The sequence below is a fragment of the Cryptomeria japonica genome, chromosome 1 (assembly GCF_030272615.1).
Source record: "Cryptomeria japonica chromosome 1, Sugi_1.0, whole genome shotgun sequence".
NCBI lineage: Eukaryota > Viridiplantae > Streptophyta > Pinopsida > Cupressales > Cupressaceae > Cryptomeria > Cryptomeria japonica.
Genome location: NC_081405.1, coordinates 123,276,451 through 123,420,629, shown reverse-complemented (window position 1 = coordinate 123,420,629; position 144,179 = coordinate 123,276,451). Strand labels below are relative to the sequence as shown.

At 36.0% G+C, this 144,179-nt stretch overlaps 1 pseudogene; it reads right to left on the bottom strand.

Annotated features, from left to right (window-relative positions):
• Positions 1–76,575: 76,575 nt before the first annotated feature.
• Positions 76,576–136,629, bottom strand: LOC131026694 (T-complex protein 1 subunit gamma-like; annotated as a pseudogene).
• Positions 136,630–144,179: the final 7,550 nt, after the last annotated feature.

Genomic DNA, 144,179 nt, shown 5'->3' with positions numbered 1-144,179 from the left:
TCTTATGCAATTCCATATCTTTTTCTTTGAAAGTGGCAAATTTTGGTTGTTGAGTGTCAACCGGTTTTCTCAAAAGATGTTGAGCATAAATTTAAAGAGTTTGAGCATCAACCTCATAGCCCATTGGCATTATCTATATTGTCCTTGGCTCTATTGCCTCCATATGGTATTGGTCCTTATCAACCATGAAACAGGTAGTATCTGCATATTTTTCCACTACTTCCTTAAGGATCCTTTCCCTATTCTTCACTTTGCCTTGGAAAGTTTTGAAGAAACTCTAGAGGGCAGTTGTCTGACTCTCTTTATTACCTAATCTTTGCAGACCTTGTTTCCTCTAAGTAGCTATCGGTAAGTCAAATGCCCATTGGAACTTGCCCATCCCACGGATTTCATTTATGAAGTATAGGGCTAGATAAACAATCAATGAACCGAATTTGAAAACATGCTTCTTGTCTAATTTGATTTTCTTCAAATTACTCAAGAGCTCTTCAAGAAGAACTATGCACAAATCATACTACATATCCTCTTTCACCATCTGATAAGCTGCATATATTGCAGTACTAGAGACCAAATTCAATATGCTAGACTGATAAACTTTGTACCTAATAATCATTGATGCAAATTTGACATCATGCTCTAAGATATCATTGTTCATAATTGACCTGCTGTCATATTGAGCACTGGTTAGTTTATTGACAATTGTGTTTGTTACCTTCCTCAAATTAGGTTTTCCATTGGTTTGGTGCAGACATGTGACTGTATGAACAACCTGCTTGGTTATCCTATAAGGTCTATCTAGCCATATATATTCATCGCGAACATAACTCAAAATGTATCTTACCCATTTATCTTCATCGAACGTCGAAAAATGAACAAAGTATGTGAAACCCTTCTTCTGTAACTGTGCATATTCTGATTTGGGGTTTCCAACTTCATCCATAATGTGCTCAATATATAAGGTTAAGATATCCTTACTTCCGGTTTCCTCAATTGAGCAGTCAATGTATGCCCTAACATCATCAACATGTAGAACTTCGTATGACATGGATGAAAAAGCACCATTGGGATCGTCCTCAATAGATTTAAATGGATGTCTTTCGAATTGTGGCCTTGCTTGTTAAAAAATTTCTACTACCAAAGGTGTATCAACAGAAGAAGATGCCATTTTAAGAAATTTAAGGTTCAAAGGATGAACACGGTTTGGTAAATATCTTTTTTTTCTGTTGGATGCACAAGAACTTCTTGTTGGATCACCTCAAGCCTTCTGATCGCCTTGAAATCTAGTTCACCTTGCTCTGCAACTTCAGCTCTTCGCTTGAAATGTGAGAAATGATTCACATTTTGCCCCTTTTAGTTTTGCAAACCCTAACTTTTAAGTTGAAATAAATACAATTGCAAAGTTCAACCAGATGCCCTGTTCAACATAATCCAATCCACCATAAATGGTCCAGTGGATTCCAAGATCGGTATGATGAATTCTAGGTATTAATCTCCAAGCATCTGCAATCAACCTTTATCGATCATAGATCTCTTTAGGGGGTTCTGCAAGATTTTGCATGAAGATGCCATTCCCTAAGGCCAAATGCCTTAGTTACCGGATGAAGATCCTGCACCGGATTGAGGTTTGGATTCAGGTGCAGATCCACTGTTTGCGTTGGATTCATCTTTCCCGATCTCTTCTATCTTTGCCTTACCTTTTTCATTAGCTTTGTTCTTGTCTACAAGAGCATTCTTGTTCATATTCTTGCTTCTGCAATACTTTGCAATGTGACCGGTTTTGTTACATGGATGGAAAACAACATTGTTCTTCTAACTAGCCCTATTATTGCTTTGATTTCCTCTAGATCTGCATTGATTAGCCATATGTCCAAATATAATACAAGCATGGCATTTGAAATTATTGAGACTTCTACATTCAATTGACTTATGACCATACTTATTGCAATTGTAACATTTACCGAAGAATGATGAGTTATTCTGATTGGCTCTATTTCTACATTGACTTGTTATATGACCAGATTTATTGCAAATAAAACATTTCCCATTGAACTTGTGCACATTAGGAACTCTTACCGAAGGTTTCTTTCTCTTCTGATGTTTAGGCTTTGCATTGCTCTGTCGAAAACTAGAGGATTCTCCTTTTTAATATCCAAGTTCTCTTGTGTCCTTTTCATGTCTCTGACTATCTAGCATCTCATCAAGCCTTGCTGAGCTAGCATTAAATTTGTGTTTGTACTCATTTGCAGTAGCAAGTTCATCTCTTAAGGCAACAATTTGTCTTTCAAGTTCTTGACCATCTTTCCTTGATTGCATCAATTCAAACTTCACTTGATCATTCTCATAGGTAAGTCTGTAGCATTCATCTAATCTATATTTCAATGATTGAGTCAAACTTTCTTCATTCTTCTTTCGGTCTTCAATCTCCTTAGTCAGCTTCATCACAATGGATTGCATCTCATTCTTCAATACAACATTCTCTCTAGCAAGCTTTTCAAATTCCCCAGTCTTGCTTTGGTCTTGAATGCTTTGAAGTCTAACTACTTTGTAACCAACTTCAAATAGCCTTGCATTTATAGGCTTGTGGGATAACTACTTTGTAACCAACTACAATCCTGGGTTAATAACTAACTCTTTTCTGTGTAAATCTCAATGAGTTAGTAACTTACAATTTTATGCGCAGAAGAAGTCAACTTTCTAACCTTAGGTTACAATATGTGACATAAGTAACTTTTACAAAAAAATATGACTTTGAAAGAAGAAACAAGTTGTTGTTAGGAGATGTCCATCATGAAAAGCTCTGTCCTTTCTTGACTTCATGATCCATTGCATGACACTTGAGATGAATCTTCATAGTTATTTTACCACTTTTAAGAATTGTGGTTGTCGCTTGCTTGTCAAAAATGGATAACACAAGGATAATTCACATTCTTTGAAGTCATCTAACCGAAAGGATAAAAGTATAACTTCCCTTGCAAAAGATCAACCACTTCTCATCCTTATAATTAATGTAAATCCCTATCTTTAACCATGATTGCAATAACCGAATTAAATGACCATGGTGGTTTCAAAGTCATTAGTTGGACTAATCAAATGCAACACATCTTTCAAATTCATTTCATTTCTCTAAGCAAAATATTCTCCTCTAAACTTTAAGGCATTTTATAGACAAATCCCTTGCCTTTCCTATGCTTCTACACTATGTTCTTTGCTTTCTATGAGGAGAATTCTTTAAAAGTAAGATGAATTGGAACCAGACTCCGTAGAGCTACTGCTCTGATCCATTAATTACATATGTTTAAGAATAACCAAGGCATCCTTAATGAACTCATTTCCTGTATAATCTACAACCTGTTTGTCCATCATTTTATCTATATGCTACAATCATCTTGTTGTTCATTTTATTGAGGACACAAAATATATCTCCTTTTGAGGCTCTCCATAAAGATGAAAAGATCTTGCATTGAAAATATTTATCAATTGGAATCTTCATCATGACACGAAGAAATCATTCACGTACATCTTCATTCCAGTAACACACTCTTTGACTACATCACTTAAACATCTTTCATTACCACTTCATATGCTTGTTGATTGTCTTCGAAAGATAATGTCCATTGAAAGATATCTGATAAGTTGCTCAAGCTTCCTTATAATTCGTTTGACACAATACTCTTCTCTCTCGAGGCATTATGAAAAACAATTTTCCCGTCTTTTCTTTGACTCCATAGTTTCCATGCATGTCTATTGTAATGCCCCACCAGGAAACCTCGAAGGGATTAAGCTAAAACACACAAATGGAGTGCAATAATTTTTTTTTTTAAAGTTAAACACAACCTAATGATACAACGAGATATCAAAGAACAAATTATACAACGGAAGACATCAACTAACACCTAAACAGTTTCCCAACGTGTTTACTTTATTCCAAATTTAACTTAACTCAAGACAAGATAATACTTATACAAAGAATAATTTCTTTCATTAAGACTAAATCATAGGTAACATATGAATACATCCATTAAGGTTAAAATATAGCTAATATTAAGATTGAAAATGTAAATAACCCAAATGAAGTTCATCCATTAGAATTACAATCTAATCATACCTTTCGTTCATATTTTTCTTATTAAAATTTAAGTCACGCATCTAATTAATAACACACTTGAATTTCACCATAACTAACGAGATCTTTCCATGCATACTTAATTTCCTAAATATATTCCATTATTCCAAACTACATTCTTTCATGATCCAATTTACTGCATTTAAAAGACATGCATTTACAATTAATTTCATCTAATCCACTTCATACATTCTAACATAATGCCATTCATGCATGCTAAAACTGAAAAAGAAAACATAAGTAGAAAAGCAACACATAACACCAAAGTGATCTTGGAGTTCACCCCTAGAGGGCCACATCTCCGGGTCTGCTCAATCGCAAGACCCCTCTGTTCATTTAAATTAATTAAGGGTACATAAGTTCTACATCATTTACATTCCTGCCACCGAGGCGAATCATACCAATAAACAACCGACCACATCGGTCAATAATTACATCAATGATCCCTACATAGAAACGAATCCAATTGAACACATTTAAACTGATACAAGGTCCACTGCCCGAAAATACTCTAACTAGAGACCTGACCCGCTATGGTCAACCACAAGTCAACACTTGACATTCACATACAGAACAAGACCAGTCAAAACACCATCACAAGGCAACAACCAAACTAGAAACAGAAGACATAAACAGGTACCCCAAATCATCCAACGACAGGGTCCAAACAAATATATCAACATAGGACACAATGACAACTCAACAAGAATTGCAATAAAATTAAACTTGACTGATAACACCATCTACACAAGATCCTATTACAGGCAATCTTTTCTTTAAACAATCAAGAACATAATTAAATAGATTTTTCCAGAAGACAAGGAAATACAACTATATTAATAAATCCATCTTGTCATTTGTCCAATAAAGTTAAATAAAGTCACATATGAATTAAACTCCTAATATATTTCCAATAAGAATATCGAATTTAAAATTATAAGTTTTTTTTTTTTTTTTTCTAAAATTACAAAATTCTAAATTCTTTATTCATATAACAAAAATCTTTAAATTGACAAATAAAAATTAAACAACTATATATATATATATATATATATATATATATATATATATATATATATATATATATATATATATATATATATATATATATATATATATATATATATATATATATATATATTGACACATTATAATTATTTTAATATTTTTTATTTTATTTTATTTTTATTAAAAAAAACTAAATAACAAATAAAATAATAAATAAAATTAAAAAAAATTAAAAATTACATTTAAACTCTAAAATAACTACCCTAAGGCAATGTTGCTGCCATATATGGCAGTCAACGCTACCCTTGGGTAGCGCTGCTGCCCTATGGTAGCGCACGCTACCTATGGGTAGTGCCGCGTGGGTAGAGGCAATGCCTCCCCACAAAAAAATTAATAAATTTATATATATATATATATATATATATATATATATATATATATTTTAACATTAATTTCAACAAAAACAATATTTTTCCAATAATTCCGTTTTCACACAATTTAATCTTTCATATATATATTTTTTTGATTTAATTAACCCAAATAAATTTAATGTATAATTAAATTTATTTTCTTAAGGTAATAAAAACCATTTCATAGAGATTCCATAAATAAACAAAACTGTCGTAACTAAAAATCAAATGAGAGAAGTTAATTTCTCAGATAAATACCCTTTTTCACCAATCTTGCAATTCTCCATGCATCAATCTTGACAAATTTTCTATAATAATTTTCCTAATTTTCCCAAAATTACATTCTTCCCATAAACTAGAAATACACATCAGGCATGAATTTTTAAAACAAAACTCGAATTTACCAGAAGAGGGTTTTGGGTTTGACAATAATTTACACACACATCATTCAGAGAAAAATGGAAGAAATAGAATTATTTTCTAAAAATCAACAATCAAAGAAGCCACCCAACCTGTTATTGCTTTCTTGGAAGAATTCTATAGAAGAGCCCTAATCTTTTCCACAAGCTTCCAATAAATTTCTTCACCTAAATCCTTGACCTATTTCCTCTGTATCTAAAATAAAGACCTATTCCCCATTTAAACTAAAATTCTAGGTTAAATATATTTCTAATATCATGCAGCTTGCAACTTAATTTAATTAATTAATTAATTAAGTTTATGGAATCATCTCATAGTTGAATTGTTTATGCATTGAGATTATTAATTTAGTTAATTAAAAGAAATGATTTTTTCCCTCATTTAATTTTTAATTAACAAAGCTAATAGTTGCATTTCATAATATTAATGAGGGTAAAATATTTTTAATTAAATTAAATTCTCAAAATCAATCTTACACACTATATAAAATAAATATGAATAAAACTCACTTTTCTAATCAAAATTGATTTTCTTAAATAATTAAAATTAATCTTTCTATTCCAAAAAGCAAAAGAGATTAAATTATTTCTATTTTGAATAAATTTAAATCTTTCTTTTTTTTAAATGCATAAACTGAATAAATTCGTTATTTAAAATTAACCATTAAATTAAACTCACTACAAACATAAATACGACGATCTTTTTAATTAATGATTAATCACATAAAAGAAACCTATTTATTTTAATTCCTCAATTACTAATGCGTAAATGAACATATTAAATCAAAATAAATACTTAGGGTTAAATACTCTATTTACCACACGCCAAGCACGCAAACCAAGTAAGCCAACCAATTACCCGACTCGCAAACCCAAATGAAAAGAAAACTGACGGAACACAAGCGACGCTCATTTGAGTATGACTAGGGTAAACTGAAGGTTTTACGACCACCTAACCCAAATTCTAAGGATGAAAGAGGTATACTCAACCCTACGAATCCAGGTGAAGACGAACCTTACACCTAGGTGGTACTGTATCTGCAATCTCCTGCAACCAAGAGTCAGACAAGCATATATATATATATATAATGAAGAAGTTAGCTCGAGATTAATAACAAGAATCAGGAGGACAGTTTAAACTTATATAAGAATCAATGCGAAAACACATTAACAGATACTCACAATAATCATAATATCTGACTAAACATTACCTCATGGTAATTCAACCATTCAAGATTGCCACATAAAAAGTCAACCAAGGTCAAAATGGTTTTACAAAGCTGTCTAGGGTAGGGGTACTACATCTATCGTGGCGATTGCAACTACAACGTCTGGCAAAGACTCTTTATCATTTTGAAAGTTTTTAAAAACTTTCATTAAACTCCACTCTATGCATATCCTTTCATCACTACAAAATGTGAGGTTATATTTCCATGAGGCACGGTAACAAATGGTTCATACTCTATGCCAATGCTTCCATCATTACGGCTTGCACCATGTAATTATATCAAACAATTTGCAGCTTAACCATGCATTTACGGTTTGCAGTCATGTCTATCATAGCAGTTGCAATTACAACATATGAAAAAATACCTCTATCTTCGTTGTTTGATCTTGTGCATATCGTGCGATCATTGCATTTAATGAAACCATATTTCTTTAAGGCATTTTGTCAAACAATTCCCACACCATGTCTGAGCTTTCCACATTTGCAACTGTTAAAGTGCATTGTCCATGCCTCCACATTCTGCCAAGTATTCTGTCAAACAAATCACGTGCATTTTCTATGCATTCACTTTCTGCATCATACGTGGTGTTTTATCAAACAACTATGACACTGGGTAAGCTTCCACAATCTGCAGTTATGATCACAATGATTCTTTCAAACAACTACATTGATATATTCTTATTTCTACGATCTGCATGCATTTCAAACTCCAATATTTGGCAAAAATTGATGTGTCTTTAACCTGGTTTGAAAATTCCATTTTATTGTTGCCAGGGAGGATGCTAGCAAAGGTTGTGGAATTCGACCATACACTTGCGGATTGCACTTGCTTAATAGTTTCTAAATCATTTTCAATCACGGATCCTGCGCTATGAACGTACCATGAGACCATATTTCTTTGAGGGATTCTGTCAAACAATTCACATGTTGTGTTAAAGCTTTACTCATCGCATATACACTTTTACTACAGTATCAACATGGCGTTGGATGACATAAGCTGGTGAAGGAGAATGGAGATTGCTTGCGAAGTTACATTTTGCAGTCTCTACTCACCGTGATGAGGTGACATCTCATCAAGGCAATTTAGTCAGACAATTCACATGCCATTAGTATGTTCCTCATTTTGCACACAAACCTGCCCAAACATCATGTGGTGTACTTCTTTTTGCTCCCAGGTTCTACATGCATATCAAGCTCCAATGTTTGACAAAAATAAATGTATCTTCAATCTGGTTGGAAGCTCCCATTTTGCACATGCAAGAAATTGGCGAAGGCATGGGTGAATCTGACTGAATATTTGTCAATTGCATCTGCTGTAATGTTTTAAAAAATGCTTCAACGAACTATCTTTTATGTTGTGATGAGTGTCCATGTCGTGTTCCAAAGTTCCCCTTTTGCACAAGCTAGGATGATGGAGTCAAAAACCTGACCAATTACAAACATCGGCAAATTTCCAAAATCTAGTGAAATACATTATGTGTATATTCTTCCATCACTGCAACCACCAGGTGAAAATCACTTTCTTTTCATTACATCCAACGCACATTCATAACCTAGAATTTGAAGCTCTTTCCTTTTTTTTTACTCTTTCTTTTTGTTAAAATTTATGAAAGAGGTTAAGAATGCTCCAGAATGTAGCATTTCTAACCTTCTTAACAAAGTGGGGCCCGCAAGGTTAAGAAATGAGGTTAGAAATGCTCAATTTTGGAGCGTTCCTAACCTTTTTGACAAAGTGGGGCCCGCAAGGTTAAGAAATGAGGTTAGAAATGCTCAATTTTGGAGCATTCCTAACCTTTTTGTGAGAGGTTAGAAATATGGGTTAAGAATACTCAAAAACTAAGCATTTCTAACCATTTTGGCAAAAGGTTAAGAAATGAGGTTAAGAATGCTCAAAAAGTGAGCATTTCTAACCTTTTTCTTCAAAGACTATGATTTTGACCTTGGAAACCATTGATCATGGAGGGGAATAAAGGAGGAATGCAAATGACGTTTTTAGATAGCTTTTTATCGCAAATGACTAGACATATTTAAATAATTTTAAATATTAAATTATTATTTGAGAAATAATTTAAATATTTTACATTTATTGCTTTGGTTGAAGAAAAATGACATAACTTTCAAACGGTAGGGAGTTAGGTCCTGAAATTTGAAACACGTGTCAATGGTAGGGAAATAGGTCCACACAATTATTTACACCTCATGACGAATCCTAGGATGAGATATTTTAATCATTTCGGGGTAACAGACACCAAAATTTGAAGGTTTAATAAATGACAAATTACGAATTGGGTTCAGGCGAAAATTGGCCACATGACACAAAATGATGCTTAGATCCTAACTGTCAACTACTTTCCCTCAATCCTTGGTAATTTTCAAAACTCATCCACTTTTTATATTTTGACTGGCAACGACCTTGGATCACGTGCTCACTGCTTACGCAGAAATGCCTATTGGATCTTCATTCAACATTGAGATCGATTTGAAATTCAAATTTTAGGTATGCCAAATATGGGGGCAACATATTGGAACCTACAATATTCATATACTGTGATCAAGAGTACATAAATATTACATGAGGGGAACACACTTGTATTCAGGCACACTACCTAGAACCAAAGGTTCAATTACAATATGGATGTCACACTGACTTACAAATCATTTACAATGATAACTACAATGATTGAACTCCAAAATAGCATCAAACAATGGTTGGATGAGTTCCGGTTAACTGCAAAAAGTTTGATTGTAATTTCTCTGCAAGTTTGTCTCGTTTTGCTTCTTAGTCAGCTACCGGATCAAGAATGTGCACGTGAAATCACGCCAAATAGGTTTCTTGATCATTACTTTCTCATATCACACCTCAAAAAGGTCTCAGGTACATTGGTCATATATATCCGCAATCACAAAATAAAACATTCATCAAGTCAACCATCCATATTATGCAATGTAACGTGTAACCAAGTGTCGGCTTAGACCGGATCTCTAAAACATATGTGAATCACCCAAATGAATTCAAAATTATTTCTACATGACAACCCTATCATTCTATGCACAAATATGAACACCAAAATCACCGCAAATATTTCATACCAAAAGTGCTCTGCTATCCCGAAATACCACTGACAGATTATCGGACCACACACTCTGCCAGTTACCAGAATCTATAACTATCGGATAGGATTTCCATGAAGAGTTGCCATCAATGACAATCCTAATCCATTAACCATGCATTGGTATCCATCGGATGACTGTCAATTGCCAATAGTTATATGGAACCTAATTAGACTCAAAGGTTAAATTTTTCCCTGCTTCTATCAGCATGGTTTCCCCCCATATTTTTTTATGATGGTTTGGGGGCAGTGCCCCCAAGATGGGGTCAAGGGGCAGCGCCCCTTGAATGGTCCAAGGGTAGGCCAAAAGACTTTTATTATTTTATAAAGGCACCAGGTGTTATTTTTCTATTGGTTGACATGTTGTAACCCTCATTTTGTAACCAACATAAGTCTTGATAAAAAGGCTAAGGGTTAGGGTTTTTTGTAGAGAATTTTGTAGCATTTTGCAGCAATATTGAATTTCAAGGGGATTATTGGTTGTAATCGATTTTGATTTACTGGATAATAATATTGGACTCTCTATTTGGTGGATGTAGCCTGAGATTGGGTGAACCATGTTAAATATTGTCTCTATGTTGTTATTATTTCTGTTTTTCATTCTTGTGTTTAATAATTATCTGCATATAATTGATATTTTTAGCATGCAATTCATAACAGGGGACTTGTGATATTCAATAAAAAATTAATATCAATTAAAGAGGTCTTGGATAGAATTTTCAAGTCTCATGAAATTAGAAGTTCTATAATGATTGAATTGATGGTATTCACAAAAGTCATGATCCTTGTACCTATAAGGTTTAGGTATGTCATGACTAAGTTGTTACAAGTGTGGTTGTTGTTGCACCAAAAGATCAACCCTATTAATGCCCGATACAACCACTAGATTTATAGAATCCACAGGAGGCGGTTAATCCATGTCACAAACTCGAGCATCGTGTTGCACAACACAAGGAGACCAAGGGAGCACACCTTGCAGAAATCCCCCCTTAGCACAAGCGAGGGGTTTTAACCCGTGACCAAGCTCTGTTACCACTTGTTACAAGTGTAGTTGTCGTTGCAATAAAACATCGACCCTATTAATGCCCAATACAACCACTAGACTTATAGAATCCATAGGAGGTGGTTAAGCCATGTCATAAACCCGAGCACCACACTGCACAACACAAGGAGACCAAGTGCACACACCTTGCAACATAAGTTGTTTTATGGCTGGCATTTGGATCAATTTAATTTGGACTAGCTTGTGGAAGACCATTTTGGTAGGTTCTACCAAAGGGGTATAATCATGTTTAACAACTCATTTAGATTGCTCATTTGGGATGGTCACATGTTGGTAAGAAGATAATGATGGAGGTATTTGAATAGTTTGGACATTTTTAGCATTGATGACACCATGATTGACTATATTCTTGTTCTTGTTCAAAAAGTTAAAATTGACATTAGATTAATTAATGTTTTTGCTCTCTGTTGGTGTAATTATTTATTCATGTTGGATATAATTACACTTTACTTAAGTTTACTTAGGTACATGCATAACATTGTAGTTTGCATATGAGACACTTAGGGAGATGTGCATACATTGGGAGTGTGTATGTAGGAGAATTTACACATTTTATGGTGTGATCTTGTTATTACTTTATCATATCCACTTATTGTGGAGTGATAATTCTACCTTTGGTGGGTGATCCACCTCATGTGGAATATTTTACTATTTCTCCTACCTACCCTTGCATCTCATTGAGCCACATGTTATCATTGCGTGCTCTCTTGTCTCTTAGCCTTGCCTTTATAAGTAGGCTCATCTACATTGTATGTAACAATTCTAATGATCTAGTTGATGTCTTTTGCATCTTGATAGGAATAAAGTTTATTCTTGTCATATTTTATTTCTCTTGTCAATGTGCTATCTTTTGGTCTCTTTGATCTTGGTTGCTTCAAGAATAATCTCACATGGTATTAGAGCGGTTGGAGCACCCTTGCATACCCTTTGGAGAGATTTTATTATGTCTTTGAAGGAGGTCAAGAGGCAGATTTGAGGAGAAGCATATTATAGAGGAGTCCTAGACCAAATATGACCTCACCAATGCGTTTGGTTGGTCGTTTCCATGAATTTTGACTATAAATTCGGCCTATTTTGGAGAAAATTGCATTTCGGGGATTTGGAGGTGTAGTCACATAAATCTGTCCAGCTTAATTAAATAAATATTCGCTATTTATTTGATTAAAAATCCACTAGCCATCAAATTAATTAAATTAATATTTAATTAATTCATCCCCAAACATTCTTCCATTAATTAAATAAATTATTCAATTTATTTTAATTAATTCATTAAATCAAATTCACAATCAATTAAATAAATAAAATTTATTTATTTAATTAAAATCCCCTTTTCCTCTTTTAAATAAATTAAATAAAACATTTATTTAAATCATTATCCCCACCCCACTTGCATTTTCCTACAAATGCAACTTGCACTCATTTATTGGAATAAATGAATTTTTATTTTAAAAAAATCCTATTTTCCCTCACCCACCAAATCCACTTGCAAAATCTAATCCCCTTCTAGATTCTTCTAAACCCTTCCTAATTAGCCTAATCCATCTTCTAAACTTTGTCACATCCCTAAGCAAAGGGAAGTCACTTCTCAAAACCTCAAAGTCTTTGATAACCATTAAAGGCTTCAAGTCTTCAACCACTAAATGGCTCAAAGTCTTTGATAATCTTTAAAGGCTTTCAACCTTCAACCACTTAATCCCCAAAGTCTCCAATAACCATTAATGGTTAATTCAAACCTTCCCACATGGTCAAAACATTTGTTTTGACTCAATCTCTATCCAACCCAAAGGTCTCATCAGGCCATTAATGCTTTGACCATGATTATCCCTTAAACATTTGCACAAAGGTTTATCCTTGGATTAACTCTTAATCCAGTGGGTAAGCTTAATTTAAGACTTGACCCTTAGCCTTTAGATAACCATGAGGTCTCCTCAGGTCTTTAATGCCTCCAACCCCTTTTCTCAACCCAACCCTATGTTGACACTTGTCATCATTTCATTGGTGCCAATTGTGCACATGGATCCCCAACTTTCAAACTCAACCCTTGATTGAATCTTTCAATCTCAACCATCCATTGCTCCATTTTTCCTATAAATAGAGCCCATTTCTTCATAATCCAGATCCTAAAAACTTGTATGCATCTAAGCTATAGACATTTTAGAAAGCATTTTTAGCATAATCATCTAATACTTTGTTATTTTGGTTAAAATACATCATTTTAGCATCAATAGCATAGCATTAGCTTATCATTTTCATATTCGAAGCACAATCTTTCAATCTCAATCCTCCATAAGCATCCATAGTGCAAAAAGCTGCTGAGAGCTACACTATTTTGGAACTTGGAGAGGAGAGGAACAAGGGAGAAAGGAACTAAAACCATGCTAAGAGGCATTTGGAGATGCCTCGTTATCTTTGCTTCTTTAGTTAGATATATTAGCTTGTTTTTAGCATCTCTCTTGGTATGCCTTTTTAGATTAGTTTTTGATTGACTAACACTGACAACACTAACATTTTTGTGTCTTTTTGTGTTGTTAATCATTCACTAACCTTCTGCCATTTAGGAGGGCATCATTTGGTGAACCCGACATGAATCGAACCACCAAAAACATATCCTTTTTTTTTGTATCTAACATGTTTGCTTGTTGAAAGTGCCACACAGGTTGCGCTTTAGCGCTATTGAACCCGTTTTAGCGCTACCGACACTTTTTATTTTAGCGCTATTGTCCCTACAATAGCGCTATTGTAAAAGTTTCAGCGCTTTTGACCTTATTCTAGCGCTTATGTTCTTCTTCTAGCGCTATTGGAAAACTTCTAGCGCTTTTGCCTCTCTGTATCTCCCGTTCTTTCAGCGCTTCTGTTTAAAACACAGACTAGCGCTGTTGCGACAGAGTGTTGTCCAAATCGCCTTGTAACCGAAAAATTGAACATCTTAGGCTTGTGGAAGCCCCCCCTTGGACATAAATTTTACTAACGAATTGTGGTTGTTGCAGGTTAAAAAAACTAACCCCTAAAAAAATAAAAAATTTTCCTTTGGTGCATTAAAAACTTTAAACAAAGAAATTTGTCATGCTTTCTAGTTAGGATAAATTGTCTTTTGGTGCTTAAAATCAACAAACAAATTTGCTTTCCTTACATCAAAATCTAAAAATCACAAGTCACACTTCAATTTTGGGCAAGTAAAAAGAACAAACCACTTGTTTTTGATTTTTTGCAAATAAATTTTACTTCAAGCAAAACGTGTTTTTCATTAAGTTGACCAGGGTTTTCGAATTCTAGATTACAAAAACACATTGCCTTTGAAGTTAAAAAGAACACCATGGCTGTTGGAGCAACATCTCCAAATAGTTAGATCACATTTGCAAAATGCTGGATTAAAAAGAACAAGTGTTTTACGTGTTTGGCATGCTTGTGCAAAAAGTCGGTCGAGTGGTCCTACCTCTAACACACACTATCCTCTCCCTTGGCTTTCGTGGTCCTAGGTGCAAGAGAAAAGTGTTAGTAACACTCAAAATTTTATCTTTTTAAGAGAGGCCTACTAAGAGACACATCACTCTTGGGAACGACCTCGAGCGGTAAATCCTTCGAGCCGCTATAGAAATCAGGTGAGAGCGAAAGCTGTAGCCTTGGGTATAGCTGTTCCTACAGTGTAACTGGCCGAAAGGACAAATGGGCCCCACCACCAGTTACAAGGCTCTTAAGTGAGTCACTGCAGAATGAACTTATGTCCAAAAACATCGAACATGACTAAACACCTTTAAGTAGTAGCTCACCCGTTCTATTGATTGAGGATATTTGCGATATAATTTAGTGCAAGAGCATAGATGGTTTTGCTCCCAAGATACTCACCATACATATTTCCTTGAGTAGAAACATAGCTTTTTGAAAAGTCACTTGTGGCTTGATAAAAGTGGTGACTCCCCCATCATAGGGATCATCTATTTGTTATGCTCGTGCAAGACTTAGTATATCACATCCTTACCTGCCACGGCGGGATTCATAAGGTATGTAGTACCAAAGTCAAAGAAATATCAAGATGTGGGCTAAATTTATCACAACTGGCCATTTGACCTTAGGGATAAAAAGTGTTTGAAGTGTGTTCGTTTTAAAGACCTAGTGCAAATTGAGCCGACTTCAGGCTTTGGAAATACACCTTAAAATACATCTAAAGGAAGGGTCATATACAAGTCCAAGGATTGGGTTGATCTAGACCCATACTCATTTGTGCCTTTTAGGCAACATTTTTGTGTTTGTGTGCTTGCTTTGTTTTCTTTTCAAAAAAAAATCAAAAAATCACTTCCCAAAAACAAAGTATTCATCCAACCAAACATCTGTCAAAACAACCAAAAACATCAAAAACAAGGTACAAACAACAAAGAGTCAAATTTTATGACCATTCTTCACATCTTGTGAAAGAAGAAGCGTCATTAGAATATCAACTTGAAAAGAAGACCATTAAGCTCAAAGGCTTTGATCAAAAGGAGGAAATTCTTCTATATAAATAGACAAATCTTTGTCTCACATAGAGTCTTTCTGCGTCACATGCGTCTCTACCTTCAAGGCAAAACAAACGAATTTGATTTAGAATCATTGAACCGCAGAGATTTTATGCAATATAGAGCTCTGAGTTATCACAAAAACCAAGGAAGTAAGATTAATCCCAACTTCTTCCCAAACATCTGCATCACCTACAACACAGCTCGAGAAATACCTCCAACACCTGAAAGGGAAGAGGTAGAGTTTGTCCCATTTGTAACACAAAGTTTTTATTGAAGTTGAAAACATTTTCATCCATCATCTCACTCATACATCATCACTTCATCATCAATCCATCCCAACTCTCAAAACATTAAGAGGTTCTTATCCCAAAATTCTCTTTTAGATATTGCTTGAAATCAAACACATCACATCACTTTTTAGATTTTTTCTACATCTAGGATAAGCTCATCCTAAGAAGCACATCTACGCAGGTTAAAACTAGTTCATGAGTGAATCCTCTCATTACTAGGTAGTCCAATCTGTAACACATCTCAGATTTCTCTACACCTTATCACATCAAAACTTATCAAACAAACAAGCAATTCAAAGAAGGAATTTTGGTTACATCCACCTTAAAGGTGCTAGAGATCCACGTGCAACACAATCCATTAATCATCAAATTCTCATTTCATCACAAACTCATCATCATTTTCACTCAATTTCAACAAAAACTCATAAACAAAATGGCTCAAACCCGATCACAATCAAGGCAAAGAGAAATAGAAAGGGAAGAAGAAGAAGAGGAAAATCTCCATGAATTTCAAGAAGCACTTGGAGGAAATGCAGATGATGAAAACCCAAGTACCCCCACTCCCACAACAATAGAAAGGGCTCAGCATAACCCTCTCTTTAACAGGCTTTTTGACGAAATATTCAGGAGCAATGCGGATGCTCACTTCTTAAGACTTGCTCGAGAAGGAGCCAAACTCCCCTCAGACTTTGATCTTGCCCAATTAAGACAAGCATCAGAAAGACAAAGTCGCCATGAAGAGGAAAGAGATAGAGATCACATCAGATATAACATTCCTTGAGGTAACCCACCTCCTCCTCCTCCAAATGAAATGGAGATGTTGCGGCAACAAGTCGAGAATCTCGCCCAACAACTTCATAGTGGTGTCAAGACTAACCAATTCTCACTCAATGACATCTGTCCCTATCCTTTTGATAGGAATCTTTACATGCCACCATTTCCTCGAGGATTCGAAACACCCAAGTTTGAAAAATATAGAGGAAAGGGGGATCCCCGCGATCATGTCCGAGAATTTCATTCCGCTTGTCTTGAAGTGGCATATGAAGACACCTACCTAATGCGCCTTTTTCCCCAAAGCTTGGGAGGCACAACCACATCATGGTTTCCCTGACTACCAGGTGGCATTAGAACATTTGAGGAACTCATCCAAAAGTTCCTAGCTCATTATTCTCATAACATTGAACAAGACATCACCATGGCTGATCTGTGCAACACCAAACAAAAACTAGGTGAACAATTCTCAGTATTCCTACAACGATGGCGTCAAATGTCTAGCAGACATTCTCTTCAGTTACCTGAACGAGAACTAGTGGAAATATTCATTTCCAACTTAAACGAAGAAATGGAATTTCACCTGGATGTCAAAGACACAGACTCTTTTAATGATATGATCACCAAGGGTTTGAAATGTGAAAGGGCACTCATCAAGAAAGGACTCATCAAAATCTTTAATGAACCAAAAGATGGTCCTCGCCCACGCTTCAACAGCGATAAACCAAGCTTCTGGAATAAAAACAAGAATGTCGTCAATGATGGGGTTGTGGATACCTGAACTATCCAAAGTGCACAACCTGTGGTCTGGTTTGCAGGACAAAATCCTCCACCTTAGAATAACACAAACATTCCTTCCAATCAAGGTCGCATCACATCTCATGATGAACCAAGACCTCATCAGCAAAAATAGAAACGAACATACACTCCCTTAGGGGAACCCATTGAAACAGTGTTGCGACAACTTATTTCCCAAAATTTGGTCACTCTACCTAAGCTATCAAACTATAAGCCTCAAGTCAAACCGGCATGGTGGAGAGATACTGAACACTGTGAATTCCATCAAGGAAGAGGACACAAGACAAGTAATTGTCACCGATTGAAAGATCTCATTCAGGATCTTATTGATCGAGGAGAAATTGAAATTGAAGGACATGACCCAAAAACAACAAATAATGATCATCTAATGTTCAAAAATCCACTTCCATCACAAGATTAAAGGGGTCCTTCCACTTCTAGGCGAGGCACTGATACCACGGATTATACGCAGGCTGCGTATAATTACACTGTAAATCATCTGTATGATGCTAGTGAACAAGTTGCAACCATAACCTTCAAAAATCCCAACTCAAATTGCAATGTTGTTACACGTCGTGGTAAAGTTACCATCAAGGCAGCTCCACAAGGCACCACCTCCATCCCAAAGCAGTACAATCTTGTGGAACAATTAGACAAAACCCCTGCGCTTATATCCATTTTAGAACTTTTGCGCCTATCACCCTCTCAAAAAACTATCTTGGATCAAGCACTCCAAGAAGCATCAGTCCCTGCAAATCTGAATATGGGCCAATTTCAAGCCATGGTTGGAAGTCTAAAGTCATCACCTTGTCTCACTTTTTCTGAAAGTGACAAGTCTTCTTTCCAACAGCCACATAATGCCTCACTCCACATCGAAGGATTTATTAACCAGCATAGGATCAAGCGAGTCTTGATCGATAATGGAGCAGGCCTGAATATTTGCACACTACAGTTGGTCACAGCATTGGGATATGCGGTAGAATCAGTGGATCCTCGTCAGAAGATCACAATCAAAGCCTATGACGATGCAGAGCGTTCATCCAAAGGAGCTGTGGTACTACCAATCTGAGTGGGCCCCGTGGTAAAGCACATCATTTTTCAGGTTCTGGACCTTCCTCTGCCATACAATCTATTATTAGGAAGACCTTGGATACATGCCATGCAAGCTGTTCCATCTACCTACCATCAATGTATCAAGTTCCCACATAACGGTGTAGAGATCACAATCCTGGGTGATGCAAATCCCTTTGCATATTGCCATAATATCAACCATCAACCAGAGATTACCGTTCCTAATAATAGAGAGGCCATTTCTTCCACATCATATATCAGTCCCGCCTCTCTTGCCCATCCAAACACCACTATACCCAAGCAAGAAAAGCTTAAGATGAAGATCGCAGAGGAAGGTCCTGGGGAATACAACTTGAGTCAACTCTTTTGTGTAGGGCAAATGCCCACTTCTCCTAGAACTCATGGTAAACCACAGCAGCTACTCCAGCAACCACTAAACATACCAGCGTGTGCTTTGACACCTTTCATTCATGGAAAGAGTCAAGAAGAAGAAACACAAGATGAGGACCTGGCGGAATGGATCTATAAGGATCCCATCACCACTGACATACCGCGAGTTACACTTCCTACAGAGCAGTATGGCAAAGGTCTCCTCATTATGCAACGAATGGGGTATGATGGTCAAAGTGCCTTGGGATATTGCAAACAAGGACGACATGAACCTCTACTACCAGAATTCATGCCCAAAGATAATACAGGCCTAGGCTTTGAAAAGGAGATATTTCCTAAGCTCAAATTCAAAGGAAAACCCTGCAAACCATTATGTCAGCCTACTGTAAAAAGGACACCTTTCATTATCAAAGCAGCCTCAAGCACCATCCCAACTACCCCATCGAGGCTCAAAACCCCAACACAACTATCACCAATGCCAATCATCTCACCAATCGAACCAGTAATCCCATCAGCAAAACCATTAGCAACAGCAACTGTATCAGAACCCGCAGCAGCATCTATGGAACTAGCAGTTCCAGCAGAAGCCACTGAGTCAATATTACCAATACTCCTTGTACCAGATTCTTTAATCCCCATCAACCTTCCTGCAGCACCAATCACTACAAAGGTACATCAACCAATCACACCTGCAGTGTTTAACTCAAAAGACATCCCAGTATGGTATAGCAATCGGATGCTGGAAAGTGATTCAGAGACCGACTCACATGAATGGGAATTTGATTCGGTACAACTTAATACTTTAGATGAGGAAGACACATCACCACCTCTGCCACACAAAGACATCCCTATTTACGGAGAAGCACAAATAAAGACCACTTGGGTTCCTAAGATGGAAACATCTTCCACAGACCCTACGTCTCATCCTATGCCTGATTCTGACAGGGAGAGTACCATTAACGACCTTCACCATAACGTCTTAACCCTCACTGATACCTCTAATGAACTTAACCTAATCGATGAAGTAATGCCCATTATCCACCCTGAACTCATCGAATGGAACCAACCAAATCCCCCATGTCTTGACTTCTTCCAAAACGATGAGGCCATCATTGACTTTTTGGAATTAAGGGATAACCTACCAAGCGGGGATCACAAAGCTGGATTCGCCATCGAACTTAATAGCGTAGTATACTTCGGGGCGGATGCCAAACCTTTCAGTTGCAAAAATATAACAATAAAACATGGATCTTCCAGTGAAAACCACACTGTGGCACTGATTGATCTAACAAAAGTAAAAAGAAAGAGCGTATCCAACGGTGAAAACCTCTCCGAGGTGCCTGAGGATGAAGGGTTTGACATTCTCCCTGATAGTACACAACAGGAACGATCAACAATTCTCATCGAGGAAACCAAAAAATACAATGTGGGGACTCCTGAAAATCCTCATATCATACATTTAGCATCTCTTCTCACTCCAGAGGAACATCCTAAATTTATAGAGTTCTTCCAGAAGCGTCAGATCAACTTTGCATGGTCATATGCAGACATGCCTAGGCTTGATCTTGATTTAGTCATGCATCACCTCACCGTAGCAGAAGGAGCCAAACCTGTCAAGCAGAAGCTTCATAAAATGCATCCTCAGATTGCAGTGCTAGTCAAAACAGAACTCAAGAAACTCCTAGACGTTGGTTTCATTAGACCAATTGATTAGGCAGAATGGATCTCCAATATTGTGCCTGTTGGCAAACCAAAAGGGGGCATCCGCATTTGTACTGACTTCAGAGATCTGAATAAGGCATGTCCTAAGGATGACTTCCCCCTTCCAAATATTGACATCATAGTGGATCTGACAGCAGGACATGCCATGCTTTCACTCATGGATGGTTTTTCAGGATACAATCAGATAAAGATTGCACCAGAAGATCAACATAAGACAGCCTTCACCTGTCCATGGGGCACATATTGCTGGAATGTGATGCCTTTCGGTCTCAAGAATGCAGGAGCAACCTATCAAAGAGAAATGACCACCATCTTCCATGACATGATGCATACTATGATGGAAGATTATGTGGATGACTTACTATCAAAATCACTCACCAGAGAAGGACATCTCCACATCTTAGATAAAATCTTTGATAGACTGGAACAATATCATGTTTGACTCAACCCAAAGAAATGTGTCTTTGGAGTGACCTCCGGGAAACTTCTCGGATACATCGTCTCAAGCAAAGGCATTGAGGTCGACCCAGCGAAGGTAAAAGCAATTATGGACATGCCACCTCCAAAGAATATCAGTCAGCTAAGGACATTACAAGGACGACTTCAATCCATCCGAAGATTCATTGCACAATTGGCTGATAAGTGCCACCCATTCACACACCTATTACACAAGAACATCCGCTTTCAGTGGGATGCCCAATGCCAGCAAGCATTTCAAACGCTTAAAGACTATCTTATGACTCCACCATTGTTGATGCCACCAGATCCAAGTAGACCATTATTACTCTATATCTCGGCAACACGTACAGCATTGGGTGTACTACTGGCACAACATAATGCAGAAGGCAAAGAGTGTGCTATATACTACATCTCTCGCACACTGGTGGGCTATGAACTCAATTACACACCTATTGAGCGAGCTTGCTTAGCAGTAATCTTAGCCGCTACTAAACTGAGGCACTATCTGTTGACACACAAGATACAACTCATTGCAAAGATTGATCCACTCAAGTATTTACTCAGCAAAGCAGCATTGATAGGTCGCTTGGCCAAATGGGTGATGATTCTAAGTGAATTTGACATCGAGTACGTCGATCGTAAAGCTATCAAAGGGCAGGTTATTGCAGATCAGTTGGCCGATGCACCACTCACAGGCGGTCATCCTCTTATTTCCAATTTTCCAGATGAGGAAATATTCATGATCACAACAGCACAACCATGGAAACTATATTTTGATGGTTCATACACTAGACATGGCTCGGGGGCAGGCATTCTATTTATCACACCTCAAGGTGACAGCATCCCGAAGTCTTACAGGCTCACATTTCCATGCACCAACAATATAGCAGAGTATGAGGCCTTGATCACAGGACTCAGGCTAGCCGTACAATGGAAATTACAAGAACTACAAGTATATGGTGACTCCCAACTGGTCATTCAACAAGCAACAAATGAATATCAGACCAAGGATGATAAACTCATGCCATATAAGCAAATGGTGGACAAACTAAAGACATCATTTACTACTATTACTTTTGAGCAGATACCAAGAGATCAGAATCGAGCTGCAGACGCTATGGCTACCACTGCATCTCTCCTAGATCTTCCACAGAATTCAACACGCTACGAGTTCTTGGTAGAACAGCTTTGGATTCCCGCTTATGATATCCCCGAATCTGAGATGATATGTCACCTTGTCGGTTCTGAATCCCCATGGTATGGTGAGTTCTACACCTATCTCCGCGATCACACTCTTCCTCCCAACCAATCAAATAACCAACGTAGAACCTTCATTCGCCAAACTGCTCGATATACCATTATTGCCGAAACCCTATATCGACGCGGTCTTGATGGTACTCTCCTTCGATGTCTGGAACAAGATGAGATAACAAAGGCTTTGGAAGAGGTACATGAAGGAATTTGTGGGACTCACTCAAGTGGTCCGTCACTAGCCAAGAAACTCCTGTGCAATGGATACTATTGGCCATCTATGGAAAAAGATTCCTACTACTTTGTCAGAAAATGCAAGAAATGTCAAGTTCATGGCGACCTGATACATGCACCAGCACAGGAATTGCAACCAATCACAACACCATGGCCTTTTTGTCAATGGGGCCTTGACCTTGTGGGTAAGATTCATCCATCTTCATCTAATGGCCATAAATTCATTATTGCCGCCACCGAATATTTCACAAAGTGGATCGAAGCTGTTCCACTTACCCAAGTCACCGGCAAGCAGATCGCCTCATTCATCCTCAACTACATCATCTACCGGTATGGTGTGCCCATGTCCATCATCACAGATAACGGTCTTCCTTTCAAAAATCAGGATGTCCGTGAACTTTGTGAGAAATTTCACATCCAACATCGCTTCTCCACCCCCTATTACCCACAAGGCAATGGTCAGGCCGAAGCATCAAATAAAAACATATTAAGAATCCTCAAGAAGACAGTTAATGATGTCGGCCGTGATTGGCATGTTCAACTAAATCTAGCACTATGGGCATATCGAACTAGCATTCGAACCCCTACAGGTGCAACTCCTTATTCGTTGGTCTATGGTGCAGAAGCTATCTTGCCTATTGAGGTCGAGATACCATCATTACGGGTTTCCTTGCACAATCTCATCGATGATGAAGCCTACAGAGTATCCCGTCTTCAGGACTTAGAGTTACTAGATGAGAAGCGACAAGCTGCATACAACCATCTCAAAGCCTATCAGTAGCGCATGCGTAGAAGCTACAATCACCGAGTTAGATCTCGTACATTTGAGGTAGGTGATCTTGTTCTACGAGAGAATCCTCGCAACCAACCAAACAGAGAACATCAGGGCAAGTTTGAATCAAACTGGCTGGGCCCATATGTTGTCACTACTGTGTTCGGGTCCGGGGCATATCAGTTGGCTACATCAGAAAGAGAACCGCTTGCAGATCCAATCAACAGCATGCACCTAAAAAGGTTTTATACCTAAGCTGTACAGGGCATCCGGCTCCCCTACATACCAGAAAATACCAAAAACATTCAGAAAAATGTCCTGAAGAAAATACAAAAACATTCAAAATAGTAAAGAAAAATCATGCATCCAAACGGTGAACAACCACTCCGGTGGCACCTTGGGTAAGTACGATGGTGAAAACCTGGCAAACAAGCGCCACTCGTAAAGGCTATGGCTCCATTGTCTTTCAGACTTGTTGCGATCACATCTACTTCATACATACATCCATCCATCCGAAAAACCATGGCTTGTTATTTCTCTGCAATTATGATAAATACTTCATGCATCTTGCGTCCCGCTTTTTCATAAGTCATGTCTAAAACTGGGGGCAATGCCTTTAAACTATTGATGGAAGTGGATTCTACATTGTCTTATGATTCATTAAGTTCTTCATTCAAGCAATCATCAAAATCCAAAAAACATTCAAAAATGTCTCACAAAATCCAAAAACATTCAAAAATGTCTCACAAAATCCAAAAACATCAGAAAACATCAAAAATCACACAAAAACATGGCAACACCTTGTACATACTCATCCATGCAGATACCAAGATAAACATTGACAAAATACTCACACAAATGACCATTCATCAAATCAAACCACACAATCTACATCAACACTCAAAATTGTCTTCAAACAAGGATGCATCCTTCCTTACCAAAACAAAGACAAAAGTGACGTTTTCTTTGACAAGAAAATTATGTTAAGCTATCAAATACTTGGGTTGATTTGTGAGTACAATCATTCATTTATCTGTATCAGGATCTTGCAGCATTGTTTTGTATCGTTTGCGCATTATTTCCGATGAAGTTCTGGGGCATGTACTAATGGTGTCTACGTGGGAAGTTCACTAAGCTATGTGATCATAGGCAAAAATACAGTCATAGATCACTGCGGCTTGTTGACTACAGCGTATACCTCGACCATATGGGCATGAACCATTACCAAGGATCCTTATTCTTTATTCTTTATGTATATACTGTTTGTTTGCAGGTACAATGCTCTTCCTTTGGTTCCTCCTACCTCATCCAAACTGGATAACGGTTTTCTCTCTTAGTACGGTATGCACTTGTCTCAGGATATGATCAGCCTAAGATCAAGGAGGATGATCCAAGTCATGCATGAAAGGAGATAATCTTTGTTTGTTCCACAAACAATACTCTGGTCGGCTTGACCCTTATATCAAGTCGCTTGTATTAACTTGCTATATTAAAATCCATGTAAGGAATACTCAGGTCATCTTGAATCATTATGTCAAGATGCTTGTATTCTCTTACAACATTTTAAAGCTCAATGATGAAAATAGAGCACTATGGATCGTCATTCCATCTCATCTGTTTATATATTGCATTTCGTTGCATAACACCCATCCGTTCGCTCATTCATATGTAGGCTTTATATGCAAAATATGAAAACTAAGCTGGTCTTGGATACAATCACGACCGAGTACTCTGATACATCATCAATGCATCATGCTAAGTCTTACAAAACCTTGCATTCCTTATGATCATATCATCCTCGCATTTAGTTGCACCTTGCATTCAAACATTTAGTTGCATTTTGCATTAAAACATTCATGTCATTTTTAAACTTTGCATATAGTTCATTTTCTTGACATTTAGTTTTCATTAAAATCATTTGCATCATTGCATCAATCATAAATAATTAGATTCATTCATGGGATCAAAATTGTCTTTTGATTGCTTTTAAATCATTTACTAGACATTCATTTAGTATCAATTATCCATTATCATTTTATTATCCTTTATCATTTATTATTACATACATTCATTTATAGTTAAAAGGTGCATTCATTCATTATTTAGTACCTTATTATGCTCATTTTCACTTCATCCACATTACATTCATTGTCCCCTTTTTAATTGCATTAAGATGCAGTTATTAAAACATAAGTTATAGTATCATTCCATTATCATTTTTACTTAAATCATCTTTAAGCATTTAGAATCATATATCCATTTGTTTCCAAACATTGGTTCATATCATTTTGTTTATCCATATTACACATTACCCTATAAACATTAGTACCATACCATTTTATATGTCCATTTTCCAAAACGCATTCATTTAGGCATTATCATTTGTACTTTACATTTTTGTTTATCCATCTTACATTCATTTAACAAAACATCTAGATGCATATTCATCCATAAACATCATTCATTCGACCATTGCATTAACACCATCACATAAATCATCTCATCATTATATCAAAATAGGAAACACCAAACTCCTGTTCATATATTATCATAAGCATACATCATCATCATGGCATTACATACATAAAGCATTGCATCAACAAATCAACACAAAATCATACATAAACTTGCACTCATATGTCAGTATCATCATAAATTTTTTTTTTAAAAACATGCATATAGGAAACATCTCATCAATGCATACATATACACATATCCATCTAAGCAATAAATTCATCATCCTGCATAAGCATCCATACATAATCAAATGCATATCATTAAAATATGGGATCTCCTCATATATCTCATCTCATATATCAGAGTACAATGAAGTCTACAAAATCGGCTACCAAGAGCCATCCAAGATACAGTCCACAAAATAAATGATACAAATACATATAGGCATGAATGCTCTCTCAAATGCCGCTCTGGCCAGATGTTGTCCTCACACCTCCCCCTGCTCCACCACTGGTGCCTGCACCACCTAATCCATCTCTCCGTGGAGGCCTCATCGAACCCCCACTCCCTCCTGCATCTCCTGATCTCTCTCGCCTCAAAGGACCCATCACTCCCCCACTGCTCTGCATCCTCTGTGATCGCTCTGATCTCGTCTGCCGCATCTGGGTATAACTGAGAGCTCGCTAACTGAGTGGAACCACCTGCTCATATAAACCTCGCCAGTACTCTATCTCAGCCTGTGCTCGCCCAAACTGCCTCATAACCTCCCTTGTAGGCCCCTGAGCTCCTACTCCAGTCCGCACTCTCTCCTGCAGCTCTGTCAATCTCTCCACTGCAGTATCTCTCTCCCGCAGCACCACCGTTAGCTCTGACTCCCGTGCAAATAGCTGCACATCCCTAGCTGCCACCTCTACCTCCAAATCCTCTATCTGCGTCTGCAAGTGCACTATAATATGCTCCCGCAGATCTCCAGTCGCTCCCTCCCCGGTGTCCATAGCTGCCTCCCCTACACCTCCCTCTCCAGAAGTCCCCACCCCTCTGTCCATAGGGATCTCCCTCTCCATCCCCCTCCCACTCAGCTGCACTCCTCTTAGAATCAATGGTCCCTGCGAGATCTGTAGAGGAAGTCCACCTCTCCCTCTCCGCTGGCTCCGCATCCCTAATCCACCTCCACCTCCTCCTCCTCCATCTCCTCCACCACCTCCACCTCCTCCATCTCCTCCACCACCTCCTCCACCTCCACCTCCTCCTCCTCCATCTCCTCGACCTCCTGCCCTCCCCCGTCTCCGTCCCCTCTCATCCTCAAAAGCTGGGATCGGCTCTGTTGGGTCCGATATCCGTAGGATCGAGTGCACCGCCCGATACTGCGTGTACTCATCTGTAACCCCTGCATCAACGACCCTCGGTCGTAGGTCCCATGGTCTCACCTGCAGTGTCCGGAACTCTGCTAGTGCCTGATCATAAGGTAGCACTGGACCCCATGCATACCTCTCCCGAATCACCCGTGCATACTCTCCTGATCCGCTAGGCAGTCCCTGCTGCCGTCCAAACTGCCTCATCACTCTCCCTGGCACCTGTCTCTCCACATGATATGTCATCCTCCCAATGAGGAATCGATTCATAAAAACATATGGCAGTGCCTCTGCGTCATCATCCCATGGCTCACACTCCAAGTATGGCCGCCATATCACTGCATCTAGGTCATCCAATGCCCGTCACCACCACTCCAACTTCCCCAAGTGGGGCTGACTCATCATACCACTGTACATAAACATGTACGGTTGATCAACCGCACGGAATCTCAGACTCACCGGTTGCGCCATTGGTAGATGCTCCCAAGCCCAAATGTGTAGCAGCGTCATGCCCACTGTTAAAGAACCCCTCCCTCGGTACACTACCTCGTGGAGCTCCTGATACATGTGCGCCAGCACGCACGACCCCCATGCAAATCGGGTCCCCTCGGTCATCATCATCTCGATAACCTGTCCCCATCCCACCGCCAACCCATGTGACCTCCTGTCTGGACATAGAAGTCCTCCCACAATTCCGGACAACACTGCTGGAAGTGGCTCATACAGTGCCGCTATATCCTCCCATGCGATTGAGCCATCATCAATGAACACATCCTCATCAAAAATCCTCTGTACTGCCACAGTCCCCCAGGATCTATCATATGTGACCAACTCTCCTCGAATCGGAATCCGTAGGATACGCCACACATCCTCCAACGTCACAGTCATCTCCCCCTGTGCCAAATGAAAGGTGCACGTCTTGCTGTGCCACCGCTCCGCCAGTGTTGTGATCAATCCGTGATTCATACGAATCACGGGTATGTGCATCACCTCGTAGAGACCAGTCGCTGCAATACAATCAATCTCCACCTGTGATAATCGGTCCCGCAACCCCTGTGTCGCAAGATGGCGCTCGCGTAACTGCAACACGCGCAGATCCTCCTGCACATGGACATTCATCAATCACTATCAGTTGTTTTGTTTTCAAACTTTCTTAAGTTTAAACCTAGACTATCATCAGATACTTTGATCAAGTATCTTCGGGTCTCAACAGGTAAGCAATCATGGCCACCTAGACTTCAACAGACATTTATCCTAAACAAATGACCTAAGTCTCATCGGGCTGCTATGGTTCAAAACAACTCCCACTTCACTTCGCCATTCATCAATCATTGGCATCAGGAGATTTTCTGCATCCAAACTGGGGCATCTTTTTATCTTAAGGCAAATCGCTATTTTCCCAACAAAAGCGCTAGTTTTCAACAATAGCACTACAACTATATCACAAGCGCTCAAACAGCTATACCATAGCGCTACAACTACCAAAGCGCTAAATCAGCTACCCATTAGCGCTACTTCACAGCAAAAGCGCTCAATTAACTCAGCAATAGCGCTACTTAACCAATAGCGCTAAAACTTACATACAATAACGCTAATGTATGACCAAAGCGCTCAAACAAGGGGACAATAGCGCTATTGCGGCACAATAGCGCTAATTCATGGAGCAAAAGCGCCAAAACAACAGTTCCAGCGCTCTTGCTCCGACTTGACTTGGACTCAGCTAAAAACCTAGCAAAAATGTACAAAAATTGAGTTTTTGAATTTGCGTACCGCTGGTCCGTAGTCATCTGGCTGCTGGAATCGTCGGACTCGCTCGAATCTGTGCTCAGTGATCGGAATCGGCATCGTACCTACTGCTTGCTCCTCCAAATGTCCCTATCAGAGCTCTCGTTTTCAACTGGTCGCGGTCACAAATGATCCTGTTTTCACCCCTTTCACCCCTTTCACCCCATTTATACCCTTCGTGGTCCTCGTAACTTCTCCCCTGCTCATCGCCGTGGACCCCGTGCCCTTCCCGAGCCCCCCATTTCTCCATGTTTCCCCCGTTTTCTTCTATTTTTCACCCGTACGACTAACTTCTTCTCTTCTACCACCCTGCCAATTTTCGTTCTTTTTCGAGAGATCGCCCGATTTTTCGAAATTTCTCAGCCCATCTCTCGAGGGGGCATGCCACCCATAAAATTCACATTTTATGGGGCATTTCTTCACACCTATTTTTCTTTCTTTGAAACGACGCGATAAACCGCACCGTCTCAAAGAGGGGCAAATGTAGTCACATAAATCTGTCCAGCTTAATTAAATAAATATTCGCTATTTATTTGATTAAAAATCCACTAGCCATCAAATTAATTAAATTAATATTTAATTAATTCATCCCCAAACATTCTTCCATTAATTAAATAAATTATTCAATTTATTTTAATTAATTCATTAAATCAAATTCACAATCAATTAAATAAATAAAATTTATTTATTTAATTAAAATCCCTTTTTCCTCTTTCAAATAAATTAAATAAAACATTTATTTAAATCATTGTCCCCACCCCACTTGCATTTTCCTACAAATGCAACTTGCACTCATTTATTGGAATAAATGAATTTTTATTTTAAAAAAATCCTATTTTCCCTCACCCACCAAATCCACTTGCAAAATCTAATCCCCTTCTAGATTCTTCTAAACCCTTCTTAATTAGCCTAATCCATCTTCTAAACTTTGTCACATCCCTAAGCAAAGGGAAGTCACTTCTCAAAACCTCAAAGTCTTTGATAACCATTAAAGGCTTCAAGTCTTCAACCACTAAATGGCTCAAAGTCTTTGATAACCTTTAAAGGCTTTCAACCTTCAACCACTTAATCCCCAAAGTCTCCAATAACCATTAATGGTTAATTCAAACCTTTCCACATGGTTAAAACATTTGTTTTGACTCAACCTCTATCCAACCCAAAGGTCTCATCAGGCCATTAATGCTTTGACCATGATTATCCCTTAAACATTTGCACAAAGGTTTATCCTTGGATTAACTCTTAATCCGGTGGGTAAGCTTAATTTAAGACTTGACCCTTAGCCTTTAGATAACCATGAGGTCTTCTCAGGCCTTTAATGCCTCCAACCCCTTTTCTCAACCCAACCCTATGTTGACACTTGTCATCATTTCATTGGTGCCAATTGTGCACATGGATCCCCAACTTTCAAACTCAACCCTTGATTGAATCTTTCAATCTCAACCATCCATTGCTCCATTTTTCCTATAAATAGAGCCCGTTTCTTCATAATCCAGATCCTGAAAACTTGTATGCATCTAAGCTATAGACATTTTAGAAAGCATTTTTAGCATAATCATCTAATACCTTGTTATTTTGGTTAAAATACATCATTTTAGCATCAATAGCATAACATTAGCTTATCATTTTCATATTCGAAGCACAATCTTTCAATCTCAATCCTCCATAAGCATCCATAGTGCAAAAGCTGCTGAGAGATACACTATTTTGGAACTTGGAGAGGAGAGGAACAAGGGAGAAAGGAACTAAAACCATGCTAAGAGGCATTTGGAGATGCCTCGTTATCTTTGCTTCTTTAGTTAGATATATTAGCTTGTTTTTAGCATCTCTCTTGGTATGCCTTTTTAGATTAGTTTTTGATTGACTAACACTGACAACACTAACGTTTTTGTGTCTTTTTGTGTTGTTAATCATTCACTAACCTTGTGCCATTTAGGAGGGCATCAGGAGGATTTTTTTAGCCTATTTGACTAGCAATACGGATTTTTTCAACAAAAAAAAAATTAAAATTTATTTTTCAATTTTCAACTTAGTTAATTCGTAAATTTTTTTTATTACAAAAGTTTCATTTGAAAAATAAAATAAAATAAATTCGTGGGGGGGCCTGTTGTCCCCCCCCCTCCACATGCCATTGTACTGCATATTAATTTTTTTGTAGAGAGTTTTTTAATTGGTGGCCCTGCCACCGTACCACCGACCATTAGCTGGCGTATCCTCCCTGTGGCCCCTGCCACCTGGTTGTTCCCACTGCCTCCATGCTGACCAGTCTGACTTTCGGCTCTCCCTATCAATGTCGGGCCCCTCACCGCTGACTTTTCTTTGACGCCCAAGCTCCTTCCACTGTCGCTTCCCTGCGGCGACCCCCACCACTCGGTCAATTCTGCTTCCACCGAGTCGCCACACAGGATCACCGTGCCATGTGACGCCCTTTGAATTTACCTATCATCAGTCCCTATCACACGAACAAGACTAACCATCGCTGCTTTGTCATGCAACACGCAGGCGCCACATGGTGCACTGCCATTTGTTCCACATGGTCTGCACAATCACAAAACACGTCAGCACCAGGTAGGGTACCACACAGGTTGTCGTACTGCACATTCATCACTGTACAACCAGCCACACATCCTACCACATCACCAACCATTCGGTGCCACATCATTTCTGTACTGCTCAATCATCATCGTTCGTACGAACACATCATCAACTTTGGCCAATTGGGTTCTGTCACATCTTCAATCAGTACAATACAAACACACAGTCAACAGGGGGTATAACGGTCTAATGATGACCATAAAACTGTCAAATTTAACCTTGTGTTTGCTGACATCATCTTTTTAAAAAAAAATTAGTAGGCCCCTCTCATTGAGCCTTTTGATTTTGCAGTTCAACTTCAAATGGCCATATCTTGCTCATTTTGGCTCTTTTTTGGGTGAAGTTTTTTTGAAATGGGCTAATTTTTCATCTAATTTCACATGGTGGTGTTATTTTTTTATTTGGGTGAACATATGTTTCATAAAATTCAGTTTTTGGTGACTGTACCTGTCCAATCCCCGTTTCTACAACTTCTGGGAATCCGTTCGGGCTCATACAAACTCCTTTTCAGATGCCATTTTTTTTTAAAGTGCATGATTTTTTGTCTACTTTCATAATATTCTATCAGTTTGCAGTGATTTTGAGTGGAAATTTTACTTTCATCATATGGTCTTTTTTGGCCAATTTGGCACTTGTAATGCATAGATCTATCCTTTTGGTCTTTTGCATTGCATTTCTTAGCCTATTGGGGCAAGTTATAAAATAAAATTAGAATTACACTTTGTCTTTGTTTGCAAGTGGCCTATTGTACACGCACTAGATATAAAGTGCCAAAATCATCATTTATTTTTATTTTTTTTGGGGGGGGTGTTCTTTGATTGAGTGAATTTTTTTGGGGGGGGGTTCTCTTGTACTCTTTTTATCTTGTGTTATTTTATTTTCCTTCTATGGGTTCTCCTAAGTTTCCTCTCTTAACTCTAAATAATTACGCCACTTGGAAAATTGATGCATAGAGTAAACTAATGGAAAAAGGATTAACTCATTACATTGATGGAACTATTGTTGCTCCCGCTGATCCTAAGGTTGATACCAATGTTCACTTGGATTGGCTCACTAATAATATCATGGCAATCGGTACCCTTAAGAAAGTACATATCAAAGGATTTCATCTTTCATATTGAGAAATGCACCTTAATTAAGGATGCTTGACAAAAGTTTTAAGACTTGTATGGTCAAGTTGATGAGATTAGGGGATATCAAATTGATAGTGATCTCACCATGTTATATCTCAAGAACTTTGATACAATACGAGATTATGTCACTAGTTTCCAAACCCATAGGATGACAATGGGTTCAAGCTACACAATGCCTACTTTTGATACTTTCACCGACATGTTGATGATGTAACAAACTAAGTTGATAATCAATGGGCATTCTTAAGACTTCTAAGTCTCAAGCATATGTGGCATCTCAAGCGAACAAAGGGAAAAAAAGGAAAGGACAACTCAAACAAGAAGAAAGGCCAATCAAAGCCTAAGGACAAAGCACCACCTTCTCCACAACAAGGGGATTCATCCTCTTCTAGGAAAGACAATCCATCAAAGAAGGAGAGAGGTACTTGTGCTTATTGTAAAAAGGTTGGTCATGAGGAGCGTCGTTGCCATTCTAAGAAGATTGATGAGCTCCTCCACATCCTCAAAAAGCACAACATTGATTTGCCTAATGCTTACAAGAAGGATGATTCCTCACCTTCCACTTCCTCACAATCAAAGGGGAAAGGGCAAGCATTCATGGCCTCAATAAGTGGGAAGACTCACTCTTTTGAGACAAGAAAATGACAAGCTCTTTGTGCTACTACAAGTCATGATTCAGGGAGATGGCTTCTAGATTCAGGAGCTTCTCATCATATGACATCTTCACAATCTATATTCTCTTCATTTGAGCCTTGCACCATGCCACAGATTTTGATGGGAAATCATACATACATGGATGTGATTGTGAAAGGAACTATTGGCATTGGGGATAACTCCTTCAATGATGTGTTGTGTGTACCCCATTTGACAAATAATCTTCTTTCCATCTATCAAATCACACATGGGGCAACAAAGAAAATTGTGGAGTTCACACCTGAGTCAATTTTCTTTAGAGACTTGGAGAGTAGAGCTATCATTGCGACTGGGGTTGTGGATCATGCATCTCAGTTATATTCCTTTGCAGATTTTGTTCCTATTGATTAGGATGATTTTACATATGATGATCACACTTCTTCTGGGGATTTAGACTTTGAGAACTTTGGGTACTTGAACTTGGGGATTCTCACATGTGACCCCGTTCTTGAGCCTTGCATTTCATCTCCTCCTATTGATATCACATCACCTATTGCACCTGATGATGCGACAATTTTTCCTTCTTGTGATTCAGTGCAGCAGGACACATCTTGTCTTCTAGCTTCAATTCATTGGGATGACTACTTGACAAACATTGCAGGTTTGTTTGTGGAGTCCTACATTGCATATTAGGGAGACATCATTGATGATATTCATCTTCTCTTTGATGAAGATGATCCTTCTTTGATTGTTGCGAGGGAAAACTCTGACCCTCTTGTTCATTCTCTACATGACCATTCTTTTGAGGTTGACATGATTGTGGATTCTTATGTACAACAATTAGAGGAGGTCTCTTTATCTTTAGAGGAGACATGTGAGTCTTTGGATCTTGTTCTACATTCATCTCCACTCGATCTTGGAGTGCCTTTTTCAGCAGTGTGGATTAGTACACCACCTTTGGAGGGGGTAACTTTCAGCATCGACATGGGGACACTTGAGCAGTTTTTAGAGACTTAATTCATCATAAGTTTTTATCCTACATCTTCCCTTCATGATTGGGGGGACTTCATGGATACACCTTTGGTTTTGTTTCTTCCCAAGGGGAGGAATGTTTTTCGACGTTCATGGAGCAATTTTTTCATTCAGTTTCGAGCTTCTACCATTGGTGCAGATTCTACATTGAGGGGGGGCTTCTTTCTCTCTCTTCTTCTCTCATATGGGGGGGAATTTTTCCTCACATGGGGTTTTGTATTTAAAATACTTCTTTGAGAGTTCCTTTGTATATAGTTTTCATCTCTCTTTTGGGGGAGGGTTTTTTCCCATTGGGGTTTTCTCTCTTTCCCCGCTTTATGGGAGATTGCATTTGCATTTGTACATGGCCTTGTAGCTGGGACCCATCTTGCATTGCTTAGTTGCATTGTAGAATTAAGTGCATTCCCCTAAGTTGCACTTAAGGGGTGGTGTTGGTGTAATTATTTATTCATGTTGGATATAATTATAGTTTACTTAAGTTTACTTAGGTACATGCATAGCATTGTAGTTTGCATATGAGACACTTAGGGAGATGTGCATACATTGGGAGTGTGTATGTAGGAGAATTTCCACCTTTTGTGGTGTGACATTGTTATTACTTTATCATATCCACTTATTGTGGAGTGATGATTCCACCTTCGATGGATGATCCACCTCATGTGGAATATTTTACTATTTCTCCTACCTACCCTTGCATCTCATTGAGACACATGCCATCATTGTGTTCTCTCTTGTCTCTTAGCCTTTCCTTTATAAGCATGATCATATACATTGTATGTAATAATTTTGATGATCCAGTTGATCTCTTTTGCATCTTGATAGGAATACAGTTTATTCTTGTCAGTTTTTATCTCTCTTGTCATTGTACTATATTTTGGTCTCTTTGATCATGGTTTCTTCAAGTATAATATCACACTCTCTTTATAGATCATGACTAGGCCTTTGTCGATGACGTATTTTTCTTTGGTGACACCTTTTCTATAATCTCATCGAAGGAGTTCGCACACTGGATTCGTAAATGGAAGCCCATTTCTTGGTTCAAGTTTTGGACAATGATCGCGACAACTTATTTTTTGGGAATATGTCATGGGAATCAACTAGGAATATGTCTCCTTCTTTGCAAGAAAGAGATAAATATTTCACCATTATTTTAATTTATGTTACATAGGTCCATCATGTCGATCTCATGTTCGAGAAAGTGTGTAATAAATTAGATGGCTAGCTTGTAAAATGTACTTATGGTTCCATGAGGTAAATGAGTAAACAATCAAAGGCCTGTCCTCCTAAGCTTCTAGGTAATACTATCAAGAGGTAATCATCAAGGCAAGATACCTCTTGGCATGCAATATAGAATCACTTAAAGTGTTCCCTATGATTCCTATTTCCTTTGTACTTATTAAATTTAGGAATCTTCAAGTTTTGAGGAAAGGGGATTACAGTGATGGACTTTTCAAAAGGATAAGGACATAGCACATGGAAGTTGTATATTTTCTTTTGATTTCCTAATTGAAGGGCCTTGAAGGTGTCTTTGACCTTTTGTATGTCTTGTGCCAAGGAACTGGTGGGATTATGAGGTGTAGGTGATTGGTGATGAGAGGTTGGGATGTTTGGAGGTTTTAATAGGTGAATGAAATAAGGTTTCAAGTTTGAAGGGTATGTGTTGTGTTTAGCGAAATTGATGTAGAAATGTCAGAAAAGGAATAAAGACTTGAGGTTGTGGCATTTTAGATGAGACGATTTGGGTGTTGATATAGTTAATATTTGACGGAATTTTGATATGTACATGATTTATGGAGGCAAGACTAGTGGTTTGAGAGGAAATATGAGGATTACAAGATGTAATGGTGTGTTGTGAGTAAATAAATTCACTAGAAGAAGATGAAATATGTATGATATTTTATGGATTGGAAGGTGGAGGTGTAGAACAACCTTATTGGAGGATTTAAGAGACATCAAATTAATGGGGTATTTTGGCACCTGTAACTTGCATTTGGATGATTTTATTGGGGTTCTTTAGGACATATTGATGCATTAAGTCCATAGCTTGGGTATCTTGTGAATCTAGGTCTTCGAAGTCAAAATATTGATCATGTGTGACTTGTGATGAAAAAGGCAAGGTGTTGTATAAGAGTACTTGGTGGACCGCTTCTTCAAATAGGATTTCATTGGATGCTAAAGTTCAGAAACCTTGAGAATTGGCGAGTCATTTTTTAGTTTGGCACCTTGTGATATGCATAAACCAAAAGATGATGGGAATTGGATAAAGGTGATTAATGATAAGAGGATAGTATGATGAAATGATAGACCCTAGATAGGAAATGATATATTTGGTGATTGGATTAATGGGATGATGATGGATGCCACTTGACAACACTATGGATAACCAAGAGGTGTGAAATGGATAAAAGACCAATGTTGTTGCAAGTAAACCTAGATCCTTGATAAGTGATAGGGATGATTTTGTTACTTAGGGTTCACAAGTGCCTAAGAAAGATGGATGGGTGATTTGGGAAACTTAAATTAGGGTAGCCAAAGTCCTAAGCTAGTATATCTAAAATGATAGGGTTATCTCAATACAGTGCTCAAGATAGGCAAGTTCTTAAGCAATATACAAGGTACCAAACAATAGGGAAATAAGGATCTAGATTTGACTCTCAACAAGATTGATTTTGCTATGGATATGGATAATGACTAGAAGATATGATAAGTAAATTAAAATGGATAATGGAAGACGCAAAGTGTATGCTTGGTCTAGGATCTGAAAATGACAAGATTGTCTTGACTAAGACAAGAGATGAAGATGACAAGATAAAAGGATAAAATTTTGAAATGATGGGGGTTTAGGGATGAATGATCGGAAATGGTTGACATTTCATCGAAATGATGGTTTGATATGGTCTTTTTAGGTCTATAAAGTCTAAGCTTTCAAATTAAGGCTCCTAAGTGGTCAAACAAGGTCAAAATAGCCCATAACTATAGGATATGACAAGGGTGCCAATATGGACAATAGGGGAACCTATCTAGGCTACAAGGGCACCAATATATGAGACAAGAGAACCAATATGATAGACAAAACTTTAATACTGAACACAAGTGCCAATATGGTCAATAGGGGTGCCAATATCAGCACTAGAGATGCCAATACATTGGACATGGGTACTAATGTAGTGGACACGAGTGCCAAACTAAGAAAAAGGGGCACCAAAGGCTAAAACAAAGGTTGTGAAAGATAGTTTGGTCATTTTGGTTGATGTTTGGAAAGAGATAATCAAACATAAAGACACATTGGATGACTTGAATTGGAAGGTGATAAGGTTAAATGGCTTATACTATTCTTGCACATGAAAACATGCTAAGCACAAAATCACAATCCTCAATTATTCAAGTAGTTGTATTATTAGTCATGGAATCACAATGGCTACTTTTGTCCTCTTTAAGTGAAAGGTGAAATCCGCCCCATTAGTGTCATATACCACATGAAATGGATAGCTAGGGAATGCAAGGTCATGTACCACCTTGCAGCCCTTTCCATGGACGATTGACCTTGCCCAAAATAAAATCTATCTCACCACAAACAATGTGAGCACTTTCCCTCCCCAATAGTGGTGGACCACTTAGAATAATGATCGATGGTCTTAAAGACATTAAAAAGTTTCTTAGTAGTGCATGTGAATAGTGAGCCAATTTGATAGTGTCGAAGATTATGGGAGTTTCCCCATTTATCCTCATCAAACAAGTATGGAATGAGGGTCTTGTGACTTGGATTGAACAACATTGACTGCACCTTGAGGCATAGCTTTTTCTCTCACACCTTTATATACCTTTCAAAAAGATATGGTTGAGGTCAATATTGAGGTGATGAAACTACAAGTAGGCATCATAATTGAGGAATAATATAATGTATTTTTAATCACCCAAGATTGCATGAAGCACAAAGGGAGATCATACACAAAAACTAGCAAGCCTTGGGTAACATAAATCTAATCTAAACAAATAAAGAATGCGAATTTTTTTATCTTCGAGATTGTTCTAGGCACAAGGAGAGATCATATGTCTACACAAGCTTTCAAACATTGCAAACAATCTCATCGAACAACTAAGCTAATTGTAGTCTCAAGATTAAAGAGAAAAAAAGCCTTGGACAAATGAAACATGCAACAACTCATTATCTATTAAATATTATGATTTGTGATAAGCATAGAAAGGCTACGCCAAATGATAAATGAAGGACTCAAAAGTGTAGATGACAATCAGAGGTGCCAATGTATGCAATAAGGGCACCCAAATACTTGATAGAGCTACCAATATAGGTAACACGACCACCAATGTAGGCAACACAGGCACCAAAATAAATGGCACATGCGTTAATTTACATAATAGGTCTCTAGACTCCAAAATCAAATTAATGAGAAAATCCTCTTGACAAGAGCACCTAGACCAAAAAAATGTGCTAATATCAATGAAATAGGCGCCAATATACCAGACACAGGCACCCAAACAAAGAACAAGGGTGCTAAAAAGAAAAAAAAAACTAACATAAATGAAGTTATGTACTTGTCAAAAATATTATTTTAGAGCTCAAAAAAGGTTAATGATTGAGAAAAATTGCAATAGCTAGTAACAACACAGTAGGGTAGACACCAATCCTACAAAATAGGTTCACAAACAAACCCAAGAGGCCACAAGATAATTGCAAACACCAAACTATTAGAAAAACCTTCAAAACCCTAGGTTAGAGAAATCTTACAAACCTTACAATAACCTAATATATGCAATAAGGTCCTACACAAAATGTGATATGAATGAAATACTAATCAATAACCTCAAAAATCCACCAAATAGTTGCAAACCCAAAGGTATTATAAAAATCTTCAAAGAAACCAGGCTATATTAGAGAAGACCTAGAAACCCTAAGGAACCTTAATATCTACAAAAGAATCGACAAAATTAGAATGTTAAATGGATCAAAATATGCCTAATAAGGACACAAGAGGTTAGCAGGGCCTTAGAAAATCCCAAATGATCAAAATAACTATAAAAAATAAGTGTGTTGATTCAGACAACACGAGTGTTGATTTGAATGACACAAGAATTGATTTGAGAAATAAGGGCATTGATATCTCAAACAAAGTTGTCAATACCTTCAACAATGTTGACGCTCTATGCAATAGAGATATTGAAATGTAGTCAAGAGCCCAAACATGCAATTTACAACTCAGAAACTCAACAAAACTCATCAATAAAGGTTGGAAAATGATGTGGGTCCCACTGGATGTACCAAGATGAAGACATAGAAAATAGATTTAAGTAAAACAACATTAAAAATGCAAAGAAATAAAATGTACACCTCAAATATCTCAATTCTCCTAGATGATCTTGGGATAGAATGCACCCTGGTTTTATTTAATTTTCTCTTTGATAGTGATTTGAATTGCTCTTACTGAAAAACTAACATAAAATTGGTATAGAAATGATAATGAGATGACAAAAATGATAGCATAAGCTTAAGATGACATGAGATGATTGATTGATTAGGTTGAAGGCCTTTAGATATAGAAATCTCAAGAGGCAAAATCAAGAGCTAGTGTTTATTGAAGATGGATGGCTAAGGTTGATTAAAGATTAGGGATAAGCTCACAATTGTTTTCATGTGACAAGTGTCACATGAGGGATAAGATCTAGGTTTAATATTATATTTAAGGAAACATGCTTATGTGAAGAGATGGGATTAATAGGTTTAGTTTAAGATGAATGGATATGATATAGAGTTATTTTGACTTTTGGGAAGGTGTCCAGGATCAATGAATAGGGAAAAGAATTAGTTAGTGATGTGAAGGGGACACTTTTCACATGATGGCAATTTTAGATTACATATGATCCATGTGAACAAGTTGAAGGGCTAGGATTAAGTAGACAAGGATAAAGGGATAAAGGTGAATTGAAGAATCAATTAATTAATATTTATTTAACTAATGGGATAGGATAGAGAAAAATAATTAAATAAATAGTTAATATTTAATTAATTAATTGGATTGAATAAGGGGCAAAATAATTAAATAATTAGTAATTATTTATTTGATTAAAGCTAGTTAGCAAGAGTGGGGATGAAAGAATGGATTAATTAAATAAATAATAAATATTTATTTAACGGCTTAGGGTAAGCTAAAATTAAACATTGTAAGGAACGATTTTTTTAGATGTCTATGACCTTTAATACATCTAACTTACTTAAGGGTCCTAGGAACTCAAAGAAAGTTAATTAGAATTGTACAAGCTACCCATACACAACTATAATATAGAAGTTGGAAAAAACCACTAACGCCGCACTTTACTAAAATAACTTGACAACATAAGGACAAAGAAAATCAAAATGGTCATGGAGAACCCCACAAATTCTTAATTTATATTATTACTTCCAAAAGAAGATAGTGAAGACAATTAGGATTGAATTTGAATGCCTATTTCTTTTGCCTACCCAACTCCTAACAAAAAAAAAGAGATTTTCACTACTATGAACCTATTGAATGACATCACTAAACACAATGAATAATAATTGTAATGTAGTTGTATATGTAGACACCTAAAAATGTCTCATTAATTCTACACTAATTATTCGTCTATTTAATTAAGTAATTCTTTAATTATTTGATTAAACTAGCCATTTCTTCTAATCATCGCCTTTCAACACTTCTAATTATTCTATTTCTATTCTCAAATCATTTTAATCAGTTAACCATATCTCAATTATTTAATTAATTACAACCTTTTCCTTAGTTAAATAATCTTTATTATTTAATTAATTCTATTTCCTAAGTTTAAATAATTTCATTTAAATTATTTAAATTAATTAACTTATTCTTCCAATTCCCCAAATTATTATTTCACATAATTCCATCTAATTTCATTTCATTTCTCCCAAATTTGAATTTCATATCATTTCATCTAATTTCATATCATCAAATTCACATTTTTCCCAAATCTGAACTTCAATTAATTTCATGTGCATTTCAGCATTTGAATGACCAAATTCAAATTCAAATGGAAAATGAAAATCAAATTCAATTTCAAATTCCTACAACACATGCTAAAATCATAACTTATTGATCAAATCAATTAACTCATCAATCATCCTTTTTAACTCAAAATCAACTTTTTCTAACTAGTCAATCAATTAAGTCTTCTAATCCATCAATTCAGTCATCTCCCTAGTCTAATCAGTTAACTCAGTTAACAAGCCAATCAATCATGTTAACAAATCAATCAACTCTGTTTACTAATTATTCAATTTCAGTTGTCTCCCAATCAACACTCGAGTTCTATTTCTCACCTCCTTTGTGTTGAAAATCTATAAATTCAATATCATTTTCTCATTTCAATCTAGCTTTTTCAGAATCATAGTCTTCAATATTGTTGTCTATTTTTTGCAGGAAATCAAGTGCAATACCTAAGAGCCACCTACATCAACAACAATGGAAGCACAAGTGGAGAATAGGGAGTTTTCATTAGCTTAATATTCTTATTTCCTTCATTTATTTCATTGAATTGTGTTTAGAATCGGTTTAATTAGTTAAGGATTCTTGTGATTCATCCTTTTAGTCTAATTAGCCTCAAATTTCTGATGATTTCAAGCATGATGACAGTATAATAAGTGTATCATAAGTATACAATAATCCAATCCACCACAATAGAGTAAGTAACATGAAAATAGACATGGGAAGATTAGCCAAGATGAAAAAGGAGGCTCACTTCCCAAGAGAATAAACAAAATGAAATGTTAAAGTCGCATCTTACATATGCATGAATTACAGTTCCAATTAAGCTCAATAGACAAAATTCTCACACTTTATTCGCTTCTCAACTATCCATTTTAATCACATCTAATTATTGTGTCACACTTATGTCTCTATATCTTGATTTTCTTCTATATCTCTCTCGCACACATCCATATATATATATATATATATATATATATATATATATATATATATATATATATATATATATATATATATATATATATATATATATATATATATATATATATATATATATATATCATCAAACGAATGCATCTCATATATATATATATATCAAGTCGTCCATACATGCCTTACACGCTATTACAATATGCATAATACATTTCACTTGCATAGGTTGGCCAAAGATATAACAAAAATTAAAGCCAAGTGGGATATACATGTTATCCACAATGTTTAACCATGTCCCAAAAACCGCAAGATCAAAATCACTTAATTAAAGAAACGCGAATGCCAAAACCAATTGTTTTGTTTTGGAGGAACAAAACAACTGACAAACTAAATTACCAAACCAAGAATCTCACCTTTTGGAGACCCAAAACATGTCCAATCTGGAATACAAGTATGTCTGATATGTGTAAGATTACTACCCAAACCATAAATCCATATTTGCAACTACAGAGCAACACAAAACAAAACATGATAGACAAAATCACCAAAATACTAGAGCAACAATAGACAAGTCAACCGAAGTATGTTGACAACAATGATTACCAGTAGCCAACACAACATTCTCCTTCATCAATGACAAAACTCCAAAACAACTTGGCCTAAATACAATTTTTCATGCAAGATGATGGAAACAAACCTGGACAAGCATTCTAAAGTTCTCACAAATGATATAGACACATAAGGTATCATAAGGCAGGTATATCCATGTGCTACTAACAGAGATAGACCACACAAAATATGAATCCCTATGGCTAACCCTCCTACAACCAAGGACACAAAACTATTGTCTACAATACAACCAAATTTAGGAGAAGAAGCTAGACATTTTGAAGGAGTTACTTGACTTCAAAAAGGAGGAAAGATGGGTTTGGATCATCCTCAATTGGATCCATGACAAATACATGTACCTAGATAAGTTGTAAAAAAATCACCAAAGAAGCCATTCAAGTAGTGAGAAAACTATATGTACAAGGAGAGGTTCCTCCTAAGAAAGCAATAAAGAACTCAGAAATGACAAAGATCATAGGAGCAACATATGATGGTTGGAGTCTAGATGTTACAAGGATTACCAATCCAATTGTGATGTATACCACCATGGGTATCGCTTATAAGATCTACCATACAAATACGGAAGATTCTATCACCGCAACATCCATATATACGTCTTATCAAATGGTGATAGAAGGAAATGATGTTGACCTCTGTGAGGTGCTACACCAAGAACTACTGGAGAATAGAAAGCATGCCAAGCAATTCCACTAGCAATTTAGGTATGGGACCTTGATCGTCTTCCTAGCATTTTACTTCATGAACAAACTTCTTGCTTTCATGGGAAACTTTAGAATACCACTAGCCCAGTCTTCACCCAAATATAAGATCATGTCAACCTCTTCTAGATTGCTACCTCCTATATGGCCACGTAATGGGGTTTCTTCAAATCCCTTCAATAGAAGTAGTAGGCTAGGGAATGCATTTTTTATGATGTGGTCCACAAATACATCAATTTTTTTTTTCTTTTAGTAGAAAAAAGATACACCTTGATGGAGGCAATTGAATTGAGAACATCTTGGATCCCCAAATTTCCCTATAAATCCTTTGATATATAAATCAACTCATATGTGGCAACCTTTCTTAACCTCCCCAAAGACCCTCAAGAAGAAAATTTTACGACGTATAGGGAATATATGGATAACATAGAAACAAAGAAAATTGAAGAGCATATGGATTAAACTAGATAGAGAAAAATGGGGTCTCCCTAAAAACGAATCAGTGCAATAGAGTACATCTACTTCACAAAGCTTAGGAAGACTACAAGTAGGGGCATCTCTGGCAGAATCCATGCAATCTAAATGGAGCACAAGAAAAACAAAAAGGAAACTTACAACAACTTCACTAAAAAAAGAACCTTTGATAGAATAAGCCTTAAAGGTACTCCTTCAAATGAGTGCAGAGAAAACGAAGAGAAGGAAGAAACATAAAGCACACAAGAAGACCTCCCTTCAGAAGAGGAAAGCAAGGCAAAAGAGACACCATTAAAAGAACAATAAGAGGTGCTTATGGATGAGAATATCATGTATAGTATTTAATTTAGAAAGGAAGTCTTGGACCATATATTTCAAATATTCAATTTACCATTTCTTGACCCCACTATTTGTTGCATTGAGACAAAAGTAGGAACAAGCTACAAAGGAAAAATAAAGATTAAAAGAAGAAGCAATTATGGAGGTAGGCCCTTGGCCATCATGAACTAGAACGAAACATTGACTCAAATGTGAGTTAGAGAACTCTACTGAAAGAAAAGGCTAGATAAATTAATGCTAAAAAATTAAAGGTAATAAAACATATACAAAAAGAAATCAAGAGGGCTACGAAGAAAGAGTACAAGGAAATATGTGAGGAAGAAGCAAAATATGAAAAGGTACCATCTTTCTACTCCATAGAGACAAACCCATCCAAAGTGTGCTATGCTCAAATTCATCATTGCTAAATAGGAAATAAGGACAAATCGCGAATTCCTTAACTATCTAAGCAATTCAAACATAAAACCAATGAAATAATGCAATTGAGAAATAGGAATGTAAAATATATTAATCAAAACTCCCTATTCCATGATTGCATATGGCTTCCATTGCTCTTCTCCTCTCTGTGGTATAATGGCTCTCAGATATTGCGCTGGCAACCTGCAATTGACACAAAGATTCAAAGTTTGTGATTTAGAGGAATTGTGAGGATTGAATGCTCAATTTATAGATAACTGGATGAGATTGATTGAAAGGTAGAACAAAATGATCAAGAGGTGGAACTCAGGTGAGCAAACATGTTGAATGATAGTTGAATCTTTGACTTGGAGGTGAAACATAATAGATTGAATAGATTAATTGAGTCAACTGATTGAGAAAAAGCTAACTGAAGGAAGAAAAAGAATGATTGGAAGAAATAAAGAAGATGACAAAGCTAACTAGAAGATCGAAATAAATATTGGAGATATAATTGATTTAATTAATTAATTTAGCATGTGCTTGCATTTTAACTTAGATTTTCGATTTAATCTTTGCATGAGATTTTAATTCAAATAATTGAATTTATTCAATTCAAATTATTGAATTTATTCAATTCAATTTAGTATTTGAATATATTTAGAACTTGACTTTGATTTTCAATTTGGTTTTTGAAATCATGCACGTGTATTTGAATTTAGAAGAAATTAGAAAAATTAATTAGTTAATTAAATAATTTAAAGAAACTATTTAATTATTTTAGAAATGGACTTCAATTAAATAATGAAGATTATTTAAATTAAAGGATTAAATTACAATTAATTAAATAATAAATATTTAATTAATATTTAGAAAAGGGTTAATGATTAGATGATTAGAGATAGAAATTGAGAATAGAATTTATTTAAATAATAAAGATGATTTAAATTATGGAATTAAAAAGAATTAATAAAAGAATTAATATTGAATTAATATTTAGAAAATGGTTAAATGATTAAATGATGATAGTATAGGAAATAGAATAATTAGTAAGATGATGAGGAAATATGAAATTAGAAGAATAAGATTAATTAACTTAATTAAATATTTAAAGAATTATTTAATCAATTAGAGGAATAATTAGTACATGATCAATGAGACATTTTTAGGTGTCTACATTTGCCCCTCTTTGAGACAATGTCAGAACGACATTGTTTCAAAGAAAACGAAAAAATTCTGCCCGAGTATGCCCCAGCGGCGCTTAGGGTGTAATACCCCCTCGAGAGATTGTTTGCGCATTAAAGGTATGAATGATCTCTTGAAAAAAGAAGAATGTGAGATGAAAGATAGAAGAATGGTTAGTTGATTAGAGATAGAGATAGGTGATGTGAAGATGGCATTGAGATAGAATATGAGAGAATGAACCTTAGAATGAAATACAATAATGTTAGATGATAGAAAATGATTTTGAAAGAAGATGATGAGAAAAGAATCAGCAAACTAGCAATAAACAGATGAGATGAGAATGAAATTGATTGAATCACGAACCTGTTTCGTTTATTTAATTGTGCAATATATATTCATCACTGAGCCTTATTATTGAACAATGAAGCTTAGCACATCAGGGTATAAGGAACCAAGATGTAAAGATATCTCATTGAAGAAACAAACACGTAGCAGACAAGCAACAAACAAAGAAAAAGATAGTGCCCATCATGGCTCCTCTAGTCACTTGTGGACATCCTTGAGTAGCATAGGAACATAATTTGTCGCCAAATGATAAAAGATAAAGACTGACCCAGACAAAATTCAGCAGCTATACTGACCTTGTGCCTTCATTCTCATTTGCTTGATGTGATGGTTGACAATGTTTGATCTCAGAAAGTTGCGGACCCCGTTTAAGACTGACCTGTCTGATTTTGAGTGTATCATCTTCCATTTAAGACAAGATAATGATCACTTTGATATGGATATGATACGATTGATAAGACAGTTTAATCAGTTGATTGCAAATGTTTGACTGGATAGTCGTATCCTTTGTTAACTTCGTGCGAAGCGTTTGCTGGATATCTGCTAGGGTATTTGTTTCTCGCAAGACATTTTATTGCAAGTTTTTTGATTGATTGATTTTCAATTTTTAGTTCTTTTCCAAGAGCTTTTTCGATATTTTTGGATTATTTGGATCGATATTTGAATGTTTTTGGATTGATTTTTTCAGGACATTTTCCATATGTTTTTGGTATTTTTAAAAGACGTTATATGAATGTTTTTGGTATTTTTACTACTCTTTCCAATGTTTTTGGTATTTTCAAGTTTTCACATATTTGAATGTTTTTTATTTCTTTTTTGAAAGATTTTTATATGATTTTTAGAATTTTTTCAGTTATGCCCCCAGTGTATAGACCTGTATGACATGATGATCTGCAAAAAGCATGCGGAGACAATGAATTTTTGACATAACCTATGTTAATGCAATATGCATGATGAAGATGCATTTCCTATTCAAACTTGTAATACAATAATTGAAATGGAGGTGCAAAACATTTCATAGATAAGCGGTCAATCGATCACTACGATCCCTTGGAACATACAAATCAACACACTTAGTGACTAGGATTTACAAATGGAGACACAGAAAACTAACTTCCCCATTGATTCTTGAAATTTTGATCTTCTTTTGCCCATGTGTGCGCAGATGAGTTAATTCCCGCTCTTGTGTTCACTAAAGATCCTTATCATCCTACATGACTAGCTACATGGATTATCCTAACTTCAAAAGCATCTCGAATAGAGCCTCGCTGCCAGCAAGCTTTTAGAGCTCCGACGAGGTTATAGATTGTAATTTCTCAAATATTGCTCCATTGCCAGTAGGCGTTCATAGCCCTGATGGAGTTACTTGCATGTTCCCACAGTCAAGATTTTTTGTCGCACTTGCATGTGTGATATTTCAGTTATATATCATTGCTCTTTTGCGTTGAGATGAATATTTGGCATAGCTTTTTTTTCTATTTATTTTCTTGCCTTGACTTGTAAGTAATGAAACCTACTTGGGTGTGACAATTACAGCGGCGTTGAAGTAGAATTTTAGATTTTTCACTTGTCATATGATCAACTAGGTGTCTAGAATGAATTAGAGATTTTGTTCATGTGTTTGAGATATAGCAATTGATAGATTTTGGGTAAACAAGTCTCAAATAGTGAAATCACTACCCAACCATAAGTAAAGCGTCGTCACAGGGTAATGTTGACAATGAATGACCTCAGGACCTCAAAGACTTCATGTCTGAATATCTAAGAAAGGAGACGACCCTTGCTTCTCTTGAATGCAAACAGATGATAAACTTGGACAATTGCCTTGTTTTATTGGTACTACTATATGAAAATGCAGAAACTTTGCAAATGCGATGCATTTGAAAAAGAAACTATATGCAATGTAGTGCTTTGAATAATATGATATGCAATACGGAAAGTAAAACCTAAACTAACCTAGCCCTTAGGTATAATATTGTTTAAGGTGCATGCTTTTCATAGGGTCAGAGAGTGGATCTCCCTCCATGGTAGCCAAATTATATGCTCCATTGCCTATAACCCTTATTATGATGAAAGGACCTAGCCAATTAGGTTCAAAATTCCTTGGCTTTTCTCATTCCGCTAGGTTCCTTTGGTTCTCTTTACGAACTAGATCTCCCACTTCAAAAGTTCGTGGGCGGACTCGTTTATTATAACTCCATCTTAGTCTATTTTGATAACCTTGTAGATGATTAAACGTTGTTTGTCTCTTTTCATCAAGCGTTTCTAGCTCTTGTAATATTGCTACCCGATAGTCTTCCTCTGATATGATGTTTTGTAAAGAGACTCTTAGAGACGGTATTTCTATTTCAATGGGGAGTATTGCTTCTGTACCATAGACCAAGGAATGTGGTGTTGCTCTTGTAGGGGTGTGTACTCCTATTTTGTAAGCCCAAAGAGCGGGATTTAACTAGAGATGCCAGTCCCATCCTGTGTCAGTGACAACTTTCTTAAGGATTTTCAATATTGTTTTATTTGTTGCCTCTACTTGTCCATTGCTTTGTGGATAATATGGCGTGGCAAATCTCTGTTGTATTTGAAATTTATCACACAATTATTTCACTTCTTGATTTTTAAATGGACGCCCATTATCTGTTACAAATCACATTGGAATCCTGTATCTACAGATAATGTAATTGAGCATGAAATTTTCTATTTTCTTTCCAGTGGTGTATGTAAGAGGAATTGCCTCAACCCATTTGGTAAAGTACTTAGTGGCTGTTAAGATGAACTTGTGCCCATTGGAAGAAGTAGGATTGATTTTACCCACTAGATCTAATCCCCATTGTGAAAAAGGCCATGGTGATGTAATGGGTTGAAGATCTTGTGTTGGTGCATGAATGAGATCTCCATGCATTTGGCATTGCTTGCATTTCTGCACATATTTATAAGCATCCTTTTCCATATTGGCCAGTAATAACCTGTTCTTAACAATTTCTTTGACAATGGTGGACCACTTTGGTGCACCCCACAAATTCCATCATGGACTTCCTTTAAGGCAAGTTGCACTTCATTTTCATCAAGACATCGAAGAAGAGTTCCATCGAAGCCCTTTCTATACAATGTATCAGCTATAATGGTGTGTCTAGATGCCTGACGAATAAGAGTCTTCTTTTGATTCCTGGACAGAATTTTGGACCCACAATTCCACATACATATTCCGTTGAGGGAGTCTCATATGCTAGTATCATCAACTGTTCTATAATAAACTCAAACTGACTTTCATTAGTAGGCATATTTAGAAGAGATCCTATGGTAGCCATGGCATCTGCTGCCTTGTTTTGTATCCTTGGAATATGTTCGAAAGTAATTTTTCTGAAGTGTTCCTTGTAATCTTCTACCACTTTCTTATAAGGCATGAGTTTGTCATCTTTCGTGTTGTAGTCATCATTGACCTGGTTTACAATCAATTGTGAATCACCATAGACCTGTAATTCTTTTATTCTCCACTGTACAGTTGTATGAAGTCCTATGATGAGAGCTCCATATTCAGCTATATTGTTTGTGCATGGAAAATTTATCCTAAATGACTTAGGTATAGAATCCCCTTGAGGGGTGATGAAGAGAATCCCTGCTCCAGATCCACAACTTGTATATGACCCATCAAAATATAATTTCCATATTATAGATGCAGTGAATGTATCACTGATTCGTCTGGAAAGTCTATCAGCAACGGGTAACTGTCTTGTAAAGGAGCCTCTGCTAACTGATCTGCTATAATTTGTCCTTTGATGGCCTTTCTGTCTATGTACTCTACATCAAACTCACTCAGGGTCATGACCCACTTAGCCAATCTCTCGGTCAATGTTGCTCTGCTCAATAGGTACTTGAGTGGATCAAAGCGTGCAATGAGTTGCACTTTATGACTCAGCATGTAATGTCTAAGATTTTGAGATGCGAAGATTACTGCTAAGCATGCTCACTCTATAGGAGTATAATTAAGCTTATAACCGATCAGAGTTCTACTTATATAATAAATAGCTCTTTATTTTCCTTGTTCATCATTTTGTGCCAACATAGACCCTAGAGATGAGTTTGTTGCTAATATATATAGCAACAAAGGTTTTCCTGGAGTAGGTGATACTAACACTAGTGTGTTTAGAAGATAATATTTCAGAGCTTGGAAAGCTTCTTGGTGTTGTTTTGTCCATTTAAAAGTAACTCCTTTCCTGAGTAAATGCTGGAACGGGTGACACTTATCTGCCAATTGTGCTATGAATCTCCTTATGGATTGCAGTCTTCCTTGTAACCCTCTTAGTTGTTTAAGTGTTGATGGAGGTTGCATATCTATGATTTCCTTGACCTTGGCAGGGTTTACTTCAATTCCTCTATTGGACACAATAAACCCTAACAGTTTACCTATGGTTACGCCGAACACATACTTCTTTGGGTTTAGTCTGACATTATACTGCTCCAACCAATCAAATATATGTGCAAGGACCGTAAGGTGACCTTCTTTTCTCTGTGATTTAGCCAATAAGTCATCCACATAATTTTCCATTATGTTGTAGATTATGTCATGAAATAGCATTGTCATGGCTCTTTGGTATGTTGCTCCGTCGTTTTTGAGACCAAATGGCATCACATTCCAGTAGTATGTTCCCCATGGGCAGGTAAAGGTCATTTTATGTTGATCTTTTGATGCAATTTTAATCTGGTTGTATCCTGAAAAACCATCCATTAATGACAACATTTCATTTCCAGCTGTTAGATCAACTATCATATCGATGTTGGGTAGTGAGAAGTCATCCTTAGGACAAGCTTTATTTAGATCCCAAAAATCAATACAGATTATTATGTCTCCGATGGGCTTAATTACAGGTACCAGATTGGATATCCATTCCTTATAGTCAATAGGTCGAATGAAACCTACACCCAAAAACTTTTGTAGTTTTATTTTAACCAGTAATCCAATACTTGGATGCATTTTTCTCAATTTTTGCTTGTAAGGTTTAACTCCCGGTATCAAAGGTAAATGATGCAACACTAATTCAGGGTCTAAGCCTGTCATATCTGCATAGGACCAAGCAAAGTTGATAGGTTGTTGCTTGAAAAAATGAATGAATCTGTCTTTTTCTTCTTTGTATAGCGATTTTGCCAGATGGATGTTCAACTATCAATCAACATGTGAGCTCACCTGAGTTCCACCTTTCAATCAATCTCATCCAATTATCTATAAATTGAGCATTCAATTCTCACAATTCCTCTGAATCATGAACTTTGAATCTTTGTGTCAATTGCAGGTTGTCAACACAATATCTGAGAGCCATCATACCATAGAGAAGAGAAGAGCAATGGAAGCCATATGCGATCATGGAATAGAAAATAAGAACAAATCACAAATTCCTTAACTATCTAAGCAATTCAAACATAAACCAATGAAATAATGCAATTAAGAAATAGGAATGTAAAATATATTAATCAAAACTCCCTATTCCATGATCGCATATGGCTTCCATTGCTCTTCTTCTCTCTATGGTATGATGACTCTCAGATATTGCACTGGCAACCTGCAATTGACACAAAGATTTAAAGTTCGTGATTCAGAGGAATTGTGAGGATTGAATGCTCAATTTATAGATAATTGGATGAGATTGATTGAAAGGTGGAACAAAATGATCAAGAGGTGGAACTCGGGTGAGCTCACATGCTGATTGATAGTTGAACTGTTGACTTGGAGGTGAAACATAATAGATTGAATAGATTAATTGAGTTAACTGATTGAGAAAAAGCTAACTGAAGGAAGAAAAATAATGATTGGAAGAAATAAAGAAGATTAAAATGCTAACTAGAAGATGGAAATACAGATTGGCGAGATAATTGATTGAATTAATTAATTTAGCATGTGCTTGCATTTTAACTTAGATTTTCAATTTAATCTTTGCATGAGATTTTAATTCAAATAATTGAATTTATTCAATTCAATTTAGTATTTGAATATATTTAGAACTTGACTTTGATTTTCAATTTGGTTTTTGAAAGCATGCACATGTATTTGAATTTAGAAAAAATTAGAAGAATTAATTAGTTAATTAAATAATTTAAAGAAACTATTTAATTATTTTAGAAATGGACTTCAATTAAATAATGAAGATTATTTAAATTAAAGGATTAAATTACAATTAATTAAATAAATAATATTTAGAAAAGGGTTAATGATTAGATGATTAGAGATAGAAATTGAGAATATAATTTATTTAAATAATAAATATTATTTAAATTATGGAATTAAAAAGAATTAATTAAATAACTAATATTTAATTAATATTTAGAAAATGGTTAAATGATTAAATGGTGATAGAATAGGAAATAGAATAATTAGTAAGATGTTGAGGAAATATGAAATTAGAAGAATAAGATTAATTAACTTAATTAAATAATTAAAGAATTATTTAATCAATTAGAGGAATAATTAGTACATGATCAATGAGACATTTTTAGGTGTCTACACAAAGGTCAATAGGTTCATTTTCCTTTGCATTCCTCCACCCAACCATCCTCCTCTACCACTTCTCCCTGGCCAAATAGAAACAACTCCAACCAATGGCCACTCTGTAACTACTAAAACTACTACTAGTTGGCTCCCAAGTTGATCTATCTACCATTTCTCTACAAAAAATTCTCCTCATTTGATTCTCCTTCTTGTAGCAAGGATGAATGCTCACCAAGGTCGATTTCCTCTTGAATGGGTGGTGAATGCTCATTTCCTTGTTCTTTGAATGGTGAAGTGTCAAGTGCATAATGATGATCCATCAAGTCACTCTTGATTTCTGCTACGTTTTCTTCCTCAATCTTCTGGTGATCTTCGCGAGTATCCATGGTTTGCAGTGTTTCACGCCTTGATGTTTCCATAGGTTGATCTTCGCTTGTAATCATCTTGGTGGCTTGAAAATCTTCCACTGCTTCCTTGACTTCCTTGGATACAAGGTAGGCAAAACTATCACTCACTGTAACACATTGACCATCAAATTAAACCATGTTACCAGCTGGCCACTCTTCCAACAATGCTTCAGGAGGTCGAAGTTGATGATGAATCATGCCTCTTGCAGCAACTTGCTTGTCTTGGAACAATGTCGAAAATGCCTCCTCTTGTGCTTCTTCCATGAGATCTTTCAGGGCAACCTCGAATGGCATTGTGGCGATGATATCTTTGAGCACCCCCTCAACTTATTGTTCATATTTGAGCTTACTTGTGATAAATTGTAGTTCACCATTCAACACCTCCATATGATTGTTTTCTCCTTCAAGGCTGCTACTTGAAACTTCTTGTAATTCATTCTCATTATCCTCCTTTTGTAGCATGAGTGGAAACTCATCAAGGAATTCTTCCTCTTGCAATGGATGTGAATCGTTGTCTTCCTTAATTGTCGAACTAGCACATTGATCATTGCCTTTCACTACTTTTGTTTCAACCGACTCACTTAAACTACCTTCTTGTGATTCTTTCCCTTGGGATGAAATTGTGATGCACCCCTCTTTAGGTGCAAGGTATGAAAGGCCATCCACTGCAATACACTGATCATCATGTGTACATACTCCATTGACTTGTAACTAGCTTCCTTCGTTGTAGGGTGATATAGAAATGCCTTGGTCTTGTACTCTTATACAATCAACAACTATGAGATAGGCATTCCAAGTCCTATCGCCGATATACTCATCCCAAGATATGATTAACAATCTGAACTGGCACCTAGCTTGATCGGTAACTTCTTTGCATAGGACTTAAGTGAATTCAGAGTGGGGTGCATTGTGATTCCTACACCATAATAGTAGCAATATCTTCTCCAAGTGCAATCTACCCTTTAGAGCAAGTTGCTCTTCGATCATTCCATTGAATTGTGAACGAGGATTATTCCTCATTGGAACGTTGAAATTGCCTAATTCTGCCTCTGATCTAGAAAAATCCCATAAGAAGATCTTTCCTTGTATTGTCGATTCCATCCTCAACAAGAATGGCAAGCAATGCATTTCATCGTGTTCATTTGTTTCGTGGATTCTACACTACCCTAGTGTTGCAAATTCTGACAAACGACTTAGATGAAGTTGCACATTCAATCTTCACCAAAGTTGAAGGACATCAACCTGTTGATCATCTTAATGATGTTGTTGCTCCATTGAGAAATCTTTCTTTTTGAATTTTCTAATTTTTTATTTTTTGAATTTTTCTTTTTTTGGATTTTCAACTTTTCTACTTTTTTTTTGGATTTTTTTGGAATAAAAGAGATCTTGCGAATCTCAAATGTAGCTTGAAGGCTCAACAAGTTCCAATTGACGACCCAACATTCTTTATTTCTTGTGCAAACTCTACTAGAGACTACTTCAAAATTGACTTGATAAGCTCTAGCATCAACTATTCATGTATTCCTTCAAGTGCTCATTCATGGTCATCCCCTCCTTCCAACGCCAATTCTATTGATGGTGTTTATATGCACTATGAAACATAGAATAAAATACTAAGTATTCTATCCTCTCTTGAACAAAATCCCTCTTATGCTAAGCTTTGTGATCATAGGAGGTGACTCCAAGGTTATCAATGTCACGTCTTGACGTGCTCTTGGATAGACTCAGTTGTTTGATGTGATATTGTTGGAATCGCAAGGTTGACTTACATTAAATGCTTTGAATATCATTGGAATGAGGAAATTAACTTGATTTGAAAAAATAGCAAAAGGATAAAGGGTTGAGAGAGCTAATCTAATCCTAGGAATGTAAAAGCGATGGACAATCTTTGGTGAAAGTCAACTAAACTTTTCTTTGACATGCAACAAACATCTCCACAAGGCTAGTGTGATCTTCTAAGGACAACTTTATGATTTTCAAATCACCACTACAAGCATAGATACCCTCAAGGTGAAGCATATCAATGAAGAAGCGATAATTGAAGTTAAGCTTGGCTAAGATAGATTTCATTGACTACGCAAGGCACTTTACAGCATGAAAATAAAAAAAGAAGTAGAGACCATGCAAATTGTTGAATCAACATATGAATTTCATCATATCTTCAATAAAGTTTACATGCTTCTTACAACAATGTCTTGGCAACAATTTTTGCCTTCTCCTCCTACTCTACTCTAACTACTATTCAACTATTAACTACTCACTATTATCTATTAACCTTTACAAATGAAAGAGTGGAGCCTTATAGTGCTCTCATTACAATTGAGTGGCTCAGATTGATTCTCAATCAATGGTCAAGATTGAAAGATACAAATCCTTATTAAGGTTTGTTACACCCATTACAATGCATTTAATGATTGACCAATGACAAAATTACATTTTATGGAACGCATGTCCTTCCTTAAATAATCAACTAATAGATGTCAAGGGTAGGTGCATCAGAATTTGTGCCCATATGTAGTTATCCTCTTTGTTGGATGAGTTAAGTACATTGAATCTTGATGCCTTAGCTTGAAATAATATGATTGGCTAAGTGATGACTGGATGCCACCTCAACTTGATTGATCTTTGTAACTATCACAAGTTGTTAGATGAATGAAGCATATCTCTTGATACTCATCATTTCCAAGCACCTGATGTGATGATTACTTTGCTCAAGTCGATCCTCTAACTTTGATTAACTCTTCTCGAAGTAACTTTCGTTTTGATCATCTTTGCCTTAGAGCTTTAGTTTGGCTATATTGGCATTGATTCTTGGAATTCTGAAGAAAATTCAAGATATCTGAAAATCTTCTTCCTTTAGCACGTGCACTTCCATGCTTGTTCTTGTGAATCTTGTGCTTCATTTATCTCAGAACATTTCCTTGCTACCAAGATTTGATCTTTCTTGTTATGATGCCTCATCACTTGTTGATTTTCTTGCATCCCTTGGTACTGATGTCTTTGACATTGATCCTCAAACTCATGGATCTTAGTGAAATGGAGTGCATCACCTCATTGAACTCTTTCTCTCCATGTAGTAGGATCCTTTGTATAAGTGTCACCTTTCTCTTGCATCGAACCTTGCTTTGAGTCTTCTCTCATCTGAAAAACAAACAAAACAGTACCAAATACATAAAAAATGAATGAAAATCCCATCTATCATCCAAAGCCTTGTTGCCCTAAAACGCAAGTTCAAGCTTGGAAACCTGATGTGAAAGAAGTTTTATGACTTAAAATTCCAAAAAAATAAATCTATAGCTGCATTAGGACCAAATTTAGGTCTAATCCATAATAAAGTGATCATAATAACTTAGTCCAGACCTGTAAATGGACTTTCAACTGATTGGTTATCCCATAATTGCCCTCATTTTGGCAAAATCATCTTTAATTTTCTGCGAGTTGATAAAGGCTTAACAGGTGAATGACAAAATTCGTTGATTTTTTTCACTTGCACTTTCTTGATCAAATCACTAAGATTTTGATGTTGAAGGTTGCTGATTATTTGATGAAGGCAATTTTGATGTCCTTGATGCTGATGGAGATCACTGTATCTTGTTGGTAAATTTGCTTCCTTTGAAGGGGAAATTTGGTGTTTGATGAAGACACCTGCCAAAGATGAAGAAGTTGAATCGATGGCAAATGATGGTTGATCAAATGCAATGATCAACCCATCATTTATATCTGTTTGCAAGGATATGTCTTTTGACAAACACGACTGACTTTGTTTTTTTCTTTAAATTTGGCATGAAACATGTCTTCTTTCTACGTGGGCGGCTTCTTACAAGCTGGCACTTGATGTTAAATGCCTCTCATTTTGTCCTAAATGAAATCTCACCTCTTGAAGTCGCACATTTGATATAGAGAAGGAAGCCTTAAAACCTTAAGTCACACTTTCAGCATAGGAAAGCAAATAATTCAAATCCTTAATTCACACTTTTAGGGGGTCAATGGAAATCATCAATCCTTAAGTCGCACTTTTTCATAGGCAAAGGAAATCGCTCGCCTCTTAGTTTGCTGATTTTCATAGGCAAAGGAAATGACTCAAATTCTTATCTCACAAATTTATCTAGGCAAAGGAAATGATTCAAATCCTTATGTCGCACATTTAGCTGGGAAAAGGAAATGTCAATGTTCAGCTCGTGCCTTAGAAGCATCAAAGGTAATCGTAGTTCATGCATTTGAATAGTCAAAGGAAGTGTGAGTTCGTGCTCTTCAATAGGCTAAGGAAATCACAAGGATTAATTGGCTTTTTTTTGTGACCAAAGGAAGTGTTGTTGTCAGTGAGCTGGCCTCTATGGTGGCATTGTGAATGCCTTTGAAAACTTTTGCTCTCTTCCTTAGAGTTTTTGGGGCCCAAGCAAAGGCACGGTAGTGGAGGGGGAGTAAAGGTAATGAGTTGGAAGGGTGTTCCGGGAAGAAGAGAGTGGTAAGGAGAAGCCACAGAGGTAAGGTAAATGGGAGATATCGTGGGGTAGGATGAGTGACGTGGTAGGTAAGGGTTAGAAAAGGGAAGTGTTAAGAGAAGGTGATGAAGAAGGAAGGGTTGTGGGATGGAGTGAGGTGGAAAGATGGAAGGGTGAAAGGGTGATGGCAATGGCAGGGAATGGAAATGGGAGTGATCGGGTTTGAGCATTTGCTAGCAATGCTGGGAGTTGGGAGGAGTGGAAGTTGAAGGTTTGGGAAGGTAAAGGAAGTGATTCAATCTTTAGGTCGAGCAAAGGAAGTGGTGGCAATGCATTGGCTGGGCAAAGGAAATGCATAAAAAATGCTTAAGTTGTTGATCTAGGCAATCAAAGGAAATCTTAAGTCACACATTTGGGGGGTCAAAGAAAGTCCTCGAAAATGGCAACCTTCACTGTCTTAATCGATTGGCTTCCAACTTCAGCTCCTTTCCTAAGAGTATTGACCTCTAGAACCAACTTGCCTTAGCCAAATTTGCACTTCAACTATGACTTTGCAAGCAAAAGATGTAAATCATTCATTTCGTAAGCCTTGTAAACTAACTCACCTCACTTCATCTAAAGAGAGAAACCTGACTTGATTACCTTTTAGCCACTTAAGATACTACGCCTCTTCCAAATAAAAGGCTAATAGCTAAAAGACTACACAACTAACCTAGAAAGCAGAAAAAAGTGGGGGTCCCCATTTGTAACAGGGCAATGTGTGAAAACGTCACAACAATCATATGGCAATTAGTTTTATATCTATATTCATTATGTCAACTAGTCTATTCACAATTTGTGTTAATACGACACAAAAATTACTTGAGGGTCAATATTTTAGTCTATGTTCCCCCATTTTCTCGCTAACAATATCAATATGCCAAACAAATGTTGTTAATGCCAAGTCTCCAACAATAAAATTGGAGGTTGCCCCTTGGTTACTCCAAACTAGTTAATAATGTGGGAAAGACTAAAGATGGTTGGTAAATAAAGAAATCTTTAAAATAGTTGCAATGGGCTTGATAAAAGCTTTGTCCAACATAGGTGAATCCAATAATGGTTCAACTACCAAAGTTGCAACAATAGGTCCCTCTTAGCCATAAGCCAATGACAAAGCAACAACATCAATGGGACCTTCTTAGGCCCGTCCCATTTACAAAACCAAGAAAGCAATTATTTCTCTACCAATACCCACTTGTCCTCCTAGCAAATATTTGAATGTGTTTAGCAAACCTTGATATCTAGAAATCCACTCGTTCTGAGTATTCTATCCTTTACAAAGTTGGTAGTTTAAATTGTTTGACACGGTGGGAGGCAATGTTCACACAACTCTCATTAGGATGTAGAGAAAGAACAAGTGTTCTTGAGAAATGAGGTATACAATTTGGAGCATTCTCTCCTAAAAACTAATGTCAATTTGTTCATTACACTTTTTTTTGGTTTGCAACGATTGAGTTATGATGAAACCTCACTAGCTCTCTTTCTTCATGAATTGCATCTCATGGAATGTGAGAGGTCTAATGGAACCAAATTGCAAATTCCTAATGCGAGTTTTTCACCCCCTAAACATTCTTTGTCTGCAAGAGATAAAGCTAGCTGGTTTTTTGCTTACAAACATGTGTTGTGTCATATGACTAAATAGTATTTATTTTCGAAGTAATCAAAAGTGAGGTCCATTTGGTCCAAAAACATTTGTTCATGTCAAGTTCCATTTACACTATTATTGAAGACTATGACCCATGTAATAAAGGTTTGCGGCTATATTACAACATTGATAACTGAGCCTTCAACTTTCTCAATACTTATGAATTGAGTGATGTGACTAAAAGGATGCAACTTTGGCAATGGCTTGCAAATGAATTATATTGGTTTGATGAGTATTTAATGGTGGATTCATAGTGGTTGAGTTGGCATCTGATAAGAAAGGTCGCTTACCCATGAGATGAATCAATGGCAAAAGAGGGATACGCTTCTTCATGATTACTAAATTGGGCCTTTATGATCTCAATCTTGGCCACCAAAACACATAATATTTGGTACACATGGCCCAACCTATAGAGTGGTTTTGAAATAGTTGTTAAGCAACTTAATTGTGTTACGACATTAAAAACTCTATAGTTTTCTTATGTTATTTATTACTCATTTTTTAACATGTGGCATTTCTTTAAAGGACATATCACCCCCTAAAAAACACACAGAAAAACTAAAAAAATAAACCCCAATTAGATTAAAAATCAAATTGTTTGTTTCTCAACGAGCCCCCACCCCAACGTTAACCCTAACCATATTTAAATAGTTGTACAATATCATTTGAACCATTTTATCATCATTGTCTTTGTTGTGGCGAATTGGAGAAAGAACAAAGCAAATAGCAATAATATATATCTATTTGAAGAGAACATAATATTCTAATATTGTCATTGAGGAAGTAAGGTGTAGGCAAAACTGAGGAGAAGGTAAGTGTTATTACAAAATTTACTCTACTTTTTGTTAAGTTTTTGATCAAATTTATATGATTAGGTAATTATGTCGAAGGCGTTTCTTTATATGAGATGGATAGAGCTCATATTGTCTATCAACGATGGACATTGTAAATCAAGGCATGAAAGACAATCTGGATGATCGTCACCGTTCCTCATACATTTATTGTTTCCGTCGTTGTCTTTTCCTTCCTTCGTCATACCTTATTTGTGAATTAATCCCTTCTCATGCAGTAAATGAGGAAAGTTTTGTCTTGTATCAATGCACATTTGTCAGTGACTTTCACGAAAAACATTTAACCATTGATGGGATACAAAAGTACTTGCATAAGTTTAAATATCTTTCTGTGAGTGACACGATATCTCTTGTTTTTCGTAAAATGAGCCTTCAACACTACCTAACTACTACAATGCCAGTTCTAAAACATGGATCTATGCAAACAAATAAAATTATAAAATATTATATAATATGACGGTGCAAAATAAATTAAACGGATAGTTGGTTTTGAAGGAGACGTTGAAAGTTACCCTTCTTTTAATTTAGCACGTGCTATTTTGTTTCAATAACAAAATAAAACAACTCTCACATAAATATGAACAAACAACTATTTCATTAAATATTAATAATAACATCTAATTCCTTGTAAGAATGATTCGATGCAGATAAGAAAATTCTTTTATTACCAAAATAAAAACTCCTTTACTTCCAAACTTTAAGAGGATTAATAATAATAGAGTATGTTTAGTTGTATACAAATTTGAGTCTATCAATTCTTTGATTTGAGACAAATTTAATTCATTTAAGATTTTATTTATTAAATTGTGTATGCAAATATATGTAATGGAGATGAGTTAATTTTAAAATAAATTTTTTAAGATTTATTGTAAATTTTTGTTTAAGGTTTTATGAATTAGATTTCTAATTATATTAATTGATAATTTAGTTATTTTTCTTAATTTTTGACTTTCAGTGGTTTGCTAATAAGCATTCATTTATCTTTTTTTGTCTTGCTTTCTACATTCTGATGATGGATCATGGAGTTTGATTTGAAAAATCGTAAAAAAATAAATTGCACAATAGAAACTAGAAGCAATGCCCAATAACATTATGGTTTGTAAAAAATATGTCTTTCAAATATTGATTTATGTCAAGTCCAGTGTAGTACATAAATGAAAGTATTCTTATCTAAATTATATTACATTTTAAAATAAATATATATGTTAAATTCATTTGACAAAATTATAATAATAAGTCCTATTGTCAACATGACCGTAATTCACAAATATTTGATGCTTATACATGTATGAAGATATAGGCAATTCGTTCTTTGAAAAGACTTGTGGAGAAAATGAAGTAAAAATAGTTGAATATTAACAAGAAGTTTGAGCGACAAAAAATAAAACTAGGTATAGGCATGACCTAGTCACATAAAAAAACAAATAAACAATCCTTGAAAGAATGATTCAATGTATATAAGAAAATCCATGTATCAATTAGAAAAATCACAATCAAGTAGGATTTCACTCTCAAAATTTAAGAGCACATAACAAAGTGTGTTTAGTTGTATAAAAAAATGATTTATGAGTTCTTAGGTTTAGGAGATTTCTTTATTTAATATTTATTATATTAGATTGTGATTGCAAATATATAAGTAATGGGGATGATGACTATAAATGAAAGAGTTTTGGAGGACCTATCGAAAGAGTGTTTACTTTTTTGAAAGCTAATTATATGTTTAATTATTTTTATAATAAAATTATCAAGACTCATTCAGAAACCCTTGGTTAAAATTTCACGAACTGGATTAGGATTCTAAATATTTAAATAGTTTTAAAAACTACAATTATTTTTTGATTGATTCCATTTTATTAATAGTTAAACTTGTGAGAGGTGCCCACAGTTAACATTTGATATAAACATCATCATTTTTAGTATAATTTTTAAATTTTGAGTTATAGTTTATGATGTGCACGTGAGTTGATAGAGTCCCTTCATTTTAATTTTAAGATATTATTTAGATTGATTAGCAAAACCCTAATGAATTAATAATAATACTGAGTTTTTAATTTTAATTATTTTTTCTCGAGTGCGATAGTATACCTTGTGATTAATTCTAATATTTGAATCCACTAGAAATGGGTGCTCCTCCTATGTTGTTAAATACTTCTATAACTATATTTCCTAATGAATGTATGTTAGAATTTGAGCCCCCCCCCCCTCTCTTTGTCATTTTTCTCCCTCCTCTCTATCTAACCCACCTTCTGACGTAGACGATGTCAAGGGAAGTACAATCAAGCCCTAACTCCAACCTTCTGCAAGAAATGAATTCCCTTGTTCACTCTAACCCAATGAACAATGTAGCCTTACTTAGCATGCTAAGGCTAATGGCTGATAAGCCAAATTAGCAAAATGTGATACTACTCGAACCCTTCAGTTTAGGGAGTGGACAGGATTCCCCTCTCTTGTTCCAGACTCATTCTGATCAACCAAGTTGATCCCCAATGGCTCCTAGACCCACAACACCCAAGTGTTACAATACTGTCATGCCAAACTGAATTCAACTTGGAGCCCTCCAAACACTGTTTTCTGCAAACCAGCCTCAACTTCTCCAAAGGATGAAGAAAACAACCTTCAAATATGAGTACCCTTCATTGAGCACTTTCAGAGTCCAAAAGGACAGGCTTCAACTCTTTTTGCATCCCTCTGAACTCCTCTCAACCACACAGGCCTAATAGGGGTAACAAGGTCTGGTTCTGAAGCAACAAACCGCAGATGAATCCTCAAGGCTAAATAAACCTTAAGTTCAGGTCTAAGGATGCTCCTACATTCACAATCCCACCTTGGACCGGTTCAGTGCTCTCGATGTCCAATCACAACTCTGCCAGTGGTGCGCTCCTATCAAGTCTTCGGAGTAGCTCAAAAACTCTCCACCCGATGTTCGATGAAATATCCTCACGGTGGTGCACTTTTCCATCAGCTCTTCGAGATAACTTCAAGTGTGCTTTGTCGATGCCCAATAACATGTGAACACAAGTCTGCCTTTCCATTTGGTCATTGGGATGACTTCCAAACAGTGTCTTCGATAGCTGATTCCAAAACTCCAAGTGTGCTGACTTATCGGGTCTTCGAGGTAAGTCGGGATCCTCGACTTCCGATCCCCGATGTCGATTCCTTCCTTATGCTACTCTATCGAGTTATCGGGTGGTGCTCATAACTGCTACACTGATACACGATGAAAACTCCTTTGGAATGTCACCGCTCCATTAGGTTATTGGGTGGCACCCAAAATGGTTACGCCGAGACCTGATGACAACTTTTTAAGAGGGCGACTCTATCGAGACAAGTTACACCGAAAATGCAACTTTTATAACTTTATGCAACATTTGGTCTATCGACCATTTATGCATTTTTCTACACTCCAAAGGTTTCCAAATGAACCCTAAGCACACTAGACACACAAAATTGACTCTTCCTAATCTACCATAGATCTGTTGACCAAGTTTGACCAAGTGGTTTATAAATGTACCATCTTGACAATTGGTCTTACAAAAATGGATCTTTATTACAAACATGAAAATGGAAAAGGGGCTTCATTGTTGGGGTGCTCCTGCACCACCTTCTCTCTTTCCCCCCTCTACCTATTTCTCACCCTTTCACTCCCTCCTCCCTATCTCCTCTTTATCTCTCCCCATTTCTCCCTCCCCTGCACCCTCCCTATCCCCTATCTATCTCTCTATCTTTACCCCTCTCTCCCTTTGTCTTTCCATATATCTTATATATATCTCTCTCTCTTTTTATTATTGTATATTAATATATATCCCTCTATCTCTCTCCCTCTCTCTATCTCTCGTTGTCTCTATCTCTATTTTTTTTAATTTCTACTTGTCTTTATTTGTCAATCACTCTATCTATCTCTTTATCTCTCTACCCATCTTTCCCTCTCCCTATAATTCCTTATATCTATATCTCATTCTCACAATCTATATATCTAACTATCACTCTACTTATTTCTCTCTCTCTCTCTCTCTCTCTCTCTCTCTCTCTCTCTCTCTCTCTCTCTCTCTCTCTCTCTCTCTCTCTCTCGTCATGTCTCCCTCTATATCCACCTCTCTCTCTCTCTCTCTCTCTCTCTCTCTCTCTCTCTCTCTCTCTCTCTCTCTCTCACACACACACACACACACACACACACCATTTTCTATATATATCTCCTTACCCATCTGCATCTACATCCCTATCTTATCCACCATCTATCTCTCCCTCTTTCTATCCCTATCTTTCTCCATCTTTCCCTATCACAAACATAGCATGACCCTATTAGTAATGTAGTATGATTATCTTCCCATTTTTAAGGTTTTATACTAGTTATGATTTGATCCTTGTAAGTGGATGCATAGTTGATTTGAACCTATAATTTTCGATTGAGACCTTTGTGCACAAACATAATTTGCTAAAATATGTACCAATTGATCTCATGTATTGAACAAACTGATTTGGACAATTTGCGGTTGAAAACACTCCTTAAACCCTGCAAGACGATTGAAATAATCATGCCCGTGTATTTTTCTTCTCTATTGTATATTGTTCATGGAATTAATTGATTTGAAAATTAACTCCCTATTTATGAGACAATGTAGACAAGCACCGCCTCGAAAGATTTGAAAAGTATAAAAATCGTCATCACATCACTATTAGAGAAGCCACCGCTTGGACGTTCCTTCACAAAACCAAGCTCACCTTTCCACAAAAAAGCATAATTATTTGATGTTCAGATAATACATGATTGAATCATTTCGAATAGAGTGAAATTTGAAGTAAAACTATTTTTTTAACGTGAAAGGGAAAAACCTTTTTTAAAGTGAATTATATGAATGGCCTTATGAAACTATAGAAGGAAAAATCATGTGTAAGAGAATTTTTTATTATAGATAAATAAATTTTATGATTTGCCACCTGATTTATATGAAGGTATATTTATTTGTTTTTGTAAAGGAGCTTCATTTTGAATTTTTATTTAGAACAAAATTTATGTTTATATGGTTTGTTTTTTAAACGATGAATATTTAAATAAATAAGGTTGAAGATATCATAAAATACTTAAATATATAATTATCTCTTTTCTTAGTAGATAAATTCAATATGTTCAATTATTTGTAAATCTATATAAAATATGAAATTGGTATTTTTTAACTATTATAATATTTAGTATTTAAGTTGAACAAATTAAGCTTAATTAAATGACTATAATTATTTATTTTAAATGATTATAGTTAGAATATAGTATAAAATACGTTTGATTTAAATATTCCTTAGTATAATAATATATATATACAATGTTTATATAAATTTACATTCTTAGATATATAACAAAGAATATATAATTAAAATATTATATAATTTATATATAATACTATTTGAAGTACTATTTTTTTTTTTAAACTATCCCTGGTAAACTTTTTAACGTGACCGGTGACGCTGGCATGACACGCCCTCCGGCTCCACGTGAACGCTTTTGACCCGAAGCTATGAACCAATGAGGCCACAAACGGGGGACCTCATCCCCACACTTCACTTGTTCAAATCCGCGAGCACAATGGCCCAGCGAAGGCACAAGGCCTTGCGAGCACAATGACCCAACAGGGATTTGAACCTTGGTGGCCGCTTCACCAACGAAGTGTTTAAACCACAACACTACATGTCCGAAGACTATTTGAAGTACTATTATAACATATTATACATTAAATATAAAATCCCTCTCCATCCTCTATATTTCTCTATCTTGCCCTCTCTATCTCCCTATCTCTATATTTATCTCTCCATCTAACCCAAGTCTCTATCTCTCTATATATTTCTCTCCCTCTTCCTCCATCCCTCTATCTTCATCTCTCCCTCTATATTCCTCTCTCCGCCTCTATCTCTAGACATGTCTCCCACTATTTACCAACTCATCTCTCTCCCTCTCTACCCCTCTCCCTAAACCTCTATTTCTATAACTCTTCACCCCTTTATCTCCATCTCTCCATATTTCTTATAATCTCTCCCGTATTTCTATATTGTTATATTTTCATCTCTCTGCCTCTCTCTATATATTGTGTCATAGCTCTATTTTAATCTTTCTATATTTCCCTCTCTATTCCCTTATCTATATATTTGTCTCTTACATTTCTATCTATTCCTCTCCCATATCGCTTTATACCATGTCTTTATCTCTCCCTGTATCTTCCTCTCTCCCCCTCTATCTCTAGACATGTCTTCCACTATTTACCAATTCATCTCTCTCCCTCTCTACCCCTCTCCCTAAACCTCTATATCTATATCTCTTCACCCCTTTATCTCCATCTCTCCATATTTCTTCTAATCTCTCCCGTATTTCTATCTTGTTATATTTTTATCTCTCTACCTCTCTTTATATATTGTGTCATAGCTCTATTTGTATCTTTCTATCTTTCCCTCTCTACTCCCCCATCTATATATTTGTCTCTTCCATATCTATCTATTCCTCTTCCATATCACTTTATCCCCTATCTTTATCTCCTTCTCCATCTCCATATCCATCTCCATCTCCATCTCTATCCCCAATCTCTATCTCCTTATCTTTGTCTCTCTCAAGGGTCGTGTCCCTTTAACATGAAGTGGTGGATTGAGAAACATGTATCGATTCATTAATGAATCAAAATACTAACTAATCAATTAATTACCATCAGTTAATTATAACCGATATTATCCTATCATCATCGGTCACTAACAATCAACTAATAAAGAAAAGAAATTGATTAGCAATTGAATCGATAATAGATGTAGACCGATAATAATTGTAATTGATGATAGGCAAATAACAGTTATAAAGGTTATGTATAATCTGAAGACTAAGTCTAAACTTAATAATGAGAACAATTATTCAAATGTTTAAGGTTGATAGGCCAATTAGACAGTTGAATTGTATAGGCTTGATTAGTGAATTCCAACCGAAGCTATACATATTCAACACTCCCTCTTAGCTAGGGAGGAATCTTTCTATCCTTTAGTAAGATGCATCACCTTATGGTGATGGTATGAGTAGCCTCACCATATGTGTAAGAGGAAGATATCACCTCACTGTGATATCAAGTATTTATGAAATACCCATGGATATCAAGTCACATGATATCCACCATAAATGTCTCTTTAGATCATATTCACCATTATGGCTTGTCCACGGATATCACGTCTCATGATATCCACCATCATGGTATATCTAAATAAATTACTACATGGCATGTCCACGGATTTCACATCACATGAAATCCACCATGAATATCTCTTTATGTAATATCCACCATTATGGCTTGTCCACAGATATCATGTCTCATGATATCCACCATTATGGCATATCCATAGATATTACTACTAGAGATATAAACCATTATGACATATCCATAGATATCATGTCTCATGATATCCATCATAATGGTATGATCAATCAATATCGTAAAATCGTCACCTTATGATAATGATCAGAAATACAAGTGTTCATCATTGAGAGATCGTCACCTCACAATAACGTTCACAGGGGCTCATCAAACACTGAACCAAAGTAGTCATGGAGTCACACACATGACACTAATCATGAACCATATCAGATTAATAAGATTACATTAATAAGAGTTTACACTTTAAACATCTTAGAGAATACATTAGTACTATTAAAACAAATCAATGTTGATGAGACTCAATCTCAACTAGAGCTACATTTTCTACCATACCAAGCTTACCTCAAAAGTATGTAAACTTTATTCTGGAAAGAGGCTTGGTGAGGATATTTGCAGTTTGTTCATATGTACTAACATATCTCAATTGAATAGCATTCCTTTCCACCATGTCTCTAACATAATGATAAGGAATCTCCACATGCTTTGTTCTATCATGAAACACAGGATTGACAGAAAGCTTTATACAACTCTGATAGTCACAATGGGTGATAATAGGGTCTAAGGATTGTCCAAACAATCCTACAAGAAGTTTTATGAGCCACACAGCTTCTCGAGCCCCCATGGATGTTGCAATGTACTCTACTTTTGTGGAGCTGAGTGCAACTAAAGATTGCTTCCTACTAAACCAGGTTATCAAAGTCGAACCCAAACTGAAACAATGCCCTGATGTGCTTTTCCGATCAATTACACTCCCAGCCCAATCAGAATCAGTATACCCATGAAGGTTCAGGTCCACATCATCATATTTTAAACCATATCCAACTGTGCCACGCAAGTATCTCAGAATATGCTTTGCCACAACTAGATGTATTTGTCTTAGTTCACTCATGAGCTGACTAAATGCACTCACAACACAACAAATATCTGGTCTAGTGTTGACCAAGTACATCAAGGACCTAATCATTTGTCTGTAAAGAGTGGGATCTACCAAGTCTGAATTAGCTGCATCTTTTCTTAACTTATGCAAGTTTGTTTCCATAGGTGTAACCATGGATTTACAATCCATCATTCCAAACCTTTTTAGAATGTCAATGGTATACTTTCCTTGACTTAGAATGATTTCGTCAGATTTATGTCATACTTCTAAACCAAGAAAATAGTGTAATAGACCTAGATCTTTCATATCAAACTTAGATGCTAACTCTTGCTTACATTTCATAATAAGATGATCTTCTCTTGTAATTGATAAGTCATCAACATAAAGAATTAGGATCAATATTTCTCCATTAATTATTTTGAAATATAGGTTTGAATCTGCGTCATTCTTGGAGAAACCCAAGCCCAAAAGGTAATGGTCAATCCTCTCATACCAAGCATGAGGAGCCTCTTTAAGACCATGTACAATGCCTTCTTTAATTTACAAACATGAGATTCCTTTCCATGTATTACAAAACCTTCAGGTTTCTCAAGGTATACTTCTTCCTCAATTACACCATTAAGAAAGGCAGTCTTTACATCCATTTGATGGATCTTCCATTCTTTTGATGCAACAATAGCAATCACGGTTCTGACAGAAGTATATTGAGCAACAGGAGCAAAGGTTTCTTCGTAGTCAATTCCCTCCTTTTGAGAAAATCCTCTAGCTACAAATCTGGCTTTATATTTTTCAATACTACCATCAACAGCATGTTTAATTTTGAAGAGCCATTTAGAGGAAACAATTTATTTACCTTCTGATCTAGGTACAATATCCCAAACATCATTCTTTAGAATAGATTGGTATTCTTCTATCATAGTATCTTTCCAAACTAGAAGACTAGAAGCTTCCTCAATACTAGTGGGTTCTGACTCAATGATTTCACTCATTAATGCAACATAGCTGGAGAATTTGTGTGGTCTTTTGCTTTCCCTGAAGGTTCCTTTTGGTGCTGCAAAACCTTCAACCTCTTGCATCATTTTTCTTGCCCAAAGAGGTCTTTTCTGATTTACAACAATGTCTCTAGGCCCATCAGTAGGATCCAAGGGTTCATTTGGCTTAGCATCTTCCACAAGTTCACGAGTCTCCCTCTGAATCTCAGAGTATAGTCTTCTTTCATACTTTGAGGAGGCTCTTGATCTTCAATGTCTATCTCATGGATATCCTTGGATTTTCTGAATGCAACATCTTCTTCAAAGATTACATCCCTAATTAACTCAATCAATTTTTGTCCTAGAATATAGATTCTATAAGCTTTTGATGTTTCACTGTAGCCTACAAAAATTCTCTTCTTGCTTGAAGGTTCTAGTTTTGATCTTTTATCTTTGGGTATGTGTATGTATACTAGGCAACCAAAGATTCTCAAGTGGCTTATATCAGGCTTCACTCCTGTGAATGCTTCTTCGGGTGTTTTGTTTCCCAAAATGTTGTGAGGGCATCTATTTTGGATATAAACAACAGTTCTAGAAGCTTCAGCGCAAAAGGAAGTATGAAGATTTTGGTCATGTATCATGCCTTTGGTTGATTCTACAATGGTCCTACTTTTCCTTTCCACCACACCATTTTGTTGAGGGTTATAGGAAACACTAAACACCCTCTTAATCCCAACATCACTAGAAAAGTTTCTAAAGTTATTAGAGGTATACTCTCCTCCATTATCTGATCTTAAGGTTTTGATTCTTTTCTCTGACATATTTTCTACTAGGGTTTTGAATCCCTTAAATCTCATGAGTACTTCATCAGATTCTTTACTTTTCAAAAAATATATCCAAGTTTTCCTAGAATAGTCATCAATGAAAATAACATAGTACAAGAACCCACCTAAGGAAGCTATTGCCATGGGGCCAAATAAGTCTGAATGAATAAGTTCTAAAACATATTTAGTTCTACTTTCACTGTTATGAAAAGTACCTTTAGTGTTTTTCCCCAAGGCACATCCTTTGCAAGTTCCTTCATGTTCTTGATTAAGCTTGGGAAGTCTTGTCACCATCTTTTCCATCAAAGGTAGAGCACGAGAATGAAGATGCCCCAATCTTCTATGCCAAATCTCACATGTGTTTGAAGAATCATGAATTAGTGCTTGAGAAGGAGTAGTGCAAAGTTGATAGAGACATCCATGGCGAACTCCTATAATTTGAGCCTTCTTGATGTTTGTCTTCTTGGGCCATGCTAGGACCTTACCATACATGAAAGCAATTTGGTGGCCTTTGTCTTCTAAGGCTGATATGGAGACCAAGTTTCGCTTAATCCCTGGTACGAATAATACATTAGTCAATTGTATGGAGATGTCTGAATTTAGTTGTAGAGTAGTGGTCCCAACTCCTTTCATTGAATAGCTAGAGTCGTCTCCAATGGTAACTTTCTCATTTGAAGTTATCTCCACCAAGTTATCTAGATGTTATCTAAATCTCGTGATGTGGCATGATGCCCCACTATCAATTATCCAAGTGTTGTGGCTAGTAGCCACATGGCTTGAAAGAGTCGAATAGAAGATGAATCCATCTGAATCTCCTTGAGGAAGGGTTTCGCAAACAGGTGCAATGGAAGCTTGAGGCATGGTCCTGGTAGGACATTTCATGGCATAGTGACCATATTTGTCACATCTGAAATATTGTACTTTTGACATATCCTTCCTTCTCTTGGATGTAGAAACACCATTTGATTCTTTGCCTTTCTTTCTTTTGAAGTATCCTTTCTTTCCCTTCTTCTTGGTGGAGTGTGTAGCTAGAACATGAATGTCATCATTCGTGGAGCTTTGTCCAATCCCTCTTGTGATTAGTCTCGACTCTTCTTGAATGCAATCAGTTTTTAGGCAATCAAACTTAGGAAGTTTAGATCGTGCACTTATCCCTTGAATGAATGATTCCCAAGAAGGGAGACCATTGAGGGCCAACATGGTTAACTCTTTACTTTCACTTATGTGACCAACAGTGGAGAGTTGGTCTCTCAATTCGGTTATCCTCATGAAGTATGAGGTGATAGATCCGCCCTTGATCATTTTTGCATGATGGAATTGTTGCTTTAATGCAAGAGCTCTACTAGTGTTATTTATCTCATACATACTTTCAAATGATTTGAACATATCATAGGTTGTTTCCAATTTTGAGATAATTGGTACAATATGATCTTTCACAGCATCCACCAACATTTTCATAGCTTTATTGTTCTTTTTCATCCATTGGAGTTTTTCACTTTCTTCGTCAGGTACTGGTATAGCTTTCTTTATAAATTCATCTAATTCGTTTTCTCTTAAAAAAAGCATGATCCTAAACTTCCAAGATACAAAGTTGGAAGCTCCTTCAAGTCAATCCTCAAATCTAACACCATTCACCATTTTGATGTATAGAAGGGAGTTGAAGAATTCGAGGATATATAGAGTAGTCTCGCCTATATAAATCTGATCTGATCTTTTTCTTATGCTGGCTCTAATACCATGTTAAGTTTTGGATCCGATTTATATGATTAGGTAATTTTATAGTTTTTAGGTATTGAACACAATAGACTTCAGTTCAGTCTGATTTATGTTCACTGCTAAGTATTTATCAGAATTCAATTTCCACTTTCAATCTGATATAATTGCATATTACAATTTGTATATATATATATATATATATATATATATATAGATTCACACATTGATAATTTGTAGCTTCAGCGTATGTATTTCTTTTCCACCTATATTAGTATATCGATCTGTTATCTTGTCTTACGCAATCGTTCTAAGGAAATCATATTATCCATAAATCTGATATCCACAGACTTCCTTAAGGGTTGTGTCCCTTTAACACGAAGTGGTGGATTGAGAAACTTGTATCGATTTATTAATGAATCGGAATACTAACTAATCAATTAATTACCATTAGTTAATTATAACCGATATTATCCTATCAGCGTCGATCACTAACAATCAACTAAAAAAGAAAAGAAATTGATTAGCAATTAAATTGATAATAGATGTAGACCAATAATAATTGTAATTGATGACAGTCAGATAACAGTTATGAAGGTTATGTATAATCTGAAGACTAAGTCTAAACTTAATAATGAGAACAGTTATTCAAATGCCTAAGGCCGATAGGCCAATTAGACAGTTGAATTGTATAGGCTTGATTAGTGAATTCTGACCGAAGCTATACATATTCAACACTTTTTTCTATAAAAAAAATCCAAATTTGAAGCATAATTTTTTTTCAATTTGATTAGCACTTCCAAGTTGTAGTTGATTTTATTACCAAACACTAAACATGTGTAGAAATAGTGAAAATAAAAATTAAATAATTGACATTGAATAAATAAGATATTTAGTTGAAAGTTTATCAAGGCGCCCATTTGAGCATCATTCTACCCTTTTGGACATTATGCCAAAAGCCCTTCTAAACCCTCTAAACCTCTTCTTCAATTTATGACAACTCTAAACATAACCAAAAAAAAAAGGCGATAGAATTTGGTTGTCATGTTTATAACAAAAGATTTAGGAGCTATACTAGGATATATAATCACCTCTTGGACATTACTAGACATGGGGATAAGGTATCTTTAAAAATACATGCAAGGAAGAAGCAAAGTAAAAAAATGTTTATGAAGGGCAAAGATAGGTCTAAGGGTATGTCAATGTCAATAACGTCTGCACTATCAATTATGACATTGACGATTACTAGTGGTTTTGGTGATGTTTCTATAAAATGATAGAAGAAGAGTGGTATTGGTAAGAGGATCAAGACAACTGGATATGTTCAACATGCAACCATAGAGAGTGGCAAAGTCTTCCATTGCTAAATTGTCCTTTGTCCATGTCATGCAACTTCATGTGACACATTCTCCCTATTTTAAACAAATATTCAAAGTTGCAATTTTGTTGGTCTCTCATTTACTCCCTTAAAGAACATAAACTATACACTACCTTTCTTGATAAAGAATATTCTAAAGTGATTTGGTAGACATGGGCATGCTTACATGAAAACAAGAAACTCTATTGTCATTGATGAGTGGGACCAATATTTTATATATTAGGGACAAATCAATAGCATGATCATACATGTAGTTGGCTCTTATTTTAGTGGAGATAATGATTGTTCAACGAAGTGCAAAGTTGTAAACTTTGAATTTTAGAATTTGAGAGAGGTTATAGAAGAAATTGAGGACTTAAGCGGTATACATGGTTGTAAAAGATTTGGCACATGTATAATTCAAGATGGACATGGAAGATTCTTACAAGCACATATTTCAAACATATGTTGTGTTCATTGTTAAACAATGCTTTGAAAGACTAAGAAGACAGACTAGCTGAAGAAAGTGGTGTTAAAAGCTAGAAGCATTCATATGTTTTTGCAAGCTCTCTTCAGAACTTTTTTAAATAATGAATTCCTCTAACCCATAGAGACTAGATATGTTAGTTACTTCAATTTCTTAGAAAGAATGTTTGAAATATAGGAGGTTATACAATTGATGATGGTTAATCTAAAGTCAAATAATCTAATAAAAACATTACTTAAAAAAATTATGAAACAAAAGATTCTTGATAGCAATTAGCAATCCACAATGAGGTAAGAGAATTCTATTTTTGATTAGTTAATTTTTAGTTTACTAACATTCTTAATATAATAATCTTATCCATTTTATATTAACATCCACTTTTCAATTTTTGTTTAAAAATGTGTTTGCTCATTCATTTCACTTGTTATAAATGTCTATAGATTTTGATACATTCCTAGCCTTGAAGAGATTTATGAAACATTTCATAACATATTAAGGCAAGTAAAACAAATTTTTTTATTACAAATTATTTAAAATTATATAAGCATCTCAAACCCATCATGTATGCACCAACCACTAGAAACATGCCCTCTAATGATGAAAATAGGAGAAATTTGAATGAAAATTCTTTGAAATATGTATTCGAGTGAGGAGTCAATTCTACTTTGAACACAACTTTCCTTTACTAATCTTCACAATCCAACAACTAGCAAACTAAAAGAAAAAATACATAAAAGTTGCACAAAAACAAGGTGACCCTATTAAATGATGGACATGGCATGGTAGTGATACAATGGAGTTGAAAATACTAACAATTCACTTCCTTTTGTAAAACTTCATCCAAAGAAAGAAAGTTACCTCTTTGTCAAGATAGTTTCTTGCACCTTCGAAATCACTAAACTCCTTTCATCAACAAACCATGTTAAAATGATATAATCACAAAAATGTCACATTAATTGATGAGGAGATGACATGTGAAGAATTTGATAAATGCTAGGATGAGACAAAGGCATAGCAACATAGACCTTACATTGTCTATTTTCTTAAATTCTTTACTTGCAACCTTTGAACCTTTTCATTTTGTTGTATTATGCATATGCACTTTGTTGATAAAATCTCAAAATGAAATTAATAGACACTGAAAGTTTGTTAATTTATATGTCAAAAAATGATTCTATAATGTATATGATGAATGATATCAGGAAACTTGGTGTAAGTACTTTGGGAATTAATACAAAGTATTTTATGGCGTGGTTTATCCTCATCCGTGCATAGGAAGGCGCCTAGTTATTGCCCATGTTGTAATGTTGCAATTACTGTTCATTGGATTGCACTAATTAAAAGCCCACTAAAAAATCATCTAGTTGGCCAAAAGCCGCCCATTGGTAATACCCAATAGCTGAAAAAACAGTTACTAATTAGATCAATTGTGCAACTTTATTGGTACCAATAAGTATTGGATATATTATGCAAATTTTGTGGTGGTCAAAGCGAACAATTAATGGGACAATAGGGAATATGCATGGGACATCAACTCGAAATGACCACTTTTTGACCCATACATGTATAACGAATACCACAATGTTCATCGTAACTACCCAGAAACCAAGACAATAGCTATAAGCACTTAAGTAGCATACAAAGAACCAAAAAAATTGTCAAAATCTGATGTATTATTTAGAAGCTTAAGATGTGCAAGGTTAGTTATAACAGCTACTGGTACTCTTCCCCTATTTAGGAACTATAATGACAATATACCTTAATAAAAAGCAAAAAACAGTTACGCTTGCATTGGAAATATGACCGTGTTCGGGGAAACTGACAATAAGTTGCAAAATTTTACCAAGGAAAATAAGTATCACTTTAAAAGGCTGAAGACGATTGTCCAGAAAATTAGTTATTTGAGAAAAATAAAATCATATATGACAATCACACTGAATAAATAGGTCATGTTATCCTAAGGTAATGAGGTTAATCAATTGCATATTTCACGTGAATTGTTTGTCAACGTTATGATCAGTTTATGCCTGCTGCTGATCATATTTAATACGCAATAAAGCATTTCATAACCTACTATACATATCTAGTTGACTGCAGTCATCTTTTACACATGTTATATTGGAAAAGTCGGTCAAGGTAAGAGGATCAAACCCACTTTAGGTCTGACAATTCTGAAGCATAATAGTGTAGCATAGGTTACACATTTAACTACGATTTTAAATCAAACTGTAGCATCTCCAGGTTCACTCTCTATATATTGAGCTCAATGCCCCTCCATATCTCAATGTACTATTTATTTTTCTATTAGGACGTGACAGATATATGGTGTTTGTATTGAAAAATGGCAGAATACCTTTATCAAGTTTATTAGGGATCTTACAAGGGCACATCCCGATAACAACATAGCAAAATCATGATCTTGGAAGAAAAAATGTATGTTCATTTACATCAATTCTGAAACACAAGTCTATCAAGCTAACATAACTTTCAAGTACAAAGTGGTACTGGTAAAACACTGAATATATCAAAATGACTTAGCTAAAAATAAAATGAATACTCAGGAATACATGCTTATAGTCCAACTTCAAGTCAAGAACAGGGAGAACAAACTGCAATAAAACAGGCAGAACTTGGAATTAAACCGCAAAATAATAATAAAAATAACTCATTCTCAATTTTAATCATTGCAAAGCGATACCTTTCAACAAAAAATAAATATTCACCCATCAGCAAAGCTAATCCTAACAGGTGAGTCATATACCAAGCTCAACGTAACTGCCGGTATTGATCTTCTGTTCATTGTAACTATACAACCAATCATTCTGGAATCATCTGTTCACTGTCAACATTATCGCCATCCTCCATTTGAGGCTTTGATTTCGTTGGACCACCCTGAGGTTGCTTCTTCTTTATGCCACTCACAATGTCATCAATCCTAAGAAGCATACAGGCTGCCTCGATAGCCGTTTTAAATGTCTGTGCCTTCACATTATAAGCATCCCATATCTGCAGAAGAAAAAGGCATATCATATCATATAATAAACTATATTACTTATGAAAGATTTAAAGAAACGGCTTTTAAAACTCACATACCCCGCGTTCTTTCATATCAGTGATTTCTCCAGTGTTTCCATCGATCCCAATCCACACATTTTCCCCATTGGCATGCTACATGAGGTGGCCAATACAATATTATATAAGCTCAATTAACAAGCACCGTGCAAAGGTATCAAAATATGCAAATAAGCTACAATTAAGCAAAAATAATTAGCTTCAGTTAAGATAAAAAATTGAGCACTGATGATTCAGATAACATAATCTAATAATCACCTTTGCATGCAACGCTGTCATGGTTCTAACAACATTCACACCACAATTCTGAGTCAAAGTTCTAGGAATTGCCTCGAAAGCTTGTGCCACCGCTTCATAGGGCCACTGTTACACATGCAAATGAAGGTGTTAAGATTACAGAAAGCAATGTTATTCACTTCAAACATAAGAAGCTCGAACTCCATTAATATATTTGATGACCACCAATATACCTTTTCTACACCCTCAATTGATGAACTCTTTTGCTTGTTGCTGATACAGTAAGCTCAGCTGCACCACCACCTGGAACAAGCTTAGGATTCTTTATCATGTTTCGGGCAACACACATTGGATCCTGTGTCACAGAAATGTACAACAGCTAAGCTTATTATGCCCGATGTCTCAAATCTTTGAAGTATGAGCAAACATTCATATAAATGATGAATTCCAAATAAACTATAGTGATTACCTGAAGATTTCGCTCCACCTCATTCAATAAGTCTTTGCTTGCACCTCTTAACAAAACTGTGCAAGCTTTTGGATCATTGCAGTCAACTATAAAAGTAAAATATTCATCACCGATTTTTTGAACCTCAAACAATCCTGCTCCAGTTCCCACATCACTTTCTTGCAATTCTTCTGGTCTATTTATAACCGTTGCTCCACAAGCTTTGGCAATTCTATTGTTATCTGTTTTCCTTAACCTTCGAATTGCACTGACTCCTGCTTTGCTCAAATAGTGAGCTGCAAGATCACTCAAGCCCTTCTCAGTAATGACTAAATCTGGCTTGAAGCTTAATATTTGGGAACATATCTTTTCAATATATTCTTCCTCCATCTTTAAGAGTACACCCCTACAAAAAATTTCAAACTAAAGGCCTAAGATATCTAATATAGATAAGTCATAGAACCAATCTAATACATAAAAAAATTACTTGTCTTTAAAAGTTCAGAAATAAAACATAAATTTAATTGAATTTGCTTTATTCAGATATTCTAGAAGTTTAGCAAAGACAACTCTATTTGGCAAAGGTGAATAATGTTAATTTTAAGCAATCAGATATTAATTTGAATGATCAAGTTATAACAGAACAGTAACAGCAATAAAAACACAAGACACACCAATACCCTGGGAAAACCTCCCTCTTAGAGGTGAAAAACCCAGCCACAAAATACAATATGTATTATCTCAAATGTAGGCAATTACAAGGCAAGTGTGCTTATCTCAAGTTGTTGTTCAACCAGCAAGTTAGCAGATCTGAATTCCTCTTATATGATAATGGAGATTGCAGCCCTTATCATCAGCATCTAATTCGCACAAGGCAAGTCTTCATTAACTTCGCAAGATCTTGATAGCATCACCTAACAGCCAGCCTTCACACAATGGATGAGGAGCAAGTTCGCACAAGAGAGAGAGAGAGAGAGCACCAAATATTGGAGAGCAGATTACAAGTGTTGATGATGATTACAATAACTTCATTTGCTGTTGGTTTTATATCCAACCTTTGGCGCTTAATACATCAAGTCGGCTTGCTTGTTTATTTATTTAAATTGCATTGATATTTTACAAGTTACATTTTACTTGCCTCCACGTTACATGTTTGGGTCCAGCCCATTTATTTGCCACCACGTTACATGATTGGGTCCAGCCCAATAGTTCGAATCACATGAGAGATAATGCATTTGACTTCAACAATATTAAAGTGCCATAGTCAGGTATCCGAACTAGCTATTATTTTCAACACTCCCTCTTAGCTAGAGAGGATAACTGCCACTTGTCATGATTCATTCATGACTTTCATCTTGCATTGCCCACAAGGATGAATGTATAAGCTTCATAGGGTATACTTGCAATAAAACACATTAATATCATGAACTCATTTCATGATGTCCATCTTGCATTGCCCGCAGAAGGTGGAAGAGGTCTTACACCTCATCCTTCTCCCAGAGAAAGATACAATGTCACCATGCATTGCCCGCGGAGGGTGACTCCACCTTGCATTGCCCGCAGAGGGTGGAGGATGCAAACTAAATTGCATCACTAAGATTGAGACTCCCTCTCAATCAATGTCGTGTTCTCCACAATTCCAAGCATCTCTCTGAAGTACTCAAACTTCACTCGAGCTAGAGGCTTGGTGAGAACATCTAAAACCTGTTCATCAATACTGATATATTTCAGATGGATGGCACCTCTTTGTGCCATATCACGAACATAGTGATAATGAGTTTCCACATGTTTTGACCTATCATGAAACACGGGATTATTAGACATTTTAATACAACTCTGATTATCACAATAAATAACAGTGGATTCCCAAGGTTGTCCAAACAACCCAGCAAAAAGCTTGCGAAGCCAAACTGCTTCTCTAGTTGCCACACTTGAAGCAATGTCTTTAGCTTCTGCAGTACTTAATGCAACTGAGAATTGTTTCCTATTGGCCCAAGAGATCATAGCGGAACCCAAGCTGAAGCAGATCCCTAAAGTGTTTTTCCTGTCAGTAACACTTCCAACCCAATCAAAATCAAAGTAGCCTTCCAAATCGATTACTGTGTTGATTGGATACCTCAGTCCATGGCCAACTGTTCCACGCAAGTATCTCAAGATGTGTTTGGCTGCCACCAAGTGAACATGCTTTGGTTGGTTCATGAATTGGCTAAGTGCACTCACTGCATAGCAAATATCTGGTCTAGTGTTGACTGGATACATCAAGGATCCAATCAACTGCCTGTACTCTGAAGGATCTGCAAAATCAGAGTTAGCTGCAGAAATACTCAACTTTTTCAAGTTAGTTTTGCATAGGAGTAGACATAGGTTTACAATCCATCATACCAAATCTTTTCAATATATCAATAATATATTTACCTTGACTTAGAATAATTTCATTAGGTCTTTGCCACACTTCTAACCCTAGAAAGTAATGCATTAGACCTAGATCCTTCATTTCAAATTCAGTAGCTAATTCCTTTTTACACCTAATGATGAGACTATCTTCACCAGTTAGAAATAAATCATCCACATATAAAACCAGAATTTGCATTTCACCATTAAATACTTTAAAGCAGTGAAGCATTAATCGGCATTGAATCACGATTAATCGCAATTATGATTAAGTCGGCCCTGCTCCCGATTTTTTCCCTGTAATCGTTGACCTAAAGTCAACAACTTATTGTCAATTAAATCGTGTATAGTTGCATTGTAAATCGTGATTGAAGTTTGGAATAAATCGCGAATTTTTTTCAAAAAACCCTAAAAAGGACACCCAAAACCTAGGACACCATTGGGTAGATCTCAACTAGTTGCAAAATGGGAGACTCGAGAATAGCAGAATCGCGAAACTAGCAGGAATAGTTGTGCTTGTCTCTTCTTTATCACCTGCCATGTGCAACCGCAGATCTAATAATTTCCTTTGGGTTGGATATTTTGATGACGTATAATGTGTCCCTAAATGATTAAATGATTTAATCTATTTTGACAGCTGTCACCATCTAATTATTATTTATATTGTGGTATGTTTTGTGCAATGTAATCAGCAATATGAATATAAACAAAGAAAATCTATTTTCTACAATTCATGTATTGAAGTCTCTATTTTATTTGGTTACAATATTTCTATGCAATGGAAATGCCCTTAAATATATAAAAAAGGTAGCTTTTGATTGTTTTTCTTCAATTTTTTATGTTTTTTGTAAATCCGATTTTTTTTCTGATTTTTTTCCGATTTTTTCAAAAAATCGTATACTTTTGGTTTGCCGATTAATTCCCCAAACGATTAATGCTTCTTTGCTTTAAAGTAAATGTTAGGATCAGCATCATTCTTATAAAACCCTAAACTAACTAAGTACTTATCAATTCTTTCATACCAAGCTCTAGGAGCTTGCTTGAGGCTGTAGAGAGTTTTCTTCAGTCTGCACACATGAGTTTCTCTATTATGAATCTCATAACCTTCAGGTTGTTCAATATAGACTTCTTCCTCAATAACACCCATTAAGGAAAGCAGTCTTTACATCCATCTGATGTAACTTCCAACCTTTGGCTGCAGCAATAGCTATAATAGTTCTAATAGAAGTATATATAGCAATAGGAGCAAATGTTTCTTCATAATCTATGTCTTCCTTTTGAGAAAAACCACAAGCTACAAATCTAGCTTTATATTTCTCTATACTACCATCGGCAGCATGTTTAATTTTAAACAACCACTTGGAAGAAACAACAGACTTACCTTTAGGTCTAGGCACAATATCCCAGACATCATTCTTGATGATGGATTCACACATCATTCTTGATGATGGATTGATACTCTTCGTCCATAGCTAACTTCCATGCTTGCTGGCTCATAGCTTCTTCTATGCTAGATGGTTCAGCCTCAATGATGTTGCACATCATTGCAACATAGTTGGAAAGCTTCTGAGGTCTCTTACTTTCTCTAAAAGTGCCACTAGGAGCTGCAAACTTTTTTGCATCTTGAATTGTGTTTCTAACCCAAAGTGGTCTTTTCTTGCTAACTGCAATATCTCTAAGTCCATCAGTTGGAACCAGAGGCTCGGGAGAATCATCATGCTCAATAGGTTCAGGAGGCTCAATAGACTTCCTCTGAATCTCAAGGTTAGTATCAATATCCATATTTTGATTATCATTGACTTTTGTATCATTATTAATAAGAGAACCTTTAGATTTCTTGAAAGCAATATTTTCTTCAAAGGTAACATCCCTACTTACCTCAATATACCTTTGACCGGGAATGTAGATGTGAAATGCCTTGGAAGATTCACTATATCCAACAAGGATACCCTTCTTCCCGAAAGGCTCTAACTTAGTCCTCTTTTCCTTCAGCACATGAACATAGATAGAACTTCCAAAGATCCTTAAGTGGTTGATATCTGGTTTGACTCCAATGAAAGCTTCCTCGAGAGTTATGTTCTTCAGGACACAGTGAGGGCATCTATTCTGAATGTACACTGCAGTCTTGGATGCTTCAGCCCATAAGAAGGTATGCACGTCCTGAGAGTTATTTCTTAAGCCATGCAACTACTTTACCCTCAGAAAATGCTATTTGATAACCTTTATCTTCTAGGGCAGAAATAGAAATTAAATTCCTCTTAATTCTAGGAACAAATAAAATATCACTAAGATGCAAGGACATGCCTGATTCTAAATTTAAAGTGCTACCAAAACCTCTTACCGAATACTGAGCATCATCACCAATTACCACATGAAGGTTGGACTCTTTCTCCATCAAGTCTGAGAAATGCTCTCGACATCCCGTGATGTGTCTAGATGCACCACTGTCTATCAACTAAGTGTTACTATCGGTTGGCACATTACTGGACAAGGCAGAAATGAAGAGATAGTCTTCATTATCCTCTAAGTTTGCAACTTCATTCAAGTTGGCCTCTCATTGCATGGGCGGATTCTGACATTCTTTGGCATAATGTCCAAGCTTGTCGCATCTAAAGCAACGGACATGTGAAAGATCCCTTGGCTTCTTCCTTGAATCGTAAGCAGGAGGTCTGAAGTCTCTATCTCTTTTGAAGTTGTTCTTCTTCCAGTGGCCTCCCTTTCTTCTAACATGTTGAGATGCAAGCACATGTTGATCTCCTCCATGAGTGCCTTCATGCATTCCTCTGGCAGCAAGGCGTGACTCCTCTTGAATGCAATATGACTAGAGGCGATCGAAGGAAGGGAATTCAGCTCTTCCACTTATGCTTTGAATGAAAGGATCCCAAGAGTCAGGAAGACCATTCAAGGCAAACATGACAATATCCTTGTCCACAACTTCACTTCCAATGGCGTTGAGTTGGTCCTTCAATTATGAAATCTTCATGAAGAAGGACATGACTGAATCTCCTTTGCTCATTTTGACTTGAAGAAGTTGTTGCCTCAATGTAAGTGTCTGGTTGATGTTGTTGATCTCATATATCCCTTCAAGATGTTTAAACATCTCTCGGGCTGTCTTCAGTTAGGAGATAACTAGAACAAGATGATCCTTCACGGAATCAATAAGGAACTTCTTTGCCTTGAGAGCATTCTTCTTGAATTGCTTTAGTTCTTCCAGATCCGAAGGTTCAGTCAGATCCTTGTCTTCCACAAACTGTAACAGCTCTAATTCTTCAAGAGCAAGGAGGACACGAACCTTCCATGATGTAAAATTGAGGGCACCTTCAAGTTTGTCCTCTACTTTCAGACCTGTAACCATCTTGCAAAACTAAAACAACAAACTAAAAGTGAAGGACAACTAATAATCTAATTATTTTGAATGAACCTAAAGCTCTGATACCATGTTAATTTTAAGCAATCAGATATTAATTTGAATGATCAAGTTATAACAGAACAGTAACAGCAATAAAAACACAAGACACACCAATACCCTAGGAAAACCTCCCTCTTGGAGGTGAAAAACTCAGCCACAAAGTACAATATGTATTATCTCAAATGTAGGCAATTACAAGGCAAGTGTGCTTATCTCAAGTTGTTGTTCAACCAGCAAGTTAGCAGTTTTGAATTCCTCTTATATGATAATGGAGATTGCAGCCCTTATCATCAGCATCTAATTCGCACAAGGCAATTCTTCATTAACTTCGCAAGATCTTGATAGCATCACCTAACAGCCAGCCTTCACACAATGGATGAGGAGCAAGTTCGCACAAGAGAGAGGGAGAGAGATCGCCAAATATTGGAGAGCAGATTACAAGTGTTGATGATGATTACAATAACTTCATTTGCTGTTGGTTTTATATCCAACATTTGGCACTTAATACATCAAGTCGGCTTGCTTGTTTATTTATTTAAATTGCATTGATATTTTATAAGTTACATTTTACTTGCCTCCATGTTAAATGTTTGGGTCCAGCCCAAAATTGCCTCCACGTTACATGTTTGGGTCCAGCCCATTTATAAGATATTCTTAGTCTTACAATATCATCTTCGTATAATGTGTTTTTCAGCTGCATGGTGAGCTTCTTTTGGAGATGAAATACCAAATTTAAGGTGGATGGTAGTGCGCATTTTGAGCCAACCATGCAACTCATCAGCTTGTGAGCGTAATTGGAGTTTTTTTTAACACGTACATTCCAAGAAACGCAACCGCCTATCACAACAACGGATGAATGACTTGGTATTTGTTCATCACAACCTCTGCTTGAAGATAAGGAAAACTCAAGGTGAGAGTATTAATATATATTTGCAGTTTTTGAAATTGTATTCACTATTCGTTGTGTTTTTCACTTGGAAGACAAACAGTAATTTCTACATGGGCAAAATCAGGAACTATTGAGGAAGGCTTGCCAATTGACCTCGATGAGATATATCCTGAGTGTGAGTTGATTATTGTTGTTGCTGATGATGATGATGATGATGATGATGATGATGATGTTCATGATGATCATCCGCTTGAGACTGAAGATTTTGATCTCATGACGGAAGCCAACGTGGGTGCTGAATGGGTTCAACGAATTAGGAGAGGCTTTCACTTGGGAGCTTCATCATCAGGGCCTCGTGTCCTCTAGCATGTCATTGCCTACATTTGATTTTTTGAAATTTTGTACTTAGTTTACAGGTTGACTTTGTTCAAAGTCACAAACTATATTGTAATTGACATTTTGACATCTATCACCATCTAGATATTATTTATGGTGTAGTATATTTTGTGCAATGTAATCAATGATATGAATATAAACAACGAAAATCTATTTCCTACAATTCATGTGTTCAAGTGTCTATTTTATTTGCCTATGATATCTCTATGCTATGGAAATGCCCTAAAATATCAAAAAAAGTAGTTTTTGATTGTTTTTCTGCAATTTTTTACGTTTTTTCGTAAATCCGATTTTTTCCCGACTTTTTGAAAAAATCTTATACTTTTGTTTTGCCAATTAATTCCCCAAACGATTATTGCCTCTTTGAAATTTTAAACTACTACAAATACACAAATAGATAACTAAATAGATTGAAAGAGGATTAAACCATAGTACTTGTCGTTACAAAATACTGTTAGAATCGGTATTCTTTAATCAGTTATTAGTGATTGTATTTCTTAACAAAATCGAAGTTTGAATTTTCTCATACTCAAGAAATATTTATCTTTTCTAAAGTAAAGATAAATTTTATAACTACAAAATCTTTTTCAAATGATTTACCATAAATCTAATCGGCTGAAAACTTTTACCTCTTAAGGGCGATAGAATGCAGTCAATGCACCATCGTGGAGAAATTGATGGCAATTTTTAATTGGCTAATAGCTGTTATATCTGCATTTTGTGATGGTATTATAAGGACACCACTGGGGAAATGAATATGGCAAGAGTGTGGAGAAATTGACAGCAATTTAACATTTAACTTTTATGATTGCCTATGGACACAGTACATAATAAACATGCTGGATAATGAATGCTCAAATCTATATCACATCTCCCACCAATATTTATTATAGCTTGTGGACATAGTAAATACCCAATGCCCAAATAGACCCACCAATTGTTTAGCTAATATTTCGGTAAATAACTTTTCAATCTATACAGAGATATACCTGAATTAGTTATTTTACAAGAAAAAACAGACCACCAACACCATTATTATGTTGAAAATTAAAATTAGAAACCAGCTGGAGCAAGACTTCTCTCTTTATTTGTTTGTAAATTCAATGTATCTTTATTTTTAGTCACTTTCTTGTCCCGATTCTCAACAGTGAATGCATCTTATAGTGTACAAGGTTGTCAGTTTCATCATGAAGAACAACAATCAAGACTGCAAGGAATGCTCAATAGCTGTTTCAATTCATCCCAAGCACAAATTCAAGGAGGAAAAGAGCTCCGATGGGTGTTCATATTTCTTAAAAGTTTTGCTAGGAGATTTTTCTCAAAAATTGGTAAGACTAATGTACAATGCATGCACCCTCCATTATTTTGTTTTACCTATTGTTGAATGCTCATTTGTTATGGTTTACTTTACTGCACCGTATTCCTCCTGTACTTGTGATATTTAAGGTGAATTGAAGGCTTATGCAAAGGCTGCCTCCATTCAAGATAAAGGTGTACATCACTCCCAACTTCTATTTACTGCTTGTGTGGTGAAAACTAAAAGAACAGTAATATGTAACATGCAAACTTCCTGTCAGTTCATAGAAAATTAATTGTGAGGTGACTGGATAGAATTGCTATCTTTTGCTCACATTTTCTTGCTGATAAAAATCTGATGTCCCTAATCCCTAATTAATTTCAGCACTCATCCTTTAATGGCTACTTCAAAATTCAATCGAGAGGGTTTCTGTCCAGAATTTATGTTTTTTAAATTTGCGAGTAATGCCAAGATTTTTCTGAGTCCAAGTCTCATCACTATGATTTGTGCTAGTATGTTTATGTCTACGATTTCCCCTTGTTCTTTGCTCAAAGCTTGAATTTTGTTAACCTAGCTAACAAAAAAGGATATGATAGTTTTGGTTCAATTTTTTTTTCTTTTTTCTCTTTTTAGGTACTGGAACTTTTTCTTTACACGTAGAGAAATCTGTTTTGAAGTGTTACAAGCGTGCCCCTAGATTAAACATCTATTTCACATGTTCCATACTTTCCTCAGCACAGTATGCATGGGAAGAGAATTTATTCTCTCTGATCTGCAGGTGTTTGGACCAAAAGCTGGTATGACTGGAAGCAGGCTATTCACTACATAACAGCTGAAGACTATACTGCTGAAATGTCTTAGTAACCTCTATTTATGTGTTTTGCACAGCATTTACAGGTTGAATTATTATTCCAACTTTGCCATTTTTTAATGAAATTTAATAATGCAGAAAAAAAATTCTCACTATGTTCTTTGAGATGAAACTTGTGATTTATTTTACATTTTATTTTATTTTATCAGTTTTACTGAGGTACAATTTTCCTAAATCACATTTCAAATGCAAATTTGAATGTCTACATAAATGTTCTGTTTATCCTATATTTGATTCAATTTCATGGGAGCTTGAAAGTTAATTTCTTTAGAACCACTCTTCTTCATTCAGTAAACTGGTCCTAAGAAAGGCAAGAAAAATATGGGTCTCTAAGAAATTGCGAATCAAAGACAATGCGTGTGATATGGTTCCACTTCAATTCAACTGTTTTAAGTGTACTGAAAATTTTGTACGTGTCAATAAAGTCAACTCTTTTTTAGCAATCTACTTTTGTGGAAATCTATGGAAGGATGGATTTTTTTTTTGTAATAGGCCTTTTACGTTCGAATTATTTTGTTTTTTTACTCGAATAGGTTTTTTTATCTTCTTAAATTTGTTTCTGTTTGATGGAGTTGTCTTCTTATATATATATATATATATATATATATATATAGAGAGAGAGAGAGAGAGAGAGAGAGAGAGAGAGAGAGAGAGAGAGAGAGAGAGAGCAAATCATTTATGATTTTACAATTATTAAATTCTTATCATTTGTAATTAACATAATTCTTTAAATATTGTATCAAATGTTAATAATATTCATTAGCCAGATAAAATTGCCCATTATTATCAACTATAATTTCAAAGTAATTACAATAATCAATATCCTTCTCTTTAACTAATTACTATCAATCATACTTTTAACATTTACAAATAAACTAATCAATTACAAAGCCATTCTATTAACAAATCATTTGGTCATCAATATTTAACAAAAAAATTATTATAAAAAGCAAACTAAACTTCAATTACACTATCAAGGTCTTAATATCAAACTCAATATCAACCAATCAATCTAAAAAGGCTCTTTAATAACAAGTCATTTGCTTATTAATATTTAAAAAAGTTACCCCGAGTTTCCGGGACGGGGACGGCAGGGGACGGCGGCACGCATTTCCGGGATGGCAAATTTTTTTGCCAAATTTGGGGACGGCAGGGGACGGCAAAGGGGACGGCTATATAAAATATAGGAAAAATTTAAAGTATATAGGAAAATTTCAAAATTCTAAATGTTCATATGAAAACATGGATAAAGCCCTGTGGCTGTGAAAAAAAGTATTTCAATCTGCCCTGTTTGTAGGACCTATACGTGGATTCATATTGTTTGTAGGACCTATACCTGGATTATCTTATATAGTTGACAATATTATTACAAAACTTATGAATTGTATCATTCGATCCAAGTTGGAATTGTTATTCTAAGGCATAAATCGGGAAGATTCCAAGAAGGGACATTATAGGAAACTACACAAGTGATGTGTAAAGGGATCAAAGTTAAGCCAAAAAAAACCTCTCAAGCACCTAATAACTCCAAGCAGTCAGCGTACATACTATTTGATAAATATATCAGATTGTTGCATTTTTTCAAATCTATACCAAGTAAAGGTAACTAAAACAAGGAAATCTTCCTTTTCAAGAAATAAAATATGTCATCAAACATGATTTGATGAAAATCATTTAAGATGAGGCAAAATTTACGAAGCATGAGAATGAGCTTTTTTGTCCCTTCATTTACATCCCTATTAGATGTCCAAAAAACAAAGAGAATTAAGCTTATAATCTGAAAATTAACCTCTTGTAGAGCGAGAAAAAATGGCTCAAAGTTTCACTCATAGTGTTGGGATTGGACTTGACAAGACAATTTCAGATGTGGTGAAAATACTCAGGAAATTTGAAAAAGATAATTTTAAGACAAACTTATTAATAAGCATCCCATATCAAATCAATTTCAGATACACTTTGAACTTATCAATTACACCTACCATACATATGTATACAACAAGAAGTACATAAGTAATACAATCCTGAATGATGCACTTAAAACTTGAAAGCTGTGTAAAAGAAGAGTCACTTTTATATTCATAAAAGTGTCTTCTTGTACACAAAACTGATATAGATATCAGAATGACAGTTAGAAAGGATGAGAAGTGTTGGAAATTGAAATGAACAACTGAAAACTGTCTAAAAATTTATTTGGATGTTTTGAGGCCCAGTGCTCCAGGCTCATGCACACTGCCTCAGACAGTCACAGGTACTTGCCTGCAATTCTTGATTCTGAATGCACTGGTTTCATTTACCTCTACAACTCAAGGGTGCCCTGTGTCACCTATTTTAATCTCTTACCATTATACTCCTTAAAGAAACTTTTCAACATGCAAAATCAGCAAGAAAAACTAGCTTGCAAATTGATAATTCATTTGAAAATCAATTATTCTGTCAAGGGCTTGAAACTCCTTGGTTCTTATTTAACAGCGGTTTTCATTCATGTTAAATTCACAACATCATATACATATAGTTTTACACTAAGACATAGAGTTTACCAAAAATTCTGATAGAAATTCAAATCCAAAGAACTTCTAAAAAATCCTTGAAATTTGTTTACCATCATAATTAGATTTGTCTATCACATCCCTGCAAACTCAGTGTTCTTATTAGACACCCTAAGTCCCAATATCAATTGGACCAGGGGGAGACCTTATTGGTTTGATATCTATTTGCACTTTAAGACTTTGTTGCTCATGATGATTAAGATTGTAATTGTTATATGTAATGCCCATACCCTAGTTAGACTTGTAAAACCCGTTTGACCATGATTGACTTCCTATGTGGCATTCTTGAAATGTAGGTTAACCATGGTGAAATGTGTAGTTTAGATAATATAAATAACTGTGCATACTTATTATTGTGCTTTTGCATCGATTCTCGTGTAAATGTAATTGTTCCTAACCCTTGTGATAAATCTTGAGCTAACGCCTTCATTGAATATGTATCTATATATGCATGCTTGTATGAATTCATGGGTGCAGGAGATTTCAGGTACAACACCGCTTAGGGCAAGGTTCACCTCCTTTGGGATTTGCAAGGTTGAGTATGCCTCTTTCATCTTTAGAATTCGGATTTGGTGGTCATATAACTCTCGTCTTGCCTTAGCCATGGTTAGGTGAGCATCGTGTGTGGATTCGTGGGGCTTGTTTTTCATTGGGATGCGTGTCGAGAGATTTGAAAGACTTCCTCGATTTGCGTGCCTTGCGCGAGGTAAGTGGAGTTTGTTATCCTAAGTATTAAATTCAATTTAATGAGTAGACGTACACATTAGTGATATAGAAATCTAAATAGGTAGTTTCTTCTATACGAGTAATCGTTAATTTAAAGGGATTGCTTTAATTATTATTGTAGCAAGCTTAAGGTATTTAACTTGGGTTAGTGTGCTCATTTACGCATTTGTAACATTTACGCATTTGTAGTTGAGAAATTAGAATAAATAAGACTCTTGCATTAGATTAGTCATTTATTTAAAAATGTCGCTTTATTATGTTATAGCGAGTTAATTTAATAGCTAATTTTAAAATAACGAATTTATTGAGTTATGTGTTTTAGAAAGGAAAAATTTAAAAGTCAATTGAGAAATAGAAATAAATTAATCATTTTCGCATGTTGGAAGAAAAAGGGTAAATTTTATTACTTAAAAAGAAATTATTTCCTTTTTACTTGTATAGTTGATATAGTATAAAAAGATTGATTTTTAGAAAATTAAATTAATCAAAACGCCTTACCCGGTCAATAGTTCCGAAATATAAATGTAGGCCTAAATTGATATTTAGAGATTAAAATTAGAGATTAAATAAGAAACAGAAGCGTGTTAATTTTAATGAGAATAAAACAAGTTAGATTTATTGAGTAATGGAAAATAATGATTTCCATTCTCATGTTTCTTTTATTTTCAAAAAAAAATAAATGCCTAAATTCGAAATTGAAAATTAGGGCAAAAATAGGGTTTCTCATTTTTAAACTAGTTGGGAAATGTTTTTGGGGGTTCTTTTCTTTTGGTCTTTTTTTTGGAAAAATAATGGTCTTTGGAGGAGAGATGGGGGATTTTGGAAGAAGATGGAGTTTTAGAGCAGCAGATTTGGGAGCTCTTCTTCAAAATATTCTTCCTGGAATGCGTCTTCAGGTTGGAATCTGATCATCAGCTTGATTAAAATGTTTACAAAAAAAAAGGGTTTTGTATTTTTTCTTATTTGCAACATTGGTTTTCAGATTTTCCATTGTTTGCCATGAGAAGTTTCTTGTAGAAAAATTGTTAGAAATTTGTTTTGTTGGATCTTTGTGTGAGAAGACATCTTCCTTGTGCCAAAGATTTGCTTAATGGGAGGGTTACTCAACATTTTCTTCTATTGTTTTGAAACTCTTGGCATTCTGTGATAAATGGAAAATGGGGTTTTTTACATTTTCGTTTTGGGTGTTTTGTTCATGTTATTCAAAAAAAAATAGTTCCTCAGTTGGTTGTTTATTATGAGCAATCTAGAAAAAAAAATATGGACTGGGGATTTTCTTTCAAAATGGAGATTGCTGGAATGTGATTTTCTTTCAAAAAAATTATATATAAAAATGGAGAGGGGTTGCTGGAACTTGTTCTTTTTTTCCCTGTCTCTGGCTGTCTGGGTGCACAAAGGATTTGTTATTTTCTTTAGACTGTTTTCTTTATTTACTATAACAAAATAAATTTTAAAAAAAAAAATGTGTTTTGTGACCCCCATGGCAGCTGCTACCAGTTGGTAGCAGCGCTACCAATGGTAGCTTAGGCTGCCAAGGGGGGGGCCCACGTGGTGTCCACGTGGGTGCCCTCCCTCTTTTTTTGAAAACTTAAAAAAAGTTTATTATATTTAATTTTTAATTATTATTTTTTTTTTATTATTTTATATAATTTTTTTTTAAAGAAAAAAAAAGAGATATATGTATGTAACATATAAAAAAAAAAAGGAAGAATTTAGATTATTAAGTGAATTTAAAGTTAGTATAAGGGATTTGAATCCAGTCTCCTTGATATTATGTAATTTTAAATTCAGTTTCTTATCGTATTTAATTTCAAATTAGTAAATAATATATTTGGAGTTTAGAGAAGCAACATTTAGTAAATCCATACTCTAATACAAGTTATTTCACCATAATCGAGTTAATACTTATCATTAACATGGACTAAATAATAATGGTGGTCTAATACGAATTTTTTTTCAATAAAAGTTAAATTTTCAAAACCATAAACTTGATCGACATTAATGGATAGAAATGATATGGAAAAAAAACGAATACCTCTTCCGGATAATGTCCTTGCAGGTTTAAATTGCTATAATAGAATTTGGTTATGTAATGGTAAGACTTGATATGCTAGTGTTTGGTCATAAGTCGGTCAAACCCCTAGTTAGGGTATCGTCAAACAAGAAAATCTAGGTTTGAGTGTTTTTTTTTGGTTATGATTCAATTTGACTCGCTTCAAAGGGATCACTATGTAATAGTCAATCGAGGTAGATGTTGAATAGTGTATGTGTTCGCCTAAAAGGCAGGATTGTAAAAGACAAGTAAATTTGTAATCTTAACTATATTAAATGCCAGAGGGGTCTTGCAGTTGAGCAGACCCGGAGATGTAGCCCTTTAGGGGTGAACTCCGAGATCATATCTGTGTTATGCGATGTTTTAGTTTCCTTTGTTTCATTCTTTAAGTTATCATGTATAGTTGTTATCTTGTATAAGTGTATGATGGAAAATTAACGAATTTAAATCAAATGCACAAAATCAGGCATCTTGAGGAATGTAGTAAATCAGATTCATAAGACATTGTAAATTATGACTATGGCAAAGTATTTAAAATATGTTAATTAAAGTTGTAATAGTGGAAAGAATCTTGCTAGATCACATCATTGGATTAACTTGTTATTAAGCATGTAAATTGAACAAATGAGTAGGGGAAACAGAGATGGAATTAATGTTATAATTCCTAAGTTGGAATCTAAAGGATGATCAACATTTAGGTAATTACTTTTATCTTCTTAAATGAGCAACGCAATGTTAATTATATTTCACTATATTGGATGAATATATATTTAGTTATTTATGTTGTAATTATAACCAATGATCCTCACCAGATTAATTTGATAATTGTGTGGACTCAACTCGATATCCATATTTTAACCCTTATAAAAGGAATCCCTCATGATTGCTAAAATTGATCCAAAATGGGCAATAATTGATTAGTTGTTATACATTAAATCTTAGTAAAAGTATCTCTCTCATATTAACTTCATTTAACAAAAAAAAAAAAAGTGAAACGCAATAAGATAATTGTATTTTAATCCTAATAGAAGAACGGCACTATGATCTTATTATTCTAATCTTGAAATGATGAATGTCATCTAGCTACCGATATTTTAATTTAGAGGGTGCTCTCGTGTGTCCTAATGCATATCCACCTTAACGAAATTAGTCCATTATTTGCATTATCAAAACTTCAAATGAATTCTATGGCTACTCACATTTTATCTTTCATATAAGAATTACAACTCATTAGTTGGCTATGCACGAAATCAAATGAAGGGATCTCACTCTATTAATTGTAGTTAATCCTTAATGAATGAATCTCGTCTGATTAACCATACTTTTAATATTTAAGAAAGATATCGATTGTGGGTGGTTACCTTAAACCCAAATGAATGAACTTCACTATATTAAACGCATGAACCTTTTTGGAGGCCTCTTAATGTAATTATGAATTAAAGTGCAATGAATAAATAACTGCTCAATGGCCTCCTAACCACCCAAAGTAATTGAACGCTTCCTAAAATTATAAGATGTCCAACCATAGAACACATATATAATCAAGATCTATGCATTATCTCGTAATTATGATATCCAGTTTAATGGATCTAATGACGCAAGTTGAGTTAGGTGTAAGGTTATGTAATCGCGTTGGGAAACTCCTTAGGATCGTTTTAGCCTTCCGCTCTGTTATCTAGTTAGAGATAACTTGAGATAACTTCAATCTATCTTAATATTGTAACTTTTCATTAACGCTCTTAATTATTATTTAAAAAAATATATATTTACACTCTATTTGAGTGTTTTTAACTTAAACCCTTTGGGGTTCCCTGGCGGGGCATTACATTATAATCCTAACAGTTTTGATACCTAATTGTACTTTGATGACTATTACTTATGATGACTAAGATTATGAATGTTATGATTTTAATAGCCTTGATTTCTAATGGTACATCACAGCTAAATGCTATGTTTGCATTTATGACTACCTGGATACTGATACTTTTAAGCTTTCTCATGAACTGCTTGTGAGGAGCCTCAGTTTGTCTTGTAGCTGCAAGGATGCGGAGCGATACAAACCCCACGGTTCTGTCAATGAGAAAGATTCCCAATGCCAGACTAAACTTGCCTCCAATTTTGTGTACATTGTGTCTCAGTTGGAGGTTTGACTGCCTGTAAGCACTTCACATGTACTTGTTAGCAAGGACAGTGCTTAGTCATTATAACTAAGAATCCTTATCATCTTGCACACCTACACCCTAGGGTTATATGAGGTAAACAAAATAAGCTCATATTAAATCCTAATTATCCAAATAGCACAAACTAAGTAATACTTAGCAGGTTCAGGTAGAAGTTGAATGTGAGGTTAATCAATAAGCTTTAATCATACACTTACCACCAACCTTCAATCGTGTTAAACCAAAATAACTATTTAAGTCCTCAGCCTATGTGGAATCAATAAAATGAATATTTTATGGTTATCCAATCATTGAAACATAGTTCAAATTTTAAGTAAAAGAATTAAATAAACATATTAATCTATCATTTCTAGTGCAGAAATCCCAATAGTATGGTCTGACGAAAATATTAAGGACGAGGCAATTTTATTGTAAAAGCCTGGGTGTCAGGGAGGAAAAAAGCCACTTGCCACATCATCAAGAAGGATATGGCATCCCTCTACAGCCACTAAACCCTGAAAGTACACTAATTTCCTAAGCTCCATGAATTCTAAGCTCCATTCTAATGTCTGCTTTGAAATTCCTAATCTTCACTAATATAATGCCTACATGCAAAATGATTGCTAATCACAATGACCGTGTACAAGTGCAATGTATTTTTTAACATAATGTTACATATTAAATGTAATGTGTTTGAAAAAATGCCTACAACATAATTCATGAACTAAACTAGTAATAGGCTGACTATAAACCTTGTTACCTATGTTTGGTATGCGGCATAACTTATCGACTTGGGAGTTGAACAAAATTCATAAACTAGAACATTTTACATAATTGCAGTTGGTTTATAACCATATATTGGATAATGGTCAACAATGTATCTTTACAACTAATAGGATTAGGGGTGTGGTCCCTAGTATGATAGTTTATGTAGGGTTTTATATGTTCCAGTTATCAGGCTAGCATAGGTGGTTGATTTCACAACCTCTAGTCCTACGAATGAAATATCATAACCACCTAATTATACTATTTGGCTATTAGATGGCCCATATTAAAACCAAGCCTAATATAGGTATGATCTAGTCAACTATCACAAGTAGCATGCAGGTTACAAATGTTAGGAGCCAACTATCATATCCTAGGGGTTAGTTAGCTATCACCAAAAGCACTGAGATGATGGATGCCAGGAGCTACCCACAATATGATAAAGCTTAGTCAGCTTCATCAGTAGCATGCAAGTGAAAGATGCCAGGAGCTACCCCATACTAGGTTGGACTGGATTTTGCCAATAGCATGCATGCAATAGATGCTAGGATCCACTGAATCAAAAGGTTTAGCAAGTTGTGAAACAATATTAATAGTTGCATGTGTGTGCATTCTCACATTTACACCCTAGCCAGTGACAATTGCAAGTAGTGTGGATGCTTGCCTTGTCATCACTTTTCATATTGAACTAGAGACAACAAGGAGCAAAGGTTTAGTATGGGATGCACTATCATTTATCTTTCCAAACAAGATGCACTTAAGGGATGGTAAGTGTTAGTGAACCAGGTGATGTGAAGAGGTATGCATTAGGGTTGTATCCCCTTCCTATTGCCAATTGGTCATAATGTATGTATGAGTTGATCAATATATGTATATATTAATGTGGATGGGGGTAGTCCAGTGAGCTTAAGTAACTAAGTAGAGTCACCGACCCATGTAACCCCCCATGTATACCCTCAGTCATCAGCATTATGATCTTCATTGTTGACAGACTATCACAGTCCACTTGGTTGGGTGGATAGAGATTCTTGTCATGTGGTTGGAGTTGTACTGTACCGTTGCACCTAAAACTAGGATCCAAACAGCCTTACTGAGGGAATTGTGCAACTCAAGTCATCATCCATGAATGAAATATTACTTATCTACATTGCCAATGTTTAAGGATATGGTACATATTCACTGTTTTATACATTTATTTATAAATGCAATGTTAATCTCCTTAACTCTTGGATATATTGTACCTAGATTCCTCACAACTTCTAAAATGATCAATGTTAAGCTTTCTCTATTCGGTATTGCTGCTGTTATGAACTGATCATGCTATCATGATATAATATTGGATAATCTATATTGATGAAGCTTGTGTACCTATATGCTCCTGCAATAAGTTGTATGCATCTTTCATTTAGCTGTTATGATAATAAAATATGGTCCCTTTGTAGAATATTAATAGTGATTATATATGATCAAAAGGTAGCAATTGTATTCAGCATTGTGAAGATTATGTTGGATCAACATGATATGTGAAAAAAAAAATGTAGCAACCAGGGCTGATTATTACTTCGTCCATATGTGGATTAGATTTGTGACACAAAAACATATCCTCAAATTTCTCCAATCATGTCAAGACAGGTGTCAGATCTCCTATCAATCCATTGCAGGTCAAGGGCATCAAATGGCATTGAGCCTGGGTGATGACAAGCATGGGTGTCTGCAAGGACGGATCAGTTCTTCACCTCGGAGCCAACATACAACTGTATTGCTACCTTGGAACTCTTGCCATCCATCAAAACACCTATGGCAAACAAATTCTCAGGCAACTATGTCAACATTTCATGGTTAACGACAAATTGCGGCCAGTTGAACTTGGAATCCACATCTTTTTTTTTCATTCCACTTCTCCATACTAGTTTCCTTGCCCCACGTTCACACTTGAAGCTTTGCATTAAACACATCAAAGCAGAGATAATTGGTGAAAAAGAGAGTCAAAGAAAGGACAAAAAGTAAACTATAGAAGGGTGTCTTAGGTTTTAATTTTCGAAGTAGAAAGTATTTATTAATATTTATGGAAAAAAAATTGATATAAAGAAATCAGCAGTATCCAGGGCCCCATTTTCAAGGTCCTAGTAATGGGGCCCCTATAACCTCAAGCCATATGAGCTAACCTTACTCATCCAGAGGTTGAAACCAGGGATTCAAACCTGCAACCATTATATGTTTCTTCCAAAAGCTGTACCATCCGGTCTATGCCCCATGGGCACTAATATTTATATTTTAAAAACAATTATTTATATTTAATATAAATATGTTAATATCATATGAATATATTTTAATATAAAATTTATTACATATATTTTATAAACTATTATTAATATTTTTTAATATTAATATTAAAAAATTAAACTTTTAATATTTTTCTATTTTTATTTTAAATATAATTAATACATTTGAAATTAAAAAATAAAAAATTAGAAATTTATATTATTCAATTTCAATCACAATTTCTTTTCCAAATTTTATGATGAATTTGTTCCAAATTTTTTCTTCGCTGAACTTAAACATAAACCTTGTGACAGGCTTTTTTTATATCACAAAACAGTACACAACTTAAAACAAAAATCTACATATCTAAAACAAAAGCATGAATAATAAGACAATCATATAAATTTTAGAGTCTGTGCAACCAACCAAAAATATGCCCTACCTAAGACTATAACAGAGGTGGTTCCATCACCTACTTCCTCATCTTGGGTGCGACTTAGCTCGATCATAGACTGACCAAGAAATAACAAATCGTTTGTGTTTTAGTTCCATGTTCTAAAGCTAATATCAAATATATAACATTAAATTATGCTGATTTCCATAATCAGATAAAGAACGTAACAATAAAACATGTAACTACAAGAAATTAATAAACTAACAGACCTTTGCAGCTGGATGCGCAACATCCAACTCTCGCAAAATAGAATTGCCATCATTTGTAACCACAATACCTGTTTGAAAGAACAATAAACTAGCGCCATAAGCAAAAGACATATTTCGAATAGTATTATGGAGCTACAAAAAGTTTCAGAAACGAAACATTGTTCAGAAAAAAATTAGTATGTCTGACTAAAACTTGCAACATAAGACATAAGCATTGCTTAAGCTAAAAAGAGTAACAAATCATCATCAGAATAGATAAATTGTAAATTAGCAGATTCAAACGATTAATGACACACTTACATCATTTACTATCCTATTGAACAAATTATAACTAAGAAATATAAAAAATAAAGTTAAAAATCTTAGCTGTAGATGATCGGTTCATACAGGACAAAGATACATCACAAATACAATAACCAGTTCTGAGATATCATTGACCAAAACAGAAGAGAATCTTTCACATGGAAATGTATGCATAAATAATTACATAGAGTGGAAGGTATATTTCAAACCTTAAGGTTTTGACTCTCTAATATCTTTCTATTCTATACTGTGAATACTGTAAATACATATTGATATTATTCACTAACTCTTATCATGTCTTATATTTTGTGTCTAGCCTTTAGCTTCTTGTGGTTCTTTTCTAAGCTCCCTCATTGTTCAATCCATCCTCTCCCCTCTTCTATCTAATGAGCATTGGTCTGCAATCTAATATTTGTTTTCTTCACCCTGATGATCACAGAGTGTGATCCAAAATGCTAATACAAAAAGATCTCTTTATCAATTAACATCAAAAAGCATTTTTAATTACTGATATGGACTGTGAAAATATTATGTCTCTTAAATGCCTAACAATTCAACCTTAGAATAAAAGAAATGTAAATTAAATCAAACATTTAAAGCATTCACAATATTCAAGGTATCTTATGAAGCAAATTATAGCTAATAACTTACAAATATAAAGTTGCATATCATACACCAAAAATACAATAAAAAATTTGGAGGTATGATATCGTTGACCAAAATAGGAGAAACTTTCACGTGAACATGTATGCCTAAATAATTACATAGAATGAAAGGTCAGGTTGAAATCTAAAGGTTTTGATGATAAATCTCTCTAAACTATAAAAATTCTGGTCTAGTGCTTCCTAATTACATATTTTCCTCCAATGTCACCAATATATAAGTACTTCTAGGACAATTCCAACAGTGGATTCCATAGATCTCTTTATTTGCATAAGATGTCATGTCTAGACTGTAATGTCCCCTTTTGGGGAGGACACTAAATCTATACTTGTAGAATTATTGCAGGTTATGTACTTTCAGTCTGCTGTGGTAATTTGGACAGATTCAATTTGATGTTGTTTCCCTCTTTGAAAGCTGAACACTGCTCTCTTGGATGAGTGCTATTGCCAAATGGTTCGATCTGTATTTGATTGCTGAAGATTATTTGCTCTCTTAGGAGAATTGATGTTAATTGTATTGATTTCCTCCATTGATTATAAGTCCCCTTCAATGCTTGAATGAATTCTCCTTTATTGGTGGAAGGGTCACCATCTTTCATAAGAATTGAGTCACCAGTTTTCATTATTGTCCTTGAGAATAATATATTATTCCTCAAATTGATCTCACCTTTTTTTATCTCCTAAAATAAAATTTTCTCCCCTTTATATCCTCCAATGTCACACCTCTTCATAATGGTCACAACCTTTCACAATTGCCACCCTTCGAAAGGGTCACAACCATTCATCATTGCTGCCCCTTTGGAAGAGTCACTTCCTTATCTTCTTCCCATTAATGCTTGATTAATTCCTTTGCTTCTTTCTTTCTTCCTTCCTCCCTTTTCTCCCCGAATGAAGTTCTCTCCTCTCCTTTTTATATCTCATGTTTGAGGGAATCACAATTTTTCATTTCATGCCTTTTGACCATTCATTAAACTTAACTAAATTTTAATTATATTAAATTTTATTTTTGTTCTTTTATATTTTAATTTATTATTGTTATTATTATTATTATTATTATTATTATTTATTAATAAATCCTATTTCAACAAGGGTACGTTACATAGACTCTTAGCTTTTCTATTTCTTAGCATCACCTTCAGCCTATTATCCTTACCCCAGAAAATTGAGCTATCTTTGCCCCACAACATTCTCTCAATTTTCTGGACCAAATCAAAATTTTAAAAACCAACATAATCAGTATTACATTTGTCATTTGAACTATCGGCTTTTCATCAAGCCTTGTAATTCTCAGAATAAACAAATTAAAATTCCCCAGTGTCTTTTGAGTATTCCAGCTTAAAGAGGACTTCTATGCTTCGAAAAATGACAACAGGTTAAAGAGAATTATTATGATATTTCTCTTAATATTGCCACACAAGTTGTTCTACTCTAATACCAAGTTATTTTTTGAAACTATAAAATAAAAATGACTCGACTTCACAGTCACAGTCTTCATATGGTATCAGAAGATAACAGTGATACAGCTGGTTGTTTTGACTCCAACTCAATCTATTGAATAACTGCGATCTTGGGAACCAACTCTAAGTTAAAAAAAATGCTAGTTTGAGGATGGAAAAGCATTAATATAGATAATTATCTATATTACTTGTTCTCTCAGAAAAACCCCCAGGTCTATTTCTTTCCCAAGTCCACATCCACTATGGGTGCAGGCAGGGTGTGACCCATGGGCCCCAAATTTGACCGGGTACATCCATGGATTTATTTGGGCAAATCTGGGATCCTGATCCCACAACAAGAGTGAACCCTCAGCAAACAATGGCCTTACTTATCCTTTTTTTAATTTATTTTGCTTTTAATTCACACTCTGATTTTTGTCCATCATCAAAATTAAGGAAAGAATAAATAAAACACCCCTGCAACTCACTGCTACAAACACCATTTCTCTGTTAATGACAGGGTACCTGTACAAACAGCGCCATTACATTTAAGAAACTGTTGATGGTGTTTTTACACACTATGCAACACGGAATAAAATACAAAGTATTCTATCCTCTCTTGAACAAAATCTCCCGAATGCTAAGCTGAGTGATCAAATGGGATGACTCCAAGGTTCTCAAATGTCAGGTCTTGACGTGCTCTTGGATAGACTCAGTTGAGTGATGTGATATTGCTGGAATCACAAGGTGGACTTACGTTGAATGCTTGAATGTCGCTGGAATGTGGGATTTAACTCGATTTGAAAAAAAAAGGAAAAAGGATGAGGATTTAGGAAGCTAATTTAATCCTATGAATGCAAGAGCAATGGACAATCTTTGATGAAATTCAACTAAGCTTTGCTTTGACATGCAGCGAACATCTCCACAAGGCTAGTGGGATCTTCTAAGGATAGCTTTATGATTTTCATATAACCACTACAAGCATAGACAGCATCAAGTCAATGCATATCAATGAAGAAGTAGCAATTGAAATTAAGTTTGGCTAAGATGGATCCAGTTGACTACGCAAGGTACTTTATCATCAGCAAGGTGTTAGTAGTATGGATGTACGAATTTCGCCATTGATCATACACAAAGTTCTTCCATTCATCTAAACAACATGAAAATCAAACGAGAAGTAGAGACAATGCAAATTGTTGAATCAACACATAGAATTTCACCATATCTTCAATAAAATTTACATGTTTATTGCAACAATATCTTGGCAACAATCTTTGCCTTCTCTTCCTACTCTACTCTAACTACTATCGAACTTATTGATCAACTACTAACTATTGTCTATTCACTATTAACTTTTACAAATGAAAGAGTGGAGCCTTATATAGTGCTCTCATTACAACTGAGTGGCTCAAATTGATTCACAATCAATGGCCAAGATTGAAAGATAAAAACCCTAATTAGGGTTTGTTACACCCATTGCAAAGCATTTAATGCTTGACCAATGACAAATTTACATTTGATGAGAAACATGTCCTCCTTTGAGAATTCGGCCAATAGATGGGGACGGTAGGTAAATCAACATATGTGCCCACATGTGGTATTTATCTTCTTGTTAGATGAATTAGGTACATTGAATCTGGACGCCTTAGCTTGAAATGATGTGATTGGATAAGTGATAACTAGGTGCCACCTCAGCTTGCTAGATCTTTGTAACTCATCACAAATAGTAGATGAATGAGGCATATCTCTTGATACTCAACATTTCCAAGCTTGATCAATGAATGAGGTGATGATGACTTTGCTCAAATCGATCCTCCAACTTTGATCAACTCTACTGAAACTATCTTCCGCCTTGATTACTTGCATTCTCCTTGTCTTGTGTAGAAACTCCTTCGTCTTGATTGTCTTTGATCTTCTTTCCATTGATGTAAATGGCTTCCACTCTTACCTTATAGTCTGTGATGATGATCCCATCAGCTACCTTGCATGATCTTAAGGCTTGAAGTGATGCAATGTCATCCTTGGGCTCTTGTCTTTGCTTATGTGATGAAATCTTGTTGTATGAGATTTGATGTTTTTTCCACGCTTTGGGATCTGATGTTCCTTCCAGGCCTTGAATTTGACCCTCTTCACATTCCTTTGCATGTTCATTCCGCTTGCATCAAACCTGGAAACAAACACAACTTGAATCAAAACATTGCAAAAGTACTTAATCAAGTTTCCTATTACCTTCTAAATCTGGAAATGAATTTTCTGATTATGGAAGCATCTGATTTTGAGTCTGATTCTGTGAAAATGACCAAATCAACCTATTTTAAACTTGCGATGTATTCAAGACAAACTGATATATCAATTCAATTGTTCTTTGACGGAATTGTATGTCTTTCAAGTGAATTCGCCTCTGAGCAAATGGTGGAATAGCTGAATGTTGATAGGCATAATGTCGCTGTCCTGGATAGTGGATTCATTGTGTTCTTGTGTCAAATCACCTTCCTTATGAGGTAATTACTATGATCTGCAATGGTGATTATGACAATAGCTGGTCAAGGTCAGAATCACTGGCCTTATGAATGAATTCGCTTGTGAAAAGACTGAGTTCGCTGTTGACAGTGATCACTTTTGCCACCACCTATAGTTGCTTTTGCCTTCAAGCTTAAAATCGCTTGATGAAAGGAATGCCTTATTGTCTTGAATCAGATCCGTTGATGAGTGCTTTCGATTTTGTGTTTGATCAAACACAATATATAGTTGCTTGAAGAGGAATCACACCTTCTCAAATTAGCCAACTTCACAACTATCATTAAGTGTTTTGCAACTGATTTCCCAAGGCCAACTTTAATTTGAATTCAAAATCTAAATAAATGTTTATCATTGAAAGCAATGGGCCTTTAGAAATCACAATGATCCAAATCGCAGCTCTTGATACTTAAAATGTTGTCCTTTCATTTGCTACGAGGGGAATCACATTCTTATGTCGCACTTTTTCATTGTCCAAGGATGGGCTTAATATCTAAAGTCGCTCATTTGCATGGTCCAAGGATGAGTCTAATCTCTTAAGTTGCACTTTTCCATGAGGTAGGAATAAACTGATGTCTTAAGTCGCACATTTGGTTGATGTAAGGATGGGCTGATGTCCTTAAGTCGCTGATTTGCAAGAGGTAGGGACGCTTTGTTTTGCCGTAGTCGCACATTTCACTTGTCTAAGGACAGATCAAAACCTTAAGTCGCAGATTTGGCAAGAGGAACGGATTGAAAACCTTAAGTCGCTCTTTTGCCTTGAATAGGGACAGGTTGTAATATCCCAATAATTTTTGTTTTGTTTTTTAGGCCAATAACAATTCATCCACAACAAATAACCCGTTAAGGTTAGAGGAATAAACCAAACAACTGAAAGGGAACCCTTTCACCTTTTGTTCACCGAGAGCCCAAACTGGGAGGGTGAGAGCATACGGTGTTCCGGGGATCGTCAGCAACAATAATTAAACTGAAAATTACAATGAATGGGTGGCAAGCCAGCCCTTTTTGCTTATCCAGCAGGATAGAAACCAAACACTTGGCGGTAAACCAACCAAGGAAAAATTACAAGGAATTGAAGTTCAATCACTCTACCGCGTATTTCAGCGGGAGGACATTACATTAAACAATCACTCTACCGCATATTTCAGCGGGAGGACCATAGCATTGAACTTATCACTCGACCACTTATTCAACGAGAGGACTGATTACAAAACTGAATTACAAAACTTAGAAGGTGGCAAGCCAACCTCTTCCACTTATGTAGTGGGGATTACAAATGAAAGCAGAAAGAAGGGATGATCAGTACTACTGAAACAACCTTACAATATAGAGATGAGATGAGAAGATTAATTGCAGATTTCTACAACAAGACTGTAATTTTCTGTTACACTGATCTGCAGGCTGAAAGTACAGTTTCAGCAGCCTATGGAAACATCAAAAATCTCATAACTCATTCATTTTTTACCCGAATCACATGAAATCAATCCCAATCCCCCAATATAACTCTAACAATAACATCCCAACCAAATTACCATTCAAACAAACCAATATTCATTTGGCACGCATCCCAAGGCAATTGCAAAAACCAATGCCATACCTTGGAAGTTCGATTTTGTCTAATAAAATCATTGCTCAATCAAAATAGCTAGAAACTCACACATTGTATCACCATGGCATGGAAGGAAGAATGAGCCGATACCCAGATGAATGGAGTCGCCTGGTTGAGAGGTATGAGCAAATTTCACTTTCAGCAGTCCCGCGACCAACAACCAAAAACAATCAAATCCAACATCAATCACTCCATAATCTGCAACTCATTAACCAATCTGCAATGGGAACACAAGGGCACGGCTAGGTAATATATTGCAAGTACAAAACTGAGACTCAGCTAGGAAGCCAACTTCGAAGCTCAGATTTTCAGTAGCCAAACCGGCAGCATAACGATGCAATTTTCAAAAGATACCCCAAATGGGAGCCCAAGCCTCTTATTTATAACTTCACTCTTCAAATTCAAATGCCAATCCTCCAAATTCCACGCCTCGCATTTGAATTTCATTTCACCCAAGTGTAGTGCCACTTTTCACAAGTCAAACCCCATGCCAAAAAGGAAGGGACCCACGTTAATTACTTGGCGAATAATGGAGATGCACTAAAACATAATATTCCTCTAAAATATTTCACCATTCCATAGTACACATGAGTTTCGCCAAACAATTAGGATAAAATAGGCATTAATCCCAATTTTAATAAATCAATCGTCAATAATCAGATTAATTAAATATTAAACCTTAGGATAAGGAATTAATATTCAATTATTTCACATATGGCTCCCGTACTGATTATCAACACTGCTAGGATGAAACTGAGTCAGGACGACCACAAAACTGCTACAAAATCAGAACCCTATCCACTGCCAAAAATAGAATTGTGCCACACAACCACTTACTAAAAATAGTAAGTCAAGAATTAATGCTCAGAAAAGTATGATCATCGCGTCCAAAGGCAAAACATGGAGAGCTCAATAGGACAGTGACACCAAAATGGTCATTCCCTAACTTACTAAAAATAGTAAGTCCTCGTTTCATCAATGCTAGACCCTCATTCCTCATTCCATCTAGCCTACGGGTCTCAGGAATAGGCTAATGGACCACTGAAAGAGCATCAATGAGAAGGGGACATTACACAAGTCGAATTCCTTAAGTCACTGATTTGACTTTGGTAGGGAAGGATCAAAAAACCTTAAATCGTTGATCTGACTTGGGCAGGGACGAATTTGATGCTTAAGTCGCACTTTCGCAAGGACAAGGGACGGATGAGATATAATCAGTCCTAGCCAAGGAAAGTTCGCCTTTCAAAAACTCTCAAGGAGATGAAATCATGATGAACACCAAAGCCTCCTTTTTCAATGATTTCCTTGGTCAAGGGACAGATTGTCCAGAAGATGTGTCCAAGCAATGGGTGGGGTGATGAAATGCCCTAAATCATCCTTTCAAATCAAACTAAAGGTAATCGGTCCAAGGGAAAATACCCTGTCCAAGCAAAATCTGCACTTGATTCATATCAAAGAGATGCAAATGGCCAACTCTCAAATCTCTAGATGAGCTATCTCTAGATGAGCTATGAACTTCAAACTTAATCACTCAAAGGATCGGACTCAACAAACCAACCTAGCATAACCTAAGACTAAGAGCAAAACAAAGGGGATCCCCATTTGTGGTGGGTGATGTGTGAAAACGTCACAACATCTAGCACTACCTCGAATAAATGTTCCTGAACATTTCGAAGACAAGACTCAATCCACACTTAGAACCTCTGGAAAATTCAACCCAACTTATCAAGAGACTAGAAAACATACTCAAGATGGAAGAAGAATACCGAAACAGATCAAGGCACATAGTCTTTGATTACCCATGTGTGTGCAAATGTATTCATTCCGGCTCACAAGAACAATGTGACAACTAGTATCCACTGTGACTAGCCATGCAGTTATCCAAACTTCATAAGCATCCTGGATAGAGCCTCGCTGCCGGCAAGCATCTATAGCCCTGATGAGATTATCGTTGTAATCTCACAAATATTGCTCCATTGCCAGCCGAACGTCCATAGCCCCGATCGAGTTACTCGTATATTCCCAAAGCCAAATACTTTGATATTTCATTCAATTTTCTCTTGCTTTTCTTTTCTTTATTTTCTCTATTTTTTCTTTCTTTTGATACTGCTTCTTTTCACATATTTTCCACACTTTGGCTCGTAAGCAATGAAGCTCACTTGGGTTTGAGAATTATAGTGGCACTGAAGCGGGATTTTAGATTTTTCACTATCCACGACTTCACCTAAGAAACAACAATGACTTAGAGCAATAGATTCAGTGTGTAAAAATATAGTAATCGAAAGATGTCAATATCAAGACACAATAAGTGATTCTCTTCCAAAGTCAAGTACAAATCCTAACCAAATGATGAAGCTAGAGAGGGACAACCTTGGATTCAAAAGCAATTCATGAATAGATATCTTGGAAATGGATCAAACATAAAATCCAAATTGAGCAAGTGTAAGTGCCCCCCTTACAAACAAAGGCTTCCATTTAGGGCACCTAAAATAAGCAAAACGACTGACTCCAGAGCAAACTAAAACTAAAGGAAACTAAGCTAAAGAAAGCAAACGACTACACTACTTGAGCCACTAAAGAATCATGAGTCAAATGACTAAGGCAAATTAAGAACTAGCCTCAACAAAACCTCTAAACTAAAGCACGTAGAAAGAAAACCCTACTCTAAGCTATATACATGACTCCTAGAACGGACACGACTCAAAAAAGCGACATATATACATGACTTTGCAAAATTTCTCAAGATATGCAACTGGAGCATTGCAACAATGACGGTTCAAAGTTGTACAAACTCATCCTTGAATACGGAAAGGTAGGTTCTCACTATGCAAATCTCAAACTTGGGCAAAACTTCACTCAAGATGATCAATTGAGGCAACTCACCATGTCCATGGTCAATCCAAATGCAAGTTATTTTCCCATAACCCCCATAATCAAAATCAAAATAACTTTTAAAGCTAGGATTAAGGAAAGAGACAACTTGACGTCGTTTGTGCTTGAATGGAAATGCTTGCTCAACATCCTTGCATCGCAAGAAGAGAGACCATCAGCTGCCTCAAGAGGTCGCCATTGGTGATGGATCATTCTACTAGCATCTTTGATATGCAAATTTTCATTCATTGGTCCTTTTTGAATCCTTAGGAATGGAAGTAGCGTGACCTCAAATTGCTCTTTACTATTTGCTTCCGTGGTGACAATAGGTTGAATATTTTGCATAAACCATGCATCCTTATGAAACTACATAAGCATATCCTCAAAAATTAGTCTCTTTGAGTGATTATTATTCGAACATTTCTTCTAGTGGTTTTTGATATACAATCTCAAGTGATAGTGTCGCTTCGAACTGTCCATCATTTTCTAGCTCGATTACTTCATTAATGCTTGAAATGTCTTCCTTTGGGATGGTTTGAAGCTCTTCATTTGATTCTTCTTCTTGTAGTAGTGACAAATGCTTACCAAGGACAATTTCCTCTTGAATGGGTGGTGAATGCTCATTTCCTTGTTCTTTGAATGGTAAAGGGTCAAGTGAATCATGAAGATCCCTTAAGCCACTTATGCTCTTTGTTATGTTTTCACTTGCTATCACCTTGCTGGCTTGAACGTCTTCAACTGTTTCCTCAACTTTCTTGAATACAAGGTTACCTTCAATTATGACGTCTTGATTGCTTGTCTCATTTGTACCCTCTTCTTGCAAATCATCCATTAATGATTCAGGAGGTCGAAGTTGATGATGAATCATGCCGCTCGTAACGACTTGCTTGTCTTGGTACAATGTTGGCAATGACTCCTCTTGTGCTTCTTCCATGAGGTCTTTCAACGCCCCCTCGAATTGTTCTTCATATTTAGGCTTGCCTACGATAACTTGCAGTTCTTCCTTCAACACTTCTATTTGATCATCTTCTTCTCCAAGGCTGCTACTTGAAACTCTTCGCACTTCATTCTCAATAATCTCCTTTTGTAGCATGGATGAACATTCTTCAAGGAATTCTTCCTTTTGTAATGGATGTGAATCATTTTCTTCCTTGACTGACGGACTAACATCTTGAACATCACCTGTCACTACTTTTGCTTCAACTGGCTCACTTATACCATTTTCGTGTGATTCGACCTCTTGGAATGAAGTTGTGGCGTATTCCTCTTTAGGTGCAAGGCATGGAAAGCTATCCACTGCAATACATTTGTCTTCACGTAGACATGTGTCATCGACTTGCAACTGGCTTCCTTCACTGTCGGATATTTTAGCAACACCTTGTTCTTGTACTCTTCTACAATAAATAGCTGCAAGGTACGCATTCCAAACTCTATCCCTCATATACTCGTCCCAAGATAGGATCGGCAATCCATACTAACATCTGATTCCATTGATAACCTCTTGGCATAGGAGGCATGTGAATTCAGAGTGGGGTTCATTGTGAATTCTACACCATGACGGTAGTAATATTTGTTGCAAGGTGTGTGCCCTTGGTCTCCTTGTGTTGTGCAGCGCAACGCTTGGGTTTGTGACATGGCTTAACCGCCTCTTGTGGATTCTATAAGTCTAGTGGTTGTATCAGGCATTGACAAGTCGATCTTTTGGTGCAACGCCACCGCACTTGTAACAATATTTTCTCCGAGCGTGCTTTACCTTTCAAAGCAAGGTGACTTTCAATCATTCTTATGAATCTTGAAAGAGGATCATGGATCATTGAGGCACTAAAATTGCCTTCTTTTGCCTCTAGCCCGAGGACATCCCAAAAGAAGATTCTTCCTTGTACTGCTGATTCCATCCTTGATAAGAATGTCAAGCAATGCATTTCATCGTGTTCATTCGTCTCATGGATTCTACATTGTCTTGGCGATGCAAACTCGAACAGATTGTTTGGATATAGTTCCGCATTCAATCTCCACCAAAGTTGAAGGATATCAACTTCCTTCTCACCCTGGTGACGTTGCTGCTTGTTGTGACCTAATCACACATCACCCCATCCCAGATAGGGACCCCCACCTTAGCTTTAGGCCCTTCCGATCGTTTGGCTTTCGTTTTTTGTGTGTGTTAGTGGCAATCTCTTCAATCTCTCCGTGTTATGGGTGTTTGGGAGTCTGTTAGGGTTGATCTACTTCTTTGTCAAGCAAATTCTGTGAGGTCTATGGCCTATTTTGTCCTCTTTCTAGGGTTTTGCCTTTTGTCCTAGATTTTAGGGGTTCCTGTTAGGGTTTCGGGAAAACTAAGCGTACGACTGGAATCAGGACCCTTCAAGGGACCTCCCGGTGAAATTTGAGCCCAAACGGAGCAACTTTCTATTTTTAGAAAGTCCCTATTTTTTAGAGATTTTTCCGAGTCCCAAAATGTCGCCATTTTGCCAAAAATCAAACTTACTATTTTTAGTAATTTCTATTTTTAGTAACTCATCCGGTGTCCTGTCTTGGGCTCTAACTCTGACATTTTGGAAAGTTTCTATTTCGGGAAAATCTAGTTATGGCAGGATCAGGCTAGCATACAGCGGAAAATCAACATGCACAATCACTTCTAAATCTGGAAAGTTGAAAGTAGACAGGCAAGGGTCTAAAATGACTAAATGGAGAATCATCTCTGAAGTGGAAGGTCAAAATATTCTAAGTCTGGAAGCCATTCACAAGTGCAATAATCCACCTCCCCATGGACAGAGCAAAAATGCACCCAGGTCTAGTCTGGGGCGCTGAATCCATGAAGACATTCACAAGTGGAAAATTCATGAATCCTTGACATGGTAAAATTTCACCCAAGCAGAGAATTTGAAATTTTGCCTAAGGCATGGAATCCAAGGAGTCAAGGAAGGTTAAAAACAGAAATTCCCCTCGGGCGAATTTTCAAATATGCTATTTTTAGGCATCAAACCCCGGCCAAATATAGAATTTTTTATAGATTCCAAATCAGGACGAAATTCCCCATCCAATGAACCTGACTCCTAAAAATTAGGAAGATCCCTAAAAAAAAGGGATATGGAGAAAAGCCAGGAAAATTCCTTTGACAGAGCGAGATGACAAGTCGGAGTGGAATTGAGCAAATCCCGAGAAAGATCTTGCAATCTCTCTCCAAAATTGGAAAGTGTGAAATCAACGAGTTGGCAGGAGGAATCTTCCAAGTATGACGCATGACTGGGAGCATTAAGGAAGGTTCTAAATTTTGAAACTCACACGCATGGGAAACTGCCTTGCATGTCATAGTGATTAAGGAAAGTATGACGCGCCATAAATGCAATTACTAATTTGATGCCTCTTAAGAATCCTATATAAGTTGGGAAAAACATTTCATTTTTCACGTGCAAGATTCAGGAAAGGAAGAGTGAAGAAGTGAAAAGTTTTTTATACTTAGTCTCTATTTCATCATTTCGAAGTATTCCCAAGATGGCCAGACCTAGCAGGACAGCTACTATCTCCAGGCAGGCAATGATCAAAGCAGAGATGAAGGGTTTTCTTCCCCATTCTCGGTTGAATTCAAGATGGGAAGAGATCAGTGATACCAACTTCAGCACGTTCAACTGGGCAGCATTCAAGATAAGAATGTTCGGAACTGCAGGGCACAATCCATCTCCGACAGCTATCAAAATTGTGAGAAGTGGAATAGTTGCAGCAGCTGGCTTTCCTCCCGCCATTCAATGCCCAGATCTAGTCTTGGAATGTGCAGCACATTACAATCTGGAGCGGAAGACAATCTCAACGCCAGACGGCAAGTTACTGGCAACTTTGACTCCAGACGCAATTGGCAAAGCCTTCGGAATCCCTTCACAATACTCCATATCGTACAGGACCAGCAGCAGAGCTCAAGCAGTATATGAAGCAGGCCCCGCCAGATGTGCTGATTTGATCAACAAGCAATGGTTGCTGAAGCCTAGAGTACACATTTCCAAGATGCCCAAAACTCTCACAATCTTCGAGTTCAAGCAAGAATATGTGGACATGATAAAGATGCTGAGCAGAGTAATGGGATGCTCACACTTGGTGAACTTCAAGCCTTGGATGTTCTTCTACATTAGCGAGATCATGAATTCTAATACACTCATCGACTGGGCTAGATTGATCAGCCACTACTTGCACGAACAATTGAAGAACCTGCAGGAGAAAAGGTGTTAGTCCTTTTCCATGAGTTCCTACCTATTCTATATGCTGGCACAAAGGGGTGGATTCGATGGGCTGCCAGCAAGAGGAATCATGGGTTGCGGGCCAGCTCAGCTGAAGGTGCATGAATGTTATCCTCAGCTACATCTCCACAACGTGAATTCTTACAAGTTGGAGAATGACACCTTCACCATGTACCTGACACGACTTATGCAAAATAAGTTGCACATGAGGTTGTCTCCGCAAGCAAGTGCTTTTGTCCAAAAGTATGGCGCTGCATTCCTGCAGTTCCCCAAGTTCACCTACATCAGGACGCAGGGCTTCTCCTTCCAATCTTACAAATTGCCTAGATATCTGTCGGATAAGCTTATATTGCTCGAGCTCATGAGGTAATTGACTCCCTACAATCAGCTGCAAAAGAAGAAGAAGCAATCTATTGAATTTCCAATTGTCTTCGGGGATTTCATGGAGATATGCCCAGGATTGGAGGCCGTTGAAAGTGCAGCGAGCGAATTGGCATTTTACCGCCTACCATTTTACACTTCCAGGGCCCAATATGATCCTTACAGCCAGATTAGGAAGGTTGTCGGTGTCAAATTCATACATAGATTTCACTTGGAGGATTACTGAGTAGGAGCCGAGGATGACCTTGAGGTCTGAAGAAGAATGCACTCCAGACTGCCCCTCGACACCATCAGAATAAGTGAGATTCATTAGGTACCAGACCAGGTGAAGGAAGACTCAGATTTGATGCAACCCGAATTCGAAAGGATAAAGGATCAACCTATCCTATTGCCAAATTGGTCGAAGCCGGAGGTAGATGATTTGAACACTTTGGCCAATCCAGTGCTAAAATTCACTAAGCATTGGATTGACAGGCAGACAAGAAAGTTGGTGGAAAACCATGTCCATCTGACATACCAGCTGATGGGAAATCTGGATTCTCATAGCGAAGCAACTGAAGGCTCTTCACAGGGTCAGGCAAAAAGAGAGGCCCGGGTGGACAAAGGAAAAAGTGCCCCAAAGAGGCCAAGGGTAACAAAGACAAAGGATATCCAACAGGAAATCCCGCACGAGGTTCAGCAGGAAGCCCAACAGGAGGAGCCTCCACAAAAGAGAACGAGGACGGGAAGGGAACATTCACCAGTCAGCTCCGCAAGCGTACAAGAAGTAGAAATGTTCCCACATCCCGCAGGCCCACTTCCAGGGAATGTTCCAGCACCTGATATACTTAGCATCAATGCTTCACATGGCCATCATCAGCCAAGAAGTCAGAGACAAGAAGTTTCCCCGCACCTGGAAGAGGTTCGCCAGGATAATTTCATAGAGACTATCTTTGGCAAAATGGAAGAGGAATCTCAAGAACGGGAGCATGCAAAGGATCACAGCCATTCCATCCCCACGCCAGATTGGTTGGTAGACAGATTGGGAAATGAAGCAGGAAGGGAGCCCAATTCTGCTCAGGAATTAGAAGAATTGTTGAAGAGGATGGATCAGCCACCAGAAAGAAAAGCCCCCCGGAAGTTTTCCAAGGTAGTCAGGGGAGAATCCGGAGCCCGGACCTTGCACATTGCTGAACCTGCGGTGGATAAGGATAGGAGTGAGATTAGGCAAGAAAATTACGTCATCAGATAGGTGGATCTTGGCCATGCTTCCACTGGTCAAGTAATGGGAGATTTCGACGATTCTTCCTTTGCCATGAAGGAGAAATTGCTGAAGTCAAAAGCAAAATGTAAGCGGCTGAAGAAGGAAAATGGACTTCTATACGAGTATGTCAGGAGTTTCAAGAAACCCCTCAGGGAAGCAGGTCCTTCATCCACTCCCCCTCCCTTCCTTCCCAAGGAAGTAATTGACGATGCAGAACTTGCAAAGGCAATGGCACAAAATTCCCGAGAATGGGTAGAAGATGTTTATGCTGAGGCAGGGAAATTTGTAGAAGATCTAGCTCAGCTCCATTCAAGATTCATGGCCCTCTTGAGTAGGTTGGAAACGGCGGAAGGACTATGGGAAGATGTTGATGTCTACCAAGATTTAACCATTTCCCGACTCAGGGCTCTGATGAGGACCCCAAGGCAAACACTGGTAGGCGGGAAAGCAATCCAGGAGAATGAAGCCTATGACTTTCCCCGATGGTTCTACGCCATCTGTTCAGGGAAGAACACCCTTGATAAATTCAGCATTGATTCCATCACCTTGAAGGAATCTATCAGAGGGATATAGGAAGAAATCCTCAGTGCCATGGAAGCTTTATTTTCAAGGAAACTCAGCGACGGGGGAATAACAGTGAGTTCTTTGAAATCCCAGTTGCATGATTTCTTCTTCGTCAGTTCATTTCCCAAGGAACATTTTGCAAATGTTTCTTCATTTCCAGTATGATGAAGAAAACACAAGAAGCCATGGCGGATTGGGAAAGTTTCTTTTCCAAAAGTGAAGAGGAGATTGCCTTGATGGAATTCAACATCGAGAATGTGCCAAGTGTCTCCATCGGAGAATTGGAGGTCATCGTCGGTAGATTTATTGCATACGCCATTAATTAGAGAGATAATGGTCGTCCGTTTTTGGACGAAAGTCTTTTGACTAAACAATAATGGCGTATTTATGGCTGAAGGGAACATTGACTAGGCGTGGGACCGGTCAACGCATGCCACCACGGGCTAAGGGAATCTTCTTGCATGTCATCCCCTCATAATGGTTTTATGACGGATTCTTCTTGCATGTCACCATCACTTGGAGGGTGATGGGCATTTATGATGACGTCAGTTATATTCCAAGCATGATCATCATCATGGACGCTATTTTAGGCCCTTTTAAAAATTTATTGTAAGTGGGCATAATGGGTTATTTAATGCAGATTCCCACCTTGTTGCACCTTGAGTGGGGGATCTTTAGGGCAAACCCTAATTAGGGTTTTGCATGTAATCGGGGCTTTGAGGCCTATATAAGGGGGTGACCCCTTCATTTGTAATCAGGAGAGACTATCGTCAGAGATTGTTGCTAGGAGTTTTTGAGGCAAACACTTAATACATTGTTCAATTGTTGGTGTGTTCTTGTGTTGTTTTGGAACTCGCATGGTCTTGTTCTCTTCATAGATTAGATTTGTCTTCATGCTATCAGACAAATTGGATTTGATAGGATCGCTTGTTGCCAAATTTGTGCTCATACTTTTGGTGTGCAGCTGATTGTTGCATACCGTGCAAAGTTAGTCTGAGCCTCTTTATATGTGTATGTTCAACTTCGATTGTTAGAAGAGATTGTTCTATCTGATGGTTTCTTTGACGATTTGAAAATCTTTAGCACTCCCCCTAAAGATTGCACCGCCTTCGTGTATGTTGTGCTTTGCTGGCGAAGCGAAGCGCGGTTGGATTTTCCACAAGTTATCCCGTCTCCTTGTTCCTAGGATTAGATTACCTTTAGTTTAGTTTCCCTCTACCCTATCCCTATTTACTTTCTGCATATTTCAAAGTCCAAAAAATCTAAAACTTAGAGCTTCATTGCAAATCATCCGTGTCAATAAATTCTCGAGCTTGCATAAATTTCTTCAACATACGTAAGGCCCCTTAGAAGACCAGCAATAACATTGGCCAACTAAGTCACATCCGCAGCATAAAAGGAACCTTGGAGTCGGTTGTCTGTTTCTCCTACTATATCAGCATGCAATCGTACTTTGATCAAGAGAGAGTGAAGTGACCGTTGGGCAACTTTATTCTGTGTTGGATGCCGTCATAAAAAACACGTCAACACTGCTCCATTGAGAAATCTTTCTTTTGAATTTTTTCTGATTTTTTGATTTTATTGTTTTTGGAATTTTCTGGTTTTTCACTTTTTGGGGATTTTTGGAATAAAAGAGATGTAGCAAATCTCAAATTTAACTTGAAAGCTCAACGGGTTCCAGCTGCGTGAAGTGTTTTGTTTCTCTTGCAAGTCCAATTGACAACCCAATGTTCTTTCCCACTAAACTCACCTGTTCAAGAGTTCGCTTTCAAGTATTCACCATCATGCCCTCCTTATAGCACCAATTTTGTTGATGGTGTTTTTACGCACTATGCAACACAAAATAAAATACTAAGTATTATATGCTCTCTTGAACAAAATCTCCCGAAGAGCTTTCAAAAAACCAAAAAAAACCCAGGTGACAAATTTCTGAGAAAGATTGTTTGAAAATCCCTGGCCGCAGAAAAAATCACTGAGTGTTCAAGAATAAACCCTACGCGCTACAATCTACAAACCGAGAACAAAAAACGCCACCCAAAAAAAGCAGAAAAAATATAGAGATTTCTACGTGCTGGAAATCACGGGCTGCCAAAAGAAACAAACCCTGCCGAAATCGCGAGAATCAAACACAGAAAAAACAAGGAAAAACGTGCAGGATGCAGGGAGTGTCGAACGGGATTTTTCCAAAAACCGACACCAAAACAAACCTTGGGCGACGCAAAGGGCAAAGATTACCAGGCGATAAAAAATTGTGTCGCGATTTGGAGTGAAAATCACGTAAAACTGAAACCCACGTTGCAGAAAAAACGCGTTTCTAAAAATCGCGAAAAAACACTGCTTTAGAAAACACGCGGGCTGTAGATTTGGGAAAAAATTTGGCACGAAAAAAAAACGAACAGACAGATCGTGTTCAAAACAAATCATGAAATGACAAACACGACGATTCTCATGTCTGGAGAACTCGGCCTGCAGACAGAAGCCCAAGGAACAATTTCGAAAAAGAAACAATTTTCCAAATAAAAAACTGAAAAAATTCTCTTCGAATTTTTTATTGAAATTTTTTCAAAAGTATTTGGTAAAAACTGATTGAATTAAAATGAATGATCATTTATAGATTACAGAGACGATGTTTCTAATATGAAACAATCGTAAGAATTAGAAAGAATCTAAAACTACAAAATATACAATATTGACCATTAATCAAAATAGAAAGATATTATACGAAGATATTATGCTAATAAACACAAGGGGTCTAAGCAAAAGACAAACTCTAAGGAGACTATAGATGGAGCTAAAGTGGTGGAAAACAGCTAGGAAATAGTGTTGTTTAAAAAAAGTAAAACAATGACTTACTTGGGTGGCAAAAACTCTAGGTACACAAAGGAAAAACTAGTGGATTTACATCTTCAATGTCAACATGGAGGTGGCTGGAAATATTCTTTGCATTAATACTCCTGACACATTTACAAATTTTTGAATCCAACTAGAGGAAATTGAAGAAAAATGTGATTGAAAAGTTCATTGGCATATGGCCCTCAATTGGCCGAATAAAGCATGAATGCAACAAAAATGGCCATAGTGTCCTCAACTTGAGATCAATATTTTTGCATTCAGGGTTGCTCAAACTTATCTTCTAATCAAATGCAAATTGAGATAAAGTTCTCTATTGGGGACCATAGTTCATAAGGAACACAAGACTTGATTTTACAACATGAACTCCTGATTTGATCTTGCAAAAGAGTTAGTGAAGGAAACTCCCCTCTAGATTCAATTGTACAAAGTTCCTCAATAATTATGGTCAAAGGATATCTTCAAAGAGATTGGGAAAATATATTCCAAGTTCCTTAGCCACAAAAGGAGGAGAATTGACAACTTGAACTAGGATTTGCATGGAGATGGACATAAGTAAGCCAATTAAGCAAGTCATTAGGTTGAAATTGGGAGTGGAGGACTAGGTGCAAGAGTTCAACTATAAACGCCTATGAATCAAATGTTCCAAATATTGGAAAGTGGATCACATTACCAAGAAACGTAAAAAGTTCCTAAGTAATGGGGAAAAAATTGTAAACCCTAATAGCAAGACTATGAAGGAAAAACAAGTAGAAAAGAACACCACCCCCACTTCTTTTCTAAGGAATGGTATTGATAGCTCTAGCCCTAAAGAGAATAATATCTTATTAATAGAATAATATCAATAAGTAGAAGTTGATAGAGTTAGGGTGTGGAGGGAGATTAAGGGTTGTGGGAGGCTCATTGTCTCTACAAAATGGTTATTTGGGGAATTTCAATGCAATTCAAAGCCCTAAAGAGAAATCCAAGAGCAGTAGATTGGCAATTGTTGGCTCCTCTTCTTTTAAGGAATTATGTAGGCATATTTCCTTGTGGACGTGAAACCCATGCTTGGCCAATTCACATGGAGCAACAAAAGAGTAGGCGACAACTATGTCTTGTGCAAGCTAGACAAATCCATGATAAATTCTAACTAGGCATTGATCTAGTAAACCTTCATGGTTAAAATCATTCATTTGGGGGGCTCTAGCTATTAGCTAATTGAGGTGGTTTTAGACAAAGATAGTAAACATGTAAGATGTTCCTTCAAGCTAGAATTATTTTGGTTCAACCATCCATCCTTTGTTGATTTGATTAAAAGTTGATGGGTTCATATAATGTTAAGGAGTTCCATAGGCATGTTTTCCAAAGGAAATTGGTTAAGGAGAAGAAAAGAGCTCTAGAGTGGAACAAGGCAGAACTAGGGAACATATTTGTCAAGAGGAGTAAAGTGGAGTCTATGCTTCAAGACATTGATGTCCAAATAGCACAAAATAGTCTTTCCAATAGAACCACAACTCAAGATTTACAAGAGGAATCTTGAGGAACTCCACAATCCTCATGGACTAGATTTTTTTGGCAACAAAATTCTAGGGTGAAATGGTTAAAGGAAGGGGGTCGCAATCCAAAAAGTTTTTACCATCCACAAATATGAAGAGACAAGTAAACAAGATTATGAGTATCCATCTTCCTTCTAGAAGTGAGATTAGGGACTTTATAGCCATTAGACAAGAAGGGATTGCTTTTTTCAAATATTTATAGGTTATTGAGCCAATAATAGATGTGAATGCCTAGAAGTTACTTACGATCATCCTGAACCTGGAATTAGGGAAGCAAAACATGGAACTAGTCAAGCCTTTCACAATAGAGACTAGAATTGTCACTTTCTCCTTGGGGGCTAAGAAGGCTACAAGTCCAAAAGAATTTTAATCAAGGTTTTTCCAAAAAGAATTGGGATTTGGTCAGCCCTGATGTGTGGATGCCAACCGAACAATGCAAAGCTAGAAAATCAATGTTAAAGAAGTGGAAAGCCATATTCTTCGCCCTTGTCTTAAAAAATAAGAATCTATGATATTTTGATGAATTCAATCTTTTTGTTGTACGTAATACCATTTACAAAAATTGTCACCAAAGCAATGGTTGTGAGGCTCATGAAGTACATGGTTGGTGTCAACTCAAAGGAGCAAAATGGGTTCCTTAACGAAATGCAAATCTTGGAAGGTATTGTGGCAGTGCATATAATCATCAACTCCACCAAGCATAAAGAGGAAATGATTCTAAAATTAGACACGAACAAGGCATATGAAATAGTCTCTTGGGACATTTTAATTAATGGGCTAAAAATATTATGTTTTATGAGGGCTAGTGTAAATGAGTGTATAGTTGCATCTCCTTTGTATCGTTCTCTTTTTATAAGCAATTCCTTCACAAAGTTTTTCCCTACCAAGAGGGGATCTCAAGCAAAGAGACCCCCTCTCTCCCATTATGTTTTCAACTATGGCAAAACAATCGGGTTTGGCAATAAATGCCGAAGTTAACAAAGGCAATATAAAGGGACTCCAACTTTCAACAAAGATCAATAAGGTCACTCATCAACAATTTGGAGATATCACACTATTTTTTGGCAAGCCCACAATAAGGGAGGCCAAAATTTTAAAGAAAATTTTGGAATGTTATGAGATGGCTGCTCGGCAGAAGGTGAAAAATGTAGGTTGTTTTCCTAAAGGATCATTGTCTTGAAGGTCTCAAAATATAGAGAATATTTGGGTTTGCAGCATACAAATTACCTAGTAACTATTGAGGTATGCCACTAATTGAAAAGAGGACATCTCATGATAAATGTAGATGTTGGAGGCTACCTCAAAAAATTTACTCTCGCTAAGGTTTTGTTGGAGGCTACCTCATTTTACAATATGTCAATATTTCAAGTTCCAAGTAGGATTGCTAAGGCACTTGAGTCCATCCAAAGAACCTTCCTTTGGAACAAGGCAAAGGACCACTGAAAATATAATTTAATTTAACAAGATATCTGTAAACCAAAGAAGTAGAAAGGACTAGGGCTCAAAAAATATGAGTGGATCAACAAAGCCTTGGGTTTGAAATTACCATGGAGAATTTATGATGAGAAGGATAGGTTTTGGAGTTGTGTTCTTCAAGCCAAGTATTTGTCTAGCGGTGTTAAGGAGTTGTTCTCTACAAAGGCAACCCTATCCTTGGGGTCAAGCATGTAGAATTTTTTGGGAGCTTGCAGACATTTTGCCTAGCCAAAATTCAAGTGGCAGCTTGGCAAGGGAGACAAGATCAAATTTTTGAAAGATTAGGAGAGACCAATGGCTAGAGAATTCTGCCTTAGCCAAAATGCCTGAATTTGTGCCCTTGGCCACACGTTTTGAGGTAAGCATAATTAGATTAAGAACTATTTTTCTAGCATTGGCAAGAAAGGGATTAAATTATCTCCTCCACATCCTGAGGCCATTCTAGCTTCCTCACAATGATGGTCCATCTCTTTAGATGCCCCATACCTAGAAGGGAGTTTCATGTCAAGGGAAAGGTAATGGTTTCCATGGAGGTAGAATTCAGGTATGTAAAGGGCTGCCAACAGGCAAATGCCTTCTTTTGGATTACTAACAAAGATAGGGCACTCACATGGTACAAACTTAAAAAATTGGAGAGAGGGTCAGGCCCCTTGCGATGCATTTTTTTCTTGGAGGTAGAAGAGACAAATGATCACTTATTTTTTCATTACAAATTTAATTCTCAATTATGGCAATGAATCTTAAGGAGATGGGAATTAAAATGGGTTTCTTGGCTAGGGTATCTTGCCTGCTCAAGGCATGGTATATCAAGGTGAAAAGTGAAGGTCTTAGGCTGATTTGGGACTACTCTTTTACTCTTATTGTGTGGAATATTTGATTAGAGAGGAACCACAAACTCTTTTAGGATAATGTTATTAGAATAATTAATTCTTTTTAGTTAGTTACCTTTAGTTCTATTAATGGTCATTTAGTTCTTTTAGTTTGTTTATTTAATTTAATTTAACTAATGCTTTTATTAGAAGACAGAGTTAGCTTTTTAGTTATTTTGCTTTTTTAAGCTTTTTAGCTTTTTAGCTTCAGTTTAACGATTCATGCTTTTTAGAACACCGTCTTGTATTTCTCTATATATACGTTGTATATTTATGAATAAATCATTCAATTATTTTCCATGGTATCAGAGCATGAATTAAAAAAAATGAAATATTTATAATTCTTAAATTATTTCTTATTGAAATTTTTATAGTGAGATTTTTTCACAAGTTTTTTCTTTCCATGGGAATACTTGTTTGGGCAAGCTAGAGTTTTTGAAGATTTTTTATGACTCTGAGCTTTTGGAATTTTATTTTTTTTAAAGCCTTTCGTTTTGTAAGAATGGAGTTATTTTAGCAAGCTTTCAAAAGGTCACGTTTTTCGCAGTGTTGCTATGTTATCATTGGCACGTTTTTATATTAGAAAAACTCGCAATTTTCACAACACGTTTTTTCGGCTTGTAAATTCTCTGCTCCTACTACGCCCTACCTTTCTTTGTGTTTGCCCCGACGTCTTTTTTTCACGATTTCTACAAACATTCTTGGCAAAAACTTTCTTCTGTATTTCACAGATATTCACCCGTGTTTTTCGCAACACCTTGGCCAATATCTACAGCTTGCTGCTTCTGCGATTTATTCGTGACAGTATTTTTCTGATTTCGCGTTTTTTTATTCATGATTTTCATAAAATCGTGGGTTTGGGTTTATGCAACAGCCCATGTTTTTGATCTGAACCTAGGGTTTTTGCGCATGCTATAAATTGTGGGCCAATTCTGCTGTCTTTGCCCTAATATTTTTTTAATGTTATTTTTCTAATTTTTTTCAAAAAAATCAGTTTTTTTTCTGTAAACATATTCCTAGGGATTTGTGCCAGTACATTTATTTTTGCTGATTATTTTTCTGCCACCCAAGGTTTGCAGAAAAATTTGTGGGTCTTCAGCAAATTTTGAACTTTGCACATTGGGATTCATGCCTTGAATTTAGTGTCAAGGGTTTTCGCATCTTGAATTTTTGCCGGCAGTTTATGTTCTGATTTTTTAATCGGATTCTTTTGTCTCGTTTTATGTGCCTTCATCAAGTTGACTTGTTCAACCTTGGTTTTCGTGATGGCATCTTTGACCAACATCATGTTGGAGCATAGTCAAAAGTTCAACAGTCACAACTACAATACCTGGAAACAGTGCATGACGATGATTTTTGAGTATCGTTGCCTTGATCAAATTGTTCTGGGCATGGCTACTCGCCCTACAAAAACAGGTTCAGACCAGGATAAATTTGATGAGCAGTTGTCATGCTTATCAAGTTATCTGTCAGAGATGACCAACTCCCTCAGGTGCCTTTCGCGAAAACAGATAAAGAGATCTAGGATCTCTTGAAGGGTCTTCATGAAACATCTGACAAGAGTCGAGATTTCTTTCTAAAAAATATGATGTTTTCTATCACGATGGATGAAAAGACCTCTATCCAGGCACATCTTATGAAGATCAAGGACATTAGTAACCAATTGGAGGCCATTGGTCAAACCATGGAGGAAGAGGATATGGTAGTGATCACGTTGAAAAGCCTGCCCCGATCCTACGAGCATTTCATTGACACGTTCAATATCTCTTCTACTAGTGTTGATCTAAAGTTTCTTGATCTCTGCAACAAGCTTCTCCAGTAGGACCGATGGAAGCAACAGTTTAGAAGAAGCACTAGTTCATCCACTGAACAAGCCTTCACATCGAAGCTTCGAATAAAAACAAGGGTAAAGCTCAGTCCTTCCAGCAGAAGGGACAAGGTCAATCTCAACGGTCTTTGAAGAAGAAAAGTGTACAGTGTAACTACTGTCACCAGTTTGGCCATATGAAGAAAGATTGCAGAAAATTGTTGGCATCTGTGGAATCTAACCATGGGTCTCAGGAATAGGAGCAAGCTCATGTTGTAGAACAGCATTTTGAAGAGGAGCCAACCTTCTATGCTTTTTGATAAGCAAATTTCCTGTTTTCATGGTTTTTTGATTTGTTTTGCCACAAAAAAATCATGGAAGGGTTTTTATAATTTTTTCCTCAAAAATTGTTTGTGGGTTTTCATGATTTTTTCCTCAAAAATTGTTTGTTGGGTTTTCATCGATTTTTCTCCTTAGAAATCGTGTATCATCTATAATTCACAATGCTCGCGTGAGATTTTGTTATTCTGGGATTTTACCCTTTTTTTCCACAAAAACAATGATTTGTAACCTCAAAAATCGTGAATTCTGTTTTGGAGGGTTCCTATTTCAGGGTTTGACAGTTTTTTTCCGCAGAAATTGTGGTTAGTTGAGGTCAGTTTTGGGTCGCACCTTGAGTTGTTGAGGCGAACATCTGCAACTGTGGTATCTTGCAATCTATTTTGAAGTTGCTGGAGCAAACAATGCTCAATACTCTTCTGCAAAAAATTTTGCGGTTTTTGCTAACATCGTGTTTATTGCTCTTTGGAGGGTTTGTCGATTTTTCCTCAAAATCATGGTCTCAGGTTTTTTCGCTTCTATAATTCGTGTGTGACGGTTCTGTAATTCGCATGTGAGGGTTAATTCAATTGGATGGAATCAGCTATTCTTGGTCATTAACACTTTGCAAATCCTGGGAGGGTCTCTGCAATAGCAGAGTGTTCTTGCGTTTGAGATCAAAAGACCTGCAGTGTCTTCTTTAGGGTAGTTAGTTGATACAATGACCATTAAGGGAGGGTATTAGAATAATTAATTATTTTTAGTTAGTTACATTTAGTTCTATTAATGGTCATTTAGTTCGTCATTTAGTTTGTTTGATTAATTTAGTTTAACTACTACTTCTTTTATTAGAAAACAGAGTTGACTTTTTAGTTATTTTGCTTTTTAAGCTTTTTAGCTTCAGTTTAACGGTTCCTTCTTTTTAGAGCATCATCTTGTAATTCTCTATATATACATTGTATATTCATGAATAAATCATTCAATTATTTTTCAAATGTTAGGTCAACTTAGTGGATATGGAACAAGATTGAATATTCCCTTTAGGAGTTACATGTGCATGGGAGGAATAAGGATTAGGCCATCGAAGACAATGGAACTGAAGCCGCATTTCAAATGGCTTGATTCAATGCCTTGGTGTATTCACTCTCAACAACTTTATGTTAATTGGTCTACTCCTGTAATGGGTTGGATTAAAATCAACTTTGATGGAGCAGCCAAAGAGAATCACGTGGTACTAAGGGGTGTGCTTCCATAGATGAGGGTAGCCAATCCCTCTCCATATATACCCATGTCAGTGAGTAAATCAATAACATGGCACAGGCTAAGGCCTTACTCTATGGGTTGAGAATAGCCTTCAAGAAAGGATGGACAAGAATGTAGGTACAAGGTGATTCGAAGCTGATCATCGATCATATGCAAGATGGCAATTGTAATAGTTGTCTTTTGGATACTATTATTTTGAAGGCTAAGCTTTGCATTGTGGCCCTTCAAGGAATGACATAATTATATTAGATGTGGGAACTCCATACCAAAATGAGCTGCCAATTTTAGAGTGGGTTTGTGAGCACAAGAAGGTTACTTTCACAAGCATTGGTGTGATAACATTTCCAAAAAGGTTTTAGATCAAATCATCATAGACATAGGGAATCCCTAACCTGAAAATGGGCGAGATAACCACATTAGGCAATAATATACTAATTACACAAGGGTGTGTTGGCTGCTATGCAAACAAGGGTGTGATATTCATGATGGTTCTGTCATTATAGAGAGCATTGGCTAAAGGTTGCAACAATTGGATGTGTGGTACTTGTTGGCCTCGTCCTACATTTTCTCCACTTTATGTTGTCGGTTATCTGGCTTCTCTTGCTAGAATGACATCTTCTCCATTAGAGAGGAAAGCCAAGAACTCGTTTGTTGAGGTGGATCCAACAATGGCAACAATAGAGAGGGGAAAAGAAAAGGAAATGTAGAGTGTCATGTGAGGAGATGATAAACAATTTCACCAATTGTTTAGAGAAAGGGATTCGACACTTGGACTTGAGGTTGTGGGTCCTACATATTTGGGAGTTGGCCAAAGAAATTAATGGGATTCCTTGTGTGGCCATTCACTAGGCCATGGCAATTTACTAATGGAACAAGAAGGCAATCACGAAGAGTTTGAGGTACTTCCCCCCTAGGATGCTATTTCTATTGTTTCTAATTGTTGTGATACAAATTCTAAGGAGATGGTTAAGTTTGGTTTGTCTGACAAAAAAGAATGCCTAAACAAATCTAATATGGTTAATAGGGGTTCCTCAAAGCCTCTGTAATTTGCTTCAGCCCCAAGATTATTATTGAAACTATGACTCAAATAATTTAGAAGGGCAGGTCGTTGTATTTGCTGCCCCTCTCTATGCACTTTGATGGAAGATGGTTTTTTATTTGTTAGGTATAAGGAAACATAGCATGTTGTGGGGATTGGTTTGAGTCTAGTCCACATCATGCATAGCTATACATTTACATGTAGGGGGGTTTTGTTACTTTGAGGTTGGTTGCTCTGTTGTTTAGTCGAAGCCTCATTGGCCTTTTTGTTGTAGGTAGTTGGAGATCTTTAACAATTGATGAACAAAAGTTGCCTACTAGATTTCCTTCACTGTGAATGTAGTAAGCACCATGAGACTCAAAAAGTCAACTTTCTACTTACTATAGTGTTATATTCAAGAAGTATTGATCATTAATCTGAACCATAGAAGCAAGTATCCTTCTTCGTAATTTCTCAAACAAAAAGATAAAGATATGTTCAATTGATCAAGATATAACTAGAAAAAGCTGGAAAAATATTGGGCTAATGTTAGGGCCATGTTATGACTAGAGTAAGAAAAAATAAGGAAAAAAGCAGTGCAAAATTCAGAAAAATAACCCTGACGCTATATTTTTTGGACTTAAAGGTGTAAAAAATTGTGATTACTCACCAATAAAATGTGTTTTTTAAAATTGTAATTTACCACATTTGATTTTATTGGCAGTAAATTTGATGAAAAATAAATCAAAAACCGGCAGAACACATTGACCTGTTATTCAATTTCTTGCTAGTTTTTTGGCAATTTATAGATAAAGGCAGCCATAAAAGATTAATCAGGAGAAATCATGATAAATTAAAGATATATAATACCAGCTTTATCAACAACAACACTACACTTGATACTTCAAATCAAACAAATAAGAATACCTCCTGCTGCATCAAGGAGCATTTTCAACATGGATCGAGGACCTAATGTGGTCCGAATAATATCTGCTACAGCCTGTAAAGATTAAACAAATTTAACCCACAGTTAGCATAAAGAATAGCAAGACAGGAATAAAGTATCTGCTTTATTGATCAATTTGAACATTAGATGTACTATTTTGCATTTTTCAAGAAAGGGGTCAAAAGATATAACCCACATTACTGGTTTGGTAGGCAAACTTTTCCCCTGGGGTTTGGGCTCTGGTATGGTCATAGAATATATATAATACTAAAAAATAAATAAAAATAATCATAATAACTATAAAAATATAAAGTTATTTAATATAATATATAAACATTATTACATATACTTCATTTTATTTATATGAAGTATATGTAATAGTATTTATAATTACATTAATTAATTTTAAATTTTTATAATTATTATGAATATTTTTATAGTTATTATGAATGTAGTATACAGACACACACACACACACATCTTTTTTCCCAGCTAAATATAATAATAGTAAATACTAATAAATGTTCATATTGAAAAGGTTGTACTTAATCACGCATACTAATATTCCCAACAGATTTATTTTTTTGATCGGTTAAGGCACTAGGATTTTTCACCTGGACCTAGCTCCACGTGTAGCCACAAACGGGGGGCCTCATCCCTGACATTAACACTCAGTCGTCCACCTTCACCCTGGCATTAACGCCTGGCTGTCCATTCTCCTCCTTGTCTCTCCTCCTCCACCAGCACGTCCACCTCCTCCTCCACATCAACTTTTGGCATTAACGCCTAGCTGGTACACCTCCACGTCCTCCATCTTGTTTCACGTCCACCTTAATTCTCCTACCACCAGCAACACATCCACATTGATAGCCCATCAACAGCATGAACACTGTGTGAGCCAAGCGAATACATGAACCTTGGTTGCACAAATAAAATAGAAAATATCTTTAGCACATTGCAGATATATCAGGCAGGATAAATATTTGTGTTATTCAGTAGAATAAATACCAGTTTAATACATTTAATTTATTTTTTTATTTTGTAATATATATATCTCTTTCTCGTCTCAAAAAATAGGCATCGACATCAGCCAGTGTTTGCTAAGCAAGTTGCAAGGATTTATAAATACTATTATGGTTCAGAAATATGTTGCAAAGATTCACTAAACTATGGCCCTCATCCGGGATTCTGGACTGGACCCTGAGCAAATACAGGGCTGTCATGGACCCAAACCCATCTCAGAACCGGATATTTGCAATAAATGTGGACCTAAATAGGCAAACCCGGTAACATAGGATATAACCAAGAAATTTTAACCAAACCAACTAAAAATACCAGTATAACAATGGTAGCATTAGTGTTTGGTCTTCACAAAGTAAAATTATTTTGTGAAATCAAAAGAGAAAATAGTTAATACATTTTAATTTCTAGAAAAATCAGAAAAGAAAATCTTGCCAAAATGTAAAAATCTTTCTAATTTATTGCCGCTAGAGAGAAAATATTTCTCAAGCATGGATAATCGCATTGAAATCGAAAAGTGTGAAAGTTCTTGACATACTCAACTAAACTATTAATTTGCAGTCTCTCCTATGAAAATAATTGAGCATTCGGTAACATATTTTCAAGTAATTGCTTTTGTCAAGCAGTTTGATGTTTTAAAGTGATGTTTGTACAAATTTGAAAATTATGTGTCAAGTTATTAAAATCATTGTTTTTTGCCCAGATGTTGGCAATTATTACTTTGAAAGTTTGATATCATGTCCTTAAACTATTGAATCAGACCAGATATTGTTCATGAATTACAATTTCCAAAGATTATTACTATTACAAAACCTCAGGTTATACAACAATTATTTATAATCTTCACGAGCATGCACAGAATCTCCAACCAGTGTAAGCTTGAGCATCCATATCAAACATAAACTTTATCCATATCCTTCACCAACGATAACACCAATTGTTGAGCTACGAAGGTGCCTAGTTTTTTATTTAATCCCAGATACAATAGAAGAAATCTCAATAACTATGTGTACATACACCATTATCATGGCATGCTTAAAGGACCTGCCAACATAACACTTTCTGCATTGCTTCTTTTCTTCCTCCCTGACCAAGACTAACCCCCTATGTCTCATTTTATTAATTAATTTAAGTATAATAAATTTTAACTAATTTTCAGTTACATCGGTGTCATTATTATTAGTATACAGTCACTTTACTAAAGGGCAAAGAAAGAAACAATTCACATTTTAAGAACTTTGTAGCATGTTCATCAAACTGCTGTTTTGAATAGGGAGGACGGTTACAAATAACATAAGACTAGGTTAGATTAGATAAATCAAGAAACATAAGTAGGAACTCAAGCATTTGCTCACATTATATCACAGCTCCACTAGAGAAATTGTGGAAAAGAAGCATTTTTACGGCCATTTTCCATAAAAATGGAATATAGATTGTTTCAATCGACAGATTCAACACAAATTTGGTAAAGTATTATTGACTTTATGCAATGAAATTATTGTTATACTTATTGTTCTTGCAACAGTGAATCATACTGCAAAACTCATCATGCCATATTCGCTCATATATCCTAATCTCGTAGACCTAAAAAGTAACAAGTACAAATTTAACAAAATGAAAAAGAAGAATGGATTACAAATATTTAAAATTTACAAGTATTGCATGAACATGTAAAACATTACATTCCAACATTATCAACATGCATTGCATTTCACCTTTGATGCGTGAATATTGGCATGATGGACCTTATTTCCTATCTCCCGCTTTACACCTTCATCTGTTGAAAAGAACATTTGCAACAAAATGCACATCAAATGATTTGAATTAATCACAATGCAAAAGGATCACATAACGATAAAATGACCACCTACAAATAGAATGTAAAAAATCCCTACCATATGTCACAAATATACACTACTTTCTTCAATAATAACTTCCATCTTAAGTCTATCCATTAAAGACAATAGACAATGAATTAGATTGATATCTTTACTAACTCTTGTAATTGAGCATCATGAATAGGAAAGGACGGCAATGGATGTTGTAATTGTAATAATACAAAGTGACATTGAGAGCCTCCAAAAGGTCACTAATGTCGAACATTAAATTTGTAATGCATTAGTAGTGACAGATGAAAATGTAACCATTATTAAGTAGAAAGAAAAAATCATATAAATTATAGAAAGGATATTTCTGTGTTGTCAACAAAAATAGGGCAATAGGACATATAAGTACAACAATAGAAATAATCAGTCTTCCACAAGGGCATGTCCTGTTAATGTTTTTAGCAACACTGAAATAATCTGTAACAAAATACACAGAAATTATCCTGGGAAAACCCTCCACTTGTGGGTGAAAAACCCAGCCCACTCAAAAATGAACTTTATTATATCTCTGAAAAATGAATACAACTGATAATAGTCTCAGATTACTATCAATCACAATAATATAAGTTTGATTCTCTATAAATCAATCATAACGATGAAGTCAGATGATACATCTCACATACAATCTGTAAACCTTCATAAGACTGTGAACTTTGAACGCAGAAAAACACATAATATATTTAATCTGACAGACGCAATCACAATCTTCTTGACGAATGAGAGAAGCCGACCATAAATCTATAAAATTGCCGAAGAAGAGCAAGCACGAAAAGAAAGAACGATGAATATAAAGTATCAGGAATGCCAGTAAGGAGACACACAAAGGAAGAGGGAAAGGCACGGACAGTTACATCTGCACCGACAGCCACCTATACACCGACAGCCACAAATATACTGGCAGCCACATCATCTTCACCGACAGTCACAGCAACATGAAGGGTCACCGGAAGCTATTGAACCGATACAAGAAGAGATAAATAAGGAACATTGCAATGAAAATCTCTCTCGCAGCTACAATACTTCAACATGTCCCACCCCCTCCCCCAAAATCCTTGTGTTTCCAACAATAGAAATAACCAGTGTTCCACAGGGACATGTCCCTCAACCTTCCCAGGGACGCCCAAGCACCTGCCATGGCCAACAAGCCAAAAAAGGAAATTTAGTTTTAAAAACTCAAAAAAAAATTGGCAACACCCAAGACCAAACAGCAAGGTTGAGAGGAGCAAAAGAATGAGAGTGGAGTGTTGCAAGTGCAAGAGTGTTGACGAGAAGCAAGAAGATGATGAAGAAGAGGGATTCTACACCAAGTTGCAAGAACTTTTCAAGCATAATGTAGAATTCTATGGCTATTTTTTATTTTTATTTTTTAATTACTTTCATATTCATATTCTAATTGATTTCATAGGCATGGCTGCAAGTATATTCATTGTTCATATTGTCATCAAGATTCAACATTGAAATTTGAAAATGAAAAAAAAAACATATTCAAAGACATGGTTGTAAGCTGTCATATTTTTTATTTTTTATTTAAATTTACTATTTTAGTGTTTTACAAATTAGTTTAAATAGTTTATATGTTCAAATTTATCATTTTTATTTTGACATTTGTCAAACTAAGATGAAACTTATGTATCCTCTACTTTTGCACTTCGTGCAACCTAAAGTAAGAAAAAGTTGATTCTGAAAAACAAAAGTGAAATCCTTGGTTGACAAAGATTAAAAGCAAAGACATGCTTCATGTGAACTAAAGTAAGAAAAATAAAAATAAAACATTTTTGTCTTAATCCTTTGCTTAATTTTGCATGCATAGTCTGAATTTTAATTTTAAATTATAAACATATTAATTTTATATTGATTATTGCAATGTCACTTTGAAGTTCAAATTGAAAGTACTGAATCCACTTATCCACCTGAGGCTGAGACTAAGAGGGGTGACCATGACGATGAAACCCAAACCACCAATTCCATGGTGACTGTAGCTATAAGTATGAATTGCCCCTCCGCATTACTGGCAGATTTTGCTAAGGGTCCCTTTGATTGTAAGTATCCTTTAAAACAATTTGCAACAAAATTAAAGAGCAAACTTAATACATCTGGGGGACAAGGTTGTGGAAGTGCCACTTTAGTAGCCTTGAATTTCAAGGCAGCATTACCAAAGTTAATGCCCACCTTCTTCATATCCAAGGAAAAGGTGTGAAAGGATGTAAGTTTTGGGGCATACCAAAAAAAAGAAAAAAATTCAAGGTCGAGATATGTAAACTATGGGGTGCTGGTGGTGAAGAGAATATAGTTGCACTTGTATTCTGCTTGTTTGTCTCATAGGCCAATGGGTCATAAGAGCTAGCCACACAATTCTACTTCTACTTTGTAGAGGCAAGTTGCATGTATGCCACCTTCTATGTCAGGGGTCCATATATCAAAGGCTAGTGGAAACACAAGTTGACAAGCAATGCTCCTAACCCAATAGTTGAATTATTCAATGTGCAAATGAAGGATGATGCAGATGATATCATTGCCAAATTCTTCTTTGCAAATGGCATTCCATTCCATGTGGCTCGATCTCCTTATTATAACAAGGCAATGGTGAAAGGGTAGAACCATCGTATGTGCCACCATAGGAGACAAATTGAGGACCACAATCTTGGATAATTAACTATTCCAAGATAAATGTGTTACTGAAGCTAATGAAGGAATGTTGGGTGGCAAGTGGATGCTATATAATCATGGATGGGTGGACAAACATTAGGCATTGTCCACTCATCAAAATCATGGTTAGATGTTCAGAGCACCCATATTTTCTTAAGGCAGTTGATTGTTCAAAGCATCGAAAAGATGTCAATTTTCAATTTCAAATCCTCAAGGATGCTATTGAGGAGGTTGGGCCACAAAATGTGGTCCAAGTAGTGACAAATGCAATCCATGTGTGTAAAGTTGCAAGGTGCAGTCAATGTACAATGTTTATTATTATGTTTTGATAATATTGGTTATCCGACTATGTATTAATTATTTGTCAACTTTAGGCAAATATAAGTGTCGATTGGTTGACAATTGTGTTCCTCTAGGCAACCGTCAGGTTCTTTAATAGATTGTGTATCATAAAGGAAAGTAGTATGATCCAATCGGATCAACTTTGATCCCTGGCTGACCATCTCTAGTCTTCTTTTGCAATAATTTCATGTGAAAATAATGATATACTTTACTCCAGTATCTGGTATGCATTGTCATCTCTATTATTAATTCATGTAATTATTTTATTAGATAGAGCAGTGAACACAAGGAAACTAATTGAGGCAACTTATGGCCATATTTGGTGGACTACTTGTTGTGTGCATGCTATGAATAATGCACTCAAGGACATGGAAAAGATTGATTGGATCAAAGTAGTGGTCAACGATGCTAGAGATGTGCAGATGTTTATCTACAACCACCACACTTCACATGCACTCTTCAAGGCCTTCTTTAAGAAGGAATTCTTAAAACCTGTTGACTAGATATGCATCCTATTTCATTCACTTGGAGAGAATGTTTGAGTTGTGAGAGGCATTGCAACTAATGGTTATGATAGTAGAATGAAATCGGTGGCCCATGTCCAAGACTGAGCAAGGGATGAGGATCGGGGATGTAGTGAAGTGTGATTTTTTGGGGTGATGCAAAATATATAATCTCCATCATTACTCTAGTTTTCCAAGTCATTAGCTATCGAGTGCTAATGCACCTAGCCTTGGAGAGGTGTATGAGAGCACTAATACTATGCTTGACCAAATGAGGGATGTCGTGCAAGAGGACCCCACATTAGCATTCTACAATAAGCAAATTCAGCCAATCATTCAATGGAGATGGGAGAAGCTCAACACTCCCTTGCACATGGCTGCCTATGCATTGAACCTACACGGTACAAGCAAAGCCCTAGTAGAAATACAACCATTCAAGATACTAAGGTGAAGGGAGGGCTCCTTAGGACCATCCAAAAGATGTATGATGTTGTAGAGGCCAGCAGCATTCATACTAAGTGGACAAAATTTACCACTCTTAGGGCTTGTTATGAGGTGGCCAAGATGGATATGGCAACTATGGCATAGGAGGACCCAATTTTGTGGTGGAATTGCCATGGACCAATTTCTTTGACTACCACTCTAGCCACTCAATTGCTATCTCAACTTTCTAGTTATTCTTCTTTGACTACCACTCTAGCCATTCAATTGCTAACTCAACTTTCTAGTTCTTCTACTACTAAGAGGAATTGTTCTACTTATAGCTTCATACACTCTTTAAAGAGGAACAAACTTACCTCTAGGAGAGTAAAGAAGAATGTGCTTGTAAATAGTGCTTTGTGTCTTGTTAGACCTTGTCAAATTTGTAGGGGTTTTAGGTCTTCTTTTAATTATTGCCTTTGGGGCTTTGTGTTGTATTTTGTTGTTGATTGTTTGTCCCTAGTCACCAGTCGCGTTAGTTAGGACTTAGGCCTTTTATTTCGTTTCCGTGACTGACCCCTTGGCTTAGGCCTTTTTTTTTTCCCAATCGGTTTCCTTTCCCCAAGTCCGAAGTACTAAGTTATCAAGCCTTAATGTCTCGTGTCTTGTGGCCCCTTGGCGCCCCCTTTTCCTAGTAGATTACAAGTCTTCACGTGCTTTTTAAAGGCCTTTAAGTTGTGAGTCCCTTTAACCCTTGTTTGTGTTTCTCGTTGGGGCTTCAATGTTCACAAGAGCCATTCTTTTGTTTCTCTGATCCAGCGATGCAAGAAAAAATAATATGTGACCCTTGACTTTGCATTCGCCAAACCTTTCTCTATCGGGGAAGCTATCCAGCAATCTCGAGGTGTCTCCACTATGTCAGTAACTTAGCATTTGGTGGCCTATCGTTGGAGCTTGGTCTAGTCTATCATTCAAATCATGTTTTACCTCTAGCAACCCAGCGATGACAAGGGGGGCGGCTTAAGGCTCAAACACGTGTGATGCAAGCTTTCACTGGAACTCTAGTCTTCGCGGGAACCTTTCTCTTGTTCCCACGATCCATGGATACAATGAGAAGATATGAAGTGGCCGATGACATGGTATATTGCAGAAGTTGAAGTTTCTCACTGAGCGGTGGAGGATTTTTCTCAAAGTTAAAAATTGCAGCAATAAAGTTAATTTTTCACAAGGGGTAAGAGTTTTCACGGGAAGTGCAAGCAAAGGGGAAAATGACAACATATTCAGTTATGAAACTTAGGGCAGATGAAAGGAGCTGAGTGGTGTGAGGAGGGAGAACCTTCAATTGGATGACTATTGCAAACCCTGGAGGGAGCCAAAATTGACAAATCTAATGAATCTTTCATTCCTATTTTCATGTTTGATAAGTTATTTTGATTATTATGTTCTCTATGCAAGCTACTAAAAACTGGCCAAGATATGAGCCAATATTGTGTTATTTTTCATTTTCTTTGGCATACTTTTGAGAGATCATCATCTGTTGTGCAATACCCTGTTTAGCATGTGAGTAAGTCAATCGGTATTGTTAAACCAGAGTAGCCGGAAACTCCTTTGTCCCTCCCTAGGAACACGTATCCCCATATCCGTTCCCATATCTGAAACAAATACATATCCTATACAGCCCAGATACACATTGAATAATGTACCCACATGTGCCCAAAAAACCTTGATTTCCAATCATGCTAGATACTATGTGATTTGATTTTTTATAAAATTGACGGAAATCTTCTTAAATTCAGTTTTATAAAACTTCATTCATGCATTTTAAAAAAAAAAAAATTGGTATAAACAAAACCTACACCCAATGAGAAAGACAAATGAAATGTTTTTCTGAAGTGACCCATTTTTTGGGTTATCTTCCAATGCAACTCTGCTATTTTTGCACATTGTAAAATGTTAAATCAACTTATCAATATTTATGTAGCAATCATGTGTCTATATTGCTTTTTTATGAATGACATATCCAGCCGTATCCATATTGGGGGTCTTAAAAAATGGCTGTATCCGTATCCAATACCGTATCCGTGTCCATACAACTTTGTGTTAAACAGGTTACCCACCTAGGTTTTGCAGGGCCTGAAGTGCAGAAGATCTCAACCAAACTCTCAACATTTGGTTGAATTTGTTCATTGGCCATATCTAGCACTTAACCTAAGCATAAGAGATGGCATACCTTTAGGGTTTAGTGAATATGTTGATTTGGGAACCAACGTGTCTCGCAAACTATAAGACACTTTCATACAAAAAGAGTCTAGCAGCATAGTAGGATTTAGAGCCAAAGAAACTAGCACAAATTGATGATGATGTTACAGTTACAGAAGCGAGGCTGGTTGGTATTAGTTTGGCAGAGCTTGACCATGTGGAGTCCACTTCCAACACTTCTAGTGATGACGATTGAGGACGCTTAGAGGCCTCACTTCACTCCAATTTGTTATTTTGACACCATTGTACTCATTGTAATCATTATGAAATATCAAATAACATATAAATTTCAAATTCGACATTTTCAATTTTCATCGTTCAATGTTAAATTGTTAATGTTCACTTCAAAGTTTAGTAGTATTTAAGTTTTACTAATTTGCCAAAGTTTCATTTGTAATTCTTATACTTATACATCTTCACCATACCCCCCGTCCCCAATTCTAGGACCTTGGTCCCCCATTCTCGAAACCCATCTCCGCATCCCTCCATTAAGAAACTCTGTGGAACTATTGAAATAACAAAATGAAGCAAAAAAAGCTCCAAAGAGAGGGGGAAAGAGGGTTATAGAGACCATGGTGTTGAAATTTGTGAATTTTTTGTGACGGGAGTATTCATCTGTGACAAAATTGTTGGTTCAAACATGGTCCAGGGTTACAAATGGCTACACAGAATTCAACGGCAACGATGTAAAACGATTTGAAGACTTTTTGGTATTAATGCGAACCCTGCCTTAAACATCAAAACTTTAACGCGTGTCCAAAGGTTTATGAAGTAACAGTAATAAGGGCTAATTGTAATAGTGTGACCCAGGTTCAAATCAATCTTGCTACAATAAAGGTGACCAACAAGCTCCATGTGGAGTACATTTGAGTGTGAGCCATGTTCACAAACATAAGATGTTAAATACCATGAAGGCTGTTAACCAAAAATACCTTGCACTCACTGGGTTTTAAGTTTAGGCCTAGCAGATCAAGACGCACACAAAAAAAATCTGCAAATAACTCCACCCCCAACAAAATAAACCACATTATACTTTTCAAACCCAAATGGGTAGACAGTTTTTGAACCCTAACTTAAAAAAAGACGACACAATAAATGAAGTACATATTTATGCCAAAATAACAAAATGTCCTTACTCAGAATGAGCAGCGGAGCGTGCATGACTGCAGACGCTGTCCACTAAAGGAATAACCACTGTAAGTAGACTAAAAACTCGCCAAAACACCGTCAAATTCCTAAGTAAACCTCGAAGTGATCAAGAAAGCATAGGCTATGAGGCTAGGTGGTGTAGAAGCAAAATACAACTTCTGACAGTAAAACCCTCTGAATTTTTTTTAAAAACGTACTCGTCGGTTGGTCGCTTCGATGCGCAAAAAATAGGTTTTGTTTCTAATTATACCCGATAAAACGTTTTTGTTTCTAATTATACCCGATACTACGTGCCATTAAAATGTTATTGAATTGTTTTAAACTCCCTAATGTTATCAAATGCTCTATGGTCTCACACATTTATCATCTTATTGTTAAATAATATATTTTTTTATAAAGTTATTACATTCAGTGTTTGCAAAATAATATTTTAAGTATAAAATAAATTTGAAATATAATATTCTATTATTTATATTATAATAAAATTTACAATTGAAAATTTATATAATATTTATTTTTCTTTATGAATTTTTGATTTGGATGTATTTAAGATTTAAAGAAGTACAAAATTTAAGAAGAATGTAGTTTTAAAATAGCATCCACAAGATAAATAGATACAAATTTAGTTTGGGACACTATTTTTTATGAAGTTTATGATTTGGACGTATTTAAGATCTGAAAAAGTACAAAATTTAAGAAGAATGTAGTTTTAAAGTAGCACCCATAATACAAGAGATAAAAATTGGGGATGACCCCACAACGCAGTGATTAGCTGCGAGCCTCCCACATGGGAGGTCTTGGGTTCAAGTCTACTTGACTAGTTCTTAGCTCTAGGGAAAAGCTAAAAAATATCGCTTCGACTATGACTTATTAAAAAAAAATACAAGAGATAAAAATTTAGTTTGGGACATAAATATAGAGTATTGAGAGCTCTTCCTTTTAATGTTTGTAGGTGGTTTATTTCAACATTTCCAAACCATTTTACTCTATAGATGTTAGAAATTTGTGCACTTGCGAGCATTGTGGATTTTCTAAGAAAAAATCTAATAAGAAACTTTTGTGTGAGCAAAAGATATTGGAAAAGAAATAACTAAAACAAAAGGCTTACAATATAATTTTCTAACTCTTTTTATTGTCAAATTTATGGGATGTTTTTAATTTTTTCCACCGACACTTGAAGATTTCAAATTTTACATTGTTTTTATAATACATTGTTTCTTGACCACATTACAAAAACAATGTCAAGGTGTATATGTAAACACTAACAATTTTCTTAAATCATACATCTACATATATTAACAAACATTCTCAAAAAGCATAAGCAAGTGTAAAGACAATGTGTTTCATCTCACGAATATAATGCTTGTGTCTAAAATCATTGTATAGTAGACAACTTATAAGTATGATTCATCTCCCTACGTAATAGTTGTGCTTATAATCATTGTATAGCATGTAATTTAAAAATGGATTGTGTTATGACATCTACTTAAATTAACAAGTTATGTTAGTTTCAATTTTTTTCCTACATATCAGTACATGCAGATGTTATAAATCCTTTTGTTACCTTATGTCAATACTGATTTTTAGGTAGTGAGTTCAAAAGACCTATTTACATAATTAAGCTCTTTTTAAGATGTAGTTCCCTAAACCCTCCTTTTTAGGTACAACATATATAAGATGTTTAGAAGAAAGAAGCTCTTGCACACAAGTCTAAAGAATGTGTTTGCCTAAAGAGTTATTTAAAAAGATCCAGATTAGGCTTGAGTGGACATCCACACCCTCTTAGAAAAGTAAATAATGTTTCATCAAGTACAATTTTTAACCATGATAAAGTTATATTCCTTTCCCAACTTCCCCACAAAATTAATTAAAAATAATAATACACTACATATTTCAATTTTTGTATTTTTTTCAACTTTAGTTTAAATAAAACACTTTTAGATTTAAGACTTAATGTTTGTAAACATTACATATTGGAATTGTCTAATTTACATTGCCAATTCTTATCAAAGTTTTATGTCTGGGTACATGTCACGTGTCATTTTAGATTTCAATTTTGAACTTTTAAAAATCAAATTTGGGATTACATATGTATTTCAATAATCCATAAGAACAAGTTATTACAAGCATCTATTTATTTGCAATTTTCATGGTTGTACACCACACCATCAAGAGATCCTCTTATAAATACTTACAATTTGGTTTAAAGATATGTATAATTATCTACTATAATTTATGGATAAAAATATGGTTAAAGACCGAAGGTTTTAACCTCTTAGTGAAATTGTTGTTTTGCATTTTCTTACTCATAACAAGTGAACACTTGAATTGCTCTTCCAAATAAGGTATCTATAATGAAATTTTCTATTGTTGTAATATTTAGAATAAACATTAATCATGTTTATATAAGTGTGTCTATGTTGAGTTTTTTTTTTTTTTTAAATATTAATGCTCAATAATGAGGGGTCACCAATAAAGGATGAGGATTGTATCCCTATACTTACACCAAGGTAATCTGGCATAAGGCGTCATGAACACAATGGGGATGATGATGAAACTACACCAATTTTGTATTAACATGTCATATAAAAATACTATACATGTTTTTTTTTTACCAAACCAGTTTCCTAATTATGTATTATTTTGATGTTACCATGGTAAAATATTGTGTTTTTATTAAAAAAAATACATATAATCATTCAAAATATAGTTTGTGATTATAATTTTTGCCTCATAACTAGCACCAATTGTTTGATATCTCTTGCCCTTTGATTTATATGTTTCCTTTTACCTTAATATATATTAAAAATATACAATTGTCTTATTTATTCTTATCCATAAGAAAAATATAAAGTATGCATGGTTAAAAATATTGGCTTGAATAGTGACTTTATCAAACTAGTTAACTCATAGCATGCCTAGAGATAGTCATATTCACATTGCTAAGTATCCACTCAGGGACTCTTTTAGCATTTTTTTTCACCTCGTACAATTGAGACATGTGTCCTCACTTAATGAGACACCTAATCCATACACACTTTCCACTTGCATATACACTTGTCAAGTGAGCTTACAAGTATTTCATGTTTGAAAGGATAATCAGTTGTTGAATAAAAAGTCTTGTCTACCTCCTCACCCTTGTCTATATATGCAAGGCTCTCTATGTACATTACTTGCACTCTCTTTGTAAATGATAGATATTATTATTTGTGCTAATTTGGTTTCACTTTGTAGAAGGTTGTTGTTCATTCTGATTCTGGCAAATTCCAGCAAAAAACACTATAAATTTTTAGTACATACGATACCTCATAACATATTATTTTGAGCCAAGTAGAATGTAATTTGATTAAACCTAAATCCATGATCATACATATTGTATATAAATAGGATATGTCAAAGTTAATACTAATATTCATAGATTGTAATGAAAGTGCGAGGGTAATAATTATATTGATTAGTGAAATAAGGATTCACTAGTTTAATTATGTAAACAAGAAATTAAACTTGTTTCTAACCAAATTACATTATAGGGGAGATCCAACAAGTTTAACCTCAAAAACCTATTGTGAAAGGGTTGAACATGTCCATTGGATTTCACTTTCACTTTATTTGAGTTGAAACTGAATGATTGAATGTGAGAACTAGGGTTAATGATGTGAAATTGATAATGATCAGCATGCACAAACAATTTTAGAATAGATATGCAGGCATGGAGCATAGACATGGAAATGCGTTCTAGCAGAGAGGAGCGTGTGGCTGAAATCTGGATTCATAAATGTGGGTCAAGGATATTGGGTGACCTTGACCAGAAATTAATGGATCTGGACAACGAAAATAGTTTCAAAATTAGGATGTCACTCTGATTATCTCCCTAAAAATTCATCTAAAAAGCATCAGACATTGATGCGAGGTGACCTTAACCCAGTCTTTTATTTTTTGCAAAATTTGGTTTTGCGTGTCTCTGTCTGCTTTATCCAGGTCTATATTTGTTGTCTCCAGATTATATCACCTACACACAAGAGAGGAAAAATTGTGTTGTATTGATAGGGTTTGTCTAGGTTAAACTCCAGGTTGGAATTAACCCTTGAATGAAATAGATAAATTAAAACGGAAAGCTCTAGAGTAAAATGTTGAATATTATACCTCAAGCTTGTTGTAGTTGAGAATGGTAATGATGTAATGCGCTTTGAATGCGATCACAAGTGTTGATACAATAACATGACATTCAACAAGACATAAAAAGGATCAATCATGAACACATGCTTGCATGAAGGTTGTTGTAACGTGTTGCTTCATAGTGCTTAGGTCTGGAGAATGTATACTCTTGAAGGATATTGTGGGATGAAACACTTCAGAGAGACTTGTAATTGAAAAGATTGTGATGTGAAAATGAATTGAAAAGATTCTCTTATATAGGTTTCTCAAGGTATTTCATAAATTAGGTTGACCTCCAAAGATCATATTAAAATATCCAGATTGGGGATTAATTAGCAAGAACTAGACACTAACATATTTTAAAATGAACCCTTTTATGGAGGGCCAATGCTCTTGACCAGTAGGACAAGGGAACCTAGAGCCTTTGTCAACCCAAAAAGGGGTGAATCAAGGATGGCTCTTGTGCACTCGGGCTCAGGATAGAGACCTAGATTACCATATAATTGTATGATGACAATTTTGTAGTAGAAAGGCCAAAAATACACTTGGATAAGAGCTAGGAGAAAATACACTAAGTCAAGGGCACAAAAGGGAGTGTAAATTCATAAGGGGTTACAATTTACGACACTACATTTAGCCCTCACTTTAGCAAAAGTGTGATTCTACATTCATACTCACTAGAAAGGATGAGAGAGAGAGAGAGAGAGAGAGAGAGAGAGAGAGAGAGAGAGAGAGAGAGAGAGAGAGAGAGAGAGAGAGAGAGAGAGAGAGAGAGAGAGAGAGAGATAAGCAACTCAGAGCAAGATTACAAAGAGATAAGACATCATTAAGTTTGAGGGAACAAGCCCCCAAGTTTAGGATCATAACTCACACAACCACATACAAGGACACACACAAAACAAAAACAAAAGCAAAAAGACACACAAAAGACACAAAAAAGGGTTAGTATTAAAAACAAAGGCTCCAAGTCAACTAGTTGAAGAGACCTCGCTAATAAAAATCTCTCCACCACTAATATCATTGTAAAAATTTTATTGAAAGAGCACGAGTGGTCACATGGAAAGAGCAAGAGAATACATCAATAACCCATAATCCAACAACTAGCAAGGTGTGTTATGTTATGGGTTCATGGGAGAGAGAGAGACAGAGGAAATATGGATTCCATAGGCTAGAAAGTTGTGTAATGCTAGGTGATCCATGAAAGCAAGAATTCTATGAGACAACAAGTTGCGTTATGTTGTGTGATATATGTGATGAGGAAAGAATGGTCAAAAGGTCCAACAAATTGTGTTATGCTATTCAACTCGTCTTGAAAAGGGGAAGGAGAGTCAAAAGGTCTAGCAGTTGTGTTATGCTAGTCAGCTCATCCTAAAAAGGGGAAGGAAAGTCAAAAGGTTTAGCAAGCTATGTTATGATATTTAACTCATCCTGAAAAGGGTTGTCAAGAAAAGCTTTCTTTTTGCAAGGAAAACAACTATGAAAAGGGTGTTACTGGGACACCACAACAAGGATAACCAAATAGAAACCTATTGTTTGTAAATAAATTTGTAAATTTGAACAAGGATCTACAAATTGAAAAAGGATAACCAAACAAGGTTCATTGTTTGTAAGGAGATCTTACAAAATTGAATAAAGATAGCCAAACAAAGCCCATTGTTTGTAAGGAAATCCTACAAATGCAACTACAAGGAGACTACATATATACCCCCCTTAAGATGTTGACATACCCTTGTGTTGATATCTTGAGGTAGAAATAAAACATAAGGATAAACACCTTTATCACCAAGGAGATATCCTTTAAGAAACAATGCACATACACTCCAAGTTAAAGAGGGCATACTCTTTGAAGCAAGCAAGAGATCATTGTAAAAGAGACATCCTACAAGAAGTGAAATGGAATCCTTATGAGGGATGCATGATGAAAGGACGAGGAGATATTTGCTTAGAGACATCTACCTCCACGAGGATATCTTTAAAAAAAAAAAAACCTTTGCCCAAGAAGATGAGAAAGGGGACCAAGGATTCACTTTCACTACCAAGGAGAGATTATTTATAAACAACACTTTCAAGCAAGAAAGAGGTCCTAACCAAGAAAACACACTTCTAAGCAAGGATGAACAATTCTTTGCAATAAAGGATATCTTTATAAAAGATGCAACTCAACAAAGGAAGAGTGGATCATTGGAAAGAGATAAAAAGGAAATATTGTCCTTGCCCCCCAAGTGAAGAGACAAGGATAAAGAGCTATTATGTTGCTAGCCAAGTTTGATTTCATATGAAATTATGCCACCATGAATGATAAAGAGCTCCCAAAAGGTAAGAGGGGGCCAAGGATGCACTTTCAATATCAAAGAGATATTATTTATAAATAAATGCTTTCAAGCAAGAAAGAGATCCTAACAAAGAAAACACGCTTCCAAGCAAGGATGAACAATTCTTTGCAGTGAAGGATATCTTTATAAGAGATGCAACTCAACAAAGGAAAAATGGATCCTTGGAAAGAGAGAAAAAAGAAACATTGTCCTTTCCCCCCAAGTGAAGAGACAAGGATAAAGAGGCTATTATTTTGCTAGCCAAGTTTGGTTGCATACAAAAGTATGCCACCATAAATGATAAAGAGCTCCCAAAAGGTAAGCTATTAATGTCACATGATGATGAGCAACATAATAGATGGAATGAGTGCTAAGGCACTACCTTTGGATTTAGAAAACAAATGAGATCAAATGCAATATGAGTAAGAGCCCTAACATGAAAATTCTAAAAAAATAGTTTAAATGGAATGCAATTGGTATGAGAATGAGAGTAATTGTAATGAAAGAGATAATGTGCACTGTTATCATCTAGCTTAAGATTCTTTGGGAAACGTCTGAAAGGGAACTTAAAGTTTTTGTCATATTTAAGTTTCCAAAATATTCTTTGTTATTTTTAAATGATCATCAACATAAATAGGCTTTATCTCTTGTTGGGTAGGAGGATTAGGCTTTGGTAAAATATTTGATAAGGAAGGGGGAGGAAGTCTTGTGCCTTATCTAATGCATTATGAAGGAGGATCTATGGGTACTTTGATTCCTTGTTCCATCTTTCCAATGCCTTGTTCACTATAGCCTTATTTAGTAATCATGTCGTAGCCAACCTCATAATGTATTTTTAATTGTGAATGGGAAGGACTTTCATTATAGACAATTGAAATTTGTTGTGTAAGTATGTCTTGAAGGTCCAAATAGATAAATAGATAAAGGGAGAAGGATATTTGTAGGAAGATTCTTATTACTATCATTATTGTTCATGTCTATTTTGTTAGGTTGGGAAGAAGTATTCTCATCATCTAAAGCTTCATCTTTACTTAATGTTATGCTAGAAGATAAATCATGAATAAAAAACATAACATCATCTTGTCTCAAAATATGTTGATGATTGAGACAATCTCTTAGAGAATAATGAGGATCTAGAGTGATAAATGTGTTAAGATTAACATGCTTGCCTTGTCCCTCTTGCACCAAAGTACCTTTGTGATGAGAGGATCCATCATTACTCTTCAATGTTGCATCTCCATTGGAGATATCATTGATAGGAGCATTAATTCTTTTATTGTGAATAAAAGATACACTAGGAGAGGTACAAGTATGATTCATCTCAATATCATCTATAGGA